Below are 140675 nucleotides of genomic sequence, written 5' to 3'. Positions count from 1 at the left end.
ACCCCCCATTCTTACACAACTAGTTTATCCAGGTCTCAGGCAAAAAAAGCCCCCAGTATTTTGTAAAATTTGAGCTATCACAACTTTACAAGCTTTTATGTTATTACAAAGCTTTGTCCTCTTTTAGTGAGGATTTTAGCAACAGTGACCGAGTTAATAAAAAAGAGAAGGAACTACTAGAAGAAAGCATAGAAAGAATGCACGAGGTAAAGTTCAACCTAGAATGACCAGTCTCACTCACTAACCTCACCATTGTCTTATGGGTTCAATGGACCTGTGCAATCCTTTGCTCTGTTCCCTCCATCACCTTCCTGTGTAATTGTCCTCCACAATGCACATAATAGGAACATGGCACAGAGGAGCTAATCATCTCTTTTATCCTCCCCTTCAGGCTCACAAGTAAGTTTATAGTAAAACCCTTTCCAAATGACTGCTTTAACTCCTGCCACGGCCTGTCCCATGTATCATCGGTTGAATCTCTCATGTGACTTTAAGCAACCCTTTATTGAGAGACAAGATTCAATACTAGGGACAGTATTCTAATGTAGTAAATCATTGATTTTATGTTATGAAGATCATCAGTTATTGAAAATGTGTAAATAACGAAGCCCAGTCTTACTCTTCAATGCTGTGTGTGTAAATCCACTGAGCGTGCTGACCCCCATGCCTGCACCCACCTGCTAACACAGGGAGGGTCCATCCAGAAGGGAGGCTCAGCTCCAGCACTGAGGCTCTCCCCGCCAGCTTCACAAGAGAGCTGCCACAAGGATGACAGATACCCGGATAACAACCAAGTGGTAATTTGAGTACTTAATAGTCATGATCCCTAAATTATGTAGCTCAGAGGGCTCGTGGTGATAACTCTGTCCAAGACTCTAAAGCATTTCCCCAATTCTTATTGGACTTGAGCCATGTCTTGAGGAGAGACCCAGCTATGACACACAGGCACCATATTGTCCTACTTAGTGCCTCCCTTAGTGTTTCAGAACCTGTGACTTGATCAGAAACATGGGCTTTCTATGTCATTTCACACTAAGGACCATGTAAAACTTGCAGGGAGATGCCTACACAGCTACCTGGATTCTGAGATCACTGAGGCTCTCTTATGTGAGGGATGGCATTTGGAATCTCTGCGGGCTTCAGTAATTCCAGGCATAGAGGGTGCTGGAGCTCCCTTGCATGGTGAATAGTGATCCCTTCACTGGCTGATAAATAGAGGTTGTAGTTCAGGCCTTCAACGTTAGCACCGTATGAGTAAACATCTTGGCTGTAGCAAGTGAGCCAGGGCACATTTATTTATGTGGCTTAGTTTCTCCATCTGGTATGTGGATTCAATAAACAAGCTCACAACATATGGGCATGATGAGGTTTGAACTAATGTAAGTAAATTGTGTGGTCTGATTTGTTAAATTAAGAAAAATGGCACTGAGAGTTGTGCTGGGTAAACACAACATTTTTTTCCTAGGGGAAATACACAGAGACACACTTTCACAAGCAAATCATGCAGACTTGCACATAGACCACTCCACCCCCCCACACACACTAATACACACACTCCCACACGACCTAATGTGAATGCCACCTAATGTGAACACGTTACCAGGAACTATACATAGATAAAAAGAGTTTGTCACCTGGAAAACCAGTTTCTTTTACTATACCCCACATTCTCATTCCCACCAAGTGTCTTGGATCATGGAGGCTCTCCAGACAAAAGCCAGCAGTTAGGCTCCACATTTCCTACAGAATCTTTTTCTCACAGCCAGTGAGCGATTCCAGAATACATACCATTGAATGTGCTCCCTGAAGTCACCTGTAATTAGAGAAGGAAAACACTCTGAGAATCAGGCCATGCTATGGATGGCTCGCACAGGTCTTTTGCTCACTTGGAAACTCTGGGTAACCAAGATTGGAAAGAACATTCAAATCAAAAGCCCCAACTCTAGAGTAGAGATCCCGTAGGAAAGCACAGGAGTTTCCTGAAGAATATCTCTCTCCAGATAATTTTGGGGTAGCAATTGCAGAATTCTTATCTAAAGTGGAAAGCTTGGTCCTGAAGAAAACATCCCTTAACACGCAGTGTACTATCTGACACTGCCAGTGTTGTACATCCTCTGGAATCAGGTGTCAGTTGGTGAGATACACCTCCTCCATTCCCAAGGAAATATTATCTAACATCTATAATGTACTGGATAATTTTCCCATAGCTGATATCAACTGAAAACTAAGGGAACCAAGAAAACAACATTTACATCCTAGGCAAAGACAGGCTACTTTACCGTGGTAGGAGAGTAGGGCTTCCTTCTCGCCCACTTTCTGGAAGGCTCGAAGGAGTCACCTAGGGGATGTGGAAGGACACAGCATGGCTGTCAGTTCATGGTGGTGCTACTCATGAATGACTCAGGGACTAGAACTTAGGGATGTGCCTGGTTAACAAGCATGGAATAAGCTTCTCCTGGACCATCCTCTTTATGGACCAAGGAAGGTAAAGAAAGAGCAGAAAGGAAATGAGAGTAGAGCCCTTGGCTTTCCAGGTAATGGCAAATGAAAACAACAAGAAATAAGCTCAAAATGAAAACATACTAAAATACATGCTAGGATTCAACCACAGCATCCTGTCACTTCTTCAGACCCTTTAAAAGCCCAGCAGGACGGCCACTACCTTCCTGGCTTCTACCAAGTCCCTTTCAACCTCCACAGACTACTACACTACTACTACATTTGTCTTGGAGGGTATAGGGTTCTGCCCTTGTTTATGTGTGAATTTTTTTAAAACTAGATTTAATACCATGCACCAGCGTTAATTTTATTTATTTATTTATTTATTTTCTTGGTTATAAAAATAATCAGCCAGGCATGGTGGCTCACACCTGCAATCCCAGCACTTTGGGAGGCCGAGGTGAGCATATCATTTGAGGTCAGGAGTTTGAGTCCAGCCTGACCAACGTGGTGAAAACTCATTTCTACTTAAAAAAAAAAAAAAAAAAATTAGCCAGGCACGGTGGCATGTGCCTGTAGTCCCAGCTACTTGGGAGGCTGAGGCAGGAGAATCCCTTGAACTGGGAGGCAGAGGTTGCAGTGAGCCAAGATCACGCCACTGCACGCCAGGCTGGGTGACAGAGTGAGACTCTTCAAAAACAAAAACAAAAACAAAACAGGCTGGGCACGGTGGCTCACGCATGTAATCCCAGCACTTTGGGAGGCTGAGGCAGGCAGATCATGAGATCATGAGGTCAGAAGATGGAGACCATCTTGGCTAACACAGTGAAATCCCGTCTCTACTAAAAACACAAAAAATTAGCTGCGTGTGGTGGCACACAGTTGTAATCCCAGCTACTCAGGAGGCTGAGGGAGGAGAATTGCTTGAACCCAGGAGCCAGATGTTGCAGTGAGCCGAGATTGTGCCACTGCAATCCAGCCTGGGCAACAGAGCAAGACTTCATCTCAAAAAAAAAAGTCCCCTAAAAAAATCAATTATTAAAGATTAGAAAATACTGAAATACTTATATTTTAAAATAATCACTATAAACATACATTTTCCATTTAGTCTTCCCTTGCCTTGTGTTAGCAGTCATCATGTGAGGGGTTGCCTATGTTCAGCCCAGGCAACCCACAGCGAGGGCATAGCGGGGAGATGGCCCTGGTGAGCGCTGAGGCTCTTCAAACCAGTTGCCAAGGGAGTTGCAATCAGGGTGATACAGGAGGCTAATTATTTAGTGGTAGTTTGTGTTCTTACTTGTCCCCAGGTTGTGTAGCTCACAGACTTTTTTTTTTTTTTTTAACATTTCTATAGGGGTCACTTGAAGTTCATAATGCCATCAAATATCAATCAAGGGTCTTTCCATTATTTACCGGCTTTGGGATATGTGCTGAGGAGTGGCCGAGCACTGAAAGAATGTGACTGGTTGTCCCAAGTGTTGTCCTCCAACTCAAAATCCTCAACCAGTTCAAAAGCATTTGGGCTTTTATGTGCCTTTCACATAAAGACTATGACACAGCTAAACTATTCATGTACTAATACCTGCCCTGAGCTATGTGACCACGGACACCACCCCATAATGTGGCTAGCGTGTAGGAACTCTGCAGGCTCAGATCACTCCACACATACACGCAGATGGTGGAATTCCCTTGCACAGTGACTCACGATCCCATGGCTGAGTGCTGACGGCAGGTCAGTAGTTCAGAGCCGCAGAACTGGGACCATATGCTTGGGTTCCCATCTCAGCCCTTTTGCTGAGGGGCTCATAAGCTTGGGCACATTTATCTCTGTCTTTTTCTGCCCAGCGAAAGGTGATAGTAAATCAATCATGCCATATGTCTGTGGTGATGGCCGAATGATTCGATGTAGGTAAAGTGTACACTGTAAGTGCTCATGAGGCTTAATTATCAGTGAAATGACTTGTTTTAGATTTCACAGCTTAATAAGGCTCAGAGGCTCATTCAAACCCAGGATTCTGAACTCCCAAGCCATTGTTCTATGACATACACCTGCTTGGCCAAAACCAACCACTTTATCACAATTCAGATCCAGTTTTGAAAGAAGCAGATAAAGTTGTCAAAAGTGCTGTGTCTGCCTCAGCTCACACTCAGTGCCCTCCACACAAAGGGCACCACTGTCTGCCACAATGGCCCAGTGGCTTAGCTGGCACAGACAGTGGCACTTAGGACCGAGGGCAAGAGATCCCTAATCCCACCACTGTGGTGAGAGGGCATCACAGACATTTCAGGGTGAAGGCACAATCCACATTGTGGGGGTCCAGCTGCTGCCATGCAGACAGCTGTGCTTTTACATGTACAGGAAGGTCACTGAAGGCTCAGTGTTTTATTTCAAAAACTGAATCCCAAGCCCACACATTATTATTCTGTGCTTCTTAAAATAACTTATGAGAAGGGAAATAGGGTATCCCCAAATATAGCCAATAGTGAGAGTTTCAAATTGAAGAGGGGCACAACTGATATGTTGAGAACAGACAGAGACTCCATTCTGTTTTTTTCTTTTTCAACTTTTATGTTAGATTCAGGGTGTACATGTGCAGGTTTTTTCCCTGGGTATATTGTGTGCTGCTGAGGATTGGGGTATTAATGATTCCAACCCCCAGGTACTGAACACAGTACTCAGCGGTTTTTCAGCCTTTTCCTTCCTCCCTCCCACTCCTAGAAGTCCAAGTGTCTATTGTGTCTATTGTGTAAGTGTCTATTGTTACCACCTTTATGTCCATGGGTACTCAGAGTTTAGCTCCTACTTATAACAATATGAGGTGTTTGTTTTCTGTTACTACGTTAGCTCACTTAGTGGCTTCCAGCTCTAGCCATTTTCCCTCAAAGAACATAATTTCATTCTATTGTGGCTGCATAGCAATGTACCACATTTTTATCCAGTCCACTGCTGATGGGCACCTAGGTTGATCCCACGTCTTTGCTATTGTGAATAGTGTTGCAATAAACATACGAGTGCACATGTCTTTTTGGTGGAATGACTTGTTTTCTTTTGGATACATGTTCAGTAATGGGATTGCTGGGTTGAATGTTAATTCTGTTTTTATGTTCTTTGAGAAATCTCCAAACTGCTTTTCACAGTGGCTGAACTAACTTACATTCCCACCAACAGTGTATAAGCATTCCCTTTTTTCCTTAAAGTTGCCAGTATCTGCTATTTTTTTTACTTTCTTTTTTTCTTTTTTCTTTTTTGAGATGGAGTCTCGCTCTGTTGCCCAGGCTGGAGCGCTGTGGCATGATCTCGGCTCACTGCAAGCTCTGCTTCCTGGGTTCATGCCATTCTCCTACCTCACCCTCCCGAGTAGCTGGGACTACAGGTGCCCACCACCACGCCCAGCTAATATTTTGTATTTTTAGAAGAGACGGAGTTTCATCATGTTAGCCAGGATGGTCTTGATCTCCTGACCTCATGACCCGCTCACCTCGGCCTCCCAAAGTGCTGGGATTACAGGCATGAGCCACCGCACCCAGCCTGACTTTTTAAAAATAGTCATTCTGACTGGTGTGAGATAATATCTCATTCTCATTTTGATTTGCATATCTCTCGTGATTAGTGATGATGAGCATTTTTCATATGTTTGTTGACTGCATGTATGTCTTCTTTTGAGAAGTGTCTATTTATGGCTTTTGCCCATTTTTAAATGGGGTTATTCATTTTTTGCTTGTGGAATTAAGTTCCTTATAGATTCTGGATATTAGCCCTTTGTCATATGATGGTTTGTGAGTAATTCCCCCCATTCTGTAGGTTGTCTGTTTACTTTGTTGGTTTCTTTTGCTATGTGACAGCTCTTTAGTTTAATTAGGTCCCACTTGTCAACTTTTGCTTTGTTGCAATTTCTTTTAAAGACTTAGCCATGAATTATTTCCCATAGCCCATATCCAGAATGGTACTTTTCAAGTTTTTCTTCTAGGATTATTGTAGTTTGAGATCTTAAATTTAAATCTTTAATCCAACCTGAGTTAATTTTTGTATACAGTGAAAAATATGTGTCCAGTTTGTTGTTGTTGTTGTTGTTGTTGTTGTTGTTGTTGTTGTTGTTCGAGAGGGAGTCTTGCCCTGTCACCAGGCTGGAGTGTGGTGCACCATCTCGGCTCAATGGCAACCCTCTGCCTCCCAGGTTCAAGCGATTCTCCTGCCTCAGCTTCCTGAGTAGCTGGGATTACAGGCACCTGCCACCATGCCCAGCTAATTTTTAGTAGAGACAGAATTTCATCATGTTGGCCAGGCTGGTCTCCATCTCCTGACCTCATGATCTGCCCATTTTGGCCGCCCAAAGTGCTGGAATTATAGGAGTGAGCCACCATGCCCGGCCAACAAGGTGCATTATTAACATCTATAAAGCTCAGGGAAGACAGCTTTCATCATATTTTTATTTAATTTACAGTTTTTCCCAGAGTCTTTGGAATAGATTCCTCCTTCCATGAGCCAGAGAACTTGCAATGTTCATGGCAGTGTCTTTAAACGTAGCAGTAGCAGCTGTGGGTTGAGAACACAAATCTTCCACTCTTCCTTTTAGAGCCAGCAATTCACGGTGCTCTGTGTTCTTATTTGGCATTGCGTAGGGGCATTTTGGTGCTGGGCATGGCACCAGTGCCCCATGGAGGAGGAAGCCAGGAAGCCCCTTTCTTCTTTCCCTAAAACCTTTTTTTCTTTATGCAGATCCAAGTGTCTAGCCTGTATCATTTTCTTCTCTCTGGATAACTTCTTTTAACATTTTGACAGATCTACTGACAGCAAATGTGTGTTTGTCTGAGACAGTTTTTATTTCTCTTCACTTTGGAAAAATAATTTTGCTGGATACAGAATTTTAGGTTGGTGGAGTTTTCTTGCTTGCTTGCATGGGTTCTGAAGAAAAGTTTGATGTGATTTTTATTCTTATGCTAACGTGTGTTAGGCCCTATTAAAGCTCAAGGTGGTTAGACTCTGGTGAAACAGTTTCCCTGGGGCAGGCTTTTGCTAAGGAGAACAGAACGCCCTGGGCGTATTTCAAAGTAGTTACTTTCCCCTTCCCTGTGGGGAGCGGGAGGGAATTTTTCACTGATGTTCACAAGAGCCTCTGGCAGAGCTCCTGGAGGTTCATGAAAGCATAGTGCCCCCTAAGACTGGGCTCCCTTAAATCTTAATTTTCAAGTTTCTGTACACGGAGCCTCCAGCGATTTGTCATTTACATTTCAGTCTTCCCACTGTGGTTCTGGACCCGCGGCCAGCGTCCGATCCTGTTAGGCTGGGACTCACTGCCTCTCCAATGGGGGGATAACAGTTTGCCCTATTAGCCTCAAGTCTCTGGTGGATCTAAAAAAAGTTGTTAACTTTCAGCTTCTTCAAGGTGTTTTTTGTTGTTGTTGTGAGGACAGGAGTGACAGCATCCAAGCTGGAAAACAGAAGCCACATCTGGGTTTTGTTTCAAGATATTTTTCCAATTAGAAAGAATGATGCCACACACATTTCCATACATGTCTTTTGATGCAGCTGTGCATGTGTTTGTTTCTGTTATCCTAAGAGTGAAATACCTGAGTCCTAAATGTGCTACTTTCTAGAACTAGTATTCAACGCCAAAGACAGTATCCCCTCCAGCAGATGAGAGTTCTTGTTGCTCCAGATTCCAACACTTGGTGTTCTGTCTTTTAAATTTCAGCCATTTTGGAGGATGTGTTATCTTGTTGTGATGTTAATTTGCATTTACATGAATATTAAGAAAGTTGAACACATTCAAGTATTTGCTTTTATAAATTACATGCTTATGTCTTTTACCCATTTTTCTTTCTCTTAGTGATTTTTAAGAGCTCTTTAAATATTCTGAATGTAAGCCCTCTTTGTCAGTTATATGTGTTCATAGAACTGTTGCCACTCTGCAACTTGCCTTGTCACTTTCTTAGTAGTGTCTCTTAATAAACAGAAATTCTTAATTTGAATATAGTCTAATTTATCAATTTCTTCCCTTAAAACTATGGCTCTTTGTGAACTGCTTAAGAAATCTGTCCCCACTCACAGTCATAAAAATTGGCTGGGCACAGTGGCCCACGAGAGCAGCTCAGAGGGGGGCCCTGTGTATCCCTAAAATAAATGAATAACCCCCTAAGTCATGCCTTGTCAGGACCCCATCCCACCCCCGCCTCACTGTAAGGGGTTCATGACACCAGCAGGGGTCCCCAGCACCTGAGCTGGACTTGAGGGCTAGGGCCCCAAAGACCTCCCCACGAGCTGCTGTGAGCCCCCCTCTGAGCCGCTCTCCTCTTCCCCACTCTGATGGGCAGGTCCAGGTGCTGCTGTACTTCCTGCAGCTGGAGGCCATCCCTGCCCTGGACAGCAAGAGACAGAGCATCCTGTTCTCCTCTGAAGTCTAAAGGCCCCAGTCCATCTCCAAGAGGCAGACAGATGGCCTGGAAACCTCTGGCTAATCGGGCCACCTGTAGAGTAGGAACTAAACCCTCCTGAGGTGTCCTTGGGCCACTCCCAAGTATCAGGTCATCTGCCAAGAGACAGCGACCCAAAGCAGAAGGACAGGTAGCCTGGGCAGATCCCAGCCAGGTCTGGGAGACCCAGGCTGGCCTCAGACTGTGGTTTTTCCATGCAGCCACCCAAAGGCTCCCCAAGCCATTGCATCTTAAGAGTCCAGGTCAGGCCCTGGGAGACAGGGTGAAGGGAATGGTTTTTTTTAACTTATCAGAGTTTAAAAGATTTCTACTGGATCACTTGTCAAGATGCGTCCTCTCCAGGGAGAAGGGAATGTGACTGGATTCCCTCGCTGTTGTATCTTGAATAAACACTGCTACTTCATCCTGTGAGGCAATGACCCTGTCCCCGTGTGGGTGGGGCCTCTTCCATTTCCCTGACTTAGAAACCACACTCTATTTAGAACAGGGTTTGAGACGCTAAGTCGACACAGGGTAGCGTTTTGACTCCATTCATGGCTTTCTTCTTTTTCTTTCCAGAAGGATTTTTATGCAGAAACGGGTCTTTTGTTGCCGTGTTTGTCCTCTTTGGAAGGCAGCTCCAGTAGGGGCACCAGACCCCCGGGGAGGGAGTCCCAGGCTACGCACTTTACGGTTTGTCCTCCCGGGAGAGCAGCCTTGTCTTCTGATCCTGACCACCCTCCTGGTGTACGATCTCCTGTTTGACTTCCACAGGCCTGGACTTCTCTGGCTTCTCTCTGCCCACACTCTCTCCCTGCCCCAAGTGTCCCCAGCACAGGTGGCTTCACTTCTGCTCTCTCAGCTCAGCAGACTCACTCAACTTTTTTTTTTTTTTGCTCTGTCCTCCAGGCTGGAGTACAGTGGCTCCATCATGGATCTCTGCAGCCTCTAACTCCTGGGCTCAAGTGATCCTCCAGTGTCAGCCTCCCAGGTAGCTAGGACTACAGGTGTGTGCCACAATGCCTGGCAAATTTTTATTTTTATTTTTGCTAGAGATGGGGTTTGCTACATTGCCCAGGCTGGTCTCAAACACCTGGGTTCGGTTATCCTGCCTCAGCCCCCCAAAGTGCTTGGATTACAGGCATGAGCCACCACACTCAAACACTTGGGGTGGTTTTAAGCCCTCAGCAAGGTGCACCAACAGGACCCGCAAGTGGCGTGAGCCCTCCCTAACCCTCCCATCCATGCAGGCCTAGGCAAGTCCCTCTCTCTGAATCTCAGCTACCACCACATACCATGCAAGTAGGAAAATGGGAGGACTGGGGGTGGGGCAGGCAGAGGCCACCTCTCTCAGGTCAGGGGTGCATGGGCTGAAGCCTGTCTTCCCATACCTGGGACATGACCTCCAAGGACCAGCTTGGTCAGTCAGTCATGGTGATGGGCTCACTGGGGTTGGCAGGGAGCTTGCTCTCCTTCTCTGAGGGCCGGAGCAGTGTGGGGCCAAAGACCATGGTGAGGTTGTGCAGGGACTTATTATTGACTGCTTCCTTCTCTGCCACCCTGTAGAGGACCGAAGCAGAGGTGCTGTTTCAATGCCACCACCAGGAGAGAAGCGGAGGGGCTGGGCCATGTTGGAGTCCTCAAGGAGGAAGAGACCTTGACCTTGATCTCGACCCTGCAAACTGACTCCAGCCCTGGTACTTCTGGGTTTCAGTGGCCCAGGACAAGGTGCCAGCTCTGGGCTGGTGGGGAGGTCTCCTCTATGATCTGGGTGGGAGGAAAGAGAGGGGTACAACTGCACTACTGGCCATGGCCAAAGCTCTGAACTCTTTGTTAAGGCCACAGTGCAGAGAAAAGAGGGTAGCAAAGAGGAGAGGCTGGGGCAGGGGTGGCAGTGGTGCTAGTCTCTAGAAGCAGTGAGGGACTGCAGACAGGGGTCGAGGGGAAAGGTCCTCAATGCTGCGGGTCTGCTGGGAGCACAAGGGCACCCCACGGCCTGGGGTCTGGAGCCCTGGGCAGCCACAGGAGAGCTGGACTACCTTTTCAGGTGGTCCAGAAGGAAAAAGGAAGGTGAGCAGGTTGGCCTCCAGCAGGGACAGCAGCAGGTTGAGCATGCAGCTCTCCTTTGCAACAGGGTCTGAAAGAGCTGCAGAAGGCGGTGCGTTACTCTTCAGGGTCACGAGCTGGAGACCTCTCCCAGGGTGGTCTATGGAGCACCCAGGGCTCATGTCACTAGAAAGGCCAGGCCTGTCATCATCCTCACTCCCACAGCACTGGCCCCCAGTGAAGACCCTGTGAGGGGCACCTGTGTGGGGTGTGAGCCACCCGAACACCTTTTCTCTACCTCACAGGGGTCAGTAGCACCCAGCAAACAGCAGCAGGAGGTGCCACGAAAGCAGCTGCTCCTGGTCAGAGCTTCCCTCGCTGCCGCCTCCTCCCCAGGGGAGCCCAAGGCAGGGGAGGGTTGGTGTGGAATGAAACAGGGGACTGAGGGACACAAGGAGGGGAAAGGGCCCCAGCCCCACCAAATACGCAGAGACCCCCTTCGACGCCCTGGACACCACAGGGGCACCTTCTGGCTGGGAGAGCAGGTCCTCTGTGCATGGGACCGGGAGGCAGACATGCCCTAAGGGTGATGTGGAGGCTACAGGTGCCGCACACACCAGTGCCCACTCTAGACATCAGCCTCCAGGTTGACTAAGGGTCAGGGCAGGTTTGAATCCATGCTTGACTGGGCCAGGACCCATGGCTAGAGCACCTGGGTGCCCTTGTTTAGCCCTGGTCTGACAGAAGGAGGACAGCAGACTTCAGGACCCCACAGCACAGCAGTGCTGACCATTTCACCCTCTTGGTCTCCTCGAGGAATAGGGATGGGGAGCTCTCTGGGGATGGGCAAGGCCTTCCAGGACAGGTTCAGTTCTGGTCCCCTGCTTTCCAAGGTTGGGTTAAAACACTGATCATGGCAGAGGGGGCATAGCTCGGGTTCCCATACCTCACTTTTCACAGCCTCCAAGGGCAGCAGTGCATGTGGAGGAGACGTTTCCCACAAGGACAAGGCCTCCAGTGCTCACCGATGCCCTCAGTGAAGTTGGGGTAGAACTCGTCAGTGAAGAGGGGCTCGGGCAGCTCACGGAAGTACAGCTTCAGCGTGCCTGCAATGGCGTTCACGTCCATCTCGCTCATCATCACCGACACATCCTTGTTATTTGGAAAGAGCACGGAAATGCAGCGGCCTCCTTCAGGATCCCGAGTGAGTCTCCCACCGTCCCTGCCTTGGCTAAAGCACCGTCCCTGCCACACTGACCACGGTGCAGGTCCCTCCTGGGCTTTGAGCAGCTCATCTGACTCCTCCCAAGAGCTGTGTGTGGTTCTGTGTCTGCAGAGTTGATGGGGGTGCGTGGGCATTCCCATTCCTCTCCCCTGCTTGTTCCGAGGTGACGGCCAGGAGGAGGCCAGCACGGCAGGACACAGCACCTGCGTGGGAATCGGGTGACTCTGCCCTGTACATAGCAACGACCCCTGCACCAGTGTCTTCTGATGGCAGGAAGGCCGTGGAAGAATCTGATTGGTTTCAGTGTTTGAACTGGTGTCTTCCTTTGGACCAAATTGGCCACTGGGACTTACCTCCCCACCACAGGCCAGGTCCATTTTGGACTCCCAGAGGGAGCTAAAACTATCACAGGGCCCACCCAGGGGTGCTGGGCATTCTAGGGATCCTGGTCAGGGTCAGTGGTGCATGCCCCCAAAAAGGGTCTGCTGGCACAAAGTCCTGTTGCTTTGAAGATGCTGGGCAAGGACCCTCTGGGGTCTCGGTGCCCTCCCCTGCCATTTGGGGCAGCTCCAGGTCCTTCATAGCTTCTGAGGGTTGGTGAGATGGAGGTGGAGATGTTGAAGCCCCGGTCTGAGCTGGGTCCCATCAGTGCCTTCTGCCCTCCACATCCTCAAGCAGGGCAGTGGACAGACTGCACTGAGTCCTGGGCTTCCATACCTCCTGTCCACCCCCAAGGCAGGAAGGCCAAGACCCTGAGGAAGCCCCTGGTGCACCCCAGCAAGCAGCATCTGTAGCTAGGATGGTTTAAAAACTGGTTTCTACAGAAGTTCCTTCTATAACTCTTGTCTTCTCTTTCTTAAAAATAATAAAACAGTAAATGAAGAAAAGACACAGAGAAGGATGTGACATGCCCGGGTCATGGAGTGCTCTAAGATATCATCACGGACACCGGCGCCCACACCTCTATCCATCCTGCGCAGGCCGACACTCACTGATGTCGAAGGCTGCCTTCAGCGCCTGGATGTCCGTGGCCACTCCGGACACACAGTAGATGCCCACTTCCTCCATGCCTCGGCGCTTGATCTCCTCCACACACTGGCACACGATGTACAGCACCTTGGACCTCTCTCTCCTGCAGGAGGAGGACATGTTCTCAGTGTCCTGACAGCCCTGCTATTGGTCCACAGCACAGGAGACCTGCCCCCTCTCTGCACACCCGGAGGTGGGGTGAGGACGGTGATGAAGGCACCCAGGTCTGCGGCTGCACGCGAGCCTTCTGCATGCCTGACCTCCCTCTGCAAGCTCGGTCCTCATTGCATGTACTTTCTCAAGACCTTTCTAAGAGGCTGAAGCAGACAGACCCTCTGCAAGTCACACATGATCTTTGTGGGAAAGTCAGAGCCCTGCTTAGTAAAGTCAGCACAGGAAGGGCATCTGAAAGATTCCAGATCTGGGGTTAGCAGCCCGTACCCCCAGCTGGGAGATCAGGCCCGGTGTTGGTCCTGCCATCCATGTGCTGTGCGGGGGGACAATCCCCTGACCCCTGCCCCGGGCCCAGGCCTAAATAAACATCCGACGAATGAATGAAGTGTTGCCTCAGCACCAATGCTCCAAGTCCCAGGATGCTAAGTGCTTTTCTCCTCTGAGTCTTAACAATGAACAATTTCAATACTGCCACACAGGACACTAGAGAAAGAATCCTTCAAAGTTACAACACAGTGCTCTGCTGAGGCCTTAACTTTAGTTCTGTTTTGCAACTGGACTTGGGAGCACATCAAAGCTGCTTCTCAAGCCATCCTCATTAGCAGTGGTTATTTGGGGGAGCTGCTGCTGGAGTCCTCGCTGCTCATGCCCAGAGCCCTCCCAGAGTGCTACACGAGTGGCTGCCATGTAGTTGGGGGTGAGCGTGCTGTTTAGACACAGATAGGAGTCCAGGGTATGACTGATGGAGGCCCCGGCCCACATGACCAGCAAGTTCAGGGGCCCAGCCAGATTCCATCCTGGGGAAGCAAATGAATTATCTAAGGAAGTGATCTGTGTCTGCAAGAACTGCTCTCAAACCAACAAACAGGCTTCTCTTGGCAACTGACTCGTGACAAAAGGGCAGGGGTTAGTTACAACCATTCAACAGGAACCTGGGACCATGACAAATTCCAAGCAAGGACAGAAAACCCTGCACTTGGGCAGTTCCTGGAGCCAGCCTACTGCTTCCAAGCAAGGCGGCAAGGACACTCCTGAGCTGGTTTGCAGGAAACACAGGAGGTAGCTGAATACACCAAGTGTTCTCTGGGGCCTGATCTCACTGTGCAGCAACCACGCACAGAGAGGAGAGACCCACACATGCTTTCTTCTGTAGAAACAGCTGAAGGGACAGGCGCCCTCAGTGCATGAGCCCAAGCCCCTCCACACTCACTTGGTGACCACAGCAATGTTGACTCCGAAGACCCGTCTGTTTTTGGGACAGCATCCTCTTCAAGCTGAACTCCCTGCTGGCGAACTTGACTGAGAGCTTTACTTCAATCTATAGTGGGGAGAAGGGGCACAGTCCTCTAGTGCTCCTGGTTCTCATAACCCAAGGTCCCAAGGGCCCCTGGGAGCCTCATCAAATATTTCTACCCACAAGGCATGCAGAGGTCTCAGCGTGAGGTGAAACCACCCCTCGGGGAAGCCCCTAGTCTACTTCAGAAAGAGCAAGGATTTTGAAGGCCCATCTCGGCCTCTCAAAGTGCTGGGATTACAGGTGTGAGCCACAGCGCCCAGCCTTCCTTGGAGTCTTATACAATTAGGAGGCATCCAAGGATTTGAAATAAATTTTTATGCAAAATCTGAGACTTACCCCGATTTGACTATCTCTGTTCCTGGATTTTGCCTCTCAACTTAGGAAAACCCTGGAGGCCCCAAACTCTAACCTCTGTGTCATCAGCCTATTAAGACTACTGTTTTCTTCCTGAGATCTATTTCTCTGTGCCAGTGTTGAATTGTTATTGGCAAGAGAGTTTGTCTGATACAAACTAATTGGTGATTACTGGAACAGGTTTTTGTTTGTTTGTTTGTTTGTTTGTTTGTTGGAGACAGGGTCTTGCTCTGTTCCCCAGGCTGGAATGCAGTGGCACAATCATGGTTCACCGCAGCCTCAACTCCCAGGTTCAAGCCATCCTCCCACCTCAGTCTCCTCAGTAGCTGAGATTACAGGCACACAACACCATGCCTGGCTAATTTCGTATTTTTAGTAGAGACGGGGTTTCTCCATGTTGCCCAGGCTGGTCTCAAGCTTCTGCGCTCAGGCAATCCATCTGCCTCAGTCTCCCAAAGTATTGGGATTACTGGGCGTGGCGTAAGCCACCATGCCAGGGCTGGAACAGTTATTTAAAATATTTTTTTCAGGCAGGATGCTGTGGCTCATGCCTGTAATCCCAGTACTTTGGGAAGCCAAGGCGGACAGATCCCTTGAAGTCATCAGGAGTTTGACGCCAGCCTGGCTAACATGGGGAAACCCCGTCTCCACAAAAAAACAACAAAAGTAGTTGGGCATAGTGGCACGCCCCTGTGGTCCCAGCTACTCTGAAGGCTGGGGTGGGAAGATCGCTTGAGCCAAGGAGGCCAAGGTTGCAGTGAGCCAAGATCGCACCACTGTACTCCAGCCTGGGCCACAGAGCCAGACACTGTCTCTAAGTAAGTAAGTAAATAAATAAATAAATAAATAAATAAAATATTTTTTCAGTTGTGACACCAAGTATTTAATGTAGTAAGACATTACTGTGTTTTGGTCTTTAACATCTTCCACTTTAGGATGGGCGCAGTGGCTCACGCCTGTAATCCCAGCACTTTGGGAGGCCAAGGCAGGCAGATCACATGAGCTCAGGAGTTTGAGACCACCCTGGCCAACATGGTGAAACTCCATCTCTACTAAAAATACAAAAGCAAACAAACAAAACTATCTGGGCATGGTGGCGTATACCTGTAGTCCCAGCTACTCGGGAGGCTGAGGCAGGAGAATCGCTTGAACCCAGGAGGCAGAGGTTGCAGTGAGCCAAGATCGCACCACTGCACTCCAGCGTGGGTGACAGAGTGAGACTTCATCTCAAAAAAAAACCCCACACGCTGGGCGCGGTGGCTCACACCTGTAATTCCAGCACTTTGGGAGGCCAAGGCAGGTGGGTGACAAGGTCAGGAGTTGGAGACCAGCCTGGCCAACATGGGGAAACCCTATCTCTACTAAAAATACAAAAATTAGCTGGGTGTGGTGGCATGTGCCTGTAATCCCAGTTACTCAGGAGGCTGAGGCAGGAGAACTGCTTGAACCGGGACCTGGGAGGCAGATGCTGCAGTGAGCTGAGATCACGCCATTACACTCCAGCCTGGGCAACAAGAGTGAAAATTTGTCTCAAAAAAACAAAAAACAAAAAAACAAAAAAACCACACAAAGATAAAATCTTCCACTTTAAAAATGCTTTTTGCTTTTAAAATGGCATATATAGGCTGGGCATGGTGGCTCATGCCTGTAATCCCAGCACTTTGGGAGGCCAAGGTGGGCAGATCATCTGAGGTCAGGAGTTCAAGACCAGCCTGGCCAACATGGTGAAACCCCACCTCTACCAAAAATACAAAAATTAGCCAGGTGTGGTGACAGGTGCCTGCAGTCCCAGCTACTAGGGAGAATGAGGCAGGAGAATCGCTTGGACCTGGGAGACGGAGGTTGCAGTGAGCCGAGATGGCACCACTGCACTCCAGCCTGGGCAACAGAGTGAGACTTCATCTCAGGAAAAACAAAAAAAGGGCATATATATCCATATTTCATTGGGCCTTCACACAGCCCTGCTGGTCAACCCTCAAGAATTAAGGAATCAGAAAACTTAGGAATCAGAAAATGACCTGGGACTGCTTCTGTAAGTGAGAATCTTAAGCTAAACGGCCTAGCGGTAAATGCCTTTCCTAGCCTCAGAAGTCTATAGTCAGCAGAAAGCAATAACAGCATCCTCCCTTCCACTCTTTCCTTCAGGCTGGACACATCCCTGTCCCTATAGCCTTTGTACTTGGGCAGAGACGCAGGAGACAGAGCACTCAATTTAGAATCCCTGTGCTCACAGTGGCTTTCCTACAGACACAGGGGGTCCATGAGACCCACAGTGACATACACATGTACACAAGGATGCACATGCTGACACTGATGAGCCCTGGAAGTCAACATAGAAGAACACATGCAGGCACACACACAGCCACAACTCGACCTGCGAGGTCTACAACCCCACAAATGAAGACAGATGCATACTATCTCACACAAACTAGAACTCTGAGAGAAACACACACACACACGTCTACAGATTCACCTGAACAAGATGCCGTCCACAGTCACCGGCACAAGGCATCTATGCACTATCACACAGAACACAGGCAAGCAGACATAGATGATACTCCCAACCATCCACAGTCTATAGAGATGAACTGCAGAGCTACATGCACAGATACGCCAGTCATACATTCAGATCTGTGTAGACACAGTGAGGCACACGTGTACACATGCGTACTTACACAGAAAGATGCAGACCCAGTTGGGCATGGTGGCTCAGGCCTGTAATCCCAGCACTTTGGGAGGCCAAGGCGGGTGGATCACGAGGTCGGGAGATCGAGACCATCCTGGCTAACACGGTGAAACCCCGTCTCTACTAAAAAGACAAAAATTAGCAGGACGTGGTGGCGGGCACCTGTAGTCCCAGCTACTCGAGAGGCTGAGCCAGGAGAATGGTGTGGCGGAGCTTGCAGTGAGCCTAGATCACGCCAGTGCACTCCAGCCTGGGCCACATAGCAAGACACTGTCTCAAAAAAAAAAAAAAAAGAAAGAAAGAAAGAAATGTGAGACAAGAGCAAACACCTACACCTGTAAGATACACAGAGAAACAAACACATACATAAACTTACACATATAGAAAAAGACTCATACACTGTATAATCAATAGTTCAACACCCTACCAAGGCTCTTGTCCTGGGTTGCTATTAAAATTGGGCGCTGAATACAAAAATTAACTGGGCGTGGTGGTACATGTCTGTAGTCCCAGCTACTCAGGAGGCTGAGGTGGGAGAACAGCTTGAGCTGGAGAGGTTGAGGCTACGGTGAGCTGTGATTGTGCAACTGCACTCCAGCCTGGGCCACAGAGTGAGACCCAGTCTCAAAACAAAATCAAACACGGGCGCTGCACTGGGCAGGGGAGGTCTGGGCACAGCTGTGCTGATGTGGGCAGTGGACACAGGTGTCAAGCGAGAGCCTGTGGCCAAGCCTAAGCTGCGGTTAAGGTGGGAGGCTGAAGAGTTTGGAATGTGCACCACCCCGCCCCACCCCAGACCACCTCTCAGTAGGAACGTGGCACTGCACTTCGGTGCTGGACTCCCACTTCTGGCTGTGTGACTTAGGACACGTTACCCCACGCACCTGTACCACAACTTCCTCATCTTCCAAATGGAATAATAATAGTTAGCAAATCTCCCTGGGTTGCTGTGAGCATTCTGCCAGAAAAATGTACTCCAAGCTCTTGAAGTAGGCCTGGCATGTGGTTGGTGCTCAGTACATATTCAGTGTTCCTGACGCCGACATTATCACTGTGTTCATGGCACAGCCCTGTGCTGCCACGACTGGGCCGCCACCCAGACCTTCCTTTCCCACCCCAAGGGTGAACGGTGGACAGGGCCCCCCTGGGAGGGGCTAGGCCAGAGCTCTCCCAACTCTGGGGACCTCCGCCCGTGGGCTTCAGATATGTGGCTTGAGAAAGGGGAGTGGAGGCCAGGCCCACCACTCCCAATATCCCTAAGACCAGGGGCTTGAGTCTTTCCTGCAGACGGATGTGGGCAGGAACCCACCCGACTCCACTTGGGGACATGGCCGAACTAACAGGACAAATCCTAGTTCCTGGGCACCGCCCTCCCAATATCCTCGCAATTAGACACCCATTCAGCGGCACTGCACTGATCCGCACATCGAGATTCACGGCTACATTCGCCCGCAAGAGCATGGCGGTTGCCCGAGCTCCCGGCTGTTGGCCCAGGAACTATATTTCCTAGAAGGGTGTGCTACATACTCGTTGGCGTCCGGACGCAAGCACCGGCCCGGACTCCCTCTAGGAAATGGAGTCCGACGCCTGCGCGGCGCAAAGGCTCCCGGGAGGTGTAGTTTGCGCCCGTTCTGCGCAGGCGCACTTTCCAGCGGCGGCCGCCTGCTGCTCTTTGTGGCAGTCGCCGTCCTTTTGTGGGAGTTTGGTTTGTCCACTTGCCGGTCCCTCAGACCGTCAGCGGTCTCTGTCCGCCTCGGGACCTATCTGCTGGTCGCTCGGCGTCCGATGGCTCCGGGCCGCGGAACCTTAGGCCTGGCCCTGGTCTCCGAGCGCGGGTTCGCCGGGAGGAGCGTGTGGCGGGGGTGTGCCGGGGCGTGCGTGCGCCGGGCATGGGGCTGAGCCCGGTGTGGGGAGTGGGTATCTGCGGAGCCAGCCTGAGCCCCACCTCAGCCGGGCGCAGGGAGGGGGCTGCGTGCGTGTGATCGTGCAGCTGCGAGCGCGTGGCCGCCCCGCGAGGCTCCGCTGCAGGCCCCTGCGCCCCAGGAGCAGGACTCGCTCCTCTGGGCCTGCCCTGGGTCCTGGAGGCTACGAAGCTGCCCATTCCTCCCGGGGAGGCTGCCGTGGAGGCCATGGAGATCCCTGCCCCGGAGCCCGAGAAGACAGGTACAGCTTCGCTCTTGTAGTCAGCGTGTCTGTGGATTTGCACTTGAGGATATTGACACTCAGATCAGGCCAGTTTCCCAGAAGCATCCAGCATCTTTTTTTTTTTTTTTTTTTTTTTTAATGGAGTCTCACCCTGTCACCCAGGCGGGAGTGCAATGGCTTGATCTCCTCTCACTGCAACCTCTGCCTCCCGGGTTCAAGCGATTCTCCCGCCTTAGCCTCCCAAGTAGCTGGGATTGCAGGCGCGCGCCACCACGCCCGGCTAATTTTTGTATTTTTAGTAGAGACGGGGTTTCGCCATGTTGCCAGGCTGGTCTTGACAAGCGATCCGCCCGAGTCGGTCTCCCAAAGTGCTGGGATTACAGGAGTGAGCCACCGCGCCTGGCCTCCTGCTTCTTTCTTCCCCGTGCCCAACCATTTGTCCCCACTCAGACGTGCTTGATTGGGGGATAGCAGCTCTTTTCTTCATGAATTGGAGTGTCTGAGACACAGGCAGAGCTATCCCTCGATGCTACATCAGTTGGTGCTAGCTGTTGGGGCTCGTTCCCCACCTGGCCTTGCTGGCAGGTTCGGCCTCCTCTCTGATTCTCACTTGTGCCACGACAGGTGGGCTTTAAGCTCAGCTGTGAGCCTGGTAGCTGTGGCCTTGACTCATTTCTCCTTCCCCAGCTCTTTCCTCTCAGGATCCTGCTCTTTCCCTGAAAGAGAATTCCGAGGATATATCGGGTTGGGGTCTTCCCGAAGCCAGGTCCAAGGTGAGTGGCTGAGTGTTCTTCCTTCTTTATAAAGAGGGTTGGCACATTCCCTCCCCAGCCCTGGATCATCAGCCTTCCACAGACCTTCACCCGGGTACCTGCTGGCCAGTCCTGAGGAAGTTCTGGGCAGTGGAAACAGCTCCAGTTGAAGAGTCCACATGTTGCCCGAGGTGTGCCTCCAGATGTACTCTATCGAATGTCTCCTCCATCCCGATTCAGTGGGTCAGTTGCTGGGGATCTCCCTGCACAGCGCTGTCCTGGGATCTCTGAGGAGTGATTTTAGTGGAACCTGAGAAAGTAGGTGACGGCTCACATGGGGTCGCTTTGTCTCTCCACATGCTGGCCAGGGTTGGTGCAGGATGTTTGCACTGTTGATTTACTGGGATGGAATCGGACAGGGGCACCTGCAGCAGCAGAGGAAGACCTGGATTGCAGCACTGGGTTAAGAGTGGTGGTAGGGGAGGCATCCCTGTGTGCTTTCCTCTGTGCCTGGCCCCTGGCGTGGGGCCTTCATGGAGAGTCCTGGAGATTTATAGAATCTGATGGATCAGCAAGGAATTGGCCCTGGGCACTTCTGCAGCCGCGTGGGACCCAGATCCCTCCTTTTACAGACTGTGGACTCTGTTCCTCATTTTGTTTCTCTACGGCAACCACCCTACCCCATGGTAGTATTTAGAAGGGTGCAGTTGACAAAGAGCACAGTAGAGTGAAAGATCTGGAGGGATGAGGGGTCTATGGGTTTTTTTGTTTGTCTGTTTGTTTTTTAGCATTTTGTGATTTTGTCAGTCTGCCACTCAAAAGAGGTGACAGCTGATTATAGACAGCTAGAAACAGCTGTAAAACGTGTATTGTGAGATGTGCCTCGCTTCTGTAGTGTGTCACATTGCTTTATAGTTCTCAAGGAACTTGTCAGTCACATGCAATGCATGTTCCTTGATTAGGGTATAGATCCAAAAAAAATTGAAAAAGGGCAGTTTGGGACAATTGAGGAAATTTGAAAATGGGCTGTATCTTGGGTCGTATTATATCAATAGTAAATTTGTTGCGTGTGATAATAGTACTGTGATTATGTAAGAGAATATCCACAGGAGATGCTAGCTGAAGACTGTAGAGTGAGACGTCATGATGTCTGCAACCTACGTTCAAATGGTTCAGCAAAAAAATAATGTGTGTGCATGTATGTATGTCTGTATGTGTCTGTGCAGCTCCCTCTAGGTGGTAGGGCCCTTGTGCATGTGTTATTCCTATTCCTAAAATACTTGCTTGTTAGATCGTTGAATCACCAGTTGACTGTCCTGAGTACACATCACCTTTGGCATTTTCTCTTGACAGTCTCATTCACACTCACAGTTCAAGTTGTTCTGTCTCCTGGGACATCTTGTGTGGTCTGTTCTGACTTCTCTGCTAGTGTCATTACCACATCGGCATCTGATTCCAACACATACTCTCTGGGCTTTTTATTCCCTTTCCTGCAGAATGAAGACACATTAGACATGGGCTTCTCCCAGTGGGCCAGAAATATCCACCAAAAAGGCCTGTGCGGGCCTCAGACCCTACCCTACTCTTGCTGGTTGATGCTCCCCACACTGAAGCCATGTAGCCTCTGACAGCCTCACTGGCCAGCACCATATTCTGATACCTTTGGGGCTATTTTTTGTTTTTCTTTCTTTTTTTTTTTTTTTTTTTTTTTTTTTCTTTGAGACAGAGTCTCGCTCTGTCGCCCAGGCTGGGGTGCAGTGGCATGATCATAGCTCACTACAGCCTTCAACTCCTGGGCTCAAGCAAATCCCCCACCTCAGCCTCCTGAGTAGTTGGGACCAAGGCGTGCACCCCCCACACCCGGCTTGGAGCTTTGTTTCAGCCCATTTTCTCCTTTCCTCCACTATCATCGTCCTTCATGCCTGCATGCCTCAGTTAGGGGTGCGTTCTCAGCATTTGTCCTCATCTCTACCTCCTCATCTGGAATCCAGTGTTTTGCGAGGTAAGGTTTTATTTAGGTGTAATTTATATACGGCACAACTGTGCAATTTTAAGTATACAATTTGATGAGGTTGAGCAAACATATACAGTTGTGTAACCAGCACCGCAATCATGATGTGGGACATTTCCATGACCCAAAAATGTCCTCATGCCCCTGTGCATTCAGTCCTCTCCCCTCTCCCCTTGGTAACCACTATAGTTTCACTATAGATTTTCCTCTTTAAGGATTTCATATGGAATTTATACTATGTGGTCTTTTGTCTCTGCTTTACTTCGCTTAGCATATGCTTTTGAGTTTATCCATGTTGCTGTGTGAATCGGTAGTTTGTTCCTTTTCATTGGTGAGTAATATTCCATTTGTATTAGTCTGCTAGGGCTGCCATACAAAGTATGGCAGGACGGCTTAAACAACAGAAATTAATTTTATTACAATTCAGGAGGCAAGAAGTCTGAGATCAAGGACAGGCATGATGGCTCACGCCCGTAATCCCAGCACTTTGGGAGGCTGAGGCGGGCAGACTACGAGGTCCGGAGATCGAGACCATCCTACCTAACATGGTGAAACCCCGTCTCTACTAAAAATACAAAAAAATTAGCCGGGCATGGTGGCGGGTGCCTGTAGTCCCAGCTACATGGGCTGCTGAGGCAGGAGAATGGCATGAACCCAGGAGGTAGAACTTGCAGTGAGCCTAGATCGCGCCACTGCACTCCAGCCTGGGTGATAGAGTGAGACTCTGTCTCAAAGAAGAAAAAAAAAAAAAAGAAGTCTGAGATCAAGGTGTCAGCAGGGTTGGTTTCTTCTGAGGCCTCTTTCCTTGGCTTGTAGATGGCCACCTTTTCCCTACATCTTCACATGGTCTTACCTCCTGTATGTCTGTGTCCAAATTTCCTCTTCTTATGAGGACACCAGTTATATTGGATTAGGGCCCACTGTATTGAATTCATTTCAACTTAATTACTTCTTCAAAGAACCTCTCTCCAGGCCAGATGCAGTGGTTCATGTCTGTAATCCCAGCATTCTGGGAGGCTAAGTTGGGTGGATCACTTGGGGTCAGGAATTCAAGACCAGCCTGGTCAACATGGTGAAACCCTGTCTCTACTAGAAATACAAAAATTTAGCCAGGTGTAGTGGCGTGTGCCTATAGTCCTAGCTACTCAGGAGGCTGAGGCAGGAGAATCTCTTGAACCCAGGAGGCAGAGGTTGCAGTGAGCTGATATTGCACCACTGCACTCCAGCCTGGGTGACAGAGTGAGAATTGTGTCTCAAAAAACAAAAAACAAAAAACAAAAAAAACCTTTCTCGGAGTTAGTGAGGTTGAGACATAGGAATTTGAGGTGAAGGATATACAATTCAGCCCATTACTCCATTGGATGGATATTCCACAGTCTACTTATCCATTCACCAGCTGATGGATATTTAGTCGCTCATAGGCTTTTGCTATTACAAATAAACCTCCTATAAATATTTGAGCACACGTATGGCTATGCATTTTAATTTCTCTTGCATAAATACCTAGGTGTGAAATTGCTGAGCCATGTAGTTTATCAATTTTGTTGATCTTTTCAAAAACTCATTTTTTTGTTCTATTGATTTTCTCTATTTTCTGTTTTCCATTTCATAGATTTCTGATCCTTATTATCTCCTTGGTGTCTTAAGATTGAAACTTACTTTACTTACTTTAGTGTCTTAAGATTGAAACATAGATATTGATTTGACACTTTTTTTTCCTTGTATAGCATTCAGCGCTGTAAATTTCTAAGCACTGCCTCATCTGTATCCTACAACTTTTGTTATGTTACATTTTTATTCAGCTGAAAGTAGTTTCTAATTTCCCTAGTGATTTCTTCTTTAACGGTAAGTTATTTCAGAATGTGTTGTTTCATTTCCTAATATTTAGGGCATTTTCCAGATAACTTTCTATTATGGATTTCTGATTTAATTCTATTGTCGTCAGAAAATGAACTTTGTATGATTTAAAGCCTTTCAAATCTACCAAGATTTATTTTATTTCCCAGAGTGTGGTTTATCTTGGTAAATGTTCCACATGCCCTTAAAATATGTATTCTGCCTTTGTTGGCTAGAGTGTTATGTAAATACCTGTTAAGTCAAGTTGAATGATGGTGTTTTCAATTGTTCTGTCAGTTTTTGCATTATGTATTTTGAAGCTCTTTTAGTAGATACATTTATATTTAGGATTGCCATGAGTTCTTAACGAATTAAGCCTTTTATCATTATGTAATATTCTCTTTATCTCTGATAGTCATCTTTCTGAAATCTACTTTGCTATTACTATAGGCACTTCAGCTTTTTTTTTTTAATTAGTATTTGCAGGGTTTATCTTTTTCTATCCTTTCAGTTTTAACCTATCTTTGTATGTAAAGTAGGTTTCTGTAGCTTGCTTTTTTAATTCAGTTTGACAATCTCCACCTTTTAATTGGAGTGTTTAAACTACTCGCATTTAGTGTAATTATTAATATAGTTGGATTTACATGTCTCTTTCTTCCCCCCCCTTTTTTTTTTTTTTTGACAGAATTTCGCTCTTGTCACCCAGGCTGGAGTGCAGTGGCGCAATCTTGGCTCACTGCAACCTCCACCTCCTGGGTTCAAGAAATTCTCCTGACCTCAGGTGATCTGCCACCTTGGCCACCCAACATGCTGGGATTACACGCATGAGCCACCCCACCCAGCCTTGCTATTAGTTTTCCATGTCTTATGTCTTTTTTGTTTCTCTTTTCCTCCCTTAATGACTTCTTCTGAGGTAAACACATACTGTTCTAATGTACTCTTAATTCCTCTGATTTCGTTAATGTTTTTCACCTTTTCGTTATTTGATTGGATGCTGGACATTGTGAATTTTACTTTGTTGAGTAGGTTTTTGGAATTTCTTAAGTGTTTCTGGGATTTGTTCTGGGATGCAGTGAAATTCCTTGGCATCTATTTGATCCTTTCAAGGATCAAAGCAAGTCTGGAGTTGGGTGGTGGCCAGGATGCCCAGGCCCAGGGGGAGCAGGCGGGAAGGATTGGAAGGCAGTCAGGTGAGGACTGCAGGTAGCCTCTCTTGATCCCTTGGGGCACAGAACTTGCTGATATATATACAAGGTTTCCTTCTTTAGAGTGTAATAACGGTATCTAGTCTGGGTTCGGATCCTTTTGCATTAGTGAGCTTTGAATAGAGTTGCTGGGGTTTTTGTACTATTAATATTCTCTCAAATTTTTAAGTTTGAAATTCTTGACCTCATGAAGCATAGCATCTCACCCAGGACTTAGAGCGTGATACAACAGCCATGTACAGCCCCTGGGTCCCACCTCAAGTTGCCAAGGCCCCGCAGTGTCTATTCAGACCTGCTTTCCCAGTCTAGAAGGTGGTGTGGGAATGCATGCCAATTCCCAGCCCCTCTCCCTGCCCCTGGTCCCCAAATTCAGTCATGGTCAGTGTCTACAGCACAACCTTCTGTGCATGGGAGAAGGTCACCTGAGGTTAACCCTTTACTCGTAGGGTCGTTAATCAGTCTCTGGCTCCTTTGGAACCATGGACACAGAATCAGTCCTGGGTGAGTGAGAACCTATATGTCATTTCAGGAATCGGTGAGTTTCAAGGATGTGGCTGTGGACTTCACCCAGGAGGAGTGGGGTCAGCTAGACTCCCCTCAGAGGGCCTTGTACCGGGATGTGATGTTGGAGAACTACCAGAACCTTCTTGCCCTAGGTAAGATCCCCCCAGCCCCAGGCTGGGCGTCTGCTGTCAGCCTTCTTCTGCGTGGTAGATATTAAGGAGGATCCCTTCAGTGCCAGCCCTGGTGCCAGATATGTCATGGGGTGGGAAGCAAGACCTGTGCCTTGGGGCACTCATGGCCAGGGGCCTTGGCCACACCAGAAGTCCCCAGGGGACAGCGTAGGAGCAGGTAGCATCCTTGCTTGGCATTTCCCCTGGTCCTGGGGTGGGGGCAGGGAGAGGAGAGGAAGGTGGGACCCTGGAGCCCAGCTGGCTCTGGAACGGTCCTCGAGCAATAAAGTAAGGACGTCAGCACACGTGGTGTCTTCAGAGTGTGCACTGGGATTTGGGTTCCAGTCTGAGACCCTCACCGGTTTGGCCCAGAGGACCTCCTGTTCCCAGAGAGGGTGTCCACTTCACAGGCATTGTTCTTGTTAGGGGCGGCGCCTGAGGTCAGCTGGGCCTGGAGAGCCGCAGCATGCCCAGCCCCACTTTCTCCCCACAAGCAGGACCTCCACTGCACAAGCCAGACGTGATCTCCCATCTGGAACGAGGTGAGGAGCCATGGAGCATGCAGAGGGAAGTCCCTGGAGGGCCCTGTCCAGGTGAGCAGAGGCACAGGTGGAAGGGTGCCGGCCCCAGCACCTCCGGCGGCACCTCCTCCTATGGCCCCTATTTTCCTCCCTCCATTTGCTCTGGTTCCATGTCACCTTCTCAGGTCCTCCACCAGACCCTCCCGCCTGTCTCCCTTCCGCACATATTGAGCACTGCTTGTGTGCTGAGACCTGTTCTGGGATACAACAGGGAGCAAACTGGGCCATTGGGACCAAATGGCCACCTGCTGATGGGGGTGGGGAGGCAGGAATAGAAATATTGAGCCAGTGATGTTGGCTGGGCAGCCAGGGGTGTGGGATTGGGGTCAGGGGGCCACCAGGGGAGGGGCAACTGGCATTGGTCAGTGTCAGTGTCAGGGTCACCATCAGCATCAGCATCAGGGCCAGCATCAGCGTCAGGTTCAGGGCCAGTGTCAGGGCCAGGGCCAGCATCAGTGTCAGCGTCAGCATCAGTATCAGGGTCAGCATCAGCGTCAGGGTCAGGGCCAGCATTAGCATCAGAGTCAGCATCAGCATCAGGGTCAGGGTCAGCATCAGTGTCAGGGTCAGGGCCAGCATCAGCATCAGAGTCAGCATCAGTGTCAGGGTCAGCATCAGTGTCAGGGTCAGGGCCAGCATCAGCATCAGAGTCAGCATCAGCATCAGGGTCGGCATCAGCGTCAGGGTCAGGGCCAGCATCAGCGTCAGAGTCAGCATCAGCGTCAGGGTCAGCATCAGCGTCAGGGTCAGCATCAGCGTCAGGATCAGGGCCAGCATCAGTGGCAGAGTCAGCATCAGTGTCAGGGTCAGGGCCAGCATCAGCATCAGAGTCAGCATCAGCATCAGGGTCAGCATCAGTGTCAGCATCAGCATCAGGGTCAGGGCCAGCATCAGCATCAGGGTCAGCATCAGCGTCAGGGTCAGCATCAGCGTCAGTGTCAGAGTCAGCATCAGCATCAGCGTCAGAGTCAGCATCAGCATCAGGGTCAGGGTCAGCATCAGTGTCAGGGTCAGGGCCAGCATCAGCATCAGAGTCAGCATCAGTGTCAGGGTCAGCATCAGTGTCAGGGTCAGGGCCAGCATCAGCATCAGAGTCAGCATCAGCATCAGGGTCGGCATCAGCGTCAGGGTCAGGGCCAGCATCAGCGTCAGAGTCAGCATCAGCGTCAGGGTCAGCATCAGCGTCAGGGTCAGCATCAGCGTCAGGATCAGGGCCAGCATCAGTGGCAGAGTCAGCATCAGTGTCAGGGTCAGGGCCAGCATCAGCATCAGAGTCAGCATCAGCATCAGGGTCAGCATCAGTGTCAGCATCAGCATCAGGGTCAGGGCCAGCATCAGGGTCAGAGTCAGCATCAGCATCAGGATCAGGGCCAGCATCAGCATCAGGGTCAGCATCAGCGTCAGGGTCAGCATCAGCGTCAGTGTCAGAGTCAGCATCAGCATCAGCGTCAGAGTCAGCATCAGCATCAGGGTCAGCATCAGCATCAGGGTCAGGGCCAGCATCAGGGTCAGAGTCAGCATCAGCATCAGGGTCAGGGCCAGCATCAGCATCAGGGTCAGCATCAGTGTCAGGGTCAGCATCAGCATCAGGGTCAGCATCAGCGTCAGGGTCAGGGCCAGCATCAGGGTCAGGGTCAACATCAGTGAGGGCTTCTAGGTTGTGGCCAAGATGGCAGCCCTCCATGAGGGAAAGGGGACCGGGTGGGTCTTAAGCAGAAGGTGGTCTGTTTTTCTTCTCCAACATTCTTTTTGTAGACTTCTCTTCTGAGTTGGTTGATGAATAAGTGAATTAAATCATTTCAGCTTAATTTATTGGACAGTGACTGCTGAGCATGTTAGGTGTCTAGAAAGCTTGAGAAACACCTTTTTGTGGGAAAGGCAGCCAATAAGCTGTGGAGCACAGAGCACAGGGGTCGGGGAAGGCAGTCCCTTCTCCATACCTGCTCTGCTGCCACACACCACCCAGCCCCAACCTGCAGCAGCAGCTGCAGCCCCCGCTTTCTGGTCTTTATTTCTCACCCCAGCCTCTGACGCTTGCTTTGTCCTCTTTGACAAAATTACAGGTTTTAAAAAATTCATATTTTTGTTTGATTCGTGTATAAATACACTGAAAAATGAGGCTGAAAGGTTATTAAAATCCTGCATAATCTTTCCACCCAGAGATAACTGTTCTCTAATAACTAACCACGTCACTGATTCCTCTAGGCCGTTCCTCTGTGTGCGGATAGACTTTTCTAAAGTGACACGTGGCCGGGTGCAATGGCTCACGCCTGTAATCTCAACACTCTGGGAGGCCAAGGCAGGCAAATCACCTGAGGTCAGGAGTTCGAGACGAGCCTGAGCAACATAGAGAAACCCCATCTCTACTAAAATTACAAAATTAGCCGGGCATGGTAGTGCATGCCTGTCATCCCAGCTACTCGGGAGGCTGAGGCAGGAGAATCGCTTGAACCCGGGAGGTAACTCCAGATAACAAGAGTGAAACTCCATCTCAAAAAAAAAAAAAAAAAAAAAATACAAAAATTAGCCAGGCGTGGTGGTGGGCGCCTATAATCCCAGCTACTCTGGAGGCTTAGGCAGGAGAATCGCTTGAACCTGGGAGGCAGAGGTTGCAGTGAGCCATGACCGCACCATTGCACTCCAGCCTGGGAGACAGAGCTAAACCCTGCCTCAAAAAAATAAATAAATAAAGCCTTACGCATCCTTGGAAGCACAGCACGCACGCCGGAGTCTGGCTACCACACTGGCCATGGCATAGTGAGCATCCTCACGTGATGTTTACTGATTGTACATTATCCCTTAGATGTATGTGCCCTGCTGTGTTGTTGGCCCTATTGCTGCCAAAATGACTTTTTTCTGGCCTGGGCCTCTTCTCTCTGCTCTGTGCACCTTCCCTAGACTCACCTCTCACTTGGTGTGAGTGTGGTCTACACTATAGCAACACCAGCTGTGCTGCAGCCCTGTGTCACTGACCACCTCGTGGGCCTCTGCCTGCATGTCTAAGACCGGACTTGGAACTGGACCTTCCTCCTCCCGTCCCTGTCTTTGCAAAAGCTTCCACCATCCATCCTTGGCTTGGGTGTTTGCTGAGGTCTCATCCTCTCCCCCATTTCCTCTCTTGCCACCTTCAGTCAACAGCTAGAGCCATCAGTTTTAGCTCCTCGATGGCTCTCAGATCGGCTGCTTCCTGTTCATTTTCACAGCCTTGGTACCAGTCTGAAGTTGCCATTTTTCACCTGAATTATTCAGATGGCCTCCCTAACTGGCCTCCCTAACTGCTCGCTCCCACCTCCTTACACACCACCAAAGCCACCTTCAAGACAAACCATTATACCAGGCATAGGGGCTCACACATCTAATCCCAGCGCTTTGGGAGGCCAAGGCGGGAGGATCACTTGAGCCCAGGAGTTGGAGGCTGCATTGAGCCGTGATTGCACCCCTGCACTGCAGCCTGGACAACAGAGCGAGACTCTGCTTCCCCCGCTCCCCACCCCCCACCAAGACACCACATGATCAAGCCACCCTCTGTGCAAAAGGCCTTTCTTCCCCGACTGCCCTCTGAGTCAGGCATCTGGTCACCTCAAACCCATCCACCTTGCCAGGGTCACCTCTCAGCCTTCCTGCCTCTGCGTATCTTGTCTTCATCTTACTGTCTCACCTCTGAGCTTCCACACATGCTGTTGGCTCTCCACCTGGCTACCTGCTATGTGTGCCATGGCCAGTTCCACTTGCCCTGCCCTTCTGGATGGGTTGGGGCCACGGGCAGCACCACCGTGCAGCTCTGCCCACTGCACTAGATGCCCCCTTTTAAGCCTGGGGAGGACAGAATTAGAAATAAAATCTCCTGCCAGCTCAGAAAACCTTGCTATAGAGATAGAAAAGAAAGCAAACCTTCTTATCGAATAAGTGTTTAACCAGATGTGGTGTGCAGGAGAGAAAGAAACATCCCCCTCTGACAGAGGAGACAGATCCAACCCAGCACACAGGGCAACTGTCTTCACCTAAAGGAAGAGTACAGCTTTTTGGGTTTTTATTATTTATTTATTTATTTATTTATTTATTTTGAGATAGGGTCTCTATTGCCCAGGCTGGGGTGCAGTTGCATGATCATAGCTCGCATCCTCAATCTCCCCAGGCTCAGGTGATCCTCCCACCCCAGCCTCCTGAGTAGCTGGGACTACAGACATGTGCCATCATTCCTGGTTAATTTTGTATTTTTTGTAGTGGGGTCTGTGTTGCCCAGGCTGGTCTTGATCTGGGCTCAAGTGACCCGCCCACCTTGACCTCCCAAAGTGCTGGGATTACAGGCAAGAACCACCGCACCCAGCCTCTTGTACCTTTTTGACAAGCAGGAAGTTACATCTTGGACTGGACTCTTGGACTAGGGTCATTTCGCTTCTGAAGAGGTTTGCATGCGTCTCAGAGAAAGCATTTGCAATTCCCAGTGTTCTAAAGGGAAGCGCTGGGGTGTGGGAGGCCCTTTTTTCCTTTTGGCACCACAGACAATTTTTAATTCAGTTATTAGTCCCAGCTACTCGGGAGGCTGAGGCCGGAGAATGGCGTGAACCAGGGAGGCGGAGCTTGCAGTGAGCCGAGATCACGCCACTGCACTCCAGCCTGGGCGACAGCGAGACTCCGTCTCAAAAAACACAAACACACAAAAAACTTGTATTTGCCCTGTGTATTACAAACACCTGCCATGGTATTGACACAGCAGTCGGTCAGCCGATGTGTCTGTGAATGAGTGTAATCCTGATCACCAGCTCCCCAGCTTGCCCCTTTCTCAGCCCCCTTGGTGCTTGTAGCTGCTCCTCCGGGGATTCCCTTGGCCTCTCCACCTTTCCCAGTCTTTGCTCTCTGGTAGCTCCTTGCGTTTTCTTCCTCTCCCTTCTTCCCGCTCTTGCTTGCACATCTCATCCTGGGCTCTCCCTTCTCTCTGCCTGCGCCTTCCAGCCTTGGCCCTGGTGTCCTCTCCTCTCTTTTCTGGGCTTATCTGTATCTCCAGGTCAGTTCTCAAATCTGAATTCTAGGCCAGGTTTCCGCTTGCTCACAGAAAATCACTTTCAATATCTTACAGAATGGCAGCTGAAGGCGGTGCCCTCTCAACAGCAGGGCATTTGCAAAGAAGAACCCGCCCAGGAGCCCATCACGGAGCGGCCCCTGGGCGGGGCGCAGGCGTGGGGGCGCCAGGCAGGTGCTCTGCAGAGGAGTCAGGCTGCGCCCTGGGCGCCTGCACATGCTATCGTCTGGGACGTCCCTGTAGAGAAATTCCCCCTTAGGTGTCCCCACTTCGCCCAGCAACGCGTTCCCGAGGGGGGACACTTGCTGGACACACGCAAGAACGTCCAGGCTACTGAGGGCAGAACCAAGGCTCCTGCTAGACTGTGTGCGGGAGAAAACGCCCCTACGCCAAGTGAGCCGCACAAGTTCCCCCAGGCGCGCAGGCAGCGCAGGGCGGGCGCCGGGGAGGGCGAGTTCGTGTGCGCCGAATGCGGGAAGGCGTTCCGCCAGAGCTCCTCCCTCACGCTGCACCGGCGCTGGCACAGCCGGGAGAAGGCTTACAAGTGCGATGAGTGCGGCAAGGCCTTCACCTGGAGCACCAACCTCCTGGAGCACCGGCGCATCCACACGGGCGAGAAGCCCTTCTTCTGCGGCGAGTGCGGGAAGGCCTTCAGCTGCCACTCGTCCCTCAACGTGCACCAGCGCATCCACACGGGCGAGCGGCCCTACAAGTGCAGCGCCTGCGAGAAGGCCTTCAGCTGCAGCTCGCTGCTCAGCATGCACCTGCGGGTGCACACCGGCGAGAAGCCCTACCGGTGCGGCGAGTGCGGCAAGGCCTTCAACCAGCGTACGCACCTCACACGCCACCACCGCATACACACGGGCGAGAAGCCCTACCAGTGCGGCTCCTGCGGCAAGGCCTTCACCTGCCACTCGTCCCTCACCGTGCACGAGAAGATCCACAGTGGGGACAAGCCTTTCAAGTGCAGCGACTGCGAGAAGGCCTTCAACAGCCGCTCGCGCCTCACCCTCCACCAGAGGACGCACACGGGCGAGAAACCCTTCAAGTGCGCCGACTGCGGAAAGGGCTTCAGCTGCCACGCGTACCTGCTCGTGCACAGGCGCATCCACAGCGGCGAGAAGCCCTTCAAGTGCAACGAGTGCGGCAAAGCCTTCAGTTCCCACGCCTACCTCATCGTGCACCGGCGCATCCACACAGGCGAGAAGCCCTTCGACTGCAGCCAGTGTTGGAAGGCCTTCAGCTGCCACTCGTCCCTCATCGTGCACCAGCGCATCCACACTGGTGAGAAGCCCTACAAGTGCGGCGAGTGTGGCAGAGCCTTCAGTCAGAACCACTGTCTCATTAAACATCAGAAAATCCACTCCGGGGAGAAGTCGTTTAAGTGTGAGCAGTGTGGGGAGATGTTCAACTGGAGCTCGCACCTCACTGAGCACCAGAGGCTGCACAGCCAGGGGAAGCCCTTGGCCATCCAGTTCAACAAACACTTGCTCAGCACATACTACGTGCCTGGCAGCCTGCTGGGTGCAGGGGATGCTGGGCTGAGGGACGTGGACCCCATCGACGCGCTGGATGTGGCAAAGCTCTTGTGCGTCGTTCCGCCCCGAACTGGCAGGAATTTCTCCCTGGGAAGCAAACCTCGAAACTAACATGATGTGCTTTGGTGTCAGTAGCCGCTTTCTGAGCTACTCAACAAGGAAAGCACCCTGATCCTCCCTGGCTCCTAGATCCAGACCACCTTCCTCCAGGTGTGGGAGCCTTGCCTTATCACCCCAATCAGGTCTGCATGCCAGGGTGCCTCTTTTAGTTAAAGTCAGTCACCTCCCCAGAAAGGCCACACTCCAGGAGGAAAGTTGAGAGCCATTTGAGGTTGTCCTGTCACCTGTTTTCTTTGATGGACCTGCAAGTTGTTGACAAGGGGAAAGATCTTTCTTGCCAATAAAAAGAAGGGATATTGTTGAGTGCCATGGCTCACACCTGTAATCTCAACACTTTGGGAGGCCAAGGCAAGGGGATCGCTTGAGCCCAGGAGTCTAGGACTAGCCTGGACAACATGGTGAGACCTCATCTCTACAAAAAATGCAAAAATTAGCCAGATGTGGTGGCGTGTCCCTGTGGTCCCAGCTACTCAGGAGGCTGAGGTAGGAGGATTATTTGAGCCTGGGAGGTCAAGGCTGCAGTGAGTCATGATTCACAGCACTGCACTGCAGCCTGGGTGACAAAGCAAGACCCTGTGTGAAATAAAAAGGAGGTATATCAACTGTGGTATCCTCGGACGGACTCCTGACATGGCTTCCATCAGGAGTTTCCTCCATAAACTATTATTTTCAGAATAATAATAAAACAAGAATTATGGATAGCATGACTTTCCAGTGAACATTATTATATTGCTAGAGAGGAGAATAATCTTGGGCGGTGGGCATTTGGAAAAAGGGAATTTCCTGGACTTACCTCATGTAAATAGCTCTACTGCAGAGCTGTGTGTTAGTGACAGTGCAGTCAGGGGTGTTCCCATAGCTGTCACAGCATGGCCCAGCAGCGTTGTAGCCAGATCCTAACATGCCAACATCACCTCTTGCCATTTAGCCCCTGGTGAGAAATTGGGAACTCCCAGGCAGTGCCCAGTGCATCCAGGGAAGATGGGCACGACATCAAGATAGATGTGTCTGGTGGCTCCCCTTCACTGATTGGGGCTGGGCAAGGCCACCCTGGGCTGGTGAGGCTGCCCTGCAGGGCTTCTCACTACATAGCACCAGTCACCAGCCCAGGTCACAGAAGAAGCCCCTCCCAGCATCCCCTGGAGACGGGGAGCTGAAGCCCAGGGAGACGGGCTCCGTGGTGGTCCCACATGGAGGTGTTGTACAAACCCTGGAAAAGGTGGCTCTCCCTGTCCCGACACTCTTCAGAGATAGGAAGGCAGAGTTAATCTTGAATGAATGTTATTTCTACTCAGTCCTAAGCAAGAATAAGCTGCCCTCTTGGTGATAATACTTTACATTTGTATGGAGTGCTATCATTTATGAAATTCTTTCAGTATGCTTTTTAAATTATGCTAGCAAAATAACCACAGTTCAGAAAATGTGGACTTATGAAAAATAAAATCCCCATAATTCTTAATAAAACTGCATTTTGCACTTTGATACATTACCCTCTGCTTTATTCATATAGAACTTTGCATTATTTTAAACATAACATATCTATAGTTTTTATCTTGTTTCCCCGTTTAGCTTTGTAACAAATTTTTTTTTCAAGCATCTAAACTCTCCTTGTTATACTTCTAAACAGAGGCGCAGTGTTCTCTCTGGTCTCTTAGATACTCTTTTGTTGGATGTTGAAGTTATTTGCATGGTGCAGTGGTGTGATCACAGCTCACTGAAACCCCAACCTCCCTGGCTCAGGTGATCCTCCCACCTCAGCCTCCTGAATGGTTGGGACTTTGGGACTGCAGGTGTGCACCACCACGCCCAGCTAAATTTTTGGGGAACAGAGGGGTCTCACTGTGTTGCTCAGGCTGGTATTGAACTCCTGGTCTCAAGCGATCCTCCCACCTCAGCCTCTCAAAGTGTTGGGGTTACAGACATGAGCCACTGCACCCAGCCTATTGATCTTTCTTTTTGAAAAATATTTGAATATGCCCTTTGTCCCTCTTTATATTGGAGTCTTGATGTTTTTCTTTTATGTATGTAAAAACTTTTCCCTGGTTATGAATTTTATATGTATATTGGAAAAAATTTTTTAAAATCACAAAATCATAGTAAAAATGACCGTCAGGTTCCAGCTCAGTGGCCTGTACTTTGAGAGGCCAAGGCAAGATCACTTGAGCCCAGGAGTTCAAGACCAGCCTGGGCAACGTAGGGAGATCCCATCTCTATAAAAAATACACACCAAAAAAAAAAAAATTAGCTGGGCATGGTGGTGTGTGCCTATGGTCACAGCTACTCTGGAGGCTATGGTGGGAGGATTGCTTGAGGCCAGGAGGTCAAGGCTGTAGTGAGTCATAATGGCACCACTGCACTCCAGCCCTGGGTGACAGAGCAAAACCCTGTCTCAAAACAAAGACCTTCAGAATCAGTTCATGGATCATTACCTGGAGATAAGTACTATTAACATTTAGATACATTATCTTCCAGTTGTTTTCTATGGGTGTATACATATCGTTTTTCATTTAAAAGAAAATTAGGCTGGGTGCGGTGGCTCATGCCTGTAATCCTAGCACTTTGGGAAGCCAAGGTGGGCGGATCACCTGAGGTCAGGAGTTCGAGACCAGCCTGGCCAACATGGTGAAACCCTGTCTCTACTAAAAATATAAAATTAGCCGGGCGTGGTGGCAGGCGCCTGTAATCCCAGCTACTCGGGAGCCTCAGGCGGGAGAATCACTTGAACGCGGGAGGTGGAGGTTGCAGTGAGCCCAGATTGTGCCACTGCACTCCAGCCTGGGTGACAAACAAGAGCAAAACTCCATCTCAGAAAAAAAAAAAAAGGAAAATTAGATTCATATTCTACATATTATTTTTATCCTTTTCCATTTAACATTTTGTGATAAGTATTTTCCATGTTATAAAATATTTTCAGGCATAATTGGCCACATCGTTTTCTATCTTACAGTTGTATCTTAATTTATCTATTCCCTTACTATTGAACATCAAGATTGTGCCTATATATAATTATTTAACATAGGCCTCTGTGCCCATCTTTGATCATTTCCTCTGAGTAGTTTCTGAGAAATGCAGTTACCTGGTGAAGGTTATGAACACTGAAGCTCATCGCTGTTGCTGGGTGGAATCTGACCTGGTGGGCCTGCTGTGAGCTGTTCCCAGTGGCTCTGACATGCCACTGTCACCACTCCCTGGCCAGCATGGGGTCGTTCCTGCCTTGATTTTTGTATTTGCCATTTTGAGGCTTTAAGACTATTATTTGTCCCTGCTTGTTGGCCGTTTGTTTTTCTCTTCATATGTGTGGTCTCCTCCTGTCTTTTGTCCACTGTTCTCTTTGGTTTATTTCACACCCACACACATACACACACACACAGACACACAGACACATAAACACACACATACACACATAAATAGACACATAAGCACAGACACACACACACACACATCTATATCCCCTTGACATCTACATTTTCTGTCTTTGTTATAACATTTTTAAGCACAGAGGTTTTCTTTTTCTTTTCTTCTTTTTTTTTTTTCTTTTTATGAGATGGAGTCTTGCTCAGTTGCCCAGGCTGGAGTGCAGTGGTGCGATCTCGGCTCACTTCAGGCTCCGCCTCTTGGATTCACACCATTCTCCTGCCTCAGCCTCCCAAGTAGCTGGGACTACAGGCACCCGCCACCATGCCTGGCTAATTTTGTTTGTATTTTTTTTTAGTAGAGATGGAGTTTCACCATGTTAGCCAGGATGGTCTCGATCTCCTGACCTCGTGATCTGCCCTCCTCAGCCTCCCAAAGTGCTGGGATTACAGGTGTGAGCCACCGCGCCCAGCCAATGCACAGAGATTTTCTAATTCTGTGTAATAAGGCCTATTAGATTTTGTTTCTTTATACTTTTCATTGGCACTTAGCCCCTTAACTCCTTTTTTGGTTCTATATATTACATTTAACTTTTAAATTACTCTTGAATTGTATTCCTCACTATTCCTTTAGAATTGTCTATTATATTATTGTAGCTTCTTTTTTGTTTGTTTGTTTATTGTAGCTTCTTTTTTTTTTTTTTTTTTTTTTTTTTGAGACGGAATCTCCCTCTGTCACCAGGCTGGAGTGCAGGGTTGCAGTCTCGGCCCACTGCAACCTCTGCCTCCCAGGTAGCTGAGACTACAGGTGCGCACCACCACATCCAGCTAATTTTTGTATTTTTAGTAGAGAGGGGATTTCACCATGTTGGCCAGGATGGTCTTGATCACGAGATCCGCCCGCCTCGGCCTCCCAGAGTGCTGGGATTACAGGCGTGAGCCACTGCACCCAGCCCTGTAGCTTCTTAATTGACTCTAAGCCCAGGAGTTCAAGGCTACAGTAAACTTTTATTACGCTGCTGCATTCCAGCCTAGGTAACAGAGCAAGACCTGTCTTTAAAAACTAATTAATTTTTTTTTTGGCCAGGCGCAGTGGCTCACACCTGCCTGTAATCCCAGCACTTTGGGAGACTGAGGCGGGCAGATAATGAGGTCGGGAGTTCAAGACTAGCCTGGTCAATGTGGTGAAACCCCATCTCTACTAAAAATACAAAAATTAGCAGGACGTGGTGGTGCACGCCTGTAGTCCCAGCTTCTCAGGAGGCTGAGGCAGGTGAATCACTTGAACGGGAGGTGGAGGTTGCAGTGAGCCAAGATCAAACCACTGCACTCCATCCTGGGTGACAGAGCTAGACTTCATCTCCAAAAAACAAAAAAACAAAACAAAACAAAAACTAATTAATTTTTTGAAAAGAATTACTTTTTTTTTGAGATGGAGTCTCTCTCTCTTGCCCAGAGTGCAGTGGTGCCATCTCAGCTCACTGCAAGCTCCGCCTCCTGGGTTCAAGCGATTCTCCCACCTCAGCCTCCCAAGTAGCTGGGACTACAGGCGTGCACCACCACATCCTGCTAATTTTTGTGTTTTTAGTAGAGACGAAGTTTCACCGTGTTAGCCAGGATGGTCTCAATCTCCTGACCTCGTGATCCGCCCCACTCACCTTGGCCTCCCAAATTGCTGGGATTACAGGTGTGAGCCACTGTGCCCGGCCAAGAATTGCTTTTGGGGTGGTTATGGGACCTACTCAGAGATCCTGTCTGTTTCTTAATAGTATGAGGGCACAGCCTCATGGTGATTCCTACGTTTGTGGCTTTGGCAGTCCCACATCACAGCTGGGAGCAGAGGTACCCTTTCACGTGTTGCTCTGCAGCAGCGTTTAAGAGGATTCATGAGAACGACTGCTGCGGCTCACGCTTATCCCCATCGGCTGCTGCGGCTCACGCTTATCCCCATGGAGTTATGATGTTGTGTCAGGGTCCGCAAGATCACCTTCAAGCTTGACAATTTGCTAGAAGGACTCATAGGACTCAGAACAGTTATGGTTTGTTACAACGAAAGGATACAGACTAAAATCAGCGGAGTCTTTTCCAGAGGAAACCAGGCACAAGCTTCCAAGTGTCCCCTCCCCATGGACCTGCGTGGGGACACAGTTAATTCTTTCAGCAACAATGTGTGACAACACAAGCAAAGTGCTGCTAACTAGAGAAGCTCACCCAAGCCGTAGTGTCCAGGGTTTCGATGGAGGTTGGGTTGCATAGGCATGCAGAGTGGGAGCTTAGGGACGTAAACCAAAAGACTCTTGGGGGCTATCACCCTAGACTTAGTATTTTGCCGGGGAAGCAAAACGTAATGTTTCCAGCAAGCATTTTGGTCAGGACATAACAGGAGACCATTCTGAACAGCTGGAATTAGTGTTTTGAAAGGAAAGCCATGTGACCTGCCTAGATCTATACTCCTAAACGCAGATGGTTCACCCCATGAGGCTTAAATGCTTCTATAGCTGCTGCCTCCCATGCCTCTGTCAGAACAAACATCCTGCTCCTCAGGGTTGGAGAAAAACACCCCTGGTGTTCAGTGGCATGGCACATGTGAAAAGTGGCCCTGGGCTGGCATTGAAAGTCATTACTCCATCCTAACAACAGGTGAAAATCTGAACAAATTGAAAATCAACAACTCCTCTTAGATCTCTCAGAGAATTGAGGCCACAGGGAAAAGTGTCACATCTGAAGTTGAAGATACAGAGAAGAGGATATGGACAGAACCACAAATTCCTGGAGTACAGACCCATAAGCAGGAACCTGCAGAGGAACCAGTGCTGGGGCAAGAAACCTACACTGTCATTATACTTACTGGAGGCTCAGTGTGGCCAGGTTTGAGATTAAAAACCCCAAGGAGTTGGGTGCAGTGGCACATGCCTGTAATCCCAGCACTTTGGGAGGTGAAGGCGGGAGGATCACCTGAGGTCGGGAGTTCGAGACCAGCTAGACCAACATGGAGAAACCCTGTCTCTACTAAAAATACAAAATTAGCTGCGCATGGTGGTGCATGCCTGTAATCCCAGCTACTCAGGAGGCTGAGGCAGGAGAATCGCTTGAACCCAGGAGGCGTAAGTTGTGGTGAGCCTAGATGGTGCCATTGCACTCCAGCCTGGGCAATAAGAGCAAAACTCCATCTGAATAAATAAATAGGAAAATAACCCCAAGAAGGCCGGGTATGGTGGCTCATGCCTGTAATCCCAGCACTTTGGGAGGCCAAGGCTGGGGGATCACTTGAGGTCAGGAGTTCGAGACCAGCCTGGCCAACATGGTGAAACCCTGTCTCTACTAAAAATGTAAAAATTAGCTGGGTGTGGTGGCGCACACCTGTTAGGCAAGCCCACACTTTTGTGATCTTACCTCCATGAGCTCTACCAGGTTTTCACAATGAAGATTGGAGAAAAATCCCTTCGTGCTTCTAGCAAAAGGAGAAGAGAAGCCATTTTGAAATATACCCATGCCATCTAAGGGTATGGCAAACGACAAAAAGAAAAAGAAAAAGAAACGAAATATACCCAGAGCATTCTGCTCTTGACATGGCTGCCCCTCAGTATAAACTCTTTTATCAAACCTTGACCTACTGGAATTTTATCAGAGCCTAGCAACCCGGGGAAAGGAAAATGCCCAACTCCAGCCCTCTCTAACTGTCCTGTCACACTTAAGGTGGAAAAAAAACTGGGAAATCCTTGTGAAGGTCACAGCCCAGGGTGCCTAAAAGACAGAGACCTCGTCATAGGACTGTAGTATCCTTGTCCTCCCACACACCTTATCACCACACCACAAGACACCACATATTTGGCATTCAATTAAAAATTACAAGCTGTACTTAAAGGCAAAGTATAAAATGCCATTTGAAGCAACAATGAATGAGAATTTTCCAAAATTAATTTCAGGTATGAAAGGCATGAAACCACAAATCCAGGAAGCTCAGAGAACGTCAAGAAGGATAAATGCCAAAACGCCTATACCTAGGCATATTTTCAAACTAAAAAAAAAAAAAAATCAAGATGAAGAAAAAAATCTTGAAAGAAGCCAAGGAGGAAAAGGCAAAGATAAGACTTGCATTAGACTTCTTCACAGAAACCATCAAAACAAAAAGAGTGGAGTGAAATATTTACAGTCTTGAGAGAAAAAACCCACCTACCTAGAATTCTGAACCCTATGAGATTATCCTTCAAAAAGGAAGTCGCAATAAATGTTCTCAGACAAATAAAAATTGAAGAAATTTGTTGTCAGTAGACCAGCCCTGCAAGAAATGTTAAAAGAAGTTCTTCAGAGAAATAATATAATATTTAATAAAATACATGTATGTTATATATAATTATATATGTATATATACGTGTTTAATAAAATACATATATGTTATATATTTATATATGTATATATACATGTTTAATAAAATATGTATGTTATATATATTTATATATGTATATATACGTGTTTAATAAAATACATATAATATGTTATATATATTTTATATGTATATATACGTGTTTAATAAAATACATATAATATGTTATATATATTTTTATATGTTATATATATTTAATATAAGATATACTATAAAAAGAAAATATAGATCAGAAATTCAAACTTACATGAAGAATGGAAGCGCAGGAGAGAAAAAATAAGTGTAACTAAAATTTAAAATTTATATTTTTCTTATTCTTAATTGATCTATACAATAAGGCTTAATATACAACCTTATTTTGAACCATATTGTTCAAAATAATAATAGCAACAATGTTTTCAATCATTACAGCTACGTATAAGTGAAATGCAGCAATGATTCAAGGGATAGGAGAGAGAAATTAGAACTGTTTTATTATAAGATACTTGTACTTCTCATGAAGTGGAAAAAAGACGTATCTGACAGTCTGATACAGGACTGTTATCTTAAAAAGAACTTTTTTTTTTTTTTTTTGAGACAGAGTCTCGCTCTGTCGCCCAGGCTGGAATGCAGAGGCGTGATCTCGGCTCACTGCAACCTCTACCTCCCAGGTTCATGCCATTCTCCTGCCTCAGCCTCCCAAGTAGCTGGGACTACAGGTGCCTGCCACCACACCTGAATAATTTTTTTGTGTTTTTAGTAGAGACAGAGTTTCACCATGTTAGCCAGGATGGTCTTGATCTCTTGACCTTGTGATCCGCCTGCCTCGGCCTCCCAAAGTGCTGGGATTACAGGTGTGAGCCACCATGCCTGGCCAAAAAGGACTCTTAAAAGTCAACAATAAGAACATGAATGACTGGGCACGGTGGCTCATACCTGTAATCCCAACATTTTGGGAGGCCCAGGTGGACGGATCACCTGAGGTTAGGAGTTCAAGACCATCCTGGCCAACATGGTGAAACCCCGTCTCTACTAAAAATACAAAAATTAATCAGGTGTGGTGGCACGCGCCTGTATTCCCAGCTACTTGGGAGGCTTAGGCAGGAGAATCGCCTGCACCCAGGAGGCAGAGGTTCCATCGAGCCAAGATCGTGCCATTGCACTCCAACCTGGGTGACAAGAATGAAACTTTATCTCAAAAATAAATAAATAAATAAATAAAAAGCCTGGTGCAGTGGCTCACACCTGTAATCCCAGTACTTTGGGAGGCTGAGGCTGGTCGATCACGAGGTCAGGAGATCGAGACCATCCTGGCTAACACGGTGAAACCCCATCTCTACTAAAAATACAAAAAGTTAGCCAGGCATGGTGGCACATGCCTGTAATCCCAGCTACTCAGAAGGCTGAGGCAGGAGAATCACTTGAACCTGGGAGGCAGAGGTTGCAGTGAGCCAAGATCGAGCCACTGCACTCCAGCCTGGGTGACAGAGTGAGACTCTGTCTCAAAAAAGAAAAGAAAAGAAAAGAAAAGAAAAGAAAAGAAAAGAAAAGAAAAAAGAAAAGAGAAGGAGGGAGGGAGGGAGGAAATGAACAACCTGACTTAAAAGTGGGCAAAATATCTGAACAGATACCTCACCAAAAAAGATAAATAGATATAAACATATGGAAAAAATACTTCAAATTTTATGTCATTTAGGGAATTACAAATTAAAACGATGAGATTCCACAACACGCATATTAGGACGGCCAAAATTCAAAACGTTGACAACAGCACTCATTGCCAATGGGATTATAAAGTGGTGCAGCCACTTTGGAAGACAGGTTGGCCGTTTCTTATAAAACTAAGCATACTCTTACCATGTGACCCAGCAATCACACTCCCTGGTATTTAGTCAAATGAGTTGGAAACTTTTGTCCACACAAAAACCTGCACATGGATGCTTATAGCACCTTTATTCATAACTGCCAAAGCTTGGAAGGAACCAAGAAACTTGGAAGTTCACAAACCAAGTTGTTGAACTGAACTCTGGTATATCCAGACAATGGAGTATTATTCAATGCTGAAAACAAATGAGCTATCAACCCATGAAAAGACACGGAGAAACCTTTGGTGCGTATTATAATACTAAGTGGAAGACTCAAATACGAAAAGCCTACATACTGGCCGGGCGTGGTGGCTCACGCCTGTAATCCCAGCACTTTGGGAGGCTGAGGCAGGCAGATCACAAGGTCAAGAGATAGAGACCATCTGGCCCACATGGTGAAACCCTGTCTCTACTAAAAAAAAAAAAAAAAATACAAAAATTGACTGGGCATGGTAGTCCTCTGCCCACCCCCACAGCATACTTGGGCGTGACCTCCAGCCTTTTGTTGCCATCTTTAGTTCGTGTGCATTCTGCTGGCGCAGTAAATCAACCACTATGACACGGTTTTGCAAAAGAGAAAAGATTTATTCGCAAGGGCACTGAGCGGGGATGTGGGACAACATCCCTCAAATCCACGTCCCCCAAAGATAAGTGACAGCTTCGTTCTGTGCGAGCATGGCTGGAGTTCATGGCATTTCACAGGACACATGTACAGAAAAGGGTAGCATTAGCATGAGCTGAAGGCAGAGTTTTTGGCCCTCCAATGTCAAAAGGCCACGTTTTGGGCACTTGCGCAGGCCCAGTTGAAGGGTTGGTGGTCTCAACCAGTTTGAACTGGACAGGAGCTGACCCAAGTTCCTGAAAAACGACCGAAGAAGCTGTGACCATGGTGGCTTCCGCATGTTATCTATACAGCAGCCAGGGAAGGTTAGGTTTCGGCATTCAGCGGCAAGGCTTTCAGCTACGGTGGCCCTTAAGCTTCACAGAAAAAGGAGAAGAAAAAAAATTAAAAACCAAGCGACCCAAAAGCAAAAACCCAAAAGCCCCCTCCCGCTGCAGACAGACCCTTTACCACTGATGCCAATCATTAAAGCGATCTGTCGCGGTTTAGTGCATCACTGCACTCCAGCCTGGGCAACAGGGCGAGACCCTGTCAAAAAGGAAAGGAAAGGATAGGAAAGGGGAAGGGAAGGGGAAGGGGAAGGGGAGGAGGGAGGGAAAGAAAGGAAGAAAATAAAAGAAAGAAAAAAGAAAAGAAAAGAAAATGCACAGCGAGCTAGATTTGGCCTGGAGGCTGTAGTTTGCCAACTCCTACGCTGGATTCATGGATTAGAGTTTAAGGAAGAGATGGAGAAGTATGGCAGAAGAACTGGAGTGAGGCCCAACCCCATGGTGTTCTAGAAGAAAGGCTCTTGACACAGGCATCTGGCAGTTATTTTTCAGGGGAGAACCTACAAATTAGAAGGCTGTACAGCTCCCCTTACTAGTCAAGTGATTACACTTTTGTTTTATTTTTTTTTTAGAGACAGGATCTCCCTCTCTCACCCAGACTGGAGTGTGGTGCCGCAGTCACAGCTCACTGCAGCCTCGAACTTGTGGGCTCAAGTGATCCTGCCTCAGTTTCCTGAGTAGTGGGACTACAGACACACTCCACCATGCCTGGGTAATTGCTTTTAGTTTTTGTAGACATGGGGTCTCCTTGTGTTGCCCAGACTGGTCTTGAACTCTTCGCCTTAAGTAATCCTGCCACCTTGGCCTCCCAAACTGCTGGGAGTGAACCACCATGCCCGGCCCCGTGTGACTACTCCTACAGAGGCCCTCGATGGCCTGGAATGATTGATTCCAGGACTCTGTCTTCTCATCCCAAAGCACCAAACCCTACTGATAAGGAAAGGGCCCCCGTTTCAGAACTCCCATGGCCACCCCCCAACGCACAGCCCTGGGATTGGTAACTTTGCAACCTGGGCTTCCCCGATAATCAGATTTACGGTAAGACCCCAAAGAGGTCCAGGCGCTTCTAAAACAAGTTATACGAGAATCTAAACCCAAATCCTCAAGATGTGAGCCCACATCACATCCCCCAAAATGGAGCATCCGTGACCACTCCAGCCTTGCTAGGGACACAGCATACTCCTTGACCCTCACCACTACAGAGGGCAATTGCATTCACAAATGTCCACTGGTTCTCACGCACTAAGCAAACTTTTATGGCCTTAATTGACACTATTTCCACAAAGACCCCACTAAATGTAAGGGAGGAACTCCCTCTGTTCCCTGGGGCATAAGATTGAGGTCAAACAAGTCCGCCTCACCCTGATCACTGGTGCAATAGCTTTGCAGAATATTCCAGTGGTCTCAGTTCTTTCTGCTCTTGAATTTCCATCACTGGGATGGATGCTCCAATTGGAATAAAACCCACACTTTGTCCCTTACTGTTGGTCTTGGCGGACGAGACCCTGAAGACCTGCCCAAGCCATTAAAATCATTAATATGACCCAAAATACATTAAAACAGGGACTTCAGGGATTGAGAGAAGGGGTGACTATCCCCTCTGTTTCTGCATTTAACAGCCCGATTTGACATGCTCTTCCAATGGAAAAGAACAAATGGTATCTCACAGTGGATGCTGAAACCTTAATCCAGGGGGCCATGGAGGCCCCAGCCCCAGCAGGCTGAAAGGATGGAGCCCATTCAGTCTTTTGCTGTCCAATATTTTGCTATTTTTGCTTCCTTGCAGTGTTCCACAGTACCTAATTCAACAGCCTCTCAGCCTCTACTCCCATTCTATTTATTGTGGTAAAATATATAACAAAATTTACCAATTTAACCTTTTTCTTTTTTTTTCTTTTTCTTTTTCTTTTTTTTTTTTTTTTTGAGACATGATCTCAGTCTGTCACCCAGGCTGGAGTACAGTGGTGCCCTCGCAGATCACTGCAGCCTCAACCTCCTGGGCTCAAGGGATCCTCCCACCTCGGCCTCCTGAGTAATTAGGATTACAGGCTTAAGCCACCGTGCCCAGCCTATTTTAATAATTTTTTAAATTTAAATTTTATTGTATTTTTTAAAATTTTACTTTAAGTTCTGAGATTCATGTGCAGAACGTTCAGGTTTCTTACACAGGTATACACATGCCATAGTGGTTTGCTGCACCTGTCAACCTGTCATCTAGGTTTTAGGCCCTGCATGCCTTAGGCATTTCTCCTAATGCTATCCCTCCCCTTGCCCCCCACCCCTAGCCAGGCCCCAGTGTGTGATCTTCCCCTCCCTGTGTCCATGTGTTCTCTTGTTCAACTCCCACTTATGAGAACATGCGGTGTTTGGTTTTCTGTTCCTGTGTTAGTTTGCTGAAAATGATGGCTTCCAGCTTCATCCACATCTCTGCAAAAGACATGAGCTCATTCTTTTTTATGGCTGCTTAGTATTCCATGGTGTATATATGCCACATTTTCTTTATCCAGTCTATCATTGATGGACATTTGCGTTGGTTGGTTCCAAGTCCTTGCTATTGTAAATAGTGCTGCAATCAACATACATGTGCATGTGTCTTTATAGTAGAATGATTTATAATGCTTTGGGTATATATCCAGTAATGGGACTGCTGGGTCAAATGGTATTTCTGGTTCTAGATCCTTGAGGAATCGCCACAATGTCTTCCACAATGGCTGAACTAATTTATACTCCCACCAACACTGTCAAAGTGTTCCTATTTCTCCACAGCCTCGCCAGCATGTTGTTTTCTGACTTTTTGATAATCGCCATTCTGTTTTTGTTTTGTTTTGGTTTTTGTTTTTGAGACGGAGTCTCGCTCTGTCACCCAGGCTGGAGTGCAGTGGCGCAGTCTCGAATCACTGCAAGCTCTGCCCCCCAGGTTCACGCCATTCTCCTGCCTCAGCCTCCCGAGTAGCTGGGACTACAAGTGCCTGCCACCTCGCCCGGCTAGTTTTTTGTATTTTTAGTAGAGACGGGGTTTCACCGTGTTAACCAGGATGGTCTCAATCTTCTGACCTCGTGATCCACCCGCCTTGGCCTCCCAAAGTGCTGGGATTACAGGCATGAGCCACCGCACCTGGCCCCTAATAATCGCCATTCTAACTGGCATGAGATGGTATCTCATTGTGGTTTTGATTTGCATTTCTCTAATGACCAGTGATGATGAGCTTTTTTTCATATGTTTGTTGGCCACATAAATGTCTTCTTTTGAGAAGTGTCTGTTCATATCCTTTACCCACTTTTTGATGGGGTTGTTTTTTTCCTGTAAATTTGTTTAAGTTCCTTGTAGATTCTGGATATGAGCCCTTTGTCAGATGGGTAGCTTGCAAAAGTTTTCTCCCATTCTGTAGGTTGCCTGTTCACTCTGAGGATAGTTTCGTTTGCTGTGCAGAAGTTCTTTAGTTTGATTACATTCCATGTGTCAATTCTGGCTTTTGTTGCCATTGCTTTTGGCATTTTGTCATGAAGTCTTTGCCCATGCCGATGTCCTGAATGGTATTACCTAAGTTTTCTTCTAGGGTTTTTATGGTTTTTGGGTTTTACATTTAAGTCTTTAATCTATTTTGAGTTAATTTTTGTATAAGGCATAAGAAAGGGGTCCAGTTTCTGTTTTCTGCATGTGGCTAGCCAGTTTTCCCAGTAGCATTATTAAATAAGGAATCCTTTTTCCATTTCTTGTTTTTGTCAGGTTTGTCAAAGATCAGATGGTTGTAGATGCGTGATGTTATTTCTGAGGCTCCTGTTCTGTTCCATTGGTCTATATATCTGTTTAAAAATATGGAACGCTTTGGTCAGGCATGGTGGCTCACGCCTGTAATCTCATCACTTTGGGAGGTCGAGGTGGGCGGATCACGAGGTCAGGAGATCGAGACCACCGTGAAACCCCATCTCTACTAAAAATACAAAAAACTAGCCGGGCGAGGTGGCAGGCACTTGTAGTCCCAGCTACTCGGGAGGCTGAGGCAGGAGAATGGTGTGAACCCGGGAGACAGAGCTTGCAGTGGGCCAAGATGGCGCCACTGCACTCCAACCTGGGCGACAGAGCGAGACTCCATCTCAAAAAATAAAATAAAATAAAATAAAATAATAAAATAAAATAAAAACATGGAACGCTTCACAAATTCGCGTGTCGTCCTCGGGCGGGGCGATGCGAATCTTCTATCATTCTGATTTTAGTATATGTGTTGCCGAAGCGAGCACTAATTTAATCATTTTTCAGTGTACAGTTTATTGACATTAAGTACATTCACAGCCATCTATTTCTAGAATCTTTTCATCATCTGAAACTGAAACTCTGCACCTATTAAACACTAATTCCCACCCCTCCCAGCCCCTGGTAACCACGGTTCCACCTTCTGTTTCTACAAATTTTTTTGTCTTTTTTCTTTTTTTGAGATGGAGTCCAGCTCTGTCGCCCAAGCTGGAGTGCAGTGGTGCGATCTCAGCTCACTGCAACCTCTGCCTCCCGGGTTCAAGTGATTCCTCTGCCTCAGCCTCTTGAGAAGCTGGGACTACAGGCGCATACCACCATGCCCTGCTAATTTGTTGTTGTTATTGTTGTTGTTGTTCATTTGTTTTCTTTGAGATAAAGTTTTGCTAGCCACCCAGGCTGGAGTGCAGTGCCAAGGCAGTGGCGCAGTCTCGGTTCGCTGCAACCTCTGTCTCCTGGGTCCAAGTGATTCTCCTTCCTCAGCCTCACAAGTAGCTGGGATTACAGGCACGCACGACCACGTCCGGCTAATTTTTGTATCTTTAGTAAATTTTGTATTTTTTGCATTTTTGTATTTTTAGTAGCATGTTGGCCAAGCTGGTCTCGAACTCCTGACCTCAGGAGTGATCCACTCACCTTAGCCTCCCAAAGTCCTGGGATAACAGACATTAGTCACCAGGCCCTGCCTCTCTCTACAAATTTGACTCCTCTAGTTACTCCACATACGTGGAACTGCACAGTATTTGTCGCTGACTTCTGGCTTTCCTCACCTGGCTATGCCTACTTTGGGGGATAATCTGGGCCTGGGACACCAAATCCCTGTAGCAGGCCCCACTGGGCTGCACAATCAGAACTGCACGGAAGTTCCCCCAGACTGTTACCCACACTTGTTTAAGCTCTTCAGAGATGCTACCGGCCGGGCGTGGTGGCTCGTGCCTGTAATCCCAGCACTTTGGTGGGCCGAGGTGGTCAGATCACTTGAAGTCAGGAGTTCGAGACCAGCCTGGCCAACATGGTGAAACTCCATCTCTACTAAAAATACAAAAATTAATCGGGCGTGGTGGCGTGCGCCAGTAATCCCAGCTACTCAGGAGGCTAAGGCAGGAGACTTGCTTGATTCCGGGAGGCAGAGGTTGCGGTAAGCCGAGATTGCGCCACTAAACTCCAGCCTGGGCGATAGGGTGATACTCCGTCTCAAAAGAAAAAAAAAAAAGTGGTACCGGCCCGGTGCGGTGGCTCACCCCTGTAATCTCAGCACTTTGGGAGGCTGAGATGGGAGGATGTATTGGGCCGGGGCGGGGGGGAGTGGGGGATGGAGGCTGCAGTGAGCGGTTGTTGAGTGACTGCGTCCAGCCTGGGCCACAGAGTGAGGCCGTGCCTCAAAAAGAAAAAAAAAAAAAAAAAAAAAAAGCAGCAGATACCCATCCAGCCACCAGATGGCAGCACGATCCCATGTCCCCCTCGCCGCTGGCTGCCTGGTGCCGGCTGCAGTCCTAACGGCGGTTCTGAGCTCCAGGGGCCGGCGCCGCGCGTGCCTGAGGTCCCAGCTGCTCAGGAGGATGAGGCAGGAGAATCGCGTGACCGGGAGTCCTGTGCTGTAGTGCGCTGTGCTGATCCAGGTCCGCACTGAGGCCGGCATCGGTATGGTGGCCTCTGCCACCAGGCCGCCTAGGGAAGAGGGAGGCAGCCCCAGTGGAAAACGGAGCGCGTCGGTAGTGGCATCGCGCGTAGTGGCATCACGCGTAGGAATAGCCTCTGCGCTCCAGCCAGGTTGACCTGCCGAGACTTCGCCTCTAAAACCAGCAAATACCAGGAGGCTGAGGGACGAGGATCGCTGGAGCCCGGGAGGTTGCAGTGAGTAGCTGGGATTACAGGCAGGCGCCACCACGCCCGGGTAATTTTTGTATTATTAGTAGAGACGGGGTTTCACCATGTTGGCCAGGCTGGTCTTGAACTCGCAGCCTCAAGTGATCCACCCTCCTCGGCCTCCCAAAGTGCTGGGATTACAGGCGTGAGCCACTTCGCCCGGCCAAATAAGTAATTAAAACAATTTGTTTTTTATTTCAGAAAAAAATAAACTCATAAGGGAGGCCCCCCGACACACACACGGGAAGCAGCAGTGTAAATGGAATGCCCACTGCTGAGGCTCTCCAATGAGTGTCACGTGTGCACATTTTGCCCCTCACAATGCATGTCAGACTATTAATAGGAAGCGCCGCTGGAATACCTCCTGCGGGGTGTATGCAGCAGGCAGCTTTGGAATCACTGTATCCCCAGTGTGACGCCAGGACAATGGCTTCTTCACTAGCTCTGTCCAACCACAGTCCTGTGGTTTCAGGACTCCCTCACAGATGTCTCGAGGTCCATTATTGGGCAAAGGTCACTGCAAACTCAGGGAGGCCCAGGAGCTCACCCCAACCAGCTTCTTTACCAGGTGACTGACCTCAGCCCTGCAGCTGGACTCATCCAGACCATGACCTCACCCGAAGATGGATGACACCTGACCACCGTCCACACAACTGAGCTGGCCCCAGGTCGACTCCTCCACACCCTGCTTCCTACTGTAACCCTGTCAAAGGCCTTCCTCCCACCTTCCCACTCCTCCTCTTCCTCCCTAGCAGCCCAACCACCACAGATTCACTAGGTGGTTTTCAACTCTTGCAGGCTGCCCTCCTAACCCTAGCCCTGACCTCTGCCCTCCTAACCCCAGCGCTGACCCCACTGCTTCTCAGGAGGCTTTGCCAATCGTCTGCATGTTAGCTCCACCCACGGAACAGGCCTATTTTCCTTTTTTTTTTTTTTTTGAGGCGGAGTCTCACCACCCAGGCTGGAGTGCAGTGGCTCAATCTCGGCTCACTGCAAGCTCCGCCTCCTGGATTCACACCATTCTCCTGCCTCAGCCTCCTGAGTAACTGGGACTACAGGTGCCCACCACCTCGCCCGGCTAATTTTTTTTTTGTATTTTTAGTAGAGACGGAGTTTCACCATGTTAGCCAGGATGGTCTCGATCTCCTGACCTTGTGATCCACCCATCTCGGCCTCCCAAAGTGCTGGGGTTACAGGCGTGAGCCACCGCATCCAGCTACAGGCCTATTTTCAAGCATACTAGCTGTTGGGTGTGTCGCTTACCTGTGCATATGACAGCCAATCCAACCCACCTAAATGAAGCATTCATGACAGCACAACTCCATCCATGTATGTGGCTGACCACATCTCCAAACCATCTTCCCACTGGGGACAAATTCTTGGATTTTTTAGAGACAGGTTCTCACTCTGTTGCCCAGGCTGGAGTACAGTGGTGCGTCTCAAACTCCTGGGACCAAGGGATCCTCCCACCTCAACCTCCGGAGTAGCTGGGACTGCAGGTGCACACCACCACCATGCGTGGCTAAATTTTTTATTTATTTATTTATTTTTTAGAGAGGGGTGTCGCTGTGTTGTCCAGGCTGGTTTTGAACTCCTATCCTCAAATGATCTTCCCACCTCCGCCTCCCAAAGCACTGGGATTTTAGGTGAGAGCCACCAATCTCAGTCAAAATTTTTAACTAAACTCAACTAAACAAATGAACAAACAGAAAAGACTCTCAAACCACACACTGTCCTCTCTCACCCAACAGAGACAAGATGTCTATAAACCACCAATCTGTTTAAAAAGATCACCAAATGGTCAGACCATGAAACTGAAAGAATCAAAATAAAATTGTCACTATGCTACCAACGGACAAAAGCCGGGAGCACACGACCAGGGGTCACACTCACTGAAGGTCCCCCACCCTGATTGCCAGTCAGGGGCAGCTTGTGGGTCTCAGAGAGGGCTCACCACCTGGTCGCAGTCATTGGGGACGGAAAGGTAAGTCCAACCCGTGCCACATCAAGGCACAACGACTGTTGGGGGAATGCACCAGACACATAAGGAGATGACTTTATTCAGGCTACTGGTGTGGGAAGAAAATTCACTGATGAGGAAGGAGCGGCCCAACAAATAAGAGACTCATGCTGAAGGCTGGAGGCAGGGTCTTGGAATGGACAAGAGCAAAGTGCTTCTTCTGGGCTCACTATTTCTCAGAACACAAAGGAAGGGGCAATTTCTCAGCAAGCACCATTTCCCCGGAGCCCAGGGCTGAGACGAATTTCAGTACTGCCAGCAGCCTCCGTGTTCTGGTGTGTGGAGGAGTTTGCATGTTCCCAGTGTGTGTTCCCATTGTGTCTTGGTGTTTCTGTGTGCCTGGTGGCATGTTTGTATGTGTATTTGCAGGGTGAAAGACCACAGATATGAGCCGAACTCCTGTACTCAAGTGCGCCTCCTGCCTTGGCTTTCCGGAGTGTGGGGATGACAGGCGTGAGCCACCACACCAGGCCTCATGATCTGTTTCTAGCGCAGTGAGTGCATTTTAGGGTGGGTGCCCGCCTCCATGCCTAGTAGGGTGTGGATGCTGTGTATGCCGTCTGTCCGTAGGATGGGTACACTTCTGTGTGTCGGCTGACGTGTGTGTCTTAGTATTTAGTGGGCTCTCGCAGCACATGTGCGTGTTGCAGGTTGTGTAAGTTGCTGTTTCTACGTGTCTGGCGGAAGGTGTCTATGGTTGCAGAGTGAGGGTCTCTTGGAGTTTCTGTGTGTCAGAGGGTGTGTGTGTGTGTGTGTGTGTGTTTTGCAGGATGAGGTGTGTTCTGTGAGTGTGGTGTGGTGGGTGCAGGGTGCATGTCTGTGTCTACATTTTCGTTTTTTTTTTTTTTTTTTTTTTTTTTTGAGACGGAGTCTCAGTCTATCGCCCAGGCTGGAGTGCAGTAATGCGATCTCCACTCACTGTAAACTCTGCCTCCCGGATTCAAGCAATTCTCCCACCTCAGCCTCCCAAGTAGCTGAGATTACAGGTGCGTGCCACCACGCCCGGCTAATTTTTTGTATTTTTAGTAGAGACAGGGTCTCACCATGTTGGCCAGGCTGGTCTCAAACTCTTGACCTCAAGTGATCTGCCTGCCTCGGCCTCCCAAAGTGCTGGGATGACAGGCATGAGCCACTGCGCCCGGCCTGTCTGCATTTCTGTCTGGTGGTGAGCTATGTGCTGCAGGTGGTGTGTTTGGCGAGTGTGTTTGATGTATTTCTGTCATGTTTCTGTGTATCTGGTGGAAGATGTATGTGTGCAGGATGAGTGTGTATTTTGTATGAGATACATACGCTTCTGACTTTGGTGAAGTGTGTATGTTGCAGGGTTGTCTCTCTCGTCGTTTCTTTGTGGCCTATGGTGTGTGTGCTGCAACGAGTCTCTGTCTCGGTGTTTCTGTGTCTGGTGATACATGTTGTATGTTGCAGAGTCAGTCTTTTTTTCCATTGTTATGTGCGTGTGGTGGGGTTAAGTGTCCTCCATAGTAGTGTGGGCTGGCTGTGTGTGTGTTGCAGCACGTCTGTCTCTGTGAGCGGTGGATTGTATGTGTGTGTTGGAGGGTGAGTGTTTCGGTCTAGTGGAGTGTCGTGTGCGTGTGTTGGCAGGTGAGTGGCTGTGCTCCTCTGGGCCCAGTGCTGTGTGGGTGTGTGTGGCAGTGTGTGTGCTGTCTCTGTGTTTCTGGGGTTCTGCTGGCTTTGTGTGTGCATGCCTGCATTTCGGGCTGTGTGTCTGTGTTGGTGTTTCTGAGTCTAGAGGAGCGTGCGTGTGGCGCAGGGTTAGTGTCTGCAGGCCTCTGTGTGCCGTGGGCCGCGTCTGCTTGAAACCAGGCTGGGCCTGGTCCCCACATTCCTCCCACTCCTTTGTGCTCTATGCTACAAAAAATATTTGCGTTTTCCACGACTCATAATTTTTCCTCCTCAATCGCTACCAGATGTGGGTCCTGTGGTCCCCATCCCCATGGCAACGGAGGTTCCAGCAGCCGCGGTTCCCTTTTGTGGCGCCTGCCCTGGGAGCTGGCACTGCTGTGAGCCCCGAGGGGGTGGGGAGAAGCCGGTGGTGGGAGGCAGGAGGCTGGAGGGGTCCCAGCAGCTCCCTTCCCAGCAGCCCCTGGGACCCTCCTGGGGGCAGGGGATGGCTGGTGGTGGGTGGAGAGGGGTCCCCTGTTTTGTGAGGCACCCACAGGTAGAGTCTTCGACACCTAGGGGGGTTCCCAGGGAAAGGCAAGGAGAGGTCCCCAGAAAGGCCTGGTCACTGGGACATCCCTGTTCTCTCCAAATCATGCTGGTCCAGGCTGGGGGAGGAGGAATAGCAAGAGCTGAGGGCTTGGGGGGTTCAGGAAACAGCGGTGTGGCATCTTGATGGTTCTGGGGGGTGGGCACCGCCTAGGCAAGAATGTGGTCTGAGCCCCTGCACTGCCCACCCCTCATCCACACGCAGGCACTGCCCTGCTCTCGCCGAGCCCGGCTGGGCATCTGCCTTCTTGGCCTCAACCCCAGCAGCCCGCATGGCGCTGTGCCGGAACAGAGCAGAGGCTTTCCAGCCACAGGGCCATGGCTGGGAGGGTGCCCAGCTGGCTTCAGGGAAGCAGTGTGGCCCAGAGGCAGGGATCCCACATTCCACGTGCTGCCTGACTGTGTCCTGCCAGCTGCTCTGGACGGTCGACCCAGGGCAGGACACAGCCTCCGCTCAGATGGCTGAGCCCTCTGAGATGGGTGACCAAAGTTGACCTCAGTGGGGCATCTGGCCAGAGGATGAGAGTGTGGCCAGGACGAGAGCCCCAAGTTGCCAGCGTGAGACCAATGAGCGCTGCAGGGTGGTCGGAAGATTCTGGCAGCAGGGCAAGACTTTGAGCTGGGCATCAAATGATGAGATGCAGGAGAACAGGAAGAGGACCCTGGGGCAGAGGCAGGCGGCCGGAGGAGACCGGACAGGCAGGAGCTGGGGGAACTTAGTGTGGGGACAGCAGGGGCCATGGAAGGTGAGGGTCTGTGGCTTAGGAGGGTCACTTAGGAGGCCTGCCCGGGAGGATGAACCCGCTCAGGGTAGGCGGGTCAAGAGCAGGGAGGCCTTGGGGCACAGATGGTCACACATCGAGGGCCAGGCAGCAGGGTCTGGTTTGGGGGCGGGGGATCTGCGCGGGGCGCTCCCTCCGTCGCCCTCAACCTCCCGCAGGCAGGAGCAGGCGGGGCTGGCAGTCAGGAGAGTTTCCGGCTGAGGACAAGGAACCCGTTGAGGCAGACAGCAGGGCTCTGTGCAGCAGGAGACCGGCTTGTTTGTGCTGGAGGAGGCCCGGCTGGAGTCAGCGCCCACGGCCCCCTGGCCTCAGCCTCTGCACCCCCCGCAAGCTGCTACCAGCAGCTCTGAGGCCCAAGTTGAACAGCAGCAGCCAGGAGAAATGCCCAGATCCGAGGCAGGCCCATCGCCTGTCCCTTTCAGTCAGGGACTCCGCCTGATCTGCCCCCACCCAGCTTTCCTCCCCGTGACCAGTCCAGGATGGGGCAGGCCGGATGGGGCCGCATAAACTTGATAAACAAACGAGGCATGTGGGTTGACGCAGTCCACTTCCACCATGGTCCCGGGAGACCCACGCCAGGGCTCCAGGGCTCCCCGCTGAGATAAGGGGTGGGGGAGAGTGCAGGACAGGTCGTCACATAAAGTTACTTCTGGGGGGCATCTTCGGCCGAAGCCTGCAAACAGGAAGTGATCAGAGCACGAGGGGAAAGGCACTTTATTAAGAAAGCTTTGGCCAAGCCCCCGCCGGGAGGAGCCCATCCTGGGGCACCGCCCGGGGTGGGAGCAGCCCTGCTGGGGGCCTATAAATACATCTCCTCAGACCACTAGAGTCGCCCCTGGAGGTCCCGCGGTGTGTGGGGCAGTGGGAGGCCATCAAAACCAGCTGACAGCTGAGGGGCCGGGGCTCCGGTTGCCAGGGAAGGGAAGGGGTGGGACGGACTAAGCCCCTGAGGAGCGGAGACCAGCCCTCCTCCCCCGGCTGGGGTCAACCAGATGCCCGGGGGCCCAGCCAGTGGAGGTAGCCCCAGGCTCTGTTGGTAAGGCCAAAGGAGGGAGCCTCCAGCCAGAAGCACCAGGCCCTAGCCGGGGAGAGGCAGCCTGGGCAGAAGTGCTTCTGGCCTCAACCAATGAGAAGGTAGCCGCAACCAAGTCCACTCGTGGCCAGTAAGAGGCGGTCTTTAGGCGGAACCCTCCCATCTTTGGCCAATGAGACGCAGCCTGGTCGGAGCGCTCCATAACTTGGCCAATGGGGAGGGAGTCGCCCGCCAAGCGCCTGTCAGGCCTCGACCAACAGGATGGGCCCTTCCCGACAGAGCACACTGCTCCAATCCAGGAGCCGCTGCAGGACCTGAGCGAATGAGACGCCTCCGCTAGCCACGCGGCGCTCGGCCAATAGGAGGCCGCCCGTGCCCAGGCGCGTGGGAGCCGTAGGGTGGCAGGCGGCGCTGCGAAGCTGAGGGATTCGCGCGCGGAGGAGCCACAGCCTGCTACAGGGTGGGCGCGCCCGCCCTGCCCAGCTCGCCCGCCGCCTCCCTGCTCTTCTTGCGCGGAGGCTTCTGGATGGGGGTCTTCTTCCGGGGCGTCTCAGGCGCGGGCACGTCGGTCGCCGCCTTCTCAGGCCCCGGGGTTTCGGTTGCTGGGGGCGCGCGGGCAGGCGAGGCTGGCGGCACCGAGCGCTTGGCTTTCTGTGGGGGCGCCGGCTTCTCCCTGGGGCCCTGCGCGCCCAAGGCCCCCTCGGCGCGGCCCAGGCTGCGAGTCTTGCCGCGCAGCTCCGCGGCCAACATGGAGGCAGCCTCGGGCGCGCTTCGCGGGGGACCGCCGGCGTCCGTGGGCTCCAAGAGGCTCGGGCCGCGGCCCCGCGCTCGGGCCCTGGGCGGCGAGGGCGCAGCGAGGGCCGTCGCCTCTTCGGGCAGCGCGGGGGGCCGCGGCGTTGGGTCGCGGGTCCGGGGGCTGCCGTGCTCCACCGGCTGCGCCGATTTGTCGCTGGGCGTCCGTTTTCTCTTGCTGGGGCTGGGCGCGGCCTCGGGGCCTGGCGGCGGTGGTGACGGCGCACGGCCAGCTGCAGCGGCGCTGTGCCTGCCGTGGATCCAGGACACCTTAGGCTTGGTGGCGGGGTCAGGTGGCGGCGGTTTCCTGCGCTCGGGCGATGGCGACAGCGACAGGCCCCCAATCTCGCCCCGGGCCCGGGCCGGCCGGGCCTCGCGTCGGGCCACGCGCGCGTACAGAGCCCCGCCGGGCCCCTCCACGCTGGACGCTGACCGCTCGCTGTCGGAGGACGCGGGGAGGGGCATCGCCTCCTCGGCGGACGCTGGCGTAGTCAAGGGCATGGGGGACGGCGCCGGCGCCTCGACAGGAACAGTGGGGACTTCGGGGTCCCGGCTGTCCTCTGGTGCCTCTGGCAAGGGAAGAGCAGGGTGCTCACAGCCTTCAGGAATAGCTTCAGGGGTTCCAACCTCCAGGCACAAACCTTCACCTTCCCTCCTCTACCCATGCCCTTGGCGCTGTGTCACCCTGGCATCCAGACGTGCCTGGCACAGAGCACCAACCACACACGTAGTTCAGAGCCTCAGTCTGTGCGGCTGACTCTGAACTCAGGCTGTGCCGGGAGTGATGGGTGCATTCATGCGACTGAAGCCCAACCTTGGCCTGGCCTGGCAGCCCTGCCCCGACACCTCTCCAGCCTTGGGAGCCTGCATCATCGAATTTGATGCTGGAACATCCCCACGGGGGTTCCATTATCCTTCTTTTAGAGATAAGGCTTCTAGTCGGGTGCAGTGGCTCACGCCTGTAATCCCAGCACTCGGAGGCTGAGGCGGGTGGATCACCTGAGGTCAGGAGTTCGAGACCAGACTGGCCAACATGGTGAAACCCCGTCTCTCACTAAAAATACGAAAATTAGCTGGGAGTGGTGGTGGGCTCCTGTAATCCCAGCTACTCGGGAGGCTGAGGCAAGAGAATTGTTTGAACCCAGCAGGTGGAGGTTTCAGTGAGTGGAGATCTCCCCTCTACACTCCAGTCTGGGTGACAGAGCCAGACTCCGTCTCAAAAAAAAAAAAAAAAAAAAGGCCGGGCACGGTGGCTCAAGCCTGTAATCCCAACACTTTGGGAGGCCAAGACGGGCGGATCACGAGGTCAGGAGATCGAGACCATCCTGGCTAACACGGTGAAGCCCCGTCTCTATTAAATACAAAAAAAAAAATTAGCCGGGCGTGGTGGTGGGCACCTGTAGTCCCAGCTACTCGGGAGGCTGAAGCAGGAGAATGGCGTGAAGCAGGGAGGCAGAGCTTGCAGTGAGCCAAGATCGTGCCACTGCACTCCAGCCTGGGCGACAGAGCGAGACTCCGTCTCAAAAAAAAAAAAAAAAAAAAAAAAAGCAAGTGATAAGGCTTCTGAGGTTCTGAGTTGGTCACCTGCCCAGGGCATCTGGGGGCACGGGCAAGGGAGGAGACAGGGCAGAATCCCAGCCCGGCAGGCTCCTTTCTGCTATCTGTGGACCCAAGGCTGCAGGTGAAGGTCGAAGGTGCACCACATACTCTGTGGCTCCCTTCCTCCTGTCTCCTCTGCCACCCCCTACCTAAGCCCGGAAACTTCTGTCTGCCTACTTTCCCCCAAAAGCAACCTGGGCTGTGGCCTACCCATCTCCCCACACCTGTCTCCAGCACTGAACAGCAGAGTCCAGCTCTATGGCCTCAGCTCTGTGGCCAACCCTCAGGCACCAGCATGGCCAAGCCCTTCCTCTCCATGCTGCCTGCCCCTCTCCTGTGGCCCGCCCAGAACACAGCTTTTCCATGGGACCATTTTGCTGGGCTGGAGTGATGCCCAAGCAGCACCTTACTCACCCTCATGGGGTACACAGTACACAGGGCCTTCGTCAGTGGTGTCAAACGAGGAGAAGGAGGCCCGAGAGGACCAGGATGGTGAGGGCTGCTCCAGCCCTGAGGGTGGCTCCAGGAAGCTGCAGTTGAGTGTGTTATCCAGGTCGTGGTGGGCCACTGGGGAAGGATGAGGCAGAGCTGCCAGGGGTCCACTCTGCCCCAGCCAGTGCCCTCATTAGCCCCTGCTGTCACAAATGTTGATGGAGTGACCAAGACCAGCCCTACTCTCAGACTGCAGGGGGCACAGGCAACTCAACAGGTAGGGTGACACTAGACCAGGACTAGAGAATGGGTAGAGGTGAACCCAGAAAAGAAACATGAGCAAAACATGTGTTAAGGTGCAAGGCAAGTGTGTGCAGCCAGGGAGCTGGAAAAGGTTGGGCTGACATGTTGGAAAAGACCAGAAAGGTGGGAGACGGGGCTAAGACAGGCCACCAAGGCCTCCAAGCTCTGTTTTAGGCCCTGCCTTGTGGGACTCAGGGGAGCCTTGGAGCACTTCTGAGCCCAAATGCGCAGTGACAGGGCTGCATTTTTGGTTCAGCCCATCTCAGCAAGCTGCACCCTAGGCCTGGCCTTCAGAGATGCAGACCCCACAACAGGGAGCCCCAGAAGCTGGCTAGCCTGGCCTCCATTCCACAGAGGGATGTGGGGTCCACTCCCACACCTATGTCCCCAGATGCCATGCTGCTAGGTGGGCCAAGGGCTTTTCTTTTTTTTCTCCCTCCGTTTTCTTTTTCTTTTTTTCTTTTCTTTTTCTTTCTTTCCTTTCCTTTTTTTTTTTAACAGAGTTTTGCTCTTGTTGCCCAGGCTGGAGTGCAATGGCACGATCTCAGCTCACTGTAACCTCTGCCTCTCAGGTTCAAGCAATTCTCTTGCCTCAGTCTCCGGAGTAGCTGGGATTACAGGCGTGCACCACCACACCCGCCTAATTTTGTATTTTTAGTAGAGACAGGGTTTCTCCGTGTTGGTCAGGCTGGTCTTGAACTCCCGACCTCAGGTGATTCACCCTCCTCGGCCTCCCAAAGTGCTGGGATTACAGGCGTGAACCACCGCACCTGGCTTGGCCAAGGAGTTTTCTCAGCTGTTTCCTTCATCTCCCAAGGGTCTGAGCCCCCTTCCCCTCCATCTTTAGAAATAAGTGGGAAAGAGAGGAAGAGAGGGTCCACCCAGGTGGGAGTCAGCACGGAGAGAAGCGGCACACCCCACCCCACCCCCATCCTGTTGGTGGGTGGGGACCAGCCTGCCCACTTTCCAGGAGGATCTCTGGGTACTGCTGGGGATGTAGGCAGGAGGGCGGGTCCTCTCCTTGGGGCAGGGCACTCCCGTGCCCACGCATTCCCCCAGCAGCTCTGGCCGGGATATACAGCATTCTCCTACAGACTGGGGAAGCCTGCAGCACCCCGATGTCCACACACCCCTGATGCGATCACACTCGGGGCCAACACTTCTGACGCACGCCCACATCAGCCCGCGCACCTAGGACGCCTGCCTTCCTACCCGGCCTCGCCCTCAGCTGCCACACCTCTTACCTTCCCTCTGGTCGCACCTCCTCGCGCCCACGCATATCAACACTCAAGGTCCCCCATTTCCTCACTGAGATCTGGGGCCCCTCACACCCATTTCCCAGCAGCTTCCTGCGTCCAGAGGTGTTTCTCCCAGAGATTCCGCGCTGTCATCCTTACCTACGACTTTGGGTAGTTTCTGCCTGCGGAGCGGGATCCGGGGCAACTTCATGCTGATGCGACTGAAGCGTCCGCATAGTCGGTGCGGAGCCTTCTTCCGTCCAAGCGACAGCTCCCTGCGGGGGCGGGGTCTGAGCGGAGGGGCGGGGCCGGGGCGGGACCCAGGGGCGATTAGATCTCGGCTAGTGCGGGGCGGGGCCACGTCCGGGGCGGGGGCGGGAAAGAGCTGGATCTGGGTCCGGTGGCACCGAGAGGGTGCGGCCTGAACCCAGGCGAAAGCGGGGCAGTATCTGGGCTTACCGGCGTGCAGGGTCCTTGCCCCGGCAAGCGCAGCAGCAGCCGAGCAGCGAGAGCAGCAGGCAGACGAGAAGGACGAGCAGCGCGCCCGCGCCCATCACACCCTTGCGCTGGTTGGTCTCTGTAGGGGATTATGGGGTCAGCGCGGTTTCTGGCACCCCCTGCATTCCTTAACGGGACGCCCCTCATCCACTTACCTAGGTGGCAGGCACCAGTGACCGGGTCGCACGAATCCTCGTGGCAGCTGCAGGCCTGAGCACAGTCCGCGCCGTGGAGTCCGGGCGGGCACGTCACGTTACAGCTGCCGGGACATAGGGTCAAGGCAGGCCACAGCCGCCCCCCTAGGATGCCGCCTACCCTCACCCCTCACCCGCGGCCAGGGCCCAGGGTCCAGGGTCCCAGAACCGGGCTCTCTCGCGCTCCATTCATCGTCTAGGGTTTGAAGCCCAGCCCATCCCTGCCCGTGGCACATATTGGGGTGGTGGATGTTTTGGAAACGAATGTTGCACAACCAGTTGGGGGGACCTGGGGCATAGGACCCGTGGTGGCCGCGCAGCAGCGCCCACTGCTGGGGCTGACTTGGGTGGGTGGGAAGAGGGGCTGCTGAACCAGACCCTTGGCTGTAAGTGGAGGTCCCTGCTCCTTCTATACCAACTCGGGGTCACCTCAAGAGCCCACCGACGCAGGCTGGACCGGTCACCAGATCCGGCGCTGAACGTGGGCTTCCCGACATAAGGGCAGGAAACTGCCCTCAAAGAGCCTACTGTCACCCCCTATCTGGGGTAAGGAACCAAGGCTGAGGTGATAACCCAGCCCAGGGTGGAAAGGCCACCTCGTCGGCCCCTGGGGTCTGGCTGGACCCTCCTTTGTGGCAGACACAAGCCCTCCACCCCCTCCCGGTCCGGGGGCACTCACTGGGGCCCGTGGACGCCAGGACTGCACAGGCAGCGCCCCGACTGAAAGTCGCAGTGGCCGCTGCCGCAGTCGGCGCATACGAAGGCGCAGTCCTCGCCGTAGGTGCCATTGCTACACTTGGTCTCGCACCTTGGAAAGATGGGAGGAGGCGTCAGCAGAAATGGAAGCAAACGGACCACAGTGCCCTCGACAGAGGGCCTTCATGGGGGAGGCAGGGCAGGGGGCTGCGTGTCTGGCCGACGGAAGCAGGGCTGCTCACCTGTCGCCGATCCAGCCCGCGTTGCAGCGCGTACACTTGCCGGTGACATGGTTACAGGCATGCCCGTCGCGGCACGGCGGACAGCGGTGGCTGCAGCCCTCGCCATAGAAACCGGTGGCGCAAGGCTGGTCGCACTTGGTTCCGTTCCAGCCGGGCTCGCACGTCAAGCAGCGGCCCTCGGCTACCGTGCACGGCTGCTGGCCCTTACACTGGCCACACCTGGGGGAGGGGTCGGAGGCTAGGGAAGGCTGGGACCCGCCTCACCCCTGCCCCCATCGGCGGCCCGCCCTTCCACCTCCTCCCTCCCTGGCCGAGAGACCGCGCTTACCGGCGGCGACAGCCCAAGCCGTAGAAGCCGGCGGGGCACGGCTCGCGACAGTACTTGCCGCGGTAGCCCGGCTCGCAGGCACACGTGCCGTCCACAGGGTGGCAGCGGCCGCGGAAGCACTGGCAGTAGCGATCGCAGCGCGCGCCGAACGTACGCTCGCGGCACTGACAGCGGCCGCTCTGCTGCTCGCAGGGAGACGAGTTGCAGGCGCACTGGTTGTTGCAGCTGCGGCCCCACCAGCCTGCGTGGCACAGGCAGGCGCCGGTCTGTGGGTCGCAGCGCGACGTGGCGCTGCAGTAGCACGCGCTGGCGCACTGCGCGCCCCACCAGCCGGGCTCACAGCGGCACGCGCCGCTCCGCGGGTGGCACGTGCCGTGCTGGCACTGGCACGCATGCTCGCAGCGCGCGCCCCAGCGCCGCGCGTGACAAGTACACTGGCCTGTCACGTCCTCGCACTGCCCGTGTGGGTGGCAGCTACACAGCTCCTTGCAGTCGGGGCCCCAGAACTGGCGCGGGCACTCTGCGGGGGAGGAGCGGAGGGGGTGGAAGGCCCCAGTGCTTGAGTAGGTGCCCCCAGCCAGCCAGAACCTGCCCGCGTCCCGCACTCCAGCCGCCACCTTTGGGGACCCGCCCCACCCTGGACCCCGCCCCATCTCTCCAGGATTCCGCCCCACCGACCAATACCGGCCCGACCCCACGCTCACTGGTGTCGCAGTTGGCACCGAAGTAGCCGTGGCGGCAGCGGCACTCGCCAGGCCTCACGCACACCTCGTTCTCCGAGCACGTCGAGTTGCCTTCGCACACCGCTGTGGACCAGACAGGCCAGAGCTGCTGCGCGTCCTAGCCCCGCCCCTGACCCCGCCCCAGGTACCAGGGATGACCACTCACCAATCCCACACTCGTCCCCTTGCTGCCTCCAGCCAGCGCAGCACGTGGGCACCTGGGAGCTGCGAGCAGAGGGAGGACATCTGAGCCCAATGCCCCTCCCCCAGCCCCCATCTGCTCAGGGCTCCTCTGCAGCCTCCTCACAGCCTCCCTGCCTCTGCATTTGTGCTCCTGTCCTAGGGGGGTGGTTACTGAGGTCCTGCCAGGCAGTGTGTCTGGCGATGGAGGATTGCCACAAACAGACCTGACCGCCAAGAACTTTCCAGCCCAGAACCGCCACCCCATCTCACCTAACTCCTTTGTTTCTTCCTCCCACAGCCACTAGGCCTGAGAAAAGTGGCCTTGGAGTCCCAGGAAGGACGGCAATGAGGTAGCAGCCAGGAAGAGGACCATGGGCCTCAGGACCTGCTCAAAGGTGAGGGTCTAAGGCATCCCTCCAAGTGGAGGGCCCAGCCTAATGGGTGTCACAGATCCAGATGTGATATGATGTGACGTGACAAGGACAGAACTAGGACTGGCTGGGCCACAGGGACACACCTAGATGCCCCAACCCTGGGGCTGAGCTCCATTGGGGAGGGGCAGCCTCTGGGTGGGGGGTGGCATGTAGACACAGTGAGGTGACCACTTGGCAGAGGGGCTTCTGGAGGGAGGTGGGGTGAGGCCCACCCAGCCACTAGGGAAAGAGCAGGCACACGGGGAGTCCTCCATGTGCAGGAGGAAGGTCAAACTGTGGCAAAATGGCTCAGGGACCAGGGTGGAGGAAGGAGCTACTAGAGCATCTGTTTATGCCTTTGTTGTTGTTTTTGAAACAGAGTCTCGCTCTGTTGCCTAGGCTGGAGTGCAGTGGCACGATCTCAGCTAACTGCAACTTCCGCCTCCCAGGTTCAAGCAATTCTCCTGCCTCAACCTCCCTAGTAGCTGGGATTACAGGCACGTGCCACCACACATGGCTAATTTTTGTATTTTTTACTAGAGACGGGGTTTCGCCATGTTGGCCAGGCTGGTCTTGAACTTCTGACCTCAGGTGATCCGTCTGCCTCAGCCTCCCAAAGTGCTGGTATTACAGGCATGAGCCAGTGTGCCCGGACTGTTTATGCTGGTGGTCTTCCTCTTGTTCCATTTGATTTGGCTTTACAGAGTACACAATGCTTTATAGAGTATACAATGCTACCTCAGTAGGTCCTTTCTAACAGCAGCACTTCAGGAGAGCACAACCTCTAAAACCCCAGGTGGATGGGGTATGTGAGCACATAGGTTTGGAGGCCCTGCCTGAGAGAGAAGCCGTGATGGCTAGAGAGGATTCATAGGAGATGAGCTGGGGTTAGCCCACATTCAGGGGCAGAGGAGGCTGAGAAGGAACAACCACCAAGGCTGCAGGATCCTAGGGTCCCAGCCGACCCAGAACTTCACCTCAATCCTAAAGGCACGTAACAGCCATTCGCACTTTAGAGAAAAGAAGCGTGCTTCTTCACAAGCAGGCTCGGATTCAGTATCTGAATTCAGAACCAGGATGTGGTGGTGGGGGGAGTTTGGAAGGAAGCCTGAAGACCCCAGTGGGATGGGACAGACTGGCTCCTCCACACCATGCATTTAAGGATAGTACGTGCCTGGCACGCTCCTGCCCAGGATGCAGAAGATGCCCCAACCATTCCCCAGCTAGACAGAATTCCACCCCTGCACAGAGCACCTGGGCCTTGAGGCCCCTCCTCCTGAACAAGGCTCGGCTCTCCTTCAGGTCAAAGATGGGACCTGGTGAACAGGACCATAAAATCCCAAACTTTGGGGAATCGGTTCAGTGTCTTTTCCACGACTAAAACTGAAAACCAGAGACAGGAATACGAAGGCCTGGCTTTTTCTGGCCCCTGCCCCCACGTCTCCTCCCACCCAGCCCTGACCCAGGGAGCACCAAGGTGCCCAAATGCAGGGAGACCCAGGTCTGCTGGCCATCACCCACCCACTTGTGTCTGCTTCTGAACCGTGGCCACTGGATGGAGAGCCTCTGCAGGTGTCCCTCCTGTGAGGAGCTTTGCCAGGTGGCCTGCTGGAATTGCCCCGGAAGCACTAACCCCCTTCTGCCCTGGACATGCGGTTCTGTGGCTAGTAGCCTAGTTTTAGGGCCACACTCAGCTGGGTTTGATGTCTGGGTTTGCCACTTGCGGTGTGACCTCAGGCATGGAGCTTAAGCTCTTTGAGCTTCAGGCTCCTTAGCTATATAGTAGGGCTCATGCGTTTGGTCCTACTGTAGGAAGATTAAGAGAGCCAAGATGTTTTTAGCCAGGCATGGTGGCATGTACCTGTAGTCCCAGCTACTCAGGAAGCTGAGGCAAGAGGATCACTTGAGCCCAAAGAGTTTGAGGCTGCAGTGAGCTATGACGGCACCACTGCTCTCCAGCCTGGGCAAGAGTGAAACCCTGTCTCAAAAAGAGAGATAGAGATAGGGGAGAGAAAGAGAAAGAGAGAGAGAGAGAGAGAGAGAGAGAGAGAGAGAGAGAGAGAGAGAACCCAGACCTATGAAGTGGTTTGGCACATACTAAGCACAAAGGATCCTGAGGGCAGGCTGCAGTGCCTCTGAGTGCACTCGGTCATCCCTGGCTTAGTGGGCACCCAGGCCTAACCCCAGCAGAGCTAATACCCACCAGCAGGACAGAGTCCATTTGGGTTCACTGAGGACAAGATGCTTTCCTTCTTGGAAGGGCTGGCAGAAAAGGCCAGGTGGTGGTGGCAAGCCGACTCTCTGAAGATCTTACAAAGATGGGTGGGGAAAGATGGCCTGCTGCAGCCACTCCCATGCTTGCTCTGTAAGTCGGTAAGACCCTGAGGAGCCAAGCCATAGGCTGGGCCCAGGCCCCTCAGCAAGTAAGACATGCTGTGTAGGGAGGCCCAGTGCTGTGCCTCAAGCCTGTAATCCCAGCACTTTGGGAGGCCGAGATGGGTGGATCACGAGGTCAGGAGATCGAGACCATCCTGGCTAACATGGTGAAACCCCGTCTCTACTAAAAAATACAAAAAAGCTAGTCGGGTGAGGTGGCGGGCGCCTGTAGTCCCAGCTACTCAGGAGGCTGAGGCAGGAGAATGGTGTAAACCCGGGAGGCGGAGCTTGCAGTGAGCTGAGATCCGGCCACTGCACTCTAGCCTGGGCGAGAGAGTAAGACTCGTTCTCAAAAAAAAAAAAAAAAAAAAAAAAAAAAAAGACATGCTGTAGGTTTCTCCCTCATAGAGCATTATTTCTTCTGTGATTCAAACCCACTGTGAGTTCTCACATCTTCAAGTTGGCTCATGGTATCCGTACCTATCCATGTTCTCCCCCAAATCCAGGCAGAAAGGCTTCTCTGCCTGCCACACCCTTGAGACCCCACACCTGCCTGGCCCTCCTCCTGCCCTGCCTGGACACTTCTCCTCTGGTTTCTGTCCCCATCCTCAGATCTCTCTTCTGCCCACACTAGCTCCCTCGGGAAGCTCACTGAACCCTGACAACACCTTGGACCCTCCAGCAGGGCTTGCCCGTCAATGCTAGACTTGCAAATCCAACTGCCCAATAGATGACGTCACCAGAGGGAGGCCTCATGGGCCTCATGCTCAACCAGCCCAAACCTGAACTCTTGACCTCCTTGCACCCTGAGTCTTCCCTGTCTCAGATAACCCCTGCCTGTCCTTTCAGACTGGGAGGCTGAGACCTGGAGAAGCATCTCTGGCTTCTCTTTCTTGTCTACACAAGATCCATTGAGAAAAAAGATGCTGAGCTCTAGCTTCTAAAGGACATCTAAAATGGGATCACTTCCCCTTCCCTATCCCAGCCTTGTGAGAGCCACCCTCCATCTCCCTGGCTTTTTGTAACTGGCCCCAGCTTCCACCCCCTGCCCCTCAGGGTGTGAAGTGTTTGCCACCTGGCAGCCAATCCTGGTCAGATCCCACCCTTTCTCTGTGCAAAGCCCCAGGGGGTCCCATGGCCCTCAGAGGAAAAGTCCAAGTCTTCTGAGCAGTGGCAGCCCACAGTGGCCTGCCCACCCTCACTCTCTGGCAGCTGCTCCGCCAGTCCCTCCTGGACTCTGCCCAGACCCCTGGATCCTTCCTGTACTTCCACAGGCCCTCTGCCTTGGGAACTTTGCCCCAGACACCCACAGGGCCTCTATGCTCTCCTGCAGGCCTGTGCTCACTCACCACCTTCTCAGCGGGTCTCCCCAGACCACCCTAAAGGAAACAGCACTCCCCAACTCAACACCTCCCAGCTCTTGCTAAATGTCTAGACACACTTGCTTTTCTGGACTGTAGGCCTCCTCTGCCACAGGGTCAGGATCTCCACCACAGCTTCCTTACACCAATACAGGCTTGGCACACTGTAGGTGCTTAGGATTTTACTGGCTCTGCACTCTCCTCTCCCCATTCTCCTGCCTCCCAGGAAAGGGAAGGGCTGATGGAAGCCTTGCAAGATGTGGGAGGACAACAAAGGCATGTCCCAGACCCCAGGTGGACAGAGCCCAGAGTGGCTGCCCTTCCCATCGATGCTTGCCACTCATTGACCATAGGGATCCCCACTTAGCCCCATGAGGGGGTTGTGATCCCTAATCCCATTTTACAGAGGTGGAGACAGGCCCAGAGAGGTCAAACGACTTGCCCAGGTCCACACAGCGGGTAGGGGTGGCACCAGGATCGGAACCCAAACCCGGGCTCTCGGTTCCTGGAGCAGGAGCTTCCTGGGAGGTCTGCAGACAAGGGGAGTGGGAGCAAAGGGCTCTCAGGCTCCGGACAGTTAGAGCCTGGCACCGGACCCCCATCCCTGGTCCCGGGCCTGCGGGGGAAAGAGGACTGGAGTGAGTAGACAGAGCCCACGGCGATCGCGCCCTCCCCCCTCCAGGCACAGCCCCGCCCGCCGCCGCCGCTGCATTCCTGGGGCCGGGGAGGCCCGGGAGTCGGCGGCGGCGGCATCGATGCGAAGCAGATGGCGGGCCAGGCCGGCCCCCGCCCCGGAGGCGGGGCTCGCAGCGGGGAGGGGTCTGCGCGCCTCGGGACCAGAGTTCGGAAACCCCGCGCGGCCCCCTCACAGCCCCTTGTCTGCGGCGCCGAGTCCCTGGACTCGGCTTGCCCGGGCTCCGTGGCCCAGGCGCCCCGACGCGACCCAGCTCGGAGCCCGGCGGCCGCCTCTGCGGCTGCCAGCCTGTGCGGCGTCCCCAGTCCGCGCCAAGGCGCCCCCACACGCCCGCTCCTCACCCCTGCGTGGAGATGCTCTTGACCTTGCTGTGGCCTTTGGTCAGCCCACCGGCTCCCCCGACCCCAGCTCCCAACTCCTGGCGTCCGGGGCTCGGCTGTCTGTCCTCCGTGCAAGCTCCCTGGCTCACCCCCCACTCGCCACCGGCCGGGCCTGTCCCCTGCCTGTCCCACATTGGCTTCCCCAGCCGGTGCCCCACCTTTGCGCGGCCACTTCTTGCACCCTGGTTGTCGCCAGGGTTTCCACATCCTCCCGTCCCCTGTGCCTGTCACAGCCCTTCCACCTCCCGCTTTTGGTACACTTTGAGCGCCGGTTCCTCGACACTCGCCTGGGTCACCACCCTCCCACCCGCGCCCGCTCTAAGACACGAGTCTGCCTTTCCAAGTCTGGCTTGCTCCAGGACCTCCTGGGCTAGCACCGCTCCTCCTCCCCTGACCTTCCTCCTCACTCCCACTCCCGGCTCCAGTCGGACCAGTGCGGGGCTTTAGCACATGCAGTTCCTTTTGCTTGAATGCCCTTCCCCGGCATTTCCCCGTGGACTTCACAACTCGGCCAAGGGTCCCTTTTTTCAGGTCTTTCCTGACATCCCGGATAATGCGTGTCATCCCCTAGGTGCCCACGGCACTCCGTCCTCCCCTCAGGTGACTTCTCGTCCAGGGTACCCTCGGATGCACTGTCGTGGCCCATGGCCGAGGCTGGGCCTGGAACGGAGTCGCGTTGGCGAGGGAGCCGAAGGGGCCCACATTTGGCGTTGGGAAGTTCCGGGAGCCCCCTTCCAATGCCGGGTGCCGCCACCCCACTGCCCCGAGCGTCCCTCTCGGCCCCCTCCCCCAGCCAGGCCGGCTCCTACCCGGGAGCACGGCACACGTTGCGGCCGCGAGGGTTCAGTTCCTGGGGCGCCACGGGGTCCGGCAGTATCCAGAGCAGCAGCAGCAGCAGCAGCGACGGCAGCAGCGGTGACGGCGGGCCCCCGGCTCCCCGGCGCCGCGCCGGCCCGGCCCCCCGGGGCCCTGCGCCCTCCATGAGGCGCGGGGCAGGCGCGGGGCGGGCACGGGCGCGGGTGCGGCCGCAGCGAGAGCGGCCGGAAGCGGAGTGCGAGGCCGGGCGGGGGGCGGCAGGAGGGGCGCCGGGCCGGGCAGGAAATTCCACATCGGCTCCCTGATCCCGGGCCAGCCGCGGCCGGCCAGGCGGCAGCGCCCGCCCCGCGCGCCAGACCCCACCCTCCGGCCTAGCCACCGCCCCTCCGCGCAGCCCCCGCCCCCATTCGGCCGCTCGCAAACTTGGGGGCGAACTTGGAGGAGGCCCGCCGAGCGCTGCGGGAAGGAGGGGCCGCCCGAGGAATCCCCGGTTCCCGCGCCTTTCCGTCCGCTCCCGAAACATCTACCGAAGCAGCCGCCCCCCGCACGCCCACTGCGTAGCCAGGCCCGGGACGGGAAGGCGGATGGGGGACACGGCCGCGACTCCGCAAGCCCACCCCAGCCCCCAGCGCCTCGGAACCGGCTAAGGAGTGAGGCCTTCAGACAGCCCAGGTCGAGGCCGAAAGCCAACTCCACAGCACCCCACCGCGAAGTCCTTGTAGTGCTGAGATGTGCGGTCAGCTCCCTCTGCGCACTCCTGCGCACTCAAAACTCGCAAGGGGCGGACCGAGCAGGATGCTTGAGGCCTGTGGTAGACTGGGTCCGGACCCGAGGCCTGGGGGAAGGGGTCTCCGTAGGGACGGATGGGAGAGATGCAGAGGAGGTAGAATGGCCCGGCTGTGGACTGCGGTAGGAAGAAGTAGACAGAAGGAGACCCCCGGGATGGAAACCCTGCAATCCTAGTTGAGGAGTGAAGGGGGCTCGGGGAATCTGGGCAGTGGGTTCTGCTGGCTGTCGGATTTCCAGGAGAAGTTGGGGCTGGAGTGGGAACTCCTGCATCAGGCAAGGTGGGTAACAGCACAAAGCAGAGGGAAGGTGTGGGAAGGGAGCAAGACAGGCCCTAGGGAGCCAGCGGGGAAGCTGGACTTGGACTGGGAAGCAGCAGAGTGCAGGTCCCCGGGGGGGGCAACTGGGGCAGACCCACTGTCAGGTCCAAGGAGTTGGGAGCTTGGGCAGGGAGCACAAATGTCCTGTATGTAGCCAGGTCCTAGTGAGGATGTCTTTTGGGGACTTGGGAGCTGGCAGAAGGCCTGAGCAGGGAGAGGGCACCTGTGTTCTTTGGGGAGCAGGCCACATGCGGCCCACAGGCTCACTGAGGGAGGGCAGGCAGACTCTCTCCAGGTGTGGCCAGATAGCCATGAAAAGTGGGGCTGGAGAAGGGGGCTTGGAGGAGGAGCCACTGAAAGGCCCAAGGCCACAGGCATCACCAGGCTGGTACAGGCAGAGTGGGATGGGGAAGAGCAGGCTCCTCACTCAGCCATGCTGGTGCACGAGGGAAGTGGGGTGGGCTGAAAGAGAAGTGGAACCAGTGTGGACACAAATGCAACAACTTGGGGACAAATAAACAGGCCAACCATTTCTGGGCAGCTCAGCCTGGTCACAGCCCTGACCTCAGCAGTGCCCTCCCAGTGCTGGGGCCCCTCCCACGGAGGATCCAGATTACTGCTCCCAATAAAGGCCAGCAGAGGTCCCAGTGGCTGCAGGGTCTATCCCAGCCCAGCTCCCGGCTTTAGAGGCACTGAGCCCCTGGGTTGGAGGGGACACTCACCTCAGCTGGATGGAGGTCATGAACAGGCATATCAAATTCCATCACCTTTCTCCTTCCCCCAGACCTGTTCCCACCCCCATGTGCCACCTCTGTACAGGAAGGGCACCACCTGGATGGTGTCCCCCCAATCCCTCAGGACCTCCTAAATGTCTCAGATCTCTGCCCACCCCTGTCTGTCACCCAGAGTAGTCTTTTTAATCTCGCATGTGGCTATCCACCAATGCTCTCAGGACAGGGATCATCCCCAGCCTCACATGACCTGGTGCATACATCCCTTGCAGTGGATGGCAACTTTGGGTGTCATGGGCAGAGCCCTCATTTGTCCCTGCCACCACTGCACCCCTGGGGGAAGACTGAGAAGTATGGGAGGAATGAAGGATCATCCACATGGCACCAGGATGTAGAAGGAACCCACAGACAATTGACCACCACACAGGCAAACTGCTGGAGCCTGGAGCCCTGGCCTGCTGGCTTTGGCCAGGATGGCTGCCAGAAGGAAGTGGACCTTGAAGGCTGAGGAGGGTTTTGCGTGAAAGCGGGGACCAGGAGCCTAGCCACACTGGAGAGCACAAGTTGGGTTGCCTCAGCTCAGGGGTATGAGATGTAGCCCTTAGAAACCCAGCTGCGCCCCAAGGCCGACATTCGCAGGGCTAGGCTGCGCCCAATTCCAAGGCACTCTCCACTCCTCCCCAGGCTGTGCAGGACCTCAGTGAGCCCTTCCTGCTCCTGCAGACCAGAGGCCTCCTGCAAACCTGTGGCTGTGGCTGGTGGCTCAGGTGACATGGTGCCAGCCAGCATGGTGTCAGAACACACTGGAGAGTGGTGGGGCATGTCTGGTGCTCCTTTCCAGAAACCTCTGAGGTCTGCAGGAGCTACTGCCCTGGCCTGCCAAGTGGTAGCAGAGATACAGGAAGTGCTGGGTCTGAGACCCACAGAGTGGGGTTCCTACTCTGAACCCCACCCTCGGGAGAAGGGAGATGACACTGGAGTGTGTAGCCATCCTGCCCCACCGGGGCTCAACACCGGGTCTGCTACCCTAAGGCGATGTCATGTTTCCTCAGGGGTACTCAGGGCCCAGGACAGTAAGGAAGGTCTTCAGGTCTCACACACACACCCACATACCACAGCCCTGGAGGCACAGGCCAACTCCAAGGGATTTGCCTCTACCCTCAAGAATCCTTGGGGTATCCATTTAGGAGAGCCCAGAGTGACTGATGATCCCCCCTCCCCATCCCCTCTCCTCCCATCAAGCAGCACACTGCCCCCTTCTCTTCTGGGACAGGATGCCAGCAAAAACACATGGCTGTCCCCATGCTCTGCCCAGTCAACTGGGAGAGGATGGGGCCTTGGCAAGTTACAGCCCTGTCTGCAGGATGGCTCTGGGCACAAGGCCCATAGTAGGAGTCTGCAGGTGCAGACCCTGTGAGGGCATCTAGATGGAAGAAAGCTTCCTGTGGTGCAGCCCTGTGGTCAGGCTGGTGTGGACTCACAGCCCATCCATGCAGGGTGCAGGCTAAGCCTGGTGGTCTCAAGAGGGCAAGAAAAGCACCGGGACAGGTGAAAAGGGGAGGGTCCAAGCTGCTGTGCCAGTGTGGTCCTTGAGACTGGGTGTCTGAGGGTTACCTGGCAAACCTGTAGCACATGCAGATCCCCTCCCCAGCACACTCAGCTTTAGGAGGTTGGGAGGAGCCGGGCACAGGCCAGAGGGGCCACCCTCCATGCCCCTGTGATGCTGCCCTGCTCCCAGGTGTTGAGGCTCTGGCTCCCTGACCCTCTCAGGCTACACAACCACCTGTCACCAGACCAGGGCAAGTTCCAGCTTTCCCACTGACTGCCCTGTTAGCTTGTGGAGTTGACTGTGCTTCCCTCTCAGGCAGGGTCTTCCTAGTGCCACTTGGCTTCTGGCCTGGGCTTCCACAGCCTTCCAGATGGCAGCTCTGACCCCAGAAGTCACACTTCCCAGGGATGCAGCTTGGATGCACTGTGGAAAGGAACTGAGGCTGTGGCTACAGAAAAACAGTTAACACCTTCTGTAAGATGCTTTATTTCATTGATCAACAACATGGGGTCTGAAAACCCAGCGGGAGGGGTCTTTTTATCACAGAGCCAGTCCCAGGAGAGCTGATGCATCTCTGCTCCTCTGCCCCTCAGGAGCTCTCATCCTCCAACCCCAGCTACTCCCACAGGCCCACCCCATTCACAGAAAGAGGGCTGCCACGTACCTCAGCCCCCCTGCCCAGGCTGTCAGCTCCCAGGTCCCTTTGGATAAGGACTGATCTAGGCAGGGAGGAAAGAGAAGGCCAACCCCTCCAGGGCTCACTGAGGAAGACCAAAGCCTTTCAGAAGCATTTCCTGCTGTGATGTAATCCACAGGCTGGGATCTGCACGGCCCTGAGATGCCTGCGGCAGGCTGGCCAAGGGGCTGGTGTGAAGAAAGAGGGCAGGGCCCCCAAGCTGTGGCCAACAGGGGCAGGGGGCCCTGCCCTGGAGTAAAGTGCTGTGGCCTAGGCTGCGTGGGTTTCACTGCCCTGCAGCCCCAGCCGCCCTTCCCTCTGACACCAGGCACGGGAAGCCTAGTCCTCACTGGAGTTGTCAAACTCCTCCCAGTCAGACACACTCATCACCTCAGAGGCAAAGTCCGGGTCGGCCTGGCTGCGGTCAGGGGTACCGCGGGGCGGCTCGAGGAGCAGGGAGCGAGGCAAGGTGAGCACACAGGCCGCCAGGCCTGAGATGGAGTTGTCCAGCTGGGGCCCCTCCTCCCAGCAGTCCTTCTCCACATCGTAAATGTGCACGTAGCCCGTGCGGCTGCCACGGTTGTGTGAGCGGCCACCTAGCACATAGATCCTGTTGTCCAGCACGGCAATGCCAGGCTCACCGTGCCCAGCAGGGAGTGGGCAGACGGAAGACCACTGTCCAGACGTGCAGCTGTAGCAGGCCACCTGCAAAGCCAAGGCCAGAATAAAGCCCAGCACCCGCTGGGACAAGGCTGCCAGCTCCCCTACAAGCCCACTGACCAAGGTGGCCACAGTTACCCACCATTCCGACAGGTCAGATCCCCTGGAAGGATGGCACAGGGCCAGTGTTGAAACATCCTGCCCATGGGCTAGGCTGCTGCTCTCTCACTCAGGGATGGCTGAGTCTGCAGGAGCCTGTCTTTTGGGCCCTCCCCTAGAATGATCCGATTCCCTCTGGCTTTGCTTGAGCCTAGCCCTTCCTTCAGGCCACCTGGCCCTAAGCCAGTCTCTGCCCTCAAGTGTGTGGCTATGCCCCCATCAGCATGTGGTTGTTCCCCATGTCTGAGGGCACTGCTTCTCTCCCCTCCAGGAAACGGAAGCTGCCTGAGAAACAGGGACTCCACTGAAATGTCTTCAATCTCACCTGCAGCACTCAACACAGGCAGCAGGACAGGGGGAGGAGACAGAAAGTGGAAGTAATTCCTTGCAGAGTAATCAACATCAACAATCTCTTGTCTTCAAAATTGTCCAAAACAGTAAACAAAGACATGGAAAAATGTTCAACCTACTAGTAATTCAAGAAATACAAAATCAAAACATCAGAGACAAATTTTCCAACTATTAACTAGCAACCACTGCAGAGAAGAAAAATCACAAAACCCAATGCTGGTGAGGGTGTGGTAAAGCCATACTACTATGTATCTGTCTGACATGCCAGAAAAGGAATTTGGCAATAAGTATTAAGAGCCATGAAAATCTTATCAACTGATTAGCCGTTTTTGGTTCTCTAGCTATGGTGGGCAGAATAGTGGCCCCCAAAGATGTCTAGTTCCTAATCTCCAGAATATGCTACCTTAAGTGGCCAAAGGGGCTTTGCAGATAGGATCGAGGGTGCGAGAATATAGAAAAAAAAAAAAAAAGAATTAAAGGTGCAGACCCTGAGATGAGGCAGTTTTCCTGGATTTTCCAGGTGACCCATCCAATTGCATGAGCCCTTAAAAGTGGAAGGGGAGAGGCTGGGCACAGTGGCTCACACCTGTAATCCCAGCACTTTGGGAGGCCAAAGCAGGCGGATCACAAGGTCAAGAGATCGAGATCATCCTGGCCAACATGATGAAACCCCGTCTCTACTAAAAATACAAAAATCAGCTGGGCATGGTGGCACATCCCTGTAACCCCAGCTACTCGGGAGGCTGAGGCAGGAGAATCGCTTGAACCCGGGAGGCGAAGGGTGCAGTAAGCCAAGAGCACCACTGCACTCCAGCCTGGTGACACAGCGAGACTCCATCTCAAAAAAAAAAAAAAAAAAAAAGTGGAAGGGGAGGCTTGGGGTGGTAGCTCACACCTGTAATCCCATCACTTTGGGAGGCTGAGGTGCATGGATCACCTGAGGTCAGGAGTTTGAGACCAGCCTGGCCAACATGGCAAAACTCCATCTACTAAAAACACAAAGATCAGCTAGGTGTGGTGGCGAACACCTGCAGTCCTCCCAGCTACTCAGGAGGCTAAGGCAGGAGAATCGCCTAAACCCAGGAGGCAGAGGTTGCAGTTAGCTGAGATTGCACCACTACCCCCCAGCCTGGGTGACAGACCAAGACTCCATCTCAAAAGAAAGGAAGGGTAAAGCCAGACGAGAGAGCTGAGAAGTGAGGAGGACTCAACCTCCCATTGCTGGCTTTGAAGATGAAGCACCCCGAAGCCAGGAAAAGTGGGGACCTTTAGAAGCCAAGAAGGCCCTCAGCTGACAGCTAGCAAGGAAATGGGACTGCAACTGCCAGGGACTGAATTCTTCTAACCACCTGGGTGAGCAAGGAGGCAGATCCCCACTAGGCTCTCCACAAAGGTAAGATGCCCTGACCACACCCTGGTTTTAGCCTGGCAAGGCCCTGTCAGAGGACTTGTGAATGCAGAATACATTTATCTTAAGTTGCTAAGTTTGTGGGGATAGGTTACTGCAGCAATAGAAAACGAATGTGCTGGTCCGGAGGATCTCACAAGCAGAGGGCCTGTTAAAACCCAGATTGCCAAGCCCCACCCTCAGGGCTTCTAAATCGGTGGGTCTGAGGTGCTTCATCACACAGCGTTCCCAGGTGATGCAGACTCTGTTAGTCTGAGAATCACACTTTGAGAACTATGGCATGAACCTAAGGAAATAATCCAAAATACTTGAAAAGTCCAACAAAGCAACTGTTACTTGTTGTGTTATTTGGAATAATTAAAACTCAGACACAAGAGGGGATTATGAAGATTGAGTGTTAAACTGGAAAATGCCCAGGACAAAAGTCACTGAGAGAAGCAGAATGGGATATAGGATGCTCTTTTTTGTTTGTTTGTTTGTTTGTTTGAGACAAGGTCTCGCTCTGTCGCCCAGGCTGGAGTGCGGTGGTACCATCACTGAGGTTCACTGTAGCCTCAACCTCCTGGGCTCAGGTGATTCTCTCTTAGCCTCCCAAGTAGCTGGGACCACAGGTGCAAGTCACCATGCCCGACTAATTTTTTTTTGTATTTTTAGTAGAGATGGGGTTTCACCCTGTTGCCCAGGCTGGTATCAATTCCTGGACTCAAGCCATCCACCTGCCTTGGCTTCCCGAAGTGCAGGGATTATAGGCGTGAGCCACTGTGCCGAGCTCAGAACGGGATGCTTTCAGGCAGAAAACATACACGGTCAATACTGAAGATGGTCATATGGAAAAACAGTGCTTCAGGGGCCTGATTATAAATGCTTTTCCTCACCCATCTCTATTTTTTTTTCTTTTTTTGAGACGGAGTCTTGCTCTGTTGCCCAGGCTGGAGTGCAGTCGTGCGATCTCGGCTCACTGCAACCTCCGCCCCCCGGGTTCCAGCGATTCTCCTGCCTCAGCCTTCCCAAGTAACTGGGATTACAGGCGCCCACCAGTGCACCTGGCTAATTTTTGTATTTTTAATAGAGATGGGGTTTCACCATCTTGGCCAAGCTGGTCTTGAATGCCTGACCTAGAGATCCACCCGCCTCGGCCTCCCAAAGTGCTGCAATTACAGGCGTGAGCCACCATGCCTGGCCACCCATCTCTATTTTTTAAAGTTCCTGCAATGTGGTTATATTAACTTTATAATAAAAGTTTTGTTCTTTTGTTTGTTTTGTTTTGTTTTTAATAGAGACAGGGTCTCATTCTGTCACCGAGGCTGGGGAACAGTAGTGTGATCATAGCTCAATGAAGACTCCAACTGCTGGGCTGAAACGATCCTCCCACCTCAGCCTCCTGAGTAGCTAGGACTACAGGTATGTGCCACCAGCCTGACTCTAAAAGTTTTTTTTTTTTTTTTTTTTTTGAGACAAGGCCTGGCTCTGTCACCCAGGCTGGAGTGCAGTGGTGTGGTCTCAGCTTACCGCAACCTCTGCCTCCTGGGCTCAAACCATCCCCCCACCTCAGCCTCCCAAGTAGCTGAGATTACAGGCATGCACCACCACACCTGGCTAATTTTTGTATTTTTGTAGAGATGGGGTTTCAACATGTTGCCCAGGCTGGTCTCAATCTCCTGAGCTCAAGCTATCCTCTCACCTTGGCTTCCCAAACTGCTTGGATTACAGGCATGTGCCACCACATCCGGCCTAAAAGTTTTTAAGAATAATAAGCAAAGGTAGATGTGTATGTGTATGATACTGTCATGGTGACATTTGTCCAAACCTACAGAATGTACCAAGAGTGAACACTGTGGACTCTGGTTGATGGTGACGCATCAATGCAGTTTCTACAACTGTGACCTATCCACCCCTGTGGAGCGAGAGGTCTGCAGTGGGGAGGCTGTATGTGTATGCAGGGAAAAAGGGGTGTATGGAAACTGTACCTTCCACTTAATTTTGCTGTGACCCTAAAACTGCTTTGAAAAATAGTCGATTTTAAAAAGGCACGTGTTTCAATTACATTTTCCATCAACAACAACTGAGAGGGTTGGGAATGATGATGGGCGTGGACAGCCCCCGGCCCCACTCACCTGGTGCACATCCCTCCTGTATCCAGCATCATTGTTGCTGCCCCCGATCACGTACAGCTTGTTGAGGAGGGTTGCCATGCCATGCCAGGCGCGCCGCACAGGCCCATCAGCCAGTGTGTGCCAAGTGTTGCTGCCTGGGTCATAGCAGTGTGTCTCTTTCAGGTAATCCTCCCCTCTGCGGCCGCAGGTGATATACATCTTCCCCTCCAGTGTCGCGCCTGCGTGGGCATACACCTGTGTGGAGCCACCAGGAGAAATGGTGTGAGAGGGCAGTGAGGAAGCGTGGCTGGGTGCTCTGTCAAGGCCAATCACCACCCCACACCTGCCTGACAACACTGTGAGGCTGCACCACTTCCCACTTACTCCTCACATACAGACAAGAATCCTCCCTCGATTCTCACGGGACATACTGTCTTTGTCACTGACCTCTAACCTCTTCCCAATAGGGGATACATCTATAGACTCAGATGAAATGTAACCTTTGTCTTTCCTTTGCCCCTAAAGTTAACATCTGCCTGGGGGAACTCCAAGAAAATAAAAGCATGTTTTTCAAGCCAGTCTGGGAGAAGCCACAGAACCCTGGGGACTGCTGACCTGCCCTCAGTGGCCTGCACCCCTCCCCCACTCCCACTGGACATGCAATCCTCCGGGCCTGCTGACCCTGCTTTCAAAATCTGTTTGTAAATATCTGACATCAAACTTATGATGTGGGGAGAAAAATACACATGGCTCTGGATCCTGGTCCTGAATCTTTTGTGGGCTTTTTACCTTCCCTCTGGTGGGCTATCTCTACAGGCCCAGCCTGCCCCCATCACGGGAACCTCTTACCTTGGCCCCAAGGTAAGAGAACCCACCCCTCACACCCAGCAGGCCAACAGAAGGCCCCAAGGCAAGGCCCTGGGTGTTTTGAGGGTAGAGGAGCCCCTCAGGGTGTGCAGCCTCCAGAGCTATGTCACCGGGCAAGTCACTAACACTGAGGCCATGCGGGTGACAAAACAAGAGTCTAGAGAGGTGGACAAAGCAGTGGGGAGGAAGAAAACACACCAAGGGTTTGGTTTGGGTCTTCTCCTATCACCAGTAAGGGTCTGGGGGGGTTTTCTTTTTTTTTTTTAGACGGAGGCTCGCTCTGTCACCAGGCTGGAGTGCTGTGGCGTGATCTCGGCTCACTGCAACCTCCGACTCCCTGGTTCAAATGATTCTCCTGCCTCAGCCTCCCAAGTAGCTGGGATTACAGGCATGCACCACCAAGCCCAGCGAATTTTTGTATTTTTAGTAGAGACGGGGTTTCACCATGTTGGCCAGGATGGTCTCGATTTCCTGACCTCATGACCTGCCTGCCTCAGCCTCCCAAAGTGCTAGGATTATAGGCGTGAGCCACCACACCCAGCTGAGGTTTTTCTTTTTAATTAAACTTTTAATTTTGAGATAAGTGTAGAGTAACGTATAGTTGGAAGTAACAATACAGAGGTCCCATGTGCCTTCCTTCCCCAATGGTAAGAGCCTGTGTCACTATATCAGTGTCACCAGGATCCCAAGGGGCTGCCCTTTAGGGTGACACCCACTCACCTCCCTTACCCTAATCCCTTCCTTAAGCCCTGGAAACCACCAATCTCTTCTCTATTTCTACCATTTTGTAACTTCAAGAGTGTTGTCTGAATTAAATCAGTATACAACCTTCTGACATTGGCTTTCTACCCCAACCCAGGTTCTACCAAGTTATTGCATGTACAGGTTGAGTACTTTCAAAATCTGAGACTTTTTGAGCACATACATGGCACTCAAACGAAATGCATTTCAGACTTTTGGATAAGAAATGCTAAAGCAGTAACTATAATGCAAAGATTCCAAAATCTGAAAAAATCTGAAATCCAAAACACTTCTGGTCCCCAGCATTTCAGATAAGGGGTATTCAACATGTACCAATAGTTAGTTCCTTTTCTATTGCTGAGTAGTATTCCATGTGTATCCACCACAGCTTGTTTAACAATTCACTGCTGAAAACATCTGATTTGTTTCCAGTTTCTGGCTATTACCAATAAAGCTACTATTAATCTTCATGTACAGATAAGTTTTTTTTAATTTTTTTATTTTTTGAGACAGGATCTTGGTCTATTGCCCATGCTGGAGTATAGTGGCACAATCTTGGCTCACTGCAACTTCTGCCTCCTGGGTTCAAGCAATTCTCATGCCTCAGCCTCCCAAGTAGCTGGGATTACAGGCACGCATCACCATGCCTGGCTAACGCATACAGAGTAGTTTTCATTTCTCTGGGATAAACACCCAGGATGGTAACTGCTGGGTCACATGATAGTTGGAAGAACTGCCAGATCTGTTTTCCAGAGTGGCTGTACCATTTCACATTCCTATCAGCAATGCATGAGCATAGTTTCCCTGCACAGTCACCAGTATTTTCTACTTTTTATTTTAGTCATCCTGAGGTAGTTCTCTCACTGTGGCTTTAATCTGCATTTCCCTAATAGCTAATAATGTTACACATCTCCTTATATGCTTATTTGCCATCTGTATATCCTCTTCAGTGAAATGCTTCTTCAACTCTTTTGCCTTCTTTTTTTTTTTTTTTGAGACAGAGTCTCGCTCTGTCGCCCAGGCTGGAGTGCAGCGGCATGATCTCGGCTCACTGCAAGCTCTGTCTCCCGGGTTCACGCCATTCTCCTGCCTCAGCCTCCCGAGTGGCTGGGACTACAAGGCGTCTACCACCACACCCAGCTAATGTTTTGTATTTTTAGTAGAGACGGGGTTTCACTGTGTTAGCCAGGATGGTCTCAATCTCCTGATCTCGTGATCCACCCGCCTCGGCCTCTCAAAGCGCTGGGATTACAGGTGTAAGTCACCGTGCCCAGCTTCTTTTGCCCTCTTCCTAATGGGGTTATTTGCAGTATTTTGCCAAGGTTTTGTTTTGTTTTGAGATGGACACTCACTCTGTCGCCCAGGTTGGAGTGCACTGTCTCGGCTCACTACAACCTCCACCTCCCAGGTTCAAGCGATTCTCCTGCCTCGGCCTCCCAAGTAGCTGGGATTACAGGCGTGTGCCACTGTGCCCGACTAATTTTTGTATATTTAGTAGACACGGGGTTTCACCATGTTGGCCAGGCTGGTCTCGAACTCCTGACCTCGTGATCCACCCACTTTGGCCTTTCAAAATGTTGGGATCACAGGTGTGAGTCACCGCGTCTGACCTTTCATTGAGTTTTAAGAGTTGTTTATGTATGTATTTATTTAATACTAGTCCTTTGTCAGATAGGTGGTTTGCAAATATTTTTTAATTTTGATGAAGTCCAGCTTATCAATTTTTCTTTTTATGGCTCATACTTTTGGGGTCAAGTCTAAGAATTCCTTGCTCTAGCTAGATCCTCAAGATTTTCTTCTGGTCATCACATCACGCGGCCGCTGCAGGGACCAGACCCAGACGGCTCCAGAGCCTCTGCGCCCAGGGGGTGGGGCGGTGGGCGATGGTGGCGACGCTTCGGCTCCTTCTGAGTTGCCTGCTGGCCCCATGCCCCACTCCACCCTCACAGGCTGGGGATGGGCCCTGGCGAGGCTGTGTGGTTTCAGGAGCAGAGTTGCAGAATCCAAGGACCCATTTTGTTCTTTCTCTGCACTGCTTTATGGGAGGCATTATGGCCCCCAAAGACATAATGACAAATACTCATGCTAAATCCATACTCAATTCAATGAACTCCCTCAGGAAAAGCAATACCCTATGATGTGACATTGAGAGTAGAGCAGAAAGACTTCCCTGCCCATTGGATTGTGCTGGTTGCCTGTAGTGATTACTTCTGTGCCATGTTCACTAGTGAGCTTTCACAGAAGGGGAAACCTTATGTTGACATCCAAGGTTTGACTGCCTCTACCATGGACATTTTATCGGACTTTGTGCACACAGAAACAGTACATGTGACAGTGGAGAATGCACAAGAACTGCTTCCTGCAACCTGTCTGCTTCAGTTGAAAGTGTAAAACAAGCCTGTTGTGAGTTCTTAGTCAGTTGGACCCTTCTAATTGCCTGGGTTATTAGGGATTTTGCTAAAACCCCAATTGTGTTGACCTGATGCAAGCAGCCAGAAGCATTTTCCTGAAGTGATATAGCATGAAGAGTTCATTCTTCTGAGTCAAGGAGGGGTGGAAAAGCTAATCAAGTGCGATGAAATTCAGGTGGATTCTGAAGAGCCGGTCTTTGAGGCTGTCATCAACTGCCTGAAGCATGTCAAGAAACAGCAGGAAAAACCCTTGCCTAACCTGCTACAGTATGTGCGGATGCCCCTGCTAACCCCCAGGTATATCACAGATGTAATAGGTGCTGAGCCTTTCATCCGCTGTAGTTTACAATGCAGGGATCTGGTGGATGAAGCAAAGAAGTTTCATCTGAGGCCTGAACTTCAGTGTCAGATGCAGGGACCCAGGACAAGGGTTCACCTAGGAGCCAATGAAGTGCTTTTGGTGGCTGGGGGCTTCGGAAGCCAGCAGTCTCCCATTGATGTGGTAGAGAAATATGACCCTAAGACTCAGGAGTGGAGATTTTTGCCAAACATCACTCATAACAGACATTATGTGGCCTCAGTGTCCCTACATGACCGAATCTACATTATTGGTGGCTATGATGGCTGTTCCTGCCTTAGTTCAGTGGAATGTCTAGACTACACAGCAGATGAGGATGGGGTCTGGTATTCTGTGACCCCGATGAATGTCTGACAAGGTCTTGCTGGAGCCACCACCCGGGAAGATATGATCTATGTCTCTGGAGGCTTTGATGGAAGCAGGTGTCACACCAGTATGGAGTGGTATGATCCAAACATTGACCAGTGGAGCATGCTGGGAGATATGCAGACAGCCCAGGAAGGTGCTGGACCCGTAGTGGCCAGCGGAGTGATCCACTGTCTAGGAGGGTATGACGGCTTGAATATCTTAAATTCGGTTGAGAAATATACCCTCATACAGGACATCGGACTAATGTTACATCAATGGCCATCGAGTGTTCTGGTGCGGGAGTAGCCCTGCTGAATGACCATATTTATGTGGTGGGGGGATTTGATGGTACAGCCCACCTTTCTTCCATTGAAGCATACAACATTCTCACTGATTCCTGGACAACTGTCACCAATATGACCACTCCACGATGCAATGTAGGGGCCACAGTGCTTTGGGGGAGACTCTATGCAACTGCAGGATATGATGGTAATTCCCTGCTAAGTAGCATTGAATGTTATGACCCTATCATCGACAGCTGGGAAGTCGTGACATCCATGGGAACCCAGCGCTGTGATGCTGGTGTGTGTTCTCCACAAGAAGTGACCATTGTTGGAGCACCTTCCAGAGCTAGTGACCAGTCCAGCGGACAGTTAGTGGGAGAATCAAGAATCCCTTCCAGAATGTCTGTTTCTCACTGTGTGCACAGGGTGATTACAGGCACCAGTGCAGTGATGATTGTACTTATTTGACACATACTCCCCCTCGTCCTGGTTGTTGTTCCTGAGAAGGGTGGGTAACATACTCCAGGGAAAAGAATGTACATTGAATGGATGTAAGAGACCACATGGCCTCTCCCACTGCTTTGGGGAGCACTTTCCTGTCATTTCTAACTTACCACGTGCTTGGTGTACTATATGTATGTTGTGCCTCATACGTTGCAAAGAACTAAAGTGAGTATTGCCTACTAGATGTGGGCAATATCCAGCCTAGATGATTGGAAAGATACCAATTTAGGTAAACTTGGTAAAATTCAAGTCTTTTTTTCCCAAGAACAAATACATTTTCTAATCTCCAGGTAGCTAGGGGCAACACAGTTCCATTCTAGAGAGAAACAAAAGGGAAAACCCCACAAAACTTTGGGGCCAAGGGAGAGAGACTCATCTGACACTTCTTTTGGAGGTCAGGATTTATATATCACAATCGAAGTTAGAATAAGTGAAGTAAACTGAACTGGATGGAATGTCAGTGAACTTAGAACAGCACTGAAGTATTACGTAGCTTGGAAGATGGAGAAGGGCATATTATTTGAAAGATCTTTTTATTTCCCCAAGGTCTTTCGCACCTTGGGGAAATAAAAGAGTGAACAAATATTGGGATGAGAGAAGATGACATCAATGTGGGAGTTCGGTATAACTGGGGATAAACTAGAAGTACCTGTGATTTTACAGTTGTCTTTTTTTTTCTTTTTTCTTTTTTTCTTTTTTTTTTTTTTTTGAGACGGAGTCTTGCTCTGTCACCCAGGCTGGAGTGCAGTGGCCGGATCTCAGCTCACTGCAAGCTCCTCCTCTCAGGTTCATGCCATTCTCCTGCCTCAGCCTCCCGAGTAGCTGGGACTACAGGCACCTGCCACTTCGCCCGGCTAGTTTTTTGTATTTTTTAGTAGAGACGGGGTTTCACCGTGTTAGCCAGGATGGTCTCGATCTCCTGACCTCGTGATCCGCCCGTCTCGGCCTCCCAAAGTGCTGGGATTACAGGCTTGAGCCACCGCGCCTGGCTTTACAGTTGTCTTATTACCTGCCAGGGCTCATCTAGCCATGGCAATGTTTGCCTTGAATAGGGGTGAAAGACTTTCCTTGTTGAATCAAATACTACTACACCATTACACTTCCACACTATTTATTTGGGGATGGGCTGGGAGTGACAGTAGCCTACTAGTTCAGCTACCTGATTACTGCCCCATTCTTTCAGAAGCACACTTCTGCCAAGGAGTGGTTTGTACTGCTGTGTTTGGTACATTTAGTCTTTTTTCTGCTATAAGTTTTCCTTACCTGTCCTTTGGTGTATATTTTATTCATCACAGGACAGAATAACCAAGGACAACCAAAATCCTTTTGTTAGTTTCAGTACCTCAACTATCAACATTTCTGGGCTATCATTCAATATTCCTCTGTGTCATGGAGTGAAATTCTTGTTTTATAGGTATTGGGAGTGTGGGAATGTGATAACCTAAACAACCTTTGCTCTGAAATTCCATTTTTCCCTCTTTCCCTGAATTGTATTAACCCACAGAGTTAATTTCCTTTATATTTTTTAAAGAAAATATTAAAAATCAACAGTCTCAAAAAAAAAAAAGATTTTCTTTTTTTTCCTAGAAGTTTTATGGTTTTACATTTAACTCCATAAGCCATTTTGAATTAATTTTGGTGTATGGTATGGGACTTGGGTTGATGTCCATTTTTTTGCTGATGGATGTCTAATTGCTCCAGCACTATTTGCTGAAAGATATCTTTCCTCCACTCTATTGCTTCTGCACCTTTGTCCAAAATCATGTGTAACACAACTGGGCATGTTTACCCGGGTCTGTGGGTTTTCCATTCTGTTTCACTGATCTATGTGTCTAACACTCTATCCACACCACAGCTTTGATTACTGTAGCTATGTAGTAATCTTGAAATTGGGCAGATTCCTCCCATTTTATTGTTCTTTTTCAAAATTCTTTGAGCTATTCTAGTTCCTCCGCCTTTATATATAAATTTCAGAATAATCTCATTTACATCACTGTCACAAGTAAAATCAAATCAAAATAAAAAAATTACTTATTTTAAAATTTATTTTATTATTATTTTTTGAGACAGAGTCTCACTCTGTCACCCAGGCTGGAGTGCAGTGACACAGTCTTGGCTCATTGCAACTTCTGCCTCCTGGCTTCAAGCGATTCTCGTGCCTCAGCCTCCCGAGTAGCTGGGATTACAGGTGTGTAGCACCACACCCAGCTAATATTTGTATTTTTAGTAGAGACGGGGTTTCACCATGTTGGTGAGGCTGGTCTTGAACTCCTGACCTCAAGTGATACACCATCCTCGGCCTTCCAAAGTGCCGGGATTACAGACATGAGCCACTGCACCCGGCAATAAAAAAAAAATTTTAGGCTGGGTGTAATGGCTCACTTCTCTAATCCCTGCACTTCGGCCAAGGCAGGCAGATCACTTGAGACCAGGGGTTCAAGAACAGCCTGGGCTATAAATATGGTGAAACTCTCATGATACTAAAAATATAAATACTAGCTGGGCATGGTGGTGCTCACCTGTAATCCCAGCTACTCAGGAGGCTGAGGCAGGAGAATCACTTGAACCAGTGAGGCAGAGGTTGCAGTGAGCCAGGGTCATGCCACTTCACTCCAGCCTGGGTGACAGAGTGAGACTCTGTCTCAAAAAATAAACAAATAAAAATATTTTAAAAAGCTTATTGTGCCTGTAAAAGATTTCATGAACCAAGAAACCCAAACTGGAAGTGGTATGAAGCCCCAATTCACAGCAGTTACAGTACAGTTTATAAAGCATGAATGAGGAAGTATATTGTTCCCTACTGTGCATAAGCTTTCTTTGTAATGCTATCACACTGAGGGAGGACAGCTTAACTTTCAGTTACATGGCTAGAGGCAGTTGGCCTAGGGGCATATCCAAACCTCAGCTTCCATTTTCATTTTCCCTTAATAGTACAAAAAACATTCCTGAAGTTTTGATAGAAATACTAGTATTCCTGTATTAATACTATACCAGTATAAGGAATACTGTATTAATATATATATTATTAATTGGGTTGGGAAAGAACTGACATTCTTACTATTTGACTCTTCCAATCCATGGACTTGGTATGTCTCTCCATCTATTCACATCTTCTTTTATTTCTTTCATCGGTTTTTTGTAATATTCAGTGTACCAATCCTGTGAGGTTTTTTGTTTGTTTTCAGATAGAGTCTTGCTCTGTTGCCCAGGCTGGAATGCAGTGGTGTGATCTCGGCTCACTGCAACCTTTGCCTCCCAGGTTCACGCCATTCTCCTGCTTCAACCTCCAGAGTAGCTGGGACTACAGGCGCCCGCCACCATGCCCAGCTAATTTTTGTATTTTTAATAGAGATGGGGTTTCACCATGTTGGCCAGGCTGGTCTTTAACTCCTGACCTCAGGTGATCTGCCCGCCTGGGCCTCCCAAAGTGCTGAGATTACAGGCGTGAGCCACCGTGCCCTGCCAACATGACCTATCCTTTTTCATTCCCCAACATCTGGTCCATCAGCAAGCCTGATCAGTTTACCTCCACACTACACTCTGAACCCTCCCATCTCCCTCCAGCTCCACAGCTGTGTGTCAGCACAGGTTACTGCTGCCTTCAACCCAGACCACGCGATGACCCAGGGCCAGCCTCACTTGCTCTGCTCTTGATCCTCGGGCTTTCTTTTCCTACAAGCATGCCCCATGTTTCCTCCTCTGCTCAGGAAAAGCTGTGAGCCCGTCTCCTGCCCTGGAAGGTCCTTCTGTTAGACTAGGCAGATGGTTAGCTATGAGCAGGGAAGTGGATTCCAGGTCGGCCTCAGCCCCTAGCGTGCCCGGAAGGGACTATGACCTCTGAGACATGTTAACCACACCTGGGGTTTCAAAAGCCCCAACCCCTCTTTCAGTTGAGCTTATCCAGCTCAAATAGGAACTAACCCCACAAGGGACTTTCCACCCCAAGGAGCCTGTGTTGTATATTTTGCCCCAGTTTTGCTTGCTTTGAAAGTAACTTTTGCTCATTGTAACGGTAAAAAACACACCTCCTCGGTGAAGATTTAAGATGCTAATGAGACGTGATAAATGCACTAGCATGTAGAGCCACAGTGCATGCACTGCTAGACCACCCAAACAAAACATGCTTATGAGTAACACCTCTTCCCGCCCATTTATGCATAATCATTAAACCTCCCATAAGGGAGGTTTCCCAGTGCCAGTCGGGGCGATCTTATTCTGGAGCAGCGTGCTCTGCCTCAGCCTTCAGAATGTACTCTCACTTTTGCAATAAACTGCCTTACACTTATCTTCGTTAATGCATGTCTCTTGCTTAAAGTCTTTTAACCAAAAAGATAAGAACTGAGGACACATTCCCAGTAACATTTCCTCCCTCTGTAAATGGTAGGTCTAACTGACATCTCCTGAGGTGGACATTCCCCAAAAAGTCCCTCTAGATTCATCCTACCAGAGCCCCCTCCCTGGAAATGCTTCAGTTCAGCCCCCTCTTCATTTCACTTACCATAATTGTAACCACTTTATTGATTTGTTTGCTGGTTAAGAGTGGTTTCTCCTACAAGGCTGTAAACACCATGGAGTGGGGAGTCTTTCTCATTTCTTGTCACCACTGGATTCCCAGGACTTGGTACTTGGTGCTTAGTAGTTGCGGAATGAATGCATGCATGAAAGAAGGAACACCGGCAGCCAGGACGCAGCTAGTTGAAAGCCAAGGCTGCCCCTCTGTGGCCAAACTGGAGAACTGCTGCTTCCCCAGCTGCCGCAGACAAAGAAATTGCTAAGCCCCTCCCACAACACCCACCTAGGAGGCTTCCCCCATCACCCTTCCTGGAACAGAACCCAAGAGCCCTTCTTGTCCGCTTGGTCTCAAGGACTTCCTGATCTTCTCCATGCAAAATCTGCTCCTTTCCCCAGGATGGGGGTAGGGAGTGTCCTTCCAAAGAGGCTTCCTTCTCCTCAAAGAAGCTGAGAGCAAGGAGCAGGTCACAGCTTGCAGCTCACAGCTGCCCAAGAGACAGAAATCTGTGTGGGCTATGTGAATGACCTGGATAAAGAGCTGGATCCATTGAGGAGACACTAGCCCTCACCCCCTGAAGTCAAAGTCTAAGTACCTGGGGGAATTGGGGGTCATGAGAGATACTGGAAAGAGGCTTACAAAGGCCAGAGCTCTTGCTAAACTCCCTGAGGCAGTGCAGGTAGAACCTGTCCTCCATACCATCATCTGCCTCTTGGGAATCCCCAAAGGTGTACCTGGCCCATAACAGGTGCTCCACAAATGCTATGCCAGTACTAGCAGGGTGCATATCCTGTTCTCAGAAGCTGAGACCCAGGAAATAGGGGGCCAGCAAGGCCTGTTCCTTCCCTGGGATCCCATGTCTGGTTGTTACACCAGGCTTGAGTACCCCAAAGCCATAATATAAAAAAGAGGCACCTCCCTAAAACATCACTTTTCCACAATGAACATAATTTTAAACATCTTCAAATTGGAATAAAAGTATTATATAGGATGCACATGATTTTGTTTTCTTTTCAAGTTGTCCCAATATTCAAACATAGGATTTAATATAAAAAATAAAACCTTCGAGTGTTTCTTGGCTCTGGAAGGCCCCACCCTTCAGGGGACCTAGAGGGAAGAGGTCTGAGGATAGGCCAGTGAGCTGGGCTACTGAGGGCCCTCACCTCTCTCAGGGCCCCTTCCTGTTTAACATTTCTGGAAGTGTCCCAGCTCATCTCAGCTGCACAAAGAGCAAATATTCTATCCACATTTGAACTACAAGGTTAAAGCAGCTTGCCAGGGCCAAGGTGGTGTGACAAGGTCTCAGCATGTGAGACTCACAAGTGGGGTGCAATTCTAAGCAATGGGGTCTGGATCCTTGATAAGCCTCCCCAGGTGGGCTGGCTGAACCTCATGGGGCCTCATCAATGCATTCAATGCAGGGTCTCTGGAGAAGCATGGATTCTGCTCACTGAGCCTGTTTCCCTGACCTGGGACAGGTCTTAACACCTGGGCCTCTCACTCTTTGCACATCCTGGGGAAGGAAATTAGGCAGGAGAAGGCCCCTCTTCTTCCTTACCTCCCTCTTGAGTGGAGCCACGTATGCCCAGCAGTTGGTGGCAGGGTCGTAGCGCTCCACAGCATTCAGGTCGTTGTGGTAGTCACGGCCCGCCACAGCGTAGATGTACCTGCCTACAACACACACGGACAGGTCGGCGTGCTCCTGCTGCAGGGACTGGATCTGGAACCAGCGGTTGTGCCGTGGGTCATACCTGTGCCAAGATATGAGGAAAGCACAGCACTGACTAGGCAGGGAGGCTGCCCCGCAGGCTTGCACCTCTTGTTCTGGTCCCATTTCTGCTTTGCCTCGGCCCAGCCTGAGCCCTCCCCAACTGCCCCACATACCAGTGCACACTGATCTACAGCCAGGCCTGCAGGCTGTTACACACCTGAGCACAGGTGCTTCCCCAAACACAGAATGGAAGGAGTGGCCAGGAGCCTTCTGTGTTTCCACCTAACTGTCCACCTGGGCTGTCCAATGGCTTTTTTTTTTTTTTTTTTTTTTTTTTTTTTTTGTGAGACTGGGTCTCTCTGTCCCCTAGGCTGAAGTGGAAGTGCAGTGGCACAATCATGGCTCACTGTAGCCTCGACCTCCTGGGCTTAAGTGATCCTACCACCTCAGTCTCCCGAGTAGCTGGGACTAGAGGTATGCACCACTACGTCAACTTTTTTTTTTTTTTTTTTGATAGAGACAAGATCTTGACACCTGTGACATATATTGTCCAGGCTGGTCTCAAACTCCTGGACTTAGGCAATCCTCCTGCCTCAGCTTCAATGGCTGTACAGCCACTTCCATCTCACTTACCTCATCTCATCGTCCACATAGCCTTGCTCCCACTCAAGAGGGCCTCCAAATACAGCCTCTCCACTGGATGGGTGCATCAGCCCCCTCACTGGCCTCCTGGCCTTGAACTTCCCCCAGCACTCCATCAGGAGTGGTCTGCTCAGGCACACCCTGCACACAGCACCCATCATACCCTCAAGCTTTGTCAACAGCAGCACACAAGGCTCTAGTCATTGTACTTTCACCTCCTCCCACCATGCTGCCAGCCCCGAGTTTCCTGACCTCCCCTCCACTCAAGGTCTCCCTCTCTGGGAAACTGGAAAGGGTTAACTCCCACCCTGGACTGCAGGCTCTGTAAGGGCAGGGTGTGTGAGATTCCAGGGACCCCCCAGGGGAGAAAAGGCACTGGACTCGCTGCAGCAGGCCCATGAGGGTAGAGGAGTCTGGCTAGGACCCAAGGGGGGCTCCTGGGCTGAGCACCAACAGGGAGCATGGCCTGCAGTGTGGAGCAGAGATGATCATAGAGCTATGAGGGGCCAGGACCCAGCAAGCTCAAAGCCAGTGTCTGAAGCCTCCTTGCCCAACAGCCCACAGATAGTTACAGCCTCTTTCAGACAAGTGTTTTTATTTCTCCAGAGGAAGACCTATTCCAAAGAGAACAAGTCTAACTTCAACTGGCTCACAAGACAGTAACCAAAATTTTCTTTGGCCTGTGCCCTATGCTGGTCAGTGAAAAGATCAGTTTCATCCTTTGCTCCAAAGCACAAGTTAGCTGTGCTCTGCTGCTGCTTCCTCCAGCCCCTGCAGCGTGGCCAGCCCCTCCCTGCCTACCAGGAATGCAGCAAACAAGAGCCTCAGGAGGCAGGGCCAACAGGAGAGGGAACACACACCTGGGTGCCCCTGACCTGGTGTGAATCCTGGGCTCTGCCCTGTCTAGCTGGGTCTGCCTGGGCATCAGTTTTAATCTCTTGGAGTTTACTCAGTTCTGCACCTGTCCAATGAGGTAATATCACCTGCCTAGAAAAGCTATCAAGAGGAATCATAAAAGATGAGCATGAAAAGGGTCCTTGTTAACTTTGGGGTTCTAATGGATCAGGGTTCATTTCTATATTCCTAGAACTCAGTATAGCCTTTGGCTCAGGACAGATTATGTTCTGTCTGCTGAATGAATTAAACAAAGGAATAAGATTACCAGCAATGAATCATTCATTCACTCTATCAACATTCCCAGGCCTCCCACTGTGGATGGGGCACAGTGCTCAGCACTACATCCAGAGGGAGCCTCAAGAGGTCAGGGCCCTGCCTTCCCCTGCAGAATGGAAACAGGCTAACCAGAGCAGTGCTCGATATAATGACAGACACTGTGAAGGAAAGAAAGGGAGGTAAGCAGATGAGTGACCTGCTAGTCAGCAGGGCCTGGGGAGGGCAGAGCTTCCTTCCAGTGATCAGGAAAGGCCTCCTGAGAAGGCAAGGTCTGAGACCTGCATGACCTGGGGCACAAGCCAGAATAGGTCTGGTTAGGGACCAGTAGTCCAGGCTTGGGGCACAGCACTCACAGAGGCCCCGTCAACTGGCTGGGATGGTGCTGTTCACTGCCTTTCCTGTGCGCCATGCTCCTTTATGTACAAATCTTTCCTCTCTTGTGTTCACTCTGGCTCAATCAACATCTGCACCCCAAGTGTCTGCAACCGGAGTAAGATAGGACCCTCCATGTGCTTCTGTTTGCTCTTCTCGTCTACTGTCCTAACAGCTTTTTAAGCTGAGTTCATGTGGATTTGTGGCTTCAAATTTAAAGACACATACAGGGCCGGGCGTGGTGGCTCACGCCTGTAATCCCAGCACTTTGGGAGGCCAAGGCGGGTGGATCACGAGGTCAGGAGTTCAAGACCAGACTGGCCAATGTGGTGAAACCCTGTCTCCACTAAAAATATAAAAAATTAGCCAGGCATGGTGGCGTGTGCCTGTAGTTCCAGTTACTCCGGAGGCTGAGGTAGGAGAATCACCTGAACTTGGGAGGTGGAAGTTGCAGTGAGCTGATATCATGTCACTGCACTCCAGCCTGGGCGACAGAGCAAGACTCCACCCCACCAAAAAAAAAAAAAGACACCAACAGTGATACCATATGTCAATAATTTAGACATAGCCAAAGTTCCACTGATTTCTTATTTCCCTGTTGTGTCCTGTATCCTTCCTTCCCCTTTATTGAATTAATTTTCTACTTTATTAGAATAAGTCCTCAAGCAATATTTTTCTAATAAAAATAAGCTTTATTTTTGCATATAAAGATGTAAACAATTTTAGTTATTGCTATGGACTAGATGTTTGGATTCCCCCAAAACCCCTATGTTGAAGGCCTAACCCCCAATGTGATGCTACTGGGAGGCATGGCCTTCGGGAGGTGATTAGGTCATGAGGGTGGAGCCCCATGATGGGCTTAGTGCCCAAGACTACAGCTCTTTCTCTCCACCATGTGAGAATACAGACGGAAAGGGCCCTTACCGGGACTGAATTCGCCAATACCATGATATTGGACTTCCTAGTATCCAGACAGTGAGAAATAGAGGTATGTTGTCTAAGTCACTCCATCTGTAGTATTTGTTATAGCAGCTAAAACTGACTAGGAGAGTCACTTTAACTCAGATTTGTATCATCCTATTTTAAACTCAGACATGAACCCTAGAGCTGGTACAAAAATGTTCTGGAATTCCTGTTAAATTCAGTAGACTGTGGCCAGATGTGGTGGCTCACACCTATAATCTCAGCACTTTGGGAGGCTGAGGCAGGCAGATCACGAGGTCAGGAGATCAAGACTGGCTAACCATCCTGGCTAACACGGTGAGACCCTGTCTCTACTAAAAATACAAAAAATTAGCCAGGCTGGTTACAGGTGCCTGTAGTCCCAGCTACTCAGGAGGCTGAGGCAGGAGAATGGTGTGAACCCGGGAGGCAGAGCTTGCAGTGAGCCGAGATCACACCACTGCACTCCAGCCTAGGAGACAGTGAGAGTCCGTCTCAAAAAAAAAAAAAGAAAAAAACAGTAGACTGTTTTTCTTCTATATTTCTATGACTTAAGCATTTGCATGACTATTAATGTTTTAATGTCTATTAAATTTTTTTAAATAAATTAAATGTACTGACCGGGCACGGTGGCTCATGCCTGTAATCTCATCACTTTGGGAGGCTGAGGTGGGCGGATCACCTGAAGTCAGGAGTTCAAGACCAGCTTGGTCAACACGGTGAAACTCCATCTCTACTAAAAATACAAAACAATGGCAGGGTGTGGTGGCTCACACCTGTAATCCCAGCACTTTGGGAGGCTGAGGCAGGTGGATCACCTGAGGTCAGGAGTTCGAGACCAGCCTGGCCAACATGGTGAAACCCCACCTCTATTAACAATACAAAATTAGCGGGGCGTAGTAGCATACACCTGTAATCCCAACTACTCAGGAGGCTGAGGCAGAATTGCTTGAACCTGGGAGGCGGAGGTTGCAGTGAGCCAAGATCACACCATTGCACTCTAGCCTGGGCAGAAAAGAGCGAGACTCCATCTCAAAAAAAACCCCCCAAAACAAAAAAGTTAGCTGGGCGTGGTGGTGGGTGCCTGTAATCCCAGCTATTTGGGAGGCTGAGGCAGGAGAATGGCTTGAACCCAGGAGTCAGAGGTTGCAGTGAGCCGAGATCATGCCATTGTACTCCAGCCTGGGTGACAGAGCTAGACTCCTCTCAAAAAAAAAAAAAAAATTAAACGTACTTTAAAATATTAGCAGCCACGAAAATGCCCAGGGAAAAATCACATTATTTAAAACAAATTTTTTTAGAGACAGGGTCTCACTCTGTTGCCCAGGCTACAGTACAGGGGCATAATCATAGTTCACCGAAGTCTAAAACTCCTGAGCTCAAGTGATCCTCCTGCCTCAGCCTTCCAAGTAGCCAGGACTGCAAGCACGCGCCATCAGGCCCAGCTATTTTTTTTTTTTTTTTTTTTTTTGGTAGAGACGGGGTCTCGCTTTGTTGCCCAGGCTGATCTTGAATTCCTGGGCTCAAGAGATCCTGCTGCCTCAACCTCTCAAAGTGCTGGGATTATTGACATGATCTGCACATAGCCTAAATTATTATTTTAAGTAGGGTCAGGGCACATAGCAGCATGTAACCAGCTACTACTAGGTATACTATGCAGTTGGTGTTCAGTAATCCACAGGGCTATGGCTATGGGAAAGGTACAAAGAATAATGTAGATAATATAGATGCAAAGAAAGAAGGAATGAAAGAAAAAAAGTAGTATCTTGGAGACAAACACCATTTGCTCCAAGAGAGGTAAGGTTTTAAAATATGCGGTTTCTGTATCAATGCTTTAATATATAACCTGGTAAGTAACTCATCAAAATGCAAAGCCTAATTTACTGTAAAATCTTGTTTCCTTATATTCTAAAAGCCTATAGCTTTTAGAATTCACCAGTTCTAAGGCTGATGAAATGAGAAAGCAGAGAAAGATCCAAACTCTTAGAATATTCAAATTAAGGATTCATGTGGAAGTTTTGAGTCCACTGGAAGGTTAATGAAGCCTTCATTCTGGAGAAATGATACACCCCTGGGTTAACCAGTAGGGCTGTGGCCCTTCCCGCCACTTCCACTCTGTGGGTACCTACTCTCTCAAGGCAGGTCTTGCCGACCCCACTTGCCATTGTGATCCTACTCTCAGACAGGGGGTTGGGACTGGTTATTGGTTACAGGGGCTAATATTAGCATTACCCAGAGTTCAGCTTTGGTCTCACAAACACCCCTTCACAAGGGGAAATTCATACTCCCACTGTAAGTGAAAGTGAGATCAATGGCCCATAGCAGGTGGACAGAGGACAGGGGCAGGCAGAATCCCTAGCTGTCACCCCCCAGGGACAGTTCTGTGGAAACATCCAGCATCCCTGCTGGGCACACAGCTGTCTCTACCTTCTGCTAAGGGTCAGAGGCCAAAACACTCTGGAGAGATTGGCTTTGCAGGTCTGTAGGTTACTCTCAGCAGGGTGGTCTGGCCTTGGCCCCCCAACTGGGAAACCAAGTCCCCTAAAAAAGAAGGTTTAAGGTTTGGCCAGAGGGAAGTCTGAACCTGGTGTGGCCACACCCACTGGGGGGACAACTTTTGTTTAGGGAGGAAATGAAGGTAGCTGTTTCCTTTTTTCTGAAACCTGCCCTTCCTCATACTTAACCACAATGTGTTATTGCCAACCTCTGAGTCTCATCAGCTTAACAAAGGAGATCACTTCCTGGGGCCAGGAGTAGAGAGGTGGCCTAGAAATGGTCTTCTCCTCCTTGGCCAGGATCACTAGGCTTGATTCCAAGTGGCATGGCCAGGCCAGGCCCTACGCCACCCTGATCCCAGAAAACAGAAACATGAACATGAACTCAGTCAGCATCTAGCTCATGGCTGCTGGAAATAGTTGGCAATCTCTCTCTCCAGCACAGCTCCGTCTTTCAGCATGAAGGGTGGGGAGATTTCTCACATGCACCAAGGTAAGGTGGAGGGATCCCTGGAAATCTAATGGTAGTTGAGGCTGGTGGGCTTGACCCACTGTCTCTTGCTCTGCTCAGAAATACATTTGTGAGATCACAGCCTAAGTGACTGATAGAGCCAGGCGCATCCTACGGACCACAGCAGTCCACAAAACCCTCTCTTGGGAAAACTGCCTCCTCCCAGGGGAAATTGTGCTAAGTGTGTGGCTGACTGCAGGGCACAGCGAAAATGCAGCATGAGGCTCAGTGATGCTTGTTGGCCTTTACCACTCCCCTGGGCTGAAGACTGCATGCTGCTCAGGTACAGAAGCAGGAAGCCTGTTCCACCATTAGCGAGCAGGTAAGAAAGAAGAAAGAGCAAGGCAGACTGGCGAAGGGAAACTGAAACAATATGCATCAAAGCTGAGAGAGAGCACGACGGAGGGCGAGACTGCCCAGCTGGCACTGCTCCTAGGTCCTCTCCATCCCAGTCCGACTGCCTTTCCTACTGTGGGCTCCGCTCCCCTCCCGTCTCCTCCTGCACAATACACTCACAACCTAGCCCACCCCAAAGAGGCTGAGCAGGGGTCCAGGGTAAGTGGGTTTCTGAGGAGTAGAGGACATGCAAGAAAGAAGGCAATCCGGATGTCCCCTTCCCTTATCTCACTGCTGTCCACCTTCTCTGAATTCACCCAGACTTTATTCCACAATGACAAGTGATGCTCATGTGAAAGGCTGGGGGAACCTGAGCAACTCTCTCAGCCCATGACTTCCACACCCTCACATCACCTGAAGACAAAGGGACCAGCTAGCACCCTGTCCTACCTCCAGCATCGGGACTCTGCTCGAAATCCTTGGACATTGTTGTCCCCTCCAATCAAGTATACGAAGTTGTTGAGCACCGCGATGCCCTGGTTGGACATGCGGGGGGCCAGGGAGGCAGTGAAGTGCTTCCACTCTCCCAGTAAAGGGTTTAGATACTTGGCCTGGTCGCTGAGGACAGTGGACGGCGTGGAGTGAATGCCCCCGAAGCCCACAACGCACTGGAAGTCCGACCGCAGCTCTGTTTGCGGGCTCTGCAGGCTGGGCTGTAGGCTCTCATTCCGGTGGTACATGAGGGCACTGGCCACTGTGTCCCTCAATGGGCTGGGGTCCAGCTTGTCATGCAGCCGCTGCAGGACCTCAGCTTCCATCAGCGGAAACCGCACTGTCTCAAGGAGCTTTGGGGGCTCATGCAGCGAGATCTGGTCAGCCTGCACCTGCTCCAGGCTGTAATGGTAGAGAAGGGCTCCCTCGTATACCTCGGTCTCGCAGGAGACCTCCAGGCGATTGCTGCTGAGGAGGGAGTAGACCTTCTCCAGTGGAAGCTGGCGGTACTTGTCAGTCCGAGAGAAGGCCACAAAGTTTTTGAGGATGTAGGTGTCCAGTTGCTCAGTCAGGCGGCTCAAATCAAACAGCTCTGCCAGCCGGTAGACATCAAGAATGTTCTCTTCGTCCACCCAGGACATGAGGAAATCACAGCAGAAATGGATAATTTCTGGGATCTGCAGAGAGAATGACACCCATTAAAGCCTGGGCTGGTGAACAGCATCTGGGGGTGGGAGACAGAATGATGGCAGAAATACAGGCCCTTGTGGGCCAGGCAAAGTGGAAGGGAAGTCCTCCTTAATTGTCCCTGACCTTTTCTGACACACTGGAGACTGGGGCTGACTGCAGACTGGGTTTAAGTCCTGGTTTGGAAACGTACCAAGTGACAGGATATACAGCATGTTTTGTTGTTTTGTTTTGTTTTTTTTTTGAGACGAAGTTTCACTCTTGTTGCCCAGAATGGAGTGCAGTGGCACAATCTCAGCTCACTACCACCTCCGCCTCCCAGGTTCAAATGATTCTCCTGCCTCAGCTTCCCATACAGAATGTTTTTAACCTCTCTAAGCCTCAATCTCCTCATCTATAAAACAGGGATCATTAAAGTGAAGAGGAGTATGATGAAAATAAGAGAGCACATAGGAGTGGACCCTTGATATACATCAGCTCCCTCTTAGATCAAAAGTACTGGCTCAGCCAGGCATGGTGGCTTACGCCTGTAATCCCAGCACTTTGGGAGGCCGAGGCGGGTGGATCACGAGGTCAGGAGATCGAGACCAGCCCGACCAACATGGTGAACCCCATTTCTACTAAAAATACAAAAATTGGCTGGGCGTGGTGGTGCGCGCCTATAATCCCAGCTACTCAGGAGGCTGAGGCAGAAGAATCGCTTGAACCTAGGAGGCAGAGGCTGCAGTGAGCCAAGATCGCACCATTGCACTCCAACCTGGGTGACAGAGTGAGACTCCATCTTAAAAAAAAAAAAAAAAAGTACTGGCTCTCCAGAAAAGCAGGAAGCAGCACAAACGGTTACTGTGTCATGTATCTGTGGTTTGGAAAGGACCTAAGACCACCCCCATCCTTACCCTAGGATTCTCTAGAAGAGCCTGCCTCTCCAAAAGTGCTGGGAGCAAAAGCAAACCCGGCCTTTTCCCCCTGCCAGAACATCCACCCTGGTTCCCTAGGAGTGCTCAGAGCCTCTCAGACACCTAACCAGCACCAACCCAGAAACCTGACTTAGAATTCTTTTTCTTTTTTCTTTTTAAAATTTGAGACAGGGTCTTGCTCTGTCACCCAGGCTGGAGTGCCATGGCAAGATCACAGCTCACTGAAGTCTCATGCTTCTGGGCTCAAGTGATCCCTGACTCAGGGTTCTTGAGGTCCCCAGCTGGGTCAAGACCCACTTGACTCCAGTAAGTGAAGGGGCTCCCAAGTGGCCACATCAACCCTTCCCGACCGTGGGGAAGCACTAGTGGTTTGAAAGGACGGCAAGAGAGAGAATGGCACTGGAGGGAGATGGGAATGAGGCCACAACTAGCAGGCTGTTAAAGGCCACCCTGTGAACAACCAAATCTTGGAGAATAGAAGACAAAGAAAGGTAAGGGCCCTAGGGAAAACTGCCTGGGAGAACAAACCAGGTGTTGATAAATTCTTTAGGAAAGCAGGATTTTAGAGGTTCAGTGGGGCCCCCCAGTGCCTACCTCCTTTCTTTCCGAGTTCAGATTGAAAATGACAGAGTATCTTGACCTCTCTGTGACCCAGTCAACTGCAGGTTTTCCCAGCAGGCTTGAACCCAAACCGGGCCCTTGAACATTCTCAGGCACTGATAAAGGCATCAAGGTTGTTACCCAAAACACTGAAAGAGAAACTGGTTCTGGCCCTGAGACAAATTCCTTAAACCCTAATTGAAACTCCATACCCTAACCCACTCCATGGGCAAGCCTGGGTAAAGCCTCTCTTTTCCCTTGTCTGTCTTGAGGACATGCTGCACCACTCTATACATAAGTTCCCCCTAATAAACGCTCTGGCCAGATCACCGTGGTGTTTGATGCTTCTTTCTTCGGAATCCCAAACCAGCTCCATTTCAGGATGCTGTGGGGTCCCCTCTTGTGGGAACCCCCCTGCTACCAACTCCAGTCATGGGTTCAGTGCAATAAATCAGTTTCTCTTAAAATGGAAATACCTGGCTTATCCAGGATCATCAATAAATTAACCATTACACATGGAATAATTCTGCTGGTATTTATTTATTTATTTATTTTTAAATTTTTATTTGTTTATTTATTTTTGTTGAGACGGAGTCTCGCTCTGTTGCCTAGGCTGGAGTGCAGTGGCGCGATCTCGGCTCACTGCAAGCTCTGCCTTCCGGGTTCACACCATTCTCCCGCCTCAGCCTCCCAAGTAGCTGGGACAACAGGTGCCCACCACCACGCCTGGCTAATTTTTTGTATTTTTAGTAGAGACTGGGTTTCACCGTGTTAGCCAGGATGGTCTTGATCTCCTGACCTCATGATCCGCCCGCCTCGGCCTCCCAAAGTGCTGGGATTACAGGCGTGAGCCACAGCGTCCGGCCAAGGTATTTAAAGTTTATCAATAAATACTAACAATAACTTTTTTAAAATTCAAAAGACATCTAATATTGCTTGCAAGGTGACATGCTAAGGGCTGGATGGGACCTACCAAATGTCGAGCAGGTATGTGCCTACACTAGGTATCCCCGTGGTACTTCGCTTGGCCCTGACCATCTTCTGTGCCTACACGAGGTATCCCCATGATGCTTCGCTCGGCCCTGACCATCTTCTGTGCCTACACAAGGTATCCCACGGTGCTTTGTTCGGCCCTGACCATCTTCACTTGACCTTCTGTTTTCCCCTTTTGCCAGTACTTCTGCTTTGTCACTTCTTTCCAAACGACTAGGTTTTCCTAAAATTCTGGTTTGTCATGGGCCAGGGTCCTGAAGACCAAGTTTTGGGCAGAATGTGAGCACAAACAGCTCTGAAGAAGCCTGGGCAGCAGCAGCTCCTTGAGAGGACCCCGCTGATACTCCTTTCAGTCCTATTTTTAGAGCAGTGGGCCTTCTGCTCAGCAAAATCTCACAGAGGAACCAGCCTGGGCTCAGGATGTGCAAAAGCCCCATAAGAGGCTCACAGAAGGGACTGCATGTGCTTGGGGCAACCCAATAGGACAGTGTTACTGGGAATCAGACTCAGGCCTCTGGGGACACCGTGTAGAGTCTGGTCCCAGGCCTAGTGCAGAGCACAACACATGGGGAAAGCTCCCAGTAGTCACTAGCTATGTGAACACACACAATCCTACAGGCCTATGGACTTGACATGGTCATGCCAAGTAAAACCTGCTATAAAACAATATTGCAAAGAAGCCTGATTTTTTTTTTTTTTTTTTTTTTTTTTTGAGATAAGCTGGCATGTAGTAGTGTGATCACAGCTTACTGCAGTCTCCACCTCCTGGGCTCAAGTGATCCTCCCACCTCAGCCTCCCGAATAGCTGGAACTATAGGTGCATACCACTATGCCCGGCTATTTTTAAAAAGCTTCTGTAGAGATGGGGTCTCGCTTTGTTGACCAGGCTGATCTCAAACTCCTGGCCTCAAGCGATCCTCTCACCTTGGCCTCCAAAGGTGCTGGGATTACAGGCATGAACCTCCAAGCCTGGCCCAGAAGCCTGATATGTTAAAAAACAAAGCTAGGCTGCTGCCCCTGAGATGGCCTCTGAGGCACTAGGGGAGATGACCCAGGGCTGTCGGGAGCACTGGCCAAACCGACAGAGAGAGACTGTAGGCCTCCAAGCTGACTGGTGAGAGTGAAAGTGGTGTTAGGAAGATGATCTGGTTTCAGTGTGTGTGATTGCTGCAGGGAGAAGAAGGAAATGGCAGAAATAAAGAGATGGAGGCCAGGCAAACGGGAAGGAAATGGAAACACAGAACAGAGATGGTTACAAGCAATACTGAGAAGGACGACCTGTCCTCACTTGGACACAGGGAATTAAGAAGGTGGACAGGCTCAAGGAGTCACTGAGGTTGAGCCCAGGGAACTGGCAGGATGGTCACAGGACACACAGAGCAGGGGGACTGGCAGGGGAGCTCCAGGAGAGTGGCAGGTGTGGAGGAGGAGATAGGACAGCTGGAGCTGAGCCATGCTGGGGGAGATGTTTCAAAGGCAGCTGAATCAGGAATTAACTGCTGCCAGGGTGGAGAACTGGATGAGTGTTCCCAAAGCGAAAATGACAGGGATGTGGGGACAGAAGAGATCTCTAAACAAAAGAAGAGGGAGAAATTCTTTTGTTGTAAAACCCAACTCCATCTACTCACCATGCAGGTATGGTGAGACAAGTCAGTCATCTCAGATCAACCCACCCAGCATCCAGGTCCTAACAATCTGAGAATAGGGCACAGGGAGGCCTCCAGGGCCTTGTCACATGGGGTGGCACCTCCATATGCCCCCGAACAGGTTGGTTTTCCTAGGACTTGAGTGTTGTTCTAATTGCACCAAACCTGCCCTCATGGGAAGAAAGGTCAGAATGATGAACTTAGCATAGCACTTTGTTTCACTTTTAAGAAATGTGGGAAGAGGTGACTCTCAACTCATATCAGGCCTCTGATTGATAGTTCAAAGGCACCTGCAGGCCCAGTCCTGTGTAACTGCACCCACACCACTGAGAATAATCCTCCAAAGCATAAGTCACACTGTCAAAGCCTCAGAAAACTTTTTGAATTCTGTAGGAAAACAAGTACTTAAACTTCAATAACAGGTTGGGCACAGAGGCTCACACCTGTAATCCCAGAACTTTGGGAATCCAAGGTGGGAGTATCACCTGAGGCCAAGAGTTTGAGACCAGCCTGGGCAACATAACAAGGCCCCATCCCTGGCTGGGCGCAGTGGCTCACATCTGTAATCCCAGCACTTTGGGAGGCCAAGGCAGGTGGATCACCTGAGGTCGGGAGTTTGAGACCAGCCTGACCAACATGGAGAAACCCCATCTCTACTAAAAATATAAATAAAACTAGCCGGGCATGGTGGCGCATGCCTGTAATCCCAGCTACACAGGAGGCTGAGGCAGAAGTGCTTGAACCCAGGAGGCAGAGGTTGCAGTGAGCCGAGATCGTGCCACTGCATGCCAGCCTGGGTGACAAAGCAAGACTCCGTCTCAAAAAAACAAAAAACAAAACAAAACAAAAAAAAACAAGGCCCCATCCCATCCGTATAAAAATATATATACATATATGTATCAGCTAGGCACAGTGGCATGCATCTTTAGTCCCAGCTACTCAGAAGGCTGAGGCAGGAGGATCACTTGAGCCTAGGAGGTGGAGGTTACAGTGAACTATGATCATGCCATTGCATTACAGTCTGGGTAACAGAGTGAGATCCTGTCTTTTAAAAAAAATAAACAGGCCAAGCGCATTGGCTCACACCTGTAGTCCCAACACTTTGGAAGGCTGAGGTGGATCACTTGAGGCCAGGGGTTCAAGACTAGCCTAAGCAACAAAGCAAGCCCCTATCTCTATTAAAAAAAATTTAAAAATTAGCCAGGTGTGGTGGCACATGCCTGTAGGTCCCAACTACTTAGGAGCCTGAGGCAGAAGGATTGCTGGAGTCCAGGAGGTTGAGGCTGCAGTGAGCTGTGATTGTGCCACTGCACTCTAGCCTGGACAAGAGAGAGAGAGCTTGTCTCCAATAAATTGAATGAGCGGATGGATGGATGCATGCATGCATGGATGGATGGATGGAGAAATAAATAGATAAAGTTCAATAACAAAAAGCATATGTTTTCAAGAGACTGAAGTGGTCCAGTGCGGGGACAGGCAGGAAGGGCCCTGGCAGCAATGCTGGTGGACGCTCCGCATTGCCAGACTCCAAAGCACACAGGACGTCCGCATGCAGCCTCGGATCAGCCTACCTGCTTATGTGCAGGATGCTTTCAATGACAGGGAGACTCAGACAGTGGGGAAACAACCAGCAATAGTGAAGAGGGCAAAGGCAGAGGGCCTGGGGGATCTGAAGCAGCTCTGTTTTAGCTCCAGGGCACAACTCCAGAGTCCTCCCCACTTCATGGCCTTCTTCACTGCTTGGTCTCCTCACACTCCTGACCCATCTTCAAGCCAATGCTAGTGCCTGGCAGGCATCATGGGCATCTCAGGGAACCCCACCTGGGTGTGGGTCTGCCTTGCTAGACGAGACATGCCTCACCTGAAGCTGGCAGGCAGCCACCAGTGTCTCTTGCACATTGCTCAGGCTGAGCTCCAGCTCGGAGGTGTATATGAAATGTAGGATTTGGCACATAGCATTGTAGGACACGCCGTGGATCAGGACCTCTTCCTGTTCCATCTCTTTCAATCCCCCAGCAAACATTCCTCTGAAAAGTGAAGACACAAGAAAATTGAGTTATACCAACAAGGACTCAAGCCCAGGTTGCCAAGAGTGACAGTATTCAGAGAAGAACCTGGTGCTGGTGGCGGGGCCCGGGGAGTGGGCTGACCCACTCTGTGCTCTGAGTGAACTGTGTGCACGCATGAGCCATCCCACAAAAGGATCCTGACCAAGTCTGGGCAGCCATCCTGGAAATTGTCCTGTTTCCCTTTTCATGGACCCAAGGAGTCCCATATGAGCCTCGGGAGGGGAGGCCACGCACAGCTTGCTTCTGCTGTGTTCATCAGTGCAGTTCCTGGATCGGAGCAGTAGCAACTCCAGAGCACATTTCAAAGCAATGAATTAATGGGAAACTAATACAAGTCGTTTCATTCAATGTATATTTATGAAGTTCCTACCAAATGCCAAGTATCATTCAAAGAGCAGGAGGCCAGGCACGGTGACTCACATCTGTAATCCCAGAACTTTGGGAGGCCGAGGCAGGCGGATCATTTCAGGTCAGGAGTTCAAAACCAGCCTGGCCCATAAGGTGAAATTGCATCTCTACTAAAAATACAAAAATTAGCCGGGCGTGATGGTGTCTCCTCTGAGTTCCTCAGATGGAGGCTGAGGCAGGAGAATCGCTTGAACCCAGGAGGGGGAGGTTGCAGTGAGCTGAGATCGCACCATTGCACTCCAGCCTGGGCAACAAGAGCGAAACTCTGTCTCTCAAAAAAAAAAAATACAGCATAGGTTGTGGTGAAAGTCCCCTTGCCTCTGCTCCCAGATATCAGTGAGTTCCCCTCCCAGGGCCGCAGTATTCCCAGGGCAGTCATATTCCACATCTCACTTGGCTTTTTTTTTTTTTTTTGAGACGGAGTCTCGCTCTCTCACCGAGGCTGGAGTGCAGTGGTGCGATGGCTCACTGCAAGCTCCACCTCCCGGGTTCGCGCCATTCTCCTGCCTCAGCCTCCTGAGTAGCTGGGACTACAGGCGCCCACCTCCATGCCCGGCTAATTTTTTGTTTTTAGTAGAGACACGGTTTCACCGTGTTAGCCAGGATGGTATCGATCTCCTGACCTTGTGATCCGACCCCCTCGGCCTCTCAAAGTGCTGGGATTACAGGTGTGAGCCACAGTGCCAGGACTTTTTTTGGGGGGGCGCGGGTGGGGGGAAGATGAAGTCTCGCTCTGTCGCCCAGGGTGGAGTGCAGTGGCATGATCTCGGCTCAGTGCAACCTCCATCTCCTGGGTTCAAGTGATTCTCCTGCCTCGGCCTCCCAAGTAGCTGAGATTACAGGTTCATGCTACCACGCCCAGCTAATTTTTTGTATTTTTAGTAGAGACAGGGTTTCACCGTGTTAGCCAGGATGGTCTTGATCTCCTGACCTCATGATCTGCCCGCCTCGGCCTAACAAAGTGCTGGGATTACAGGCGAGAGCCACTGCACCCGGCCCGGTTTTTACAATAAAGCTTGGAGACTGATCCATGCCCATGTACACAGGACTGCTTCACTCTTTGCAAAGACTGTCTCACTTTATTTTATTTTTTAAGATGCAATTTCGCTCTTGTCACCCAGGCTGGAGTATAATGGCGCAATCTCGGCTCACCGCAACCTCCGCCTCCCAGGTTCAAGTGATTCTCCTGCCACAGCCTCCCGGGTGTAGATGGGATTATAGTCGTGTGCCACTATGCCCGGCTAATTTTTGTATTTTTAGTAGAGACAGGGTTTCACCACGTTAGCCAGGCTGGACTCAAACTCCTGACCTCAGGTGATGCACCCGCCTCAGCCTCCCAAAGTGCTGGGATTACAGGCATGAGCCACCATGCCCAGCCAGCTATCTCACTTCTTTAACCCATTCCTACAGGGGTACATTTAGGTTACTTATAATTTCCAGTTAGTTCACATGATAAATAGCCTCACTCTTACAACATGCTGAGTATGCATATGCCAGGATTAAGTCCCACAAATACAGTTGCTGGGTCGAAGGGTTTACATACATTTATACTTTTGATAGTATTGTCAAGTCACTCTTTTTACATCATTCCTAATAGCAGGGACTGGTGCCTGCACCCTCTACCCCCAACCCAGGAAGACACCAGCTCTAACTCACTACCACGAGAGGGAAAAACCTCATCACAAAAGGTACAGAAAATGTCCTCACATGTTAAAGAGCCATTTCCATTTTCTTTTCTGAACAGTTCAGATTCTTAGTCAGTTTTCTATTAGACTCTATCTTATCAATTTGAAGAAATCTGCCCCTTTTTTGATGAGGAGTTTCCCCTATCTTTTGATTCTGTATTGCTTTTTTGCCATGCAGAAATTTGTCTTTTTTTTTTTTTTCTTAAGTCTAGTTAAGTGCAGTGAAAGAAGTAGAAGGTGAAACAGTAGAACCTGGAGTTGGATCTGTGACTGTGAACAACCAACTGAGGTAACTCACTACCTTCGGACCAGCCTATCTTCGTTTTCAATGTGATCAAATTTATCATTTACTTGCCTCCGAGTTTTGTGTCAAACTCAGGAAGGCTTTTTCCTTCTGAGATTATTTAGAAAACATTTCCCATATTTTCCTCTAGTGTTTTTACTGTTGAATCTTTCACATTTCTTTCACATTTAAAACTGTTGATCTACCTGGAATTTATTTTGGTATAAGGTATGAAGCAAGGGTCCAACTTTGTTTTTCTAGATGGCAACTCGGAACTCTTCCCTCCTTTCTCTAATTTTTTTTTTTTTTTTTTTTTTTTTTTTTTTTTTTTGAGACAAAGTTTCACTCTGTTGCCCAAGCTGGAGTGCAGTGGCCCAATGATCTTGGCTCACCGCAACCTCCACCTCCCAAGTTTAGGAGATTCTCCTGCCTCAGCCTCCCCAGTAGCTAAGATTACAGGCATGTGCCACCACAGCCAGCTAATTTTGTATTTTTAGTAGAGACGGGGTTATCACTATGTTGGCCAGGCTGATCTTGAACTCCTCACCTTGTCATCCATCCGCCTCGGCCTCCCAAAGTGCTGGGATTACAGGCGTGAGTCACCGCACCCGACCCCTTCCTCTAATTTTTGAGGCCATCTTTATCACATAGGATAGGAATAGTCTCCTTTCGCTATTTTTGTTTTCAACAATTTCCTGGTCACTGCTTCCTTTTTACATTTGAATTTTAGAATCAAGTTTCTGTAATTGCCCCAAATAAACCCTCTTGGTATTTTGGTGGGTTATGTTAAACATCTAGGTTAATGTAGAGATAAACAGCATTTTTATAATGGACACAGTGGACCTTTTTAACTGTCCAGCCATCCTCTGGGTCTATTTGGAGGTCTTACAAGTCATCTTCCTACAGACCTGGCACATACTTGTTACATTTATTCCCAGACATTTCACTCCATGCATGGCCAAGCCCTCGGGGCACTTTCCCATGCTCTTTGTAGTGATCCGGTTGGCTCTCCTGGACTTTCCAGGACTGTGCTGATACATGCACTTCTCCTGTCTGATTCTTCTGCTGGCACCTCTGGGACTATATTGGCAGCAGTGAAGATGGCAACATTTCAAGACTGCCCGCCCTGAGCAGGGTGTGGGTGCTTTGATTGACATAGAATTTTTTTTTTTTTTTTTTTTTTTGAGACAGAGTCTCGCTCTTGTTGCCCAGGCTGGAGTGCAATAGCGCAATCTCGGCTCACTACAACCTCCGCCTACCAGGTTCAAGCGATTCTCCTGCCTCAGCCACCAAGTAGCTGGAATTACAGGCATGCGCCATCACGCCTGGCTATTTTGTATTTTTAGTAGAGACAGGGTTTCACCATGTTGGTCAGGCTGATCTCGAACTCCTGACCTCATGTGATCCACCTGCCTCAGCCTCCCATAGTGCTGGAATTACAGATGTGAGCCACCATGCCTGGCCTGACACAAATGTGTATCATTTTAAGAAAAAAAAAAACTTATAATCCTTTGGGGGCCAAGGCAGGAAGACTGCTTGAGGCCAGGACTTTAAGACCAGACTGGGGCTGGGCGCGGTGGCTCAAGCCTGTAATCCCAGCACTTTGGGAGGCCGAGACAGGTGGATCACGAGGTCAGGAGATCGAGACCATCCTGGCTAACGGTGAAACCCCGTCTCTACTAAAAAATACAAAAAACTAGCCGGGCGTGGTGGCGGGCGCCTGTAGTCCCAGCTACTCGGGAGGCTGAGGCAGGAGAATGCCGTGAACCCGGGAGGCGGAGCTTGCGGTGAGCTGAGATCCGGCCACTGCACTCCAGCCTGGGCGACAGAGCAAGACTCCGTCTCAAAAAAAAAAAAAAAAAAAAAAAAAAAGGACCAGACTGGGCAGCCGGGTGCGATAGTTCACACCTGTAATCCCAGCACTTTGGGAGCCCGAAGCAGGTAGATCACTTGAGGCCAAGAGTTCGAGGCCAGCCTGGTCAACATGGTGAAACCTCGCCTCTACTAAAAATACAAAAATTAGCTACATGGTGGTGCACACCTATAATCTCAGCTACTCGGGTGGCTGAGGCACGAAAATCACTTGAACCTGGGAGGCGGAGGTTGCAGTGAACCGAAATCGCACCACTACTCTTCAGCCTTGGCAATAGAGCAACATTCTGCCTTAAAAGAAAAAGAAAAATAAGAAGAAAAAAAAAAGACCAGATGGGGCAACACAGAAAGACCCCATCTCTTAAAAAAAAATTAGCTGGGCATGGTGGCACGCATCCGTAATCCCATCAGTTTGAAATGCTGATGTGGGAGCATTGCTTGAGCCCAGTATTTTGAGGCTGCAGTGAGCTATCATGACACCATTGCCCAGCCTGGGCAACAAAATGAGACTCTGTCTCCTAAAAAAAAAAAAAAGTTCACTGCATGGATCATGAATGGAGGGAGGAGAAAGAAGATATAAGACATCTGGGGTACAATCAGGAAAATTTGAACATGGACTCAGTATCAGATGAAATTATAGAATGATTACACATTTCTTTTTCATTTTTATTTTTTTAGAGACAGGGTTGCTACGTTGCTCAAGCTGGACTTAAACTCCTGTGCTCAAGTGATCCTCCCACCTTAGCCTCCTAAGTAGCTGGGACTAAAATCACTCACCATGGAACACGGCTCAATTATAAATTTTTGATATTATGATAGTATTATAGGTATGTCAAAGAATCTCCTCATCCTTAGAGAGCTGAACTGAAGTTTTTAGAGATAAATTGTCATGATATCTAAAACTTACTCTGAAGTGAATATGCAAAATGTTAACTGATGAATTGAAGCCAAGAGTACAGGTGTTCACTAGACTTAACTTTCAACTTTTCTATAGGATTTAAATATTTCAAAATAAAAACCAGAGAGAAAAAAGAGCCCAAAAGAAAAATAAAATATATAGTCACTCCTTTTTATTGTTTTTCCTTTTTAACAAAAAATTTACCAAATGTAATTCTTTTTTTTTTTTTTTTCTGAGACAGAGTTTTGCTCGTGTTGCCCAGGCTGGAGTGCAATGGCACGATTTTGGCTCACTGCAACCTCCGCCTCCCAGGTTCAAGTGATTCTTCTACCTCAGCCTCCCGAGTAGCTGGGATTATAGGCATGCGCCACCACACCCAGCTAATTTTGCATTTTTAGTAGAGACGAGGTTTCTCCACGTTGGCCAGGCTAGTCTTGAACTCCTGACCTCAGGTGATCCACTCGCCTCAGCCTCCCAAAGTGCTGGGATTGAGCCACCGCGCCCGGCCCACACTTAATTCTTTAAACATTCATTTTTGGGGCCAGGTGCAGTGGCTCAGGCCTATATCCCAGCACTTTGGGAGGCCGAGGTGGGCGGATCACCTGAGGTCAGGAGTTCAAGACCAAGTTGGCCCGCATGGTGAAACCCTGTCTCTAGTAAAAATGCAAAAATTAGCTGGGTGTGGTGGTAGGCACCTGTAATCCCAGCTACTTGGGAGGCTGAGGCACGAGAATCGCTTGAACCTGGGAGGTGGAGGTTGCAGTGAGCTGAGACGATGCCACTGCACTCCAGCCTGGGTGACGGAGTGAGACTCTGTCTCAAAAAAAATAAAATAAAATAAAATTCATTTTTGGCTCACTGCAGCCTCAACCTTCTGGGCTTAAGTGATGCTTCTGCCTCAGCCTCCCAAGTAGTTGGGACTATAGGCATGTACCACCATGCGTGGCCTGACACAAATGTGTATCCTTTTATCACTACTTTTCTATAAGTCAGGAATTATGTCAAAATAAAGATTTAAAAATTTTAAAAAGTTGTCCACACCTCATATCCATTAGGATGACCACTATAAAAAAACAACAAAACAAACAAAAAAGGCCGGGCGCGGTGGCTCAAGCCTGTAATCCCAGCACTTTGGGAGGCCGAGGCGGGTGGATCACGAGGTCAGGAGATCGAGACTATTCTGGCTAACATGGTGAAACCCTGTCTCTACTAAAAATACAAAAAACTAGCCGGGTGTGGTGGCGGGCGCCTGTAGTCCCAGCTACTTGGGAGGCTGAGGCAGGAGAATGGCGTAAACCCGGGAGGCGGAGCTTGCAGTGAGCCGAGATCGCGCCACTGCACTCCAGCCTGGGAGACACAGCCAGACTCCGTCTCAAAAAAAAAACAAAAAAAAAAAAACAAGTAGGCTGGGCGTGGTGATTCACATCTATAATCTCATGTCCATAATCCCAGTACTTAGGGAGGCTGAGGTGGAAGGATTGCTTGAGCCCAGGAGTTTGAGACCAGCCTGGGAGACAGTAAGATTCTATCTCTACAAATATATTTTTTAAAAAACTGGCCAGACATGGTGGTGCTTGCCTATAGTCCCAGCTACTTGGGAGGCTTCAGAAGCACTGCTTGAGCCCAGGAGGTGGAGCTATGATGGTGCCCCCGAACTCCAGTTGGGGTGACAGACCAAAATCCTGTCTCAATAAACAAAACAAAACAAAAAACCAGAAAATAACAAGCTTTAGCAAGGATGTGGAGAAACTATAACCCTTGTGCACTGTTGGTGGGAATAAAAAGTGGTGCAACTGCTATGTTCCTCAGAAAATTATCAATAGAATGACCCAGCAATTTCACTTCTGGGGATATAGCCAAAAGAACTGAAAGCAGAGTCTCAGATATTTGCACACCCATGTTCATAGCAGCATTATATGCAATAGACAAGAGATGGAAGCAAACCAAGTATCCCTTGATAGGTGAATAGACGAACAAAATGTGGTATATCCATAAAATGGCACGCCATTCAGCCTGCAAAATGAGGGAAATCATGTCACATGTTATAACACACATGACCCTTAAGGACATGATGCCAAATGAAATAAGCAAGTGATAAAGGGCTAATGCTGTGTGATTCTACTTATGAGGTACTTAGAATAGTTTAATTCATAGAGACTGAAAGTCGAATGGTAGCTGCCAGGGCCTGGGGGTAAAGGAGAAAAGGGAGTTGTGGTTTAGTGAGTACAGAGTCTCAGATTTGTAAGATTAAAAAGTTCTGGAGATCTGTTTCATAATAATGTGAATAATCGTAACATTACTGAACTATATGATAAATGTTATTTGTGTTTATTTTTTTAGAACCACAATTTTTAAAAAACTGTTCACCAGTACCCAGTAGCAGGGGAATGACAAAATAAACAGAGGACATCGACAGCACAGAACACTCCACAGCACAGAGAATGAGGGCCATCTCTACTGCTAGTGCCTGGGACCTCCACGAGGTACAGAATGGCAAACCAGTGTGCTGCCTCTGGTGTGAGATGGGGGAGAAAAATATTTCCTGGGTCAGCTTGCTCAGGTCCTCGATCCCTTGTCCAAACTCTTTAAGTCAAGTGTATTTTAGAATTCAGAAGGTTCCAACGTGAGAAATACTGTACACATGCCACATAGGATCTTACATCCCATGGGATCTGGGTTGGTGCCTCCTCTTCAATACTTTAATATGCCCTCCAAAAAAGTATAAAGACTCGCACTAGGATAAAAAATATAATTAGCCTCGAAAATATTCTTGAGTTTTGGGTGGGTTCTGTGGTTTAATGAATTTACACCAAACATTTTTTTAAGACGTTTGGCTGGTCCAAAGGTAGTTGAGTTATCTCAGTTGGTTGTTCATAGGCAGTAACAGATCAAACTCCTTATTCTTCTCTGTCCCCTCTTCTCAATACTGCACTTTACTAGTCTAAAAAATAATAATACATAAAAATAGGCTGGGTGCGGTGGCTCACGCCTATAATCCCAGCACTTTGGGAGGCCAAGGTGGGTGGACCACTTGACGTCAGGAGTTTGAGACCAGCCTGGCCAACATGGTGAAACCCTGTCTCTATCAAAAAATACAAAAATTAGCCGGGTGTGGTGGCACACACCTGTACTCACAGCTACTCAGGAAGCTGAGGTGCAAGAATCACTTGAACTTGAACAAGAATCCCTTGAAAAAAAAAATTTTTTTTTTTCTTTTGGAAACGGAGTCTCACTCTGTCACTCAAGCTAGACTGTAGTAGCACCATCTTGGCTTGGCTCGCTGCAGCCTTGACCTCCGGGCTCAAGCAATCCTCTCACCTCAGCCTCCCAGGTAGTGGGGACTACAGGTGTGCACCACCATGCCCAGCTAATTTTTGTATTTTTTGTAGAGATAGGGTTTTGCCATGTTGCCTAGGCTAATCTCAAACTCCAGGACTGAACTGATCTGCCCACCTCAGCCTCCCAAAGTGCTAGCGTTATAGGTTTGAGGCACCCTGCCCAGCCCAAAAAGTTCTTTGGTTTTTGTTTGTTTGTGACAGATGGACCCTTGCTATGGTGTCCAGGCTGCAGTGCAGTGACATGATCCCACTACTCATCAGCATGGGAGTTTCGACCTGGTCCATTTCCATCCTGGGCCAGTTCACCCCTCTTTAGGCAACCCTGCTCTAGGAAGGTCACCATACTGATGCCAAATTTAGTGTGGATACCCCATTGGCATGGCACACTACAGCCCAGAACTCCTGGGCTCAAGCAATCCTCCGGCCTACTCTCCCAAGTAGCTGGGACTATAGGTTTGAGCCACCACACCCTGCTCAAAAAACTTTTAACTGTGAGAATGGATGCTGAATGTTATCACATGCCTGTTCACCATGTCTGCAGATATGCTATATAGACATGTGTGCAGATGTGTTGGGTTGCCATGAATTGATGAATGCCATGATTCCCTGGCATGTAACTAGTAAGATTCCCCAGCATTAAACCAATTTTTTTTTTTTTTTTTTCTGAGACAAGGTCTCGCTGGGTCACCCAGGTTGGAGTGCAGTGCACACTCACAACTCATGGCTCACCGTAGCCTCGACCTCCCCAGGTTTAAGCAATCCTCCCATCTCAGCTTCCCCAGAAGCTGAGACTACAGGCGTGCCTGGCTAATTTATGTTTTGTTTTGTTTGGTTTTTCACTTTCTTTTTTTTTCTTTTTTTGAGACGGAGTCTCACTCTGTCGCCCAGGCTGGTGTGCAGTGGTGCGATCTCAGCTCATTGCAACCTCCGCCTCCCAGGTTCAAGCAGTACTTCTGCCTCAGCCTCCCAAGTAGCTGGGATTACAGGTATGTGCCATGACACCTGGCTAATTTTTGTATTTTTTTTTTTTTTTTTTTGACCTCTGAACTTTTTATTGGCCTCCTGCTCCCCAAACGATACCCTGCTTCTGGTGGCTTAATGTCTCAGAACTTTGGTGTCGTTGGTCTCAAACACCACTTTGCCATCCACTATCAGGAGGGTGGTGGTCTTTTGGATGGTTTGCATGGAGTTGCTGCTGTCCAGGGCATCACCAAGATTGAAGTCCTCACCCATCTTCCAGCAGGCAGTGGTAGGTGGCGATCTCAGCCTCCAGCTTGACCTTAATGTTCACCAGGGCCTTGTACTCCTGGGCCTGGCGCTGTCCCTCTGCCGGGGTCTGTGCCACCTCTGACTCCAGGTGCAGCAGGATCCCACTGAGCTGCTCCATCTGCAGGGCATAGCGTGCCTCCACCTCCCTCAGGCTGTTCTCCAAGCTGGCCTTCAGATTTCTCATAAGAGTCCAGGTCCATCTCCAAGGACTGGAGGTACGTCTCGGCTCCGTGATTGTCATGTCAGCAGCTCCAACCTCAGTGGACTGCATAGTGACCACTGTGGTGCTCTCCTTAATCTGCTGAGACCAGTACTTGTCCAGCTCCTCTCGTTTCTTCCAAGCTAGCTCGTCATATTGAGCCTGGATGTCTGCCATGATCTTGGCGAGGTCCTGAGATTTGGGGGCATCTACCTCCACAGTTAACCCAGAGCTGGCAATCTGGGTTTGTAGGCCTTTTACTTCCTCTTCATGGTTCTTCATGAAGAGCATCTCCTCCTTGAAAGCCTCGATCCCTGTCTCCAGCTGCAGCTGACGGACATTGGTGTCATCAATGACCTTGTGAAGCCCATGTATGTCGCTCTCCACAGACTACTGCATGGCCAACTCTGTCTCATACTTGACTCTAAAGTCATCAGTAGCAAGACGGGCATTGTCAGTCTACAGAATGATATGGGTGTTGTCCATAGTATTTGCAAAGATCTGAGCTCTCAGGTCCTCAATGGTCTTGAAGTAATGCCTCCAGTCTCTGACCTGGGTCCCTTCTTCTCCAAGTGCTCCCGGATTTTGCTCTCCAGCTTCCGGTTCTTGGTCTCCAGGCTCCTCGCTCTGTCCAGGTAGGAGGCCAGGGGTCATTCAGGCTTTGTATGGTCTCCTTCTCATTATGGATGCCTCCCATTCCTGCCAGACCCCCAGCCATCCCCGAAGCCAGGCCCCCAGACCCCATGCTGCCCTGGAAGCTGGTGGAGCGGGACATGAAGATCCAGGAACCAGAGCCCTTGGTGCCTGCATAGACGCTGGTCATACTGCTGACCGGCCAGGCACCATAGCTGGGAGCCTGAGACAGAGCCCAGGGACCGGTGGTTGGTAGAGAAAGTGGAGCGAGTGGTGAAGCTCATGCTATCCAGGGAGGAGAGCGAGAGGACAGGACTCAGGCTTTGCCAACAACCTAATTTTTGTATTTTTAGTAGGGATGTTGGCCGGCCTGGTCTCCAACTCCGGAGCTCAGGTGATCCACCCGCCTCAGCCTCTCAAAGTGCTGGGATTACAGGTGTGAGCCACCGTGCCCAGCCTTGTTTGTTTTTTTCTTTTTGAGCCAGAATCTCACTCTCTCATCCAGTCTGGAGTGCAGTGGCGCGATCTCAGCTCACTGCAACCTTTACCTCCCAGGTTCAAGCGATTCTCAAGCCTCACCCTCCTGGGTAGCTAGAATTAAAGGTGTGCACCACTATGCCCAGTTAATTTTTGTATTTTTAGTAGAGAAGGGGTTTTGCCATGTTGGCCACACTGGTGTCTAACTCCTGGCCTCAAGTGATCTGCTGGCCTTGGGCTCCCATTGTGCTGGGATTACATGCGTGAGCCACCGTGACCAGCCCTAATTTTTATATTTTTTGTAAACATGGGGTTTCATCACATTGCCCAGGTTGGTCTCGAACTCTTGGGCTCAAGCAATCTGCCCACCTTGGCCTCCCAAAACGCTGGGATTATAGGTGTGAGCCACCGTGCTCAGCTTTTTTTTTTTTTTTTTTAAAGAGAAAATAGGTCTCTCACTTTGTCATCCAAGCTGGAGTATAGTGGTGTGATCATGGCTCACTGCAGCCTCAACCTCTAAAGCTCAAGCTGTCCTCCCTCCTCAGCCTCCCAAGTAGCTGGGACTACAGGCCATGCCATCATGCCCGGCTAATTTAAAAAAAATTTTTTTCTTTTTCTGAAACTGCTCGGAAAAAATTTAAACGGCATTGGAGTCTTTTTGTAAAAGGCACACCTACCCTGGGAAACATCTGGGCTTTGTGTTTTGTGGGGAATACAACTTTCTCTCTCTTTTGGGGATAAAGTACTATTAATTTTTAAAAAATAAAATTATCAACTATATCCAAACTTCTAAAGTAACAGACATTGAGTTCAGCAAAGCAGTCTTTTATAATTCACACATGGTATGAAAACTAAGAGAGGGACGACGTGACCTGTGGAGGTTGTATATAAAGGATAGAGCCCTTGGGCCCTTCAGACTATCAGGGTCCAGGAGGGGAGGAGAAACCACCTCAGAAGCATATAAGGTTAAAGCATACAAGGTGGGCGTAGGGTCAGGGGAGCCAAAATAAGTGTGCAATGAAAAGTTATTAACAAAAGTCAAAAAAAGAAGATGCAGTCTGGCCATCGAATTCCTAAACCATGTACAGAGCACACAGAAAGAGCAGAGGAAGCGTCCTGCAGCAGGGCAGTACAGCTCTCTGCCCTTCAGGAAAACTGAGATTCCTCTACCTGGGAAACAGCGAGGGACAATTAGGGAAAGCTCTCCAGAGAAGGAGGCATTTCAGGCAGGCCAAAGAAGAAAAAATTCCACAGGACAGAAAAGGCAGAGAAGAGGCCGGGCACAGTGGCTCACGTATGTAATCCAAACACTTTGGGAGGCCAAGGCAGGTGGATCACCTGAGGTCAGGAGTTGGAGACCAGCCTGGCCAACATGATGAAATCCCGTCTCTACTAAAAATACAAAAATTAGCCGGGTTTGGTGGCGCATGTCTGTAACCCCAGCTACTCAGGAGGCTGAGGCAGGAGAATCACTTGAACCCGGGAGGTGGAGGTTGCAGTGAGCCGAGATCGCCCCACTGCACTACAGCCTGGGGGACAGGGCGAGACTCCATCGCAAAACAAACAAACAAAAAGGCCGGGCGTGGTGTGGCTCATACCTGTAATCCCAGCACTTTGGGAGGCACAGGAGGGCAAATTGCAAGGTCAGGAGTTCGAGATCAGCCCGGCCAACACGGTGAAACCCTGTCTCTACTAAAAATACAAAAAATTAGCTGGGCATGGTGGCGCATGCCTGTAGTCCCAGCTACTTGAGAGGCTGAGGCAGGAGAATTGCTTGAACCCAGGAGGCAGAGGTTGCAGGGAGCCAAGATTGTGCCACTGCACTCCAGCCTGGGTGACAGAGTAAGACTCTGTCTCAAAAAAAAAAAAAAAAAAGCAATTTCTGTTCTTTGTAAAATAATTCAGATAATGCAGTAAACAGAAGAAAGTCAGCCTCCCTCTCCCTTTGCCCTTTGCTCAATTCCCAGAGTACAGCAAGATCCTTCCAGATCTTCACAGTGGGATCATCTTCCACCAGGTCCTGAGGTTTTTCACTCCCTATCAGTAGACAAACCACACTGCCCAGTTTGCAAGTAGCTCCATTGGATAACACAGAACAGAAGGGCTCTGTCCCGCACCGTGTCTCAGCACCGGGTGCATCATCCCACGGGAACGACACCTACACAGACACCCGGCGTACAACTACAGGGCCCTAAACCATGGGCCAGCCCACCCCCAAATACCCTTCTCTCTACCCTTGCCCATATCAAATATTACAAGCCTCTTACACATCTTTACCAGTCATACTGGGAAAAAAATAGTCTTTTATCATTTTAACATTTCACAAATAACTAAAACAAATAATAAACATGCTAACACTTGGGAATGGTCTATTTCTTTCTTTCTGAAAATGACAGTGTAGGCACTGCCTTTCCCTAACTTATCAAAAACCTTATGTGACTTTCTATGTCCTCAAGGAGCAATTTCTAGCCCTTTCCACAGCACCCCTTGGGTAAACCTCTTATGAGAGGTGTCCTGCTCTCCAGGATGACTACAATGCATCACTAACACCCCCCGTATCCCTCCACTCCATTGGGAAGGGGAGCAGGCTGGAATGCAGTGACGCGATATGGGCTCACTGCAACCTCCGCCTCCCGGTTCAAGCAATTCTCCTGTTTCAGCCTCCCAAGTAGCTGGGATTACAGGTATGTGCTACCACGCCCAGCTAATTTTGTATTTTTAGTAGAGACAGGGTTTTGTCATGTTGGTTAGGCTGGTCTCCAACTCCTGACCTCAGGTGATCTGCCCTCCTCCGCCTCTCAAAGTACTGAAATTACAGGAGTGAGCCACCGAGCCTGGCCTTTTTCTCAGCTCACTGCAACCTCCACCTCCTGGGTTCAAGCAATTCTCCTGCCTCAGCCTCCCAAGTAGCTGGGATTACAGGCATGTGCCACCACACCCCGCTAGTTTTTGTATTTTTAGTAGAGACAGGGTTTTACTATGTTGGCCAGGCTGGTCTCCAACTCCTAATCTCAGGTGATCCACCCCACCTTGGCCTCCCAAAGTGCTAGGATTACAGGCGTGAGCCACCACACCCGGTCTCTTTTTTGTTTTTTTGAAACAGGGTCTTGCTCTGTCACCCAGGCTGGAGTGCAGTGGCACAATCTCAGCTCATTGCAACCTCCGCATCCCATGTTCAAGCGATTCTCCTGCCTCAGCCTCCCAAGTAGCTGTGATTACAGGCACCCACCACCACACCTAGCTAATTTTTGTTTTTTGGTTTCTTTTTTTTTTTTAGTAGAGACAGGATTTCACCATGTTGGTCAGGCTAGTCTCAAACTCCTGGCCTCAAGTGATCCACCTGCCTCGGCCTCCCAAAGTGCTGGGATCACAGGTGTGAGTCACCGCGCCTGGCCTCTATTTCATATATATATATTCATATATATATATATATACACACACACACACACACATCTCTGAGATGAGAGTCTGGGCTCTTCCAATAATGTTGCCACTCGCCTGCTCCCCTTCCCAATGGAAGTGGAGGGATGCAGGGGGTGTTAGTGATGCATTGTAATCATCCCAGAGAGCAGGACACCTCTCATAAGAGGTTTACCCAAGAGGGGTTGTGGAAAGGGCTAGAAATTGCTCCTAGAGGACATGGAAAGCCACATAAGGTTTGTGATAAGTTAGGGAAAGGCAGTGCCTACATTGTCATTTTCAGAAAGAGTGGTATGGCACTAGATCAAGAAGGGCTGAGAGGGTGAGCCCAGGGGATCCCACAGGCTCTGCAGCCTCTGGCCATCCTCTCCTGTACAGGTCCTAAGCCCCCTGCAGGGGGCCCTCAGCTCCCCCACCCTACCCACTGTCCTGTATGTTATCTTAATCTTTATTAAAGGCCTCAGCTGAATTTCCCTGGTGAACTGAAAGAACTCTGCTGCTCCTTGGCACATCTGCACCAAGCCACCACTGGGTCACATTCTCCAAAACTCCTTCTGGAGACAGAAGGCACTTAAACCATACATATTTTGCTTGATAGTTCCTAATTAAAAAAAGACAGAAAGAGGGAGAGAGAGAACTACAACCAAGCCTTGAAGACAAAATGATCGAACAGAATCAGAGCTAGAATGGAACACCTCAGGCTTGGAGTCCCATGACAACCTTGCTGGGGACCATGAGTGGCCCTCAGTCCTTCTCAGGCTCATGCCACCTATGTGAAATAAGTGTGGTGACACCCACCTCCTTGAGTGCAGAGCAGTGCAGACAATGGGGCAAATGGTGTACTGATCTGCTATTTGTGCACATAAATTTATTCATTTAAGCTATGGGTATTGCTTGAATATGTGAAAACCACGTTAGCGGGAGGGATAAGAGACAAATTCCCGCCCAGTGGAAAAGACAGATAAGCCAGTGGTTCCTCACACTGTGCCAAGTGCTGGGATGGGGTCACGAAGGAGGCCATAAGAAATCCCTGAGGGGTCACAGAGCTCACTGGGAGGGCCAGAGGCTAACACCTGAGGGATGAGAGATGTGAGCCAGAAGGTGATGCATACACAGCAATAATTACCAGGGAGGGGAGGAATGGGAAGGGAGGGGAGGGGAAGGGAGGGGAGGAGAGAAAGGAGGAAAGAAAACAGAAAAGAGAGAAAAGGAAAAAGAAAAGGAAGGTAAAGGAAGGCAAAGCCCAAGAGACAGGATCGCTGAATGAAAAATGAACTCTAGGACCCCCTTCTGTCTCTCATACTTGTTGACTAAGTCATAACCACAAGGAGTGGGGGAGGCTCTGAGGTGAGGAGGAGACCAACTGCTGTCACCGCCAGTACCTTTATTAGCAGAGCCAGGATTATCTTTGTTATTCTTCTTACAAACAGTTCTAGTGAACTCACCTGAAGTAATCACAGGACGCAGCTAGCAGGATGCGATGGGCCTCGATGTGTCTGCCCTCCACCACCAGCACAACATCGAAGAGGATCCCGCTGTCCCGGAGAGCCAGCAGCCCTCGGAGCAGAGCCTGGGAGTGCTGTGCGCTGCGGTAGGTGTTGTTCACACAGTGTGGGTGGGAGGGCTGCGCAGGCAACTTGCAGAGCTGGGTGAACTCCTGCTCCTCTGCCATCCTGACAGCCACAAGATCCCTTACCACTTCAGCCTGTCAGCTGGCAAAACAGAGGGGACGGGGGTGAGCAGGCAAGCATCAGCCCTACCACACACAGACTGGCCAGCTCTGTTGCTCCCCTTGCTCCTGTGCCTCCCTCAGGCTCACCTGTTTTCCCTCTTTTCCCAAATCCATAATTCCTTCTCCCCTCCCACCTCTAGTCCAACTTCCTGATGGCCTTCTTCCTGATGATCTGTGTGCCATCATGCCCAAGACTCTTCATCGCATTTTATCTTCTTCCGCATCAAAGTCAAACAGAAGGGTTTTGGGAAACAGACTGACCTGGGTTGGAGCACCACTTCACGGGGACTTACAACATGACTAACCTGAGCCTCAAGTTCCCCAATTGTAAAGAGAGAGATAAAAGCACCCACCCCATTGGGGTATTCTAAAATTGGTAAAAACAATGAATATGAAACATAAGCACACACCAGGTTCTCAAAAGCTCTTCCTCCCTCCCATCGAATGAACAAAATTGGGTTCTTCCTCAGTAATGGATGCGTAAAAATGGCAAGACCTGAGTTGTGGTCAGGAGACACAGAGCCAGGAGTCTGGGAGGTGGGTGCCAAGGGAGTGGCATTTCCAGGGCCTACTTTCTTTTACTGAGATTCTGAGAGTCAAGCACAGTAACTGTGATTGAACCTGATGCATTTAAATTCATCTGCATTGCCTTTTAAATTAAAGGTTACCTTCTAACAATTGAGTCAGTACGCTCAAAAACCGCAAACTGATTTGAATAGGAGCCTCTAAAACCTAACCAGTAAAACGAACCTACTGCAAATGCACTTTTACCATGGACCAACCAAAAGTGGCTGTGGATAGCCAGCTGCTCGGGTCAGGGAGTGGCCAGTCCTACACTGCGAGGCATGGCCAAGCTGCAGGCTCTGTAGGCACAGCACAGTCAGCTACAAGATGTGAATATCTGTCTTCTCCACCTCACTTCATCCTACTTTCCTCTCCCCAAAATATGTTTATTCTCCAATTGCCTCCAGTCATGCATCACTTAATGTTGGGGATACATTCTGAGACATGCACCACTGGAGACAATTTCCTCATTGTGTGAACATCACAGGGTACACCTACACAAACCTAGATGGTAGAGACTACTACATATCTAGGCCATAAGGTACAGCCAATTGCTCCTAGGCTACATACTTATACAGCATATTTTTCCTCTCCTCTCATACCACAACAAACCCAGGAGACTTCTGTGACCAAATGTGCGAGGGTTTTCTCCATTAACAAGCAAGCAATCAATTCTGCCACAGATACCATCTGGGTGTCCTCTAATTCAGCAGTCCCCAATCTTTTTGGCACTAGGGACCAGTTTGGTGGAAGACAATTTTTCCACGGGGTCAGGGCATGGTTTCGAGATGAAACTGTTCCACCTCAGATTATCAGGCATTAGTTAGATTCTCATATGGAGCACACGGTCTGGATCCCTCACATGCACAGTTCACAATAGGGTTTGTGCTCCCATGAGAATCTGATGCCACCTCTGATCTGACAGGAGATGGAGCTCAGGTGGTAATGCTGGATCCCCCTCACTCACCTCCTGCCGTGCCACCTGGTTCCTAACCAGCTACAGACTGATACAGGTCTGAGGCCTGAGGTTGCGGACCCATGTTCTAATTCTAATTCAACTCTAACACTATCTACCTGAAGACAGTGTCTGATCCCACAGGTTGAGGGCTCAGTCTCCCTGGTTGTTTCACCTGTGCTTCTGACCAACAGTCTACAAATTGGGGTTCCCAAGACCCCCTTCTTGGGTTTAATTAATTTGTTACAGCGACTCACGGAACTCAGGAAAATACTCATGTCTACTGGTTTGTTATAAAGGGTTATTGCAAAGGATACAGATGAAGAGATGCATGGGGCCAGGCATGTGGGAAGTGGTGCAGAGCCTCCAGGCCCTCTTCAGGAACATCACCCTTTAGGAGCCTCCATGTATTCAACTATCCCAAAGTTTTCCAAACCCAGTCATTTTGAATTTTTATGGAAGCTTCATTATGTTGGCATGACTGATTAAATCACTGGCCATTGGTGATGAACTTAATCTTCAGCCCGTCTCCCCTCTCCGGAGGTTGAGAGGTGAGGCTTAAAGTCCCAACCCTCTTATCCTGCCTTGGCCTTTCCTATGACCAGCCTCCATCCTGAAGCTACCTAGTGGATGCTGGCCAGCATACAAAAAGGCATCACTCTGGAGAGTCCAAAGATTTTATAAGTTGTATGCCAAGAAATGAGACAAGACCAAATATATATTTCACAATATCACAGTACTGAATACCATAGGCAACTGTAACACAATGGTGAGTACTTGTGTATCTAAACATAGACAAGGTACAGTAAAAATATGGGACCACCATCCTTCATGTGGTCTGGTCTGTCATTGACTGAAACGTCACTGTGTGGCACATGATTATATATCTTTAAAAGAAAAAATGAAAAATAGATGCTAATATAAAACTTGCCAAAAAGAAGAGGTCTCCCTCTTCACTACTGAGGCTCAGGGTCACCCCCCCACCCCACCCCCTGGATGCTCTACTGCTTCCCATCAAACATACTCAGTTATCTATACCTGCTCTTCAGTCTGCCTCCAGGACCTGGGACCTCTACCCAGCCACCCACCCATTCCTTTCCCCCTCCCTGGGCTGGCTCGTCTTTCTCACCAAGGCCCCAGAGATGGCCAGAGCCAAGGTGTATCCCCCATGACCACCTCTCACTTAGGATTCTCTTGCCTGGAAACTCTGCCCTATGATAATTCTCCCTTTTCTGACCTCTCCCTTTCATCCCACACACCCTGCTCGATCCTGCCCTTCTTTCCCAAGGGTTCACATTCCCAGTTTCACCTACAGCTCAGTGCTTATTCTAGCTAGTAGCCCTCCAACTTGTCTAATTTTCTTATTGGTATAGCTACCATTTCCATGTTGAAAACCTCACTGTCTTAATGATATTTTTCCTTTCTAACCCGTGTGCCCTATGAACCTACTAGTTCTGATTCCTTCACCTCTCCTCCGTCTCAGTCAGCCACCCTCTACTCCTCCAGGGCCACTACTCTGGGTCAGACCACAGCAATGATGACCCAACCAGTTTCCCTACCTCTTGCCTCATCCTCCCCAGGCTGCTCTCCTTCAAGCCTTACCTACTCAGCCCCATTAGTAGTCCTTAGTCCAGAAGGGATACCTGTTATCCTCTGAACACCTTTAGTCACCCATCTAGGCCATTCTGTCTCTCATAGTCCCATATTGGTCAAGGTCTAGCTCTATTACTTCTCCATCTATCGTTGTACAAAGAACATGACAAATATGCCTCACCACTCAAACCTGCCTTTTTTTTTTTAGACGGAGTCTTGCTCTGTCATCCAGGCTAGAGTGCAGTGGTATGATCTTGGCTCACTGCAACCTCTGCCTCTCAGGTTCAAGTGATTCTCCTGCCTCAGCCTCCCTAGTAGCTGGGATTACAGGCATGCGCCACCACGCCCAGCTAATTTTTAGCAGAGCGGTTTCACCATGTTGGTCAGGCTGGTCTCACATTCCTGACCTCAGGTGATCTGTCCGCTTTTGGCCTCCCAAAGGGCTGGGATTACAGGTGTGCGCCACCACGCCCAGCCCAAACCTGCCTATTTACCCACCACAAGGAGATTCCAGCTTCTTCAGGGGTGAGGCTTTATCTCACAAACATCTCAAAAGCCCCCATGGCTGGCTGCACCACTTGCTAATGACAGACTCTGGGCACTTGTCTCATATATCCACGCCTCAGCTTCCTCATCACCACCATGACCACCACAGAGTCAAGAGGGCCTCCTTCTCTGAGGGTGACCTCCACAACTGACTACCCCAACAGACATCAAGCTCCTAGGTGGAGCCTCACCTTCTATGAGCACAGTAGTGCCTCTGCTGTCTTGGGAAGGGATAAACAGCAGCTACTCCCTAAACACCTACTGCAAGAACAAGTACGGTAAAATAGAAAGACATCTTCCATGGGCAGGCGAAGTACATTTACCAAGTACAATTTAAGAAACGTAGCTAGGGGTTAAGGGGGATATGTCGAAAAATGAATCAATTCTCTGCTGTGAAGGAGCACAGCACAGAGTGCAACATTTAAAACCACATCTATACGGTTTTAAATCACCAAAACGTCTACCCTCAGGAGAAGAGATGTCATGGCACAGTGATTTGACAGAACCTTAGGCAACAGTCAAAATATGCAAAGTGGCCAGGCACGGTGGCTCACGCCTGTAATCCCAGCACTTTGGGAGGCTGAGGTGGGTGGATCACGAGGTCAGGAGTTCAAGACCAGCCTGGTTAACATAGTGAAACCCCATCTCTACTAAAAATACAAAAAATTAGCCAGACATGGTGGCAGGCACCTGTAATCCCAATTACTAGGGAGGCTGAGGCAGGAGAGTCACGCCACTGCACTCCAACCTGCGTGACAGTGTGAGACTCCGTCTTTTTTTTTTTTTTTTTTTGAGACGGAGTCTTGCTGTGCCCAGGCTGGAGTGCTGTGGCGCGATCTCGGCTCACAGCAAGCTCCGCCTCCTGGGTTCATGCCATTCTCCTGCCTCAGCCTCCCAAGTAGCTGAGACTACAGGCGCCCGCCACCACGTCCGGCTAATTTTTTGCATTTTTAGTAGAGACAGGGTTTCACCTTGTTAGCCAGGATGGTCTCGATCTCCTGACCTCATGATCCACCCGCCTCGGCCTCCCAAAGTGCTGGGATTACAGGCGTGAGCCACCGCGCCCGACTGAGACTCCGTCTTAAAAACAAAAAACAAACAACAACAAAAAAAACCAATGTGCAAAGTAGACTGGGCACAGTGGCTCCTGCCTGTAATCCCAGCACTTTGGGAGGCCAAGGTGGGAGGATCACCTGAGGTCAAGAGTTCAAGACCAGCCTGGCCAACATGGTGAAACCCCATCTCTACTAAAATTACAAAAATTAGCAGAGTGTGGTGGCACACACCTGTTATCCCAGCTACTCGAAAGGCTGAGGAAAGGGGAAGCTGAGGCAGGAGAATCGATTGAATCCAGGAGGCAGAGGTTGCAGTGAGCCAAGATTGCACCATTGCACTCCAGACTGGGCAACAGCGAGACTTTGTCTCAAAAAAAAAAAAAAAAAAAGTGCAAAGTAGGCTGGGCATGGTGGCTCATGCCTGTAATCCCAGTGCCTTGGGAGGTCCAGGTAGGTAGAGTTCAAGACCACCCTGGGTAATATAGCACGACCCTTCCTCTACAAAATATTTAAAAACTAACAAGCCACAGTGGCGTACACCTGTAGTCCTGGCTATCTGGGGTGAGACAGCTTGAGGTTCACTGCAGCCTCAAGCTCCCAAGTTCAAGTGGTCCTCCCATCTCAGCTTCCTCCGTAGCTGGAACAACAGGAGCTCACCACTGCGCCCGGCTAATTTTTCAAATTTTCTTTGTAGAGAAGGGGTTTCACTACATGGTGTAGGCTGGAGCACAGTGGTAGGGTCTTGGCTCACTGCAGCCTTCATCTCCTGGGTTCAAGCGATTCTCCTACCTCAGCCTCCCGAATAGCTGGGATCACAGGCGCGCGCCACCACACCCAGCTAATTTTTGTATTTTCAGTAGAGACGGGGTTTCACCGTGTTGGCCAGGCTGCATTCTTTTAACTCCTGACCTCAAGTTTTCCACCCACCCTGGCCTCCCAAAGTGCTAGGATTACAGGCAAGAGCCACTGCGCCCGCCCCCAGGCCCCATTTTCATTTGACACATGGCTACTGTAGCCTGAAGCTCTTCGCCAGTCTCATATCCCCAATTCTAGTCATCACAAGCCAAGTTCCCTCTGTTTTGCGCTGTTCGAAGTTTTAGTGGGGAGCATAAAGGAAGCTTAATGTGCCACATAGGTACAAACTGAAGGATATAAGACGAATTTTTATGAAGTGATGGATGGCAGAGTCAAAATCATTTTAGAGGAACTTTCAATTCGCTACCATTTTACTGAGTAGATATCCTCAGTCCTCTGTAGGGCCCCCGAACGAGCAGTATCCCCTCAAAGAAACTCAATCCTTGGCAGCATGAAGCAAGGTCGGCCACAAAGGCAAAGGGGGCGGCTCGGGTAGAGAGGGAGTGGGTCCTGATTCCCAGCGGGGGAGCCTTCCAAAGGGTGCGCTCTGGAAGAACCTCCCAGGGAGCCGACTTGGAGGCACTCGGCGCACCCAGGCCCGGCCCCGCGGAGGGCTGGAGTGAGGGCGCCCAGGGAGGAGCCCAGGCGAAAGGTGGCGGTGCCCCGCTACCCGCCCCAGATCCACTCGGCTCCGCCCGCAGCGGATCTAAAATGGTCAGAACTGGCAGCCGACGCTTCGCGCTCTGGTGATTTTGCACTGACAGCGCGATCTCCGGCTCCTCTCAGGAAACCCGGCGAGCTGGCGGGGCTGGGCTCCTACGGCTGCAGTGCCCGGGCCCGACTGAGGGAACTGAGGCTCGTCAGGCCGGCCCCAAGTCGCCCGCCTGTTGCAAGGCCGCCCGCTCCAGCGCGGAGGGTCGCCTCCAGGAAGGCCGCCCTCGGACCTGCCGCAGGCAACAGGGCCCGCCCGCAGCCGCGCTGAGGAGGCCTCGCACCCTGGCCCCCGGCCGAGCGCCAGATCCCGGCCTCTACGCGCCCCGGGATCCCGCCGGCCGCGTCCCCGCCACGTCAGGCCGCGGGCTCTCCTCAGGTCGCCGCCCCCGCGCCTCCGGCCCGCGCCCGCCCCCGCGCCCCTCGGATTCCGCGCTGCTAGCTTGCCCCCGGCCCAGCGATGCCTGCTTGCCGCCCGCCCCCCGCGTTCGCCGCCGCGCGACCCGCCCGGCCCACGCCTCGCAGCTGACCTGGTGCCGCCGCCAGCCGAGGCCGCGCTCGCAGCAGGAGGGAGGCGGGAGGCGGGAGGCGGAGGCGGGGCCAGCGGCGCCGGCGGGGCGGGGCCCTCGGCCGTCACGTGGGCGCGCCGCGCAGGCGCCGGGCGGGTTGGACGCGGGCCCGGGGGTGCCTGGCCGGGCGGGGTAGCAGCGCGGGGCGGCCCTGAGGCGGGGAGACGGGGGGCGGCTCCCCTCCGGCGCTCTGCGGAGGACAGCAGCGACCGCCAAGGCTCAGTGAGTCCCCGCACTAGCGCGGCACCTGGCACTTGGCGGGGCCGAACCAACGAATGAGTGAATTTGCCGAGGGTCGCGCCTTCTGAACCCATTGACTTTTTCCTTGCCTCGGTCCTGCCCTCATTCCTCGACTCACTCCCTCCTGCCCTTCCTCACTATCTCCCTCCCCGCTCATATCCTGCCTCCCCTTTCATCATTCGCTTCTTCACTCTCTTCTCTCCTCCCTTCCTCTCTTACTCCCCCCTCTCATTCTCTCCCTCCCTCCTTCACTCTTATTCTCCCCTCCATCCCCATTCCCTCCCTCCCTGTCTCACCCACCATTCCCGTCTTCCCTCACTCATTCCCTCCCTGCCTCCTTCACTCTCATTCTCCCCTCCCTCTCGTTACCTCCCTCCCTGTCTTAACCCCCATTCCCATCCTCCCTCACTCATTCACTCCCTCCCTCTCTCCCCCCTCATCCCCTCCCTCTTTCATTCCCTTTCCCTCCCTCCTTCACTCTCGTTCTCCCCTCCCTCTCTCATTCCTTCCTTCCTTGTCTCACTTCCTCCCCCCTTTTCCTCCCTCCCTCTCTACCCCCTCCCATTGCCTCCCTCCCTCTTTGATTCCCTTCTTTCCCCCTCCCATCCTTTACTCGTTCCCTTCGTCACGCACTCATTCCCTCCCTCCCGCGCCTGCTCCTTCCCCGCTCCCACCGCGGTCCGTGCCGCTGAAGGTAGCGCGCCCCCTGCGGGATATCAGGGAGAATCGCCGAACACCGCCAGGGTGAACAGGTGCTAGTTTGTGTGCCCGTTCCTTTACTGATATTTTGCAGTAAATCTAATTCCCAGTCTTAAAGCCTGGTCCCAGAGGTCCGTGCGCGGCTCTTGGCATTCATTTTTCTCCACCTCACCTCCAAGCGGATCCCATCCTCCAAGGCGTATCCGTAACGGCTGCGCCCAGAGCTTGGAGCCACAGAGCCTCCTGATGGGATAAGATTGGCGTGTCCCACACTGTGGTTTTGAGAGGGACTGTGAAGGGTGGAGAAAGTGGTGCGGGGAGGATATGGCTGGAGATGGCTCATGGTTAAAAAGAAAGGTGGGGCCGGGCGTGGTGGCTCGTGCGTGTAATCCCAACGCTTTGGGAGGCTGAGACAGGCGGATCACGAGGTCAGGAGATCAAGACCATCCTGGCCAACATGGTGAAACCCCATCTCTACTAAAACACACACACAAAAACTAGCCGGTCATAGTGGCGCGCATCTGTATTCCCAGCTACTCGGAAGCCTGAGGCAGGAGAATCGCTTGAACCCGGGAGGTGGAGGTTGCAGTGAGCCGAGATCGCTCTGGTGACAGAGCGAGACTCCGTCTCAAAAAAAAAAAAAAAAAAAAAAAAAAAAGGTGGAAGGGGAATGTAAAAGGAAGAAAATAGATGAAAGAGAATTGCTGTCCTGGCTGAGTCCAGAGAAATAACTGAGGGTCCCAGACAAGGATCAGGTGAACAGGATTGGCCTCCAGAGGCAGAGGTTCCAAATGCGAGTGGGCTTCCTCCTAGAAAGGCTTTCTGGAGGAGAACCCCCTACGTGTAACAGAGGAGGACTTTGGGAGTAAGAAAAGCATTCCATGAAGGGGACAGTGTCAGCAAACGTGTGGAGGTGAGATCCTTCAAAGTGAGTGGTATGGAGGTTTCCAGGATACCTCCTGGAATTTTCATAATTCCAGTGGATTTCTGAGCCTGAAGGGAAGGTTGGAGAGCAGACCCTGCCCTCTGGAGGCTAGACTTAGCCCTGAGGGCACCCTTTAGCCAGGGTGGGCAGATGCCAACCTGGTGGAGAGGAAGACTAAGTAGAGAGCCAGCCATAGTGCCTGGTCTCAGACAGGCAGGGAGTGAAGACGAGAGTGGAGTGGGCTAGAAACCCGGGAAGGAAGCAGCTTCCCCAGTATAAATCCAGTGATGTGTAAAGATTGAGCCCAGGAGATGGGTGGGGAAGTAGGCCCACCCTGGCTACCCGGGAGCCAGAGCAAGAGCAGGTTTGGGGGAAGATGAGGCCCAGCTTGGCCTCAGGTAGGGGAAGACTGATCTCCAAGGCCCAATGGGACCAGGTGTAAGGGTGGACCCAGAGAGGAGAGGAAAAGGAGTCCTGGGGCAGCAACAAGGAGGCCACTGTGGTCTGAATGTTGGTACCCCCAAAATTCCTATGTTGGAACTGAATCCTCAGTGTGATACTATTATAAAGTAGGGCCTTGGGAGGGGTTTAGGTCATGAGGGTGAAGTCACCATGGGATCAGTGTATAAAAGAGGTTTGAGGGAGTTCATCCCCTACTTTTGCCAGGTGAGGACGCTGTAATAAGCACCATCTTCAAGGCAGAGAATTGGCTGGGCGCGGTGGCTCACGCCTGTAATCCCAGCACTTTGGGAAGCCGAGGCGGGCGGATCACACGGTCAGGAGATCGAGACCATTCTGGCTAACACGATGAAACCCGGCTCTACTAAAAATACAAAAAATTAGCCAGGCATGGTGGTGGGCACCTCTAGTCCCAGCTACTCAGGAGGCTGAGGTAGGAGAATGGCATGAACCTGGGAGGCAGAGCTTACAGTGAGCCGAGATCGCGCCACTGCACTCCAGCCTGGGCAACAGAGTGAGACTCCGTCTCAAAAAAAAAAAAAAAGGCAGAGAATGTACCCCTCACTGGACACTGGGGCTTTTTTCTGAAGACTACTGTGTCATATAAAATTTATATTAAATAAATTGATATGCTTTTCTCTTGTTAATCTGTCCTTTGTTAGAGAGGTGTCAACCAGGAACCTTGTGATAGGTGAGGAAAAAATATTTCCTTTCCCCCTACTCTTTCTGGCATCCAGCAAACAAATGGGGTGGCAAAGACACCCCACTTGGGACAACTGGCAAAAGGTAAGCATTCTTACCAAGGTCGACTGTCCCAGATCGCTGCCTGTAGTACTCAGCTGAGAGTAGAAGGTAAAACCTTCTTGTCCCTTCCTTTCCAAATTCAGATTAGCAGAAGAAAATATTGTGTCCGCATTGTGACTCTTGCTTAAATTTGTTTTAGGGGTAACCGTTTGTTACTGATCCTTTCCTCCCAGGCACAGCTACCTCTTTCCTGTTTGTTTTATTTGTGTCCTGAGAGCTTGGCTTTATGACCAGTAAGAATATTCTCCCCGATCTCTGAATAGCCAGTGGGTGCAAGTGACAGCTTGCTTTAGGACAGCTTGCGTTAGGGGTGCAAGTAACAGCTTGCATTATTACAAACTCCTCCGTCCTGGTCAGAAAAAGAGAAGGTTCGTTTTTTGTTTGTTTGGTTGGTTTTTGTTTTGTTTTAATGTCTTGCTCTTTCGCCAAGGCTGGAGTGCAGTGGCATGGTAGCATGATCTCGGCTCACTGCAACTTCTGCATCCTGGGCTCAAGTGATTCTTCTGCCTCAGCCTCCTGAGTAGCTGGGGCTACAGGTGCACACTACCTCACCCAGGTAATTTTTTTTTTGTATTTTTAGTAAAGAGGGGGATTCACCATGTTGCGAGGGGTGGTCTCTCTTTTTTTTTTTTTTTTCTTTTTTTCTTTTTTTTCAATTGTTTTCTGAGACGGAGTCTTGCTCTGTCACCCAGGCTGGAGTGCAATGGCGGAATCTCGGCTCACCCACCCAAGTGGCTGGGATTACAGGCACCTGCCACTCCGCCCAGCTAATTTCTGTATTTTTAGTGGAGACAGGGTTTCACCATGTTAGTCAGGCCGGTCTCGAACTCCTGACCTCAGGTGATCTGCCCGCCTTGGCCTCCCAAAGTGCTGGGATTACAGGTGTAAGCCACTGCACCTGGCCTCTTTTGTTTTTAAGATATAGGATCTCACCCAGGCTGGTCAGGAACTCCTGGCCTCAATCCACCTGTCTCAGCCTCTCAAAGTGCTAGGATTACAGGCATGAAGGACCACGCCCGGCCAAAGACAAGGTTCTGAACCTTCTCTTTTTCTGACCATGATAGAGGAGTTTGTAGTAAGTGGGCCTAGTCCATAAGGGGTTTTTGTTGTCTCAATATTCATTGGTGTTATAGATGAGTCAGTCCATGACTGGAGACGTGATACTGTTCTATACGAGATGACATCCCTAGTCACCTGTGTCAACAAAGGTGCCTTCTGGCCGGGTATGGTGGCTCACACCTGTAATCCCAGCACTTTAGGAGGCTGAGGCGGGCAGATCACAAGGTCGGGAGTTAGAGACCAGCCTGATCAACATGGTGAAACCCTATCTCTACTAAAATTACAAAAAAATTAGCCAGGCATGGTGGCCCATGCCTGTAATCCTAGTTACTCGGGAGGCTGAGGCAGGAAAATCAGTTGAATCTGGGAGGCAGAGGTTGCAGTGAGCCAAGACCGTGCCACTGTACTCTAGCCTGGGTGACAGAGCAAGACTCCATCTCAAAACAAAACAGAACAAAAAAAACCAAAGGTACCTTCTTTCTTTTGAATGTCTTTGCAAATGGTATGGATTTGAGAGTGCTGAATCTTTGTGCACCCTCTTTGAAGAGTATCTTTCTTTCTCTCTCTCTTTAAGAGACAGGGTCTCTTGGCCGGGCGCGGTGGCTCAAGCCTGTAATCCCAGCACTTTGGGAGGCCGAGACGGGCGGATCACGAGGTCAGGAGATCGAGACCATCCTGGCTAACACGGTGAAACCCCGTCTCTACTAAAAAATACAAAAAACTAGCCGGACGAGGTGGCGGGCGCCTGTAGTCCCAGCTACTCGGGAGGCTGAGGCAGGAGAATGGCGTAAACCTGGGAGGCGGAGCTTGCAGTGAGCTGAGATTCGGCCACTGCACTCCAGCCCGGGCGACAGAGCAAGACTCCCTCTCAAAAAAAAAAAAAAAAAAAAAAAAAAAGAGACAGGGTCTCGCCCAGACTGGTCAGGAACTCCTGGCCTCAGGTGGTCCTCCCACCTTGACTTCCCAGAGTGCTGAGATTACAGGCATGACCCATTGTGCCCAGCCTTGAGGATATCTCTTTTGTCCATGGTTAAGTCATAAAATGCTTATTGGTTTTGGTTCTCAGTTGCTTGGTAGGTACCTTTGGTTTATAAGAAGAAAAGTGGTGGGTGGGCAGGGTGGTGGTAGGGAAGAGTGTTCAGTACTGCCAGGAATATGTACTATCTGTTCTGGCTGAAAACTGATAATGAGATATTTGAAAAGTTTTTTTTTTTTTTTTTTTTACAGCTCTATGATCAGAAGATGGCATAATCGGGGCTGGGCACAGTGGCTCAGTGCCCAGCTGGGATTATGCCTGTAATCCCAGCACTTTGGGAGGTTGAGGCGAGTGGATGACGAGGTCAGGAGTTCGAGACCAACCTGGCCAAGATGGTGAAACCGTATCTCTACTAAAAATACAAAAAAATTAGCTGGGCGCAGTGGCAGGCACCTGTAATCCCAGCTACTTGAGAGGCTGAGGCAGGAGAATCGCTTGAACTCGATGGGCAGAGGCTGCAGTGAGCCAAGATCACACCACTGCACTCCAGCCTGGGCAACAGAGTGAGACTCCATCTCAAAAAGCAGAAAAGAAGATGGCATAATCGGAAGTTGATATTCTCTCTATTGGATCCTGCTTCTCCGTTGGGGTCTTCTTGGTCACCTAAAGCCCCTCTTCTGGAGTCCCTGCCCTCTGCAGGCTCTGCCTCCTGCTTCCTTTCTGTATTGCCATGATTTTTGCTAAGGATAATGGACAACTTCATTGGGTTCTTTGGGAAACTTGCAATCTCCCCAAACAAGCCCCTCTGAGATTTCTCCTTTCCAGTTGCTTTTGCTCCCCTTTCCTCCTTTTGCCACCTTTGATATTTCCTCCAATTTCCTTGATTCCTTTGATATGTCCCCATTCAGTCCACTCTGGCCTTCCATCCAACCTGCCAGAACTTTTTCCACTTCAGCACTTCAGTCACTTAAACATTAGGGCTCCCTCCCCTAAAGGGACTCAAAATCCTGCAAAAACAACCATCTAAGGATAAAAAGAGAAAAATTGAAACTGTTTGGAAACTGGGCAAATGAAAACTCTTTTTAAAGTCTTTTTTTGGGGGGGCCAGGTGTGGTGGCTCACCCCTGTAATCCCAGCCCTTTGGGAGGCCGAGGCGAGCAGATCACAAGGTCAGGAGTTTGAGACCAGCCTGGCCAATGTGGTGAAACCCCGTCTCTCCTAATAATACAAAAAAAATTAGCCAGGTGTGGTGACATGCACCTGTAGTTCCGGCTACTTGGGAGACTGAGGCAGGAGAATCACTTGAACCCGGGAGGCGGAGGTTGCAGTGAGCCAAGATTGGACCACTGCACCAGCCTGGCAATAGAGCAGGAAGACTCCATCTCTTAAAAAAAAAAAAAAAATATATATATATATATATATATAGAGAGAGAGAGAGAGAGAGAGAGAGAGAGAGAAGAGAACAGTGAGTTTGTATTACTGTGTTTTACTGACTCACAACTACCATTTTGGAATGAAAGCTATAAGATATTTGTGTTTTTATGTTTATGTGTTTATATTTGTGTGTGTGTATGTATGTATGTTTGAATATTATATATATCCATATTCAGTATTATTAACTGAATTATTATTATTATTATTTTTTTTTTTTGAGACAGAGTCTCACTCTGTCTCCAGGCTGGAGTGCAGTGATGCTATCTCAGCTCTCTGCAACCTCTGCCTCCCAGGTTCAAGCGATTCTCCTGCCTCAGCCTCCTGAGTAGCTGGGACTACAGGTGCGAGCTACCATGCCCAGCTAATTTTTGTGTTTTTAGTAGAGACGAGGTTTCACCATGTTGGCCAGGATGGTCTTGATCTCTTGATGTAGTGATCCACCCACCTCGGCCTCCCAAAGTCTTGGGATTACAGTGAGTCACTGCGCCTGGCCTAAATTTTTTAAATCCCTTAAAGGAGTTCTATTCAAATTGTACCCTCCTTTGAAGATGTCTGTTTTGTCTGTGGTGTCATAAAAGGATTTTTGGTCTTAGAGGGAGGTAAATGAGCATTCATACAAGCTAAATATTACCAAAATTTTAAGAAAAATAGAAACTAATCCAAATGCTTTTTAGTTTACATGATCTGGAATATTCTTTAGTAAATAAAGCTAGTTTGAAAATTGATGGGACTAGGCCGGGCGCAGTGGTTCATGCCTGTGGGAGGCCAACACAGGCGGATCATGAGGTCAGGAGATCAAGCCCATCCTGGCTAACATGGTGAAACCCTGTCTCCACTAAAAATACAAAAAATTAGCCAGGCGTGGTGGCGGGCGCCTGTAGTCCCAGCTACTTGGGGGGGCTGAGGCAGGAGAATGGGGTGAACCTGGGAGGTGGAGCTTGCAGTGAGCTGAGATCCCCCCACTGCACTCCAGCCTGGGCAACAGAGCAAGACTCTGTTTCAAAAAAGAAAACTGACAGACTAGTCAAACAAGTTTATGTTATCACTACTAAATGGTAAAGATAATAAAATTATCAATCCAACCTAAGAGCAAAATGTGCAATAAAAATTAATTACGGCTGGGCTCACCCCTGTAGTCCCAGCAGTTTGGAGGGCCAAGGCGGGCGGATCACTGAGGTCAGGAGTTCAAGACCAGCCTGGCCAATATGGTGAAACCTGGTCTCTACTAAAAATATAAAATTAAGGCCGGGTGTGGTGGCAGGCACCTGTAATCCCGGCTACTCGGGAGGCTGAGGCAGGAGAATCGCTTGAACCTGGGAGGTGGAGGTTGCAGTGAGCTGAGATTGTGCCACTGTACTCCAGCCCGGGAGACAGTGCGAGACTCCATCTCAAAAAAAAAAAAATTAGCTAGGCATGGTGGTACACGCCTGTAATCCCAGCTACTTGGGAGGCTGAGGCAGGAGAATCACTTGAACCGGGGAGGCGGAGGTTGCAGTGAGCCAAGATCGGGCTGCTATACTCCAGCCCAGGCAACAGAGTGAGACTTCGTCTCAAAAAAATGAATTGCATGGCTGAGCATGGTGGCCCATGCCTGTAATCCCAGCACTTTGGGAGACCTAGGCAGGTGGATCATTTGAGGTCAGGAGTTTGAGACCAGCCTAGCCAACATGGTGAAACCCCATCTCTACTAAAAATATAAAAAATTAGCCAAGTATGGTGGCATGCGCCTGTAATCCCTGTTACTTGGGAGGCTGAGGCAGAAGAATCGCTTGAACCCGGGAGGTGGAGGTTGCAGTGAGCCAAGATGGCACCACTGCACTCCAGCTTGGGTGAGAGTGAGACTCCGTCTCAAAACAAACAAACATGAATTGCTTGATGCATGGAAGTTTAAAAAAAAAAAAAGAGGGCCAGGCATGGTGGCTCACACCTGTAATCCCAGCACTTTGGGAGGCCGAGGCAGGCGGATCACGAGGTCAGGAGATCAAGACCATCCTGGCTAACAGGGTGAAACCCCCGTCTCTACTAAAAATACAAAAATTAGCCAGTCATGGTGGTGGGCACGCCTGTAGTCCCAGCTACTTGGGAGGCTGAGGCAGAATGGCGTGAACCCGGGAGGCAGAGCTTGCAGTGAGCCGAGATCGCGCCACTGCACTTCAGCCTGGGTAGCAGAGCAAGACTGTGTCTCGAAAAAAGAAAAAAGGGAGGAATTTTTTTTTTTTTTTTTTTTTTGAGACAGGGCGTTGTTTTGTCACTGAGGCTGGAGTGCAGGGGCAATCTCAACTCGTTGCAGCCTCAACTTCCTGGGCTCAAATGATCCTCCCACCTCAGCCTCCTGAGTAGCTGGGACTACAGATATGTGCCACCACACATGGCTAATTTTATTTTTTTGTAGAGATCAGGTCTTTTTTTGTGGCCCAAGTGAAACCTTGGTTTTTAACATGAGTTAGTATCAGTATAAGAGTTATGGTTGTACCTATTTTTGATTTTTTTTTTTTCCTCAGACAGGGTCTCATTGTTACCCAGGTTGGAGTGCAGTGGTGAAATCATAGCTCACTGCAGCCTCCAACTCCTCCTGGGTTCACTCCTGAGCTCAGGCAATCCTCCCACCTCAGCCTCCTATTTTTGAAAATTATCCTGTAAGGCCGGGCGCGGTGGCTCAAGCCTGTAATCCCAGCACTGTGGGAGGCCGAGACGGGAGGATCACGAGGTCAGGAGATCGAGACCATCCTGGCTAACACGGTGAAACCCTGTCTCTACTAAAAATACAAAAAACTAGCCTGGCGAGGTGGCGGGCGCCTGTAGTCCCAGCTACTCCGGAGGCTGAGGCAGGAGAATGGCGTAAACCCGGGAGGCGGAGCTTGCAGTGAGCTGAGATCCGGCCACTGCACTCCAGCCTGGGCGACAGAGCGAGACTCCATCTCAAAAAAAAAAAAAAAAAAAGAAAGAAAATTATCCTGTAATATCTGTAATGTGTGAAATTATATAAAGAGCCTTAATATGTTTGTCCCTGAGACCCAGGATGCATTTCTGCTTTTCCCCAAGAGTAAATGATTATTTTGAAAGCATGCCAAATTATATACAAATCAACATTCTCTCCCATAATCCTGTGCATCTGAAACTATAGAAATGTCACAGTCCCTGCCCCACATCTTCATATTAACATTCTCAGGTCACAACAATAAGTCTTCTCTTCCCAAAGGGCTTGTATCTGGAAAAACAAGCTATTTCCTAGGCTCATATTTCCTCTCTTTGTAGCATGCCTCAGCAATCTATCCAAGAAGTATATATTGGGGAGTAAGGAGGGCATCCACCAGCAAGACCACAGTTGTTAACAGCCATAAGATGGGAGACAATCACAAAGGGATAGGTCAATATACTGGCAAAAAAAATCCTGTGACAGCTTGAGAATAACTCTTCATTTCATTCATGATAGAAACCCCCACTGTCCATTGCATGGATATCAACAAGGTGGTAGGCTAGTGAGTCACACAGCCACAAAGAAATGATGTCACCTAGGAGGTGAGGAACAAGACCTGGGAAAAATCCTAGGATACCCTCTTTCTGATAAATGGTTAGTATGGTGTCACAAAGTCCACAGAACTTGGATTCTTTCCCAGTGAATTGTGCCATAGATCTTAGAGTGAGCACATGGAAGGGACGTGATGAGGGCAGCAGCTGAACAAACGATCATCTCTTGAGTTGTTTCCTTGATGATTTGGTCAAAGGAAGATGAGATTTCTTTTTGTTCATATCCAGGTCCTAACTTCTCACCCTTGTCACACTCCTGGTAATGCTATAAAACTTTACCATGGACCACAGTTCCAAGGACCCCCGAATGCAGTCATGGAGTTAAGCCTGTGAGCAACCCATGCCTCCTGTCAATGCTGGCAATGTTCAGAGCATAACAAAAGAAACGAGAAAGCTGACATACTTGCCACCCCAAAATATTTCGTCCTGTTGTGGGAAGAGGCTCATATCCCACCTGGATGAGCACTTCCATGTGCATGATTCGCTAGGACAGGATGGTGAGACCTGAGAACAGGAGCACCTGACTGGCAAGCAACATCCGCCATGGCAGCACCTGTATTATTCTGTTTTCATGCTGCTGATAAAGACATACCCAAGACTGGGATGTAAAAGAAGTTAAATTGGACTTACAGTCCCATATGGCTGGGGAGACCTCAGAATCATGGCAGGAGGTGAAAAGCACTTCTTACACAGTGAGGGTCAGAGAAAATGAGGAAGAAGCAAAAGCAGAAACCCCTGATAAACCCATCAGCTCTCATGAGACTTATTTTTGGGAAAGACCTGCCCCTTGATTCAATTACCTTCCCCTGGGTCCCTCCCACAACACTTGGGAATTCTGGGAGATACAATTCAAGTTGAGATTTCATTGCGGACACAGCCAAACCATATCAGCACCCGTGGATGGACAGATCCCGGATGCATTTCTGGTTTTTTTTGGAAACAGAGTCTCACACTGTCACCCAGGCTTGGAGTGCAGTGGCTCCATCTCGGCTCACTTGCAGCTTCCCCCTCCCGGGTTCAAGTGATCCTCCTCCTGCCTCAACCTCCTCAGTAGCTGGGATTACAAGCATGTGCCACAACACCTGGCTACTTTTTGTATTTCTAGTAGAGATAGGGTTGGGCGTTGTTGACCAGGCTGGTCTCAAACTTCTGACCTCAAGTGAGCTGTCTGCCTCAGCCTCCCAAAGTGCTAGGATTATAGGCATGATCCATACATCCGGCCCCAGGATACATTTCTAAAGCCTGGATTCAGGACAATTTCTGAAACTGTGCACCAAGATGACACTGTCGACTTACATGTCCAAGAATGTTGGAGTGAGCAAGGCGTGAGAGATTCATAGATATGGCATATGATACTGCTATTAAAATTGTCTGTTTTTTTTTTTTTCGAGATGCAGTCTCGCTCTGTCACCCAGGCTGGAGTGACACCAGGCCCTGGTGCAATCTTGGCTCACTGCAAGCTCTACCTCCTGGGTTCAAGCAATTCTCCTGCCTCTACAGGCGCACGCCCCCACACCTAGCTAATTTTTTTATTTTTAGTAGAGATGGGATTTCACCATTTGACCAGACTGGTCTCAAATTCCTGACCTCAGGTGATCCACCCACCTCAGCCTCCCAAAGTGCTAGGATTACAGGTGTGAGCCACCACACCCGCTCGGCCTTAAAATCGCCTTTTAAATTTGTTACACTTGGTGGTATATAGATTTACCCATGATGTAATTCTATAATCAAAATTATAATTAAATTTTAATGAAAATTTTAGTTAATAATAAATTAATACTTATGAAAATACCTAGGCTCTAACATTAGGTTTACAACACAGGATTCAAATGGCATCTACAGCATGATCCATTACATTTTTTGTTTGTTTGTTTGTTGGAGACGGAGTCTCACTCTGTTGCCCATGCTTGAGGGCAGTGGTGCCATCTCGGCTCACTGCAACCTCCGCCTCCCAGGTTCAAGTGATCCTCCTCCTTCAGCCTCCCAAGTAGCTGGATTACAGACATGTGCCACCACGCCCAGCTAATTTTTGTATTTTTAGTAGTCACGGGGTTTCACCATGTTGCCCAGAGTGCTCTTGAACTCCTGACCTCAGCTGATCGGCCCACCTCAGCCTCCCAAAATGCTGGGATTATAGATGTGCGCCACTGCGCCTGGCCCCCATTACAGTTTTTAAACGAACAGAGAGGACAAGAAAATTTACCAAAATACTGACAATGCTGCCTCTGGATGATGGGATTCATAATGTTTGGGGCTTTCTAAAGTTTCTACCATGTATGGCTTTTAGAAACAATAACCGCCAGGCGTGGTGGCTCATGTCTGTAATCCCAGCACTTTGGGAGGCCAAGGATGGCGGATTGCCTGAACTCAGGAGTTCGAGATCAGCCTGGGCAACATGTTGAAACCCTGTCTCTACTAAAATACAAAAAAATTAGCCAGGCATGGCAGCGCACACCTGTAGTCCCAGCTACTTGGGAGGCTGAGGCAGGAGAATTGCTTGAACCCAGGAGGTGGAGGTTGCAATGAGTCGAGATTGCAAGACTGCACTCCAGCCTCGGCAACAGAGTGAGACTCTATCTCAAAAAAGAAAAGAAAAGAAAAAACAACCACTCCCTCCCTACCTCCACATACATAAGTGATTACAGGCTCCAGGCCAAACACACAGAGGAGTTACATCTGGCTGGTGCTAGGATGGCATGCGGGGCAGGTCACCACCTCCCAGGGACTGAGTGCCAAAGTAAGAAGGAAGATTAGAGGTGAGGCTGTAGGGAGACAGCCACAGGCTCAAAGGGCTTGTGCTAAACTCTCGAGGGGGAAGCTTGATCTGCCTGGGAAGCTTCCAGCTCCTACCTCCTGCAGAGCCCAGAATGGTGTCCAGGAAATATGTGGCCATTGAGTGGAAACAGCCTTGGCACAGTAGCCTGCAGGAACCTGGAGACTAGAGACATGGTCACATGAGCAGTGAGGATCTCCCCCGAGATGAGGATCCCCAGAACATAGTGTGGGATGCAGGTCTGGCCTCTGCATACTCTCGGCTTCCTCCATCATTTATTCTCAGACATCTAAACCATCAACATCCAGATGGGGGATCCCAGGAGGGTCTACAGTGTCAAGAGAGGGCAAGTCCACTTCAGGATCAACCTTCCCATGGCCTCCTACTTTCCCTGGTCCACCTTTCCAGGTCTCTCACCAGGGATCATTGCCCTGGGCACCACCAACCCAATGAAGGGACAAGTAGAAAAAGAGCTCTGGGGAAAATACCAAAGGGAATAGTCACTCAATTTTATTGTGATGACAAACTCCCGGCAAAGTTCCAGGCCTCTCTCTGCCTGTGTCTGTGAATTATGTGTCTGTGGCTCCATCAACCACAGTGCAGAAGAGGGAGGGTTGTCCTGAGTACCCTATTAACATGTTCGTTCGTTTGTTTGAGACAGTTTCACTCTTGTCGCCCAGGCTGCAGTGCAATGGCACGATCTCAGCTCACTGCAACCTCTACCTCCTGGTTTCAAGTGATTCTTGTGCCTCAGCCACCCGAGTAGCTGGGATTACAGGTGCGTACCACCATGCCTGGCTATTTTTGTATTTTTAGTAGAGATGGGGTTTCACCATGTTGACTAGGCTGGTCT

General features: G+C 50.6%; 5 protein-coding genes, 1 long non-coding RNA gene, 1 other non-coding gene and 4 pseudogenes across 12 annotated transcripts in view; 4 read left to right on the top strand and 7 right to left on the bottom strand.

The window, feature by feature from the left end:
• Positions 1-665, bottom strand: part of LOC140709187 (uncharacterized) — a 16244-nt gene extending 15579 nt beyond the window's left edge. Inside the window, 1 exon segment of the mRNA XM_073007120.1 lies at positions 620-665. Coding sequence (XP_072863221.1) covers positions 620-665 — 46 coding nt within the window.
• A 9074-nt stretch (positions 666-9739) lies between these two features.
• Positions 9740-10675, top strand: LOC140709186 (uncharacterized). The gene is given in 3 exon segments (XM_073007119.1): positions 9740-10162; positions 10165-10428; positions 10431-10675. Coding segments are annotated over 3 exon segments (678 nt in total). The 5' UTR covers positions 9740-9993.
• On the bottom strand, positions 9871-19792 carry LOC103223604 (uncharacterized; annotated as a pseudogene).
• ZNF74 (zinc finger protein 74) lies at positions 19269-41096 on the top strand. 3 transcript variants are annotated; one of them, XM_007974986.3, is made up of 5 exons: positions 19269-19824; positions 20494-20579; positions 26140-26266; positions 26779-26877; positions 31943-41096. In XM_007974986.3, exons 1-5 carry the CDS (start codon positions 19791-19793, stop codon positions 33532-33534), a joined length of 1938 nt encoding a protein of 645 aa, XP_007973177.1. In that variant the 5' UTR covers positions 19269-19790; the 3' UTR covers positions 33535-41096. The 3 variants fall into 3 exon arrangements, with proteins under 3 accessions (XP_007973177.1, XP_037850764.1, XP_007973178.1); XM_007974987.3 differs by having other exon boundaries at positions 19271-19824; positions 26782-26877; XM_037994836.2 differs by lacking the exon at positions 20494-20579.
• Positions 41097-48212: 7116 nt separating this feature from the next.
• Positions 48213-48314, bottom strand: LOC119622578 (U6 spliceosomal RNA). The gene has a single exon (XR_005239174.1). It is a non-coding gene; the product is annotated as a U6 spliceosomal RNA (small nuclear RNA).
• A 7603-nt stretch (positions 48315-55917) lies between these two features.
• Positions 55918-69837, bottom strand: SCARF2 (scavenger receptor class F member 2). Of its 4 annotated transcripts, none has more exons than XM_037994754.2 (12): positions 69515-69837; positions 68074-68247; positions 63465-63523; positions 63281-63382; positions 62577-63096; positions 62249-62467; positions 61990-62118; positions 61272-61375; positions 61078-61195; positions 60778-60908; positions 59060-59212; positions 55918-57615 (listed from the first exon to the last, which is right to left on the bottom strand). In XM_037994754.2, exons 1-12 carry the CDS (start codon positions 69685-69687, stop codon positions 56708-56710), a joined length of 2790 nt encoding a protein of 929 aa, XP_037850682.2. In that variant the 5' UTR covers positions 69688-69837; the 3' UTR covers positions 55918-56707. The 4 variants fall into 4 exon arrangements, with proteins under 4 accessions (XP_037850682.2, XP_037850683.2, XP_007973174.3 ...); XM_037994755.2 differs by having other exon boundaries at positions 60778-60893; positions 69515-69834; XM_007974983.3 differs by lacking the exon at positions 68074-68247 and having other exon boundaries at positions 69515-69834.
• Positions 69838-73364: 3527 nt separating this feature from the next.
• On the bottom strand, positions 73365-126977 carry KLHL22 (kelch like family member 22). The gene is made up of 7 exons (XM_007974982.3): positions 126887-126977; positions 119791-120057; positions 103656-103821; positions 96910-97628; positions 89836-90028; positions 78276-78509; positions 73365-74288 (listed from the first exon to the last, which is right to left on the bottom strand). Exons 2-7 carry the CDS (start codon positions 120015-120017, stop codon positions 73923-73925), a joined length of 1905 nt encoding a protein of 634 aa, XP_007973173.1. The 5' UTR covers positions 120018-120057; positions 126887-126977; the 3' UTR covers positions 73365-73922.
• On the top strand, positions 82929-87389 carry LOC103222973 (uncharacterized; annotated as a pseudogene).
• LOC140709165 (keratin, type I cytoskeletal 18 pseudogene) lies at positions 109557-114638 on the bottom strand (annotated as a pseudogene).
• Positions 126978-127033: 56 nt separating the features above from the next.
• Positions 127034-134608, top strand: LOC140709143 (uncharacterized). Its single transcript, XR_012089534.1, has 2 exons — positions 127034-127147; positions 132339-134608. It is a non-coding gene; the product is annotated as an uncharacterized lncRNA (long non-coding RNA).
• A 1264-nt stretch (positions 134609-135872) lies between these two features.
• LOC103222972 (mitochondrial carrier homolog 2-like) lies at positions 135873-137212 on the bottom strand (annotated as a pseudogene).
• Positions 137213-140675: the final 3463 nt, after the last annotated feature.

This window comes from Chlorocebus sabaeus, chromosome 19 (assembly GCF_047675955.1).
Source record: "Chlorocebus sabaeus isolate Y175 chromosome 19, mChlSab1.0.hap1, whole genome shotgun sequence".
NCBI classification, from domain to species: Eukaryota; Metazoa; Chordata; class Mammalia; order Primates; family Cercopithecidae; genus Chlorocebus; species Chlorocebus sabaeus.
Note: the sequence above shows the minus strand (reverse complement) of the source record. Positions and strands in the feature narration are given on the sequence as shown.

Bases quoted from the DNA above. Each gene is read 5' to 3' on its own strand.
- SCARF2 (XM_037994754.2), bottom strand. From the start codon at position 69,687: ATGGAGGGCGCAGGGCCCCGGGGGGCCGGGCCGGCGCGGCGCCGGGGA. The intron at 61,376-61,989 runs GTGAGTGCCCCC...ATGTCCCGGCAG, and splicing joins CCTGGCGTCCACGGGCCCCA to CTGTAACGTGACGTGCCCGC. The intron at 57,616-59,059 runs GTGAGTAAGGTG...TTCCCTTGCCAG, and splicing joins GTACTGTGTACCCCATGAGG to AGGCACCAGAGGACAGCCGG.
- ZNF74 (XM_007974986.3), top strand. From the start codon at position 19,791: ATGGAGATCCCTGCCCCGGAGCCCGAGAAGACAG. The intron at 19,825-20,493 runs GTACAGCTTCGC...CTCCTTCCCCAG, and splicing joins CCCGGAGCCCGAGAAGACAG to CTCTTTCCTCTCAGGATCCT. The intron at 26,878-31,942 runs GTGAGCAGAGGC...AATATCTTACAG, and splicing joins CCCTGGAGGGCCCTGTCCAG to AATGGCAGCTGAAGGCGGTG.
- KLHL22 (XM_007974982.3), bottom strand. From the start codon at position 120,017: ATGGCAGAGGAGCAGGAGTTCACCCAGCTCTGCAAGTTGCCTGCGCAG. The intron at 103,822-119,790 runs GTGAGTTCACTA...TTCACTTTTCAG, and splicing joins GCGTCCTGTGATTACTTCAG to AGGAATGTTTGCTGGGGGAT. The intron at 78,510-89,835 runs GTAAGGAAGAAG...GGCTCCACACAG, and splicing joins TGGCTCCACTCAAGAGGGAG to GTGTATGCCCACGCAGGCGC.